General features: G+C 52.8%; 6 protein-coding genes across 12 annotated transcripts in view; 2 read left to right on the top strand and 4 right to left on the bottom strand.

Annotated features, from left to right (window-relative positions):
- Nucleotides 1–3,210, bottom strand: part of LOC146333430 (zinc finger protein 213-like) — a 9,858-nt gene extending 6,648 nt beyond the window's left edge. For 2 of the 4 annotated variants that reach the window (XM_084826340.1, XM_084826339.1), the window contains exons 1-5: nucleotides 2,850–2,987; nucleotides 1,740–2,204; nucleotides 1,341–1,467; nucleotides 255–343; nucleotides 1–83 (exon numbers count right to left, since the gene is read on the bottom strand). The exon at nucleotides 1–83 is cut by the window's left edge and continues 44 nt beyond it. In XM_084826340.1, the coding sequence (XP_084682466.1) occupies nucleotides 1–83; nucleotides 255–343; nucleotides 1,341–1,467; nucleotides 1,740–2,153 (713 nt within the window). In that variant the 5' untranslated portion in view covers nucleotides 2,154–2,204; nucleotides 2,850–2,987. Of the gene's footprint in view, nucleotides 84–254; nucleotides 344–1,340; nucleotides 1,468–1,739; nucleotides 2,205–2,849; nucleotides 2,988–3,189 lie in introns of those variants that run through there. The other 2 variants (XM_084826342.1, XM_084826341.1) reach the window with 2 other exon arrangements.
- Nucleotides 3,211–24,929: 21,719 nt separating this feature from the next.
- LOC146333431 (ADAMTS-like protein 5) lies at nucleotides 24,930–62,691 on the top strand. The gene is made up of 12 exons (XM_084825970.1): nucleotides 24,930–26,062; nucleotides 34,636–34,696; nucleotides 42,410–42,564; nucleotides 44,413–44,473; nucleotides 45,293–45,401; nucleotides 48,755–48,882; nucleotides 50,505–50,628; nucleotides 53,062–53,145; nucleotides 55,345–55,508; nucleotides 55,914–56,172; nucleotides 59,358–59,429; nucleotides 60,478–62,691. Exons 1-12 carry the CDS (start codon nucleotides 25,926–25,928, stop codon nucleotides 60,780–60,782), a joined length of 1,659 nt encoding a protein of 552 aa, XP_084682096.1. The 5' UTR covers nucleotides 24,930–25,925; the 3' UTR covers nucleotides 60,783–62,691.
- LOC146333432 (3-galactosyl-N-acetylglucosaminide 4-alpha-L-fucosyltransferase FUT3-like) lies at nucleotides 62,595–66,979 on the bottom strand. 2 transcript variants are annotated; one of them, XM_084825973.1, is made up of 2 exons: nucleotides 66,805–66,979; nucleotides 62,595–64,127 (listed from the first exon to the last, which is right to left on the bottom strand). In XM_084825973.1, exons 1-2 carry the CDS (start codon nucleotides 66,821–66,823, stop codon nucleotides 63,028–63,030), a joined length of 1,119 nt encoding a protein of 372 aa, XP_084682099.1. In that variant the 5' UTR covers nucleotides 66,824–66,979; the 3' UTR covers nucleotides 62,595–63,027. The 2 variants fall into 2 exon arrangements, with proteins under 2 accessions (XP_084682099.1, XP_084682097.1); XM_084825971.1 differs by lacking the exon at nucleotides 66,805–66,979 and adding an exon at nucleotides 64,592–64,745.
- A 3,559-nt stretch (nucleotides 66,980–70,538) lies between these two features.
- On the bottom strand, nucleotides 70,539–75,285 carry LOC146333433 (kelch-like protein 23). Its single transcript, XM_084825945.1, is given in 3 exon segments — nucleotides 70,539–70,902; nucleotides 71,779–72,199; nucleotides 73,594–75,285. Coding segments are annotated over 3 exon segments (1,644 nt in total). The 5' UTR covers nucleotides 74,504–75,285; the 3' UTR covers nucleotides 70,539–70,589.
- Nucleotides 75,286–77,135: 1,850 nt separating this feature from the next.
- LOC146333434 (U6 snRNA-associated Sm-like protein LSm7) lies at nucleotides 77,136–82,239 on the bottom strand. Of its 2 annotated transcripts, none has more exons than XM_084825946.1 (4): nucleotides 81,285–82,239; nucleotides 79,458–79,548; nucleotides 78,820–78,891; nucleotides 77,136–77,849 (listed from the first exon to the last, which is right to left on the bottom strand). In XM_084825946.1, the coding sequence occupies exons 1-4, from the start codon at nucleotides 81,348–81,350 to the stop codon at nucleotides 77,707–77,709; spliced, it is 372 nt and encodes a 123-aa protein (XP_084682072.1). In that variant the 5' UTR covers nucleotides 81,351–82,239; the 3' UTR covers nucleotides 77,136–77,706. The 2 variants fall into 2 exon arrangements, with proteins under 2 accessions (XP_084682072.1, XP_084682073.1); XM_084825947.1 differs by lacking the exon at nucleotides 81,285–82,239 and adding an exon at nucleotides 81,222–81,260.
- On the top strand, nucleotides 81,963–104,571 carry LOC146333435 (signal peptide peptidase-like 2B). 2 transcript variants are annotated; one of them, XM_084825942.1, is made up of 16 exons: nucleotides 81,963–82,148; nucleotides 88,089–88,208; nucleotides 88,360–88,542; nucleotides 89,602–89,691; nucleotides 89,839–89,978; nucleotides 90,901–91,043; nucleotides 91,980–92,076; nucleotides 93,383–93,499; nucleotides 94,731–94,812; nucleotides 95,602–95,676; nucleotides 96,421–96,483; nucleotides 97,524–97,623; nucleotides 98,661–98,705; nucleotides 99,096–99,173; nucleotides 100,431–100,591; nucleotides 101,943–104,571. In XM_084825942.1, the coding sequence occupies exons 1-16, from the start codon at nucleotides 82,062–82,064 to the stop codon at nucleotides 102,279–102,281; spliced, it is 1,920 nt and encodes a 639-aa protein (XP_084682068.1). In that variant the 5' UTR covers nucleotides 81,963–82,061; the 3' UTR covers nucleotides 102,282–104,571. The 2 variants fall into 2 exon arrangements, with proteins under 2 accessions (XP_084682068.1, XP_084682069.1); XM_084825943.1 differs by lacking the exon at nucleotides 98,661–98,705.
- Nucleotides 104,572–117,465: the final 12,894 nt, after the last annotated feature.

The raw sequence follows: 117,465 nt of genomic DNA on the forward strand, positions 1-117,465 counted from the left end.
TGCAGGGCTCTTTGGCCTGGATCCAGCAGGGCCCATTCCTCCTCCGTGAAATACACAGCCACCTCTTCAAAGCTCACCGGACACTGAACCAAGGAGAAGAAAACAGATAACGTCACTATGAGCAAAGATCCTACCTGTGGGGTAGCCTTGACAGATCTAAAGGAAAGGGACAGAGGCCCAGCGAAGTGTGCAGGGGGCAGACGCACCCAGGCTGGGCCAGGCCCTGGCCAGTTCTCCTCCTCTTCTTGTCCTACCTGGTCTGGCAACTGTGCAGAAACTATTTCTGCTCCATCACAGATCGGAGAAGTCCTGGGATGAATTCCCAGGGTTGTGCTGCTGCTTCCTAGGGAGAGAAGCAAAGGAGCTAATCGGAACTTTAGTCCTGTTCGCTGCCTGGCCCAGTTCAAGATGGCGGTTCTCCCTTTTGCAACCCAGAACTGTCTGGGACTTGTGCCCATCATGTTCTCGCACCTATGATGGTCCCCTGGGGAGGCCTTGCTTGCTTTCCATGCCTCCATTTAAGAAGCTTACATCTTAAGCCTCCCCCAGTCGGATGCTGCCCAAGTCTGGAGGTCCTCAGCAGAGGCCCCACTGTGTGCCAAAGATCCAGTAGGGGGGATAGAGCCATTTCTGGCAGCCCCAAGACCTGGAAGCCCTGCCAAAGAAGTTCCCCTAGCCATGTCACCGGTCACCTTTCAATGAGCAGTCATGCTAAAAACACCAATAATTCACCTAAAATCACTGTGCCTCTTTCAACAGGCTGTCTCAGGTGTTGCTTTTTAAAAATCCTTTTCCTGACTGCTGCAGCATCTATGAAGATTTGGATATGCCTCTCCCCTTCACAGCTTCCCAAGTGAAAATGTTTGGCTTTCCTAAGACATTTGGCAGAGAATATATATGCTGTTGGTTTTCTCATTGATTTTAGCCAGATATTATTGCTGGGCTTTTTTTACATGTCTCTTTGAGTACTGAATTTTATTTGCTTGCCATATTGTGACTTCCTTTTAGCTAACAGTCTGACAGGGCTTTACATAACGCAGAGAAGGAGAGGACACTCCTTGGAATGGAGAAATGGAATAAACAAATCATTGTTAGTACCCACATTCCATATCTCAGCTCTTTGTGCAAATCTGTCCACGCTTGGGGATAAGTCAAAGGCCTGGTTTGGACCTATAAAGTTTTTAATGTTAGAAGCCAAATTCATTTTTAAGCTGGTAGAAGAGCCTAGAAACACACACACACACTCACACTGGCAGAAGGGGGACATAAAAGAGTCCACAGATGCCAGGAACACGTCAGAGGTTGCAATCCGGCTGAAATATGCTGCCATGAATCCTTACCCAACGAGGGGGCACCCCCGTCGTCTTCCTGCACAACACCCCTGAACAGCAGCCTCTGCCTGGTGTCCGCTGGCGCCTCCTCTGCCTTGGGGAAATCCACGGCCACTTTGGCTAACATCCCCTGCACCTGGAAGAGACGTGGGGGTCCCAGGCAGAGGAGAAAGGAAAGGAAGGAACGGCAGGCACAGGCAAAGGTTGGTTTAAATGCATTTATACCAATTTGGTTATATTATAAGCTGCTTGGCGGAGGCTATTGCCTGAAAAAGCAGGAAATAAATATGCACGCGAATGAATGAATGAATGAATGAATGTGCATCTAGGAAGCTCAGTCAACTGGTGTGGACTTTAGGGCCCACATTAGTGGCCCCTCAGAGCAGTGAGGGTGAAATTCTCTCTCACCTGCCGTTCTTCCTGCTTCTCGTCCTCTGCCTGGCTGAGGAGGAAGCCTTCCGCCAGGGACACTGCCTGGGAACTGGTCTCCGCTCCACACTCCCGGACCCAGCTCTCCATCTCGGGGGGCAGGACGGTCAGGAACTGCTCCAGGATGACCAGGTCCAGCATCTGAGCCTTCGTGTGCCTCTCGGGCCTCAGCCACTGGCGGTACAGGTGGTGCAGGCGGCTGCACACCTCCCGGGGCCCCTCGGTCTCCAGGTAGCAGAACCGCCGGAAGCGCTGGCGCTGTGCGTCCGCGCTGGCAGCATCCCCGCCCAGGATCTTCTGGACGGTTCTGTCCCAGAACTCCCCGCTGCTCCCAGCCTGGATGGCTTGGAGGCCTTTTCCTGCCTGGGGGGCAGCGCAGTGTTGCTCTCCCATCTCCAACCTCTGCTCAGCCTCCAAGAGGACTCGAAGGATCACCTGGGGCTGCTGCCAAAAAGACCACGTTAATTTGGTGTGGGGAGACCACGTCTTGCAGAGATGGCCACAAGCCTTGGGCCTATTCCATCCTCCCACAGGAGAGATGCTGCACCAGAAGCCCTGGGGGGCTGTGAGGGGGGGCTCCTCCCTGCCAGGAAGGCGGATCAACACCCTCAGGCTCAGAGGGAACCCTCAGGGGGCGGGGGGGGGGCACGAAGCATCTCTAGACTGCTGCACCCACCCACACGTCCCCCCCCCCACCCCGGGCCAGAACAGCTGTGCCTGCTTCCCCCGTCCCCTCCTAGGCTCCAGCTCCAAACTGGTTTGAATCCGGCTCCAGCAGGCTCTGTCCTGGTCGCCTTTTGTTCCGTCGCGGGAAGGGGCTTCGGCGGCCTCCTGCCTTAACAAAGGAAGAAAGACCCTCCAAGATGCGGGGGGGGGGGTCGTGCCAGAGCTCCAGATGAGCCGGCTGCGCAGCCTTCCTCCCCTTGCGGCGAACGGGGCGGGGGTCTCCAGCTCTCCCGTCCGTCCCCCCACTCCCAGCAGCAGCTGCTCCCGTTTGTTGCTTCCGTGCGGTGTGGGGCTCCGCTCCCCCTGCCTGGGGGCTTCCCCCCGTGTTCCCGGCCTTGCCCCCCCATTGCACTTTGCACTCACTGGATCGCAGGGGTGGGGGCGGGTGGGGATGCTCCTGGGGAAATCCCGGCCCCCCGGAATCCACGCAGAGCCCCCTCCCCTCCTCCTCTCCAGCCCCGTCCCCCTTTTTCCCCGCCTCTCCAGGAAGCCTGGCCTCCCTCTCTCTCTCTCTCGCCTTAACTCCTCCCTCTCCCCCTCTCCCCAACGCCCCCCGCCCCTCGGCAAAAGCAGCGCAGATCTTTGCTCCGGTCCCGCGGACGCCCCGGAGACAACGTCTGTTGCAGGAGCGGGACTTGTCCGCCCCACGGCACAGCGCCAGCCGCCCCCGTAATTCTGGGAGGCTGAAAGCAGCAGCCCCCACCTGCGCAGGCCACGCCCTTCTTTCCCCCGCCCCGCCCCGCCCCGCCCCGCCCCGCTCGTTCTCTGCGGAACCCGGGCGGTCCCGGGCGGGCGGGCGAAGGCTTCGCGGGGCCGCCTCTCGCCAGACTGGGGGGCGGCAGCGCTCTCCGCTGCGGCCGTGAGACCCGCACGGTGCGGGCAGGGCGCCGCGCTGCTCGACCCCGTTGGCGCGCGGGCTGGGGCGGCGGGCGCGGCGCTGCTGCGGGGGGTCCTCCGCCCGGCGGCGCCCGAGAGCCCGGAGGGGCTCCTGGGCCGCGAAGAGGGCCGCCGCGCCGCCCTTCCCGGCTGGGTTCGCGCCCGGCGCCCCTCGGGGGGCTGCGCGCGTGGCCCGCGCAGAGGCTGAGATTCCGCATCTCCGGGCGGCGGCTGGCGGGTCGCGAGCTCCGAGGGCGCCCCGCGAAGCCGGCGGGATGCAGGCCAGGGGAGCGCAGGCCGTGCGGACAGGCCGCGGGCCTTGGGAGCCGCACCCCGCTCCCGGGGCCAAGCCGGCCCCCTCGTCAGGCTGCCCGTCCGCTGTGATGGCATCGCCGCCGCCAGCGCCCTCGCCCGGGGGGGCAGTGCGGAGCAGCCGGGGGGGCTGGCAGATCCGCACGCAGCCGTGACCCGCACGGGGTGACCAGGCCCGCCGCTCCCTTTTCTGCCGGGCCGCCCTTGCCGGGCCGCTGTGAGGCCATCCCGCACCAGCATTGCGACCACCGTGGAAGGAAGGATGTTTTCTCTTCTCAGTATTTTTAGTAACTTGGGAAGGGATCTTTTCTCCCCACCCACCCACCGATCCGTTTTTAATTGGCTTGGAAGGGGGTTTTTTCTCCTTCCATTTTTGTTTAAACTCAGTTCAACAAAATCCATGTCCTGAGCATGGATAGGAGCACATTTAAAAGTGGTGTTTCTGTCTTTCCCACGTGCATACCAGCAGCAGGAGAGACTCACTGTGTAATCCTGTGTGTGTCTACTCAGAAGTAGGCCTTCCTGCCTTCCGTGGGGCTTCATAGAATCATAGAATAGTAGGGTTGGAAGGGGCCTACAAGGCCATCGAGTCCAACCCCCTGCTCAGTGCAGGAATCCAAGTCAGAGCATCCCTGACAGGTGGCTGTCCAGCCTCGTCTTGAAGGCCTCCGGTGTGGGAGAGCCCACCACCTCCCTAGGTCATGGGTTCCATTGTTGCATTGCTCTAACAGTCAGGAAGTTTCTCCTGATATTCAGCCGGAATCTGGCTTCCAGCTTCTGGCACTTGAACCCATGATTCCGTGTCCTGCACTCTGGAACAATCGAGAAGAGATCCTGGCCTTCTTCTCTGTGACAACCTTTCAAGTACTTGAAGAGTGCTATCCTATCTCCCCTCAGTCTTCTCTTCTCAAGGCTAAACATGCCCAGTTCTTTCAGTCTCTCTTCAGAGGGCTTTGTTTCCAGTCCTCTGATCATCTTTGTCGCCCTCCTCTGAACCCTCCCCAGTTTGTCTGCATCCTTCTTAAAGTGTGGTGCCCAGAACTGGACACAGTACTCCAGAGGAGGCCTAACCAGTGCTGAGTAGATGGGAACTAGTACTTCCCGGGATTTGGAACCTATGCTTCTATGAATGCAGCCCAAAATAGCATTTGCCTTTTTTGCAGCCACATCACATTGTTGGCTCATATTCAGCTTGTGATCGACAACATGCAATGTGTTTTTAATGGCTTTTGATCTTTATGAACCACCCAGAGCTTCAGCTACGGGTGGTATAGAAATGAATAAATGAATGAATCAGTTGCACTGAGTTCTTTTCCACCTATCCTATGGGGTCTGTCTTGGCGTTGCCCAATGAGCTGTCTATATATAGTTGGGGGTTTGTTAGAAGTCTGCTTTTTACCGCTCTGCCTTGAAATTTGTGCAATTTCCACCTCTGTTTTACTGTCCTGCTGTTAGATTTGTGCTGTTTTACCATCCATTCTACTGCTGTGCCATGAATTTTGCATAATTTCCCTGTACTGTCAGTGTCCCGCTCTATATCATCCTCCACTTTCAACTCCGCCACCCCCCTTTATGGTGGTCATTTCCTCCACTACTAACTGTCAGTAGTAATGGGGGACTTCAGTTTCCCCAATATTTGTTGGGAGACAAATTCTGCCAAACATGGCCCCTCCAGGAAACTCCTGACTTGTGTGGCGGATAACTTCCTCCTACAGAAAGGAGAGGAAGGAACTAGAGGATCGGCTATCCTTGACTTGATCCTAACCCACAGAGATGACTTAGTGGATCAAGTAGCAGTTACAGGAACTCTGGGGGAAAGCGACCATGTTGCACTTGAGTTCTTGGTTCTAAGGGAAGCAAAAGCCGAGTGTCGTCAAACGCATACCCTGGTTTTTAGGAAAGCTGATTTTAATAAACTCAGAACAATTATCAGTAAGGTCCCATGGCAAGCAACGCTAACAAGAATCATAGAATAGTAGGGTTGGAAGGGGCCTACAAGGCCATCGAGTCCAACCCCCTGCTCACTGCAGGAATCCAAGTCAGAGCATCCCTGACAAATGGCTGTCCAGCCTCGTCTTGAAGGCCTCCAGTGTGGGAGAGCCCACCACCTCCCCAGGTAATTGGTTCCATTGTCATATTGCTCTTACAGTCAGGAAGTTTTTCCTGATGTTCAGCCGGAATCTGGCTTCCTGTCACTTGAGCCCATTATTCCGTGTCCTGCACTCTGGGATGATCAAGAAGAGATCCTGGCCTTCTTCTCTGTGACAACCTTTCAAGTACTTGAAGAGTGCTATCCTATCTCCCCTCAGTCTTCTCTTCTCAAGGCTAAACATGCCCAGTTCTTTCAGTCTCTCCTCATAGGGCTTTGTTTCCAGTCCCCTGATCATCTTTGTTGCCCTGCTCTGAACCCTCTCCAGTTTGTCTGCATCCTTCTTAAAGTGTGGTGCCCAGAACTGGACACAGTACTCCAGAGGAGGCCTAACCAGTGCTGAGTAGAGGGGAACTAGCACTTCCCGGGATTTGGAACCTATGCTTCTATGAATGCAGCCCAAAATAGCATTTGCCTTTTTTGCAGCCACATCACATTGTTGGCTCATATTCAGCTTGTGATCGACAACATGCAATGTGTTTTTAATGGCTTTTGATCTTTATGAACCACCCAGAGCTTCAGCTACGGGTGGTATAGAAATGAATAAATGAATGAATCAGTTGCACTGAGTTCTTTTCCACCTATCCTATGGGGTCTGTCTTGGCGTTGCCCAATGAGCTGTCTATATATAGTTGGGGGTTTGTTAGAAGTCTGCTTTTTACCGCTCTGCCTTGAAATTTGTGCAATTTCCACCTCTGTTTTACTGTCCTGCTGTTAGATTTGTGCTGTTTTACCATCCATTCTACTGCTGTGCCATGAATTTTGCATAATTTCCCTGTACTGTCAGTGTCCCGCTCTATATCATCCTCCACTTTCAACTCCGCCACCCCCCTTTATGGTGGTCATTTCCTCCACTACTAACTGTCAGTAGTAATGGGGGACTTCAGTTTCCCCAATATTTGTTGGGAGACAAATTCTGCCAAACATGGCCCCTCCAGGAAACTCCTGACTTGTGTGGCGGATAACTTCCTCCTACAGAAAGGAGAGGAAGGAACTAGAGGATCGGCTATCCTTGACTTGATCCTAACCCACAGAGATGACTTAGTGGATCAAGTAGCAGTTACAGGAACTCTGGGGGAAAGCGACCATGTTGCACTTGAGTTCTTGGTTCTAAGGGAAGCAAAAGCCGAGTGTCGTCAAACGCATACCCTGGTTTTTAGGAAAGCTGATTTTAATAAACTCAGAACAATTATCAGTAAGGTCCCATGGCAAGCAACGCTAACGAGAATCATAGAATAGTAGGGTTGGAAGGGGCCTACAAGGCCATCGAGTCCAACCCCCTGCTCACTGCAGGAATCCAAGTCAGAGCATCCCTGACAAATGGCTGTCCAGCCTCGTCTTGAAGGCCTCCAGTGTGGGAGAGCCCACCACCGCCCCAGGTAATTGGTTCCATTGTCATATTGCTCTTACAGTCAGGAAGTTTTTCCTGATGTTCAGCCGGAATCTGGCTTCCTGTCACTTGAGCCCATTATTCCGTGTCCTGCACTCTGGGATGATCAAGAAGAGATCCTGGCCTTCTTCTCTGTGACAACCTTTCAAGTACTTGAAGAGCGCTATCCTATCTCCCCTCAGTCTTCTCTTCTCAAGGCTAAACATGCCCAGTTCTTTCAGTCTCTCCTCATAGGGCTTTGTTTCCAGTCCCCTGATCATCTTTGTTGCCCTGCTCTGAACCCTCTCCAGTTTGTCTGCATCCTTCTTAAAGTGTGGTGCCCAGAACTGGACACAGTACTCCAGATGAGGCCTAACCAGTGCTGAGTAGAGGGGAACTAGCACTGCCTGGGATTTGGAAGTGATGCTTCTATGAATGTAGCCCAAAAGAGCATTGGCCTTTTTTGCAGCCACATCACATTGTTGGCTCATATTCAGCTTGTGATCGACAACAATTCCAGGATCCTTCTTGCTTGCAGTGTTGTTGAGCCACGTATCCCCCATCTTGTAACTGTGCATTTGGTTTCTTTTTCCTAGGTGCAGAACTGGGCATTTATCCCATTAAATGGAGAAAAGGAGTCTTGGAGAAAAGGAGTCCAAGATGCGTGGGAGCTTTTAAAAAAGGAAATTCTCAAGGCACAATCACAAACCATTCCAACAAGAAGAAAAGGTGGAAGACAACAGAAGAAGCCAATGTGGCTTCACAAAAAGCTTAGGGATGACTTGAAAACAAAAAAGGACACATACAGGAAGTGGAAAGAAGGCCAAGTAACAAAGGAAGAGTACAGGCAGGTAGCACAGAATTGCGGGGATGGCGTCAGGAAGGCTAAAGCGGAAAATGAGCTGAAGTTAGCGAGGGATGCTAAAAACAACAAAAAGGCTTTCTTCAGCTACGTGCATAGTAAAAGGCAGAGGAAAGAAATGGTGGTTCAGCTATTAAATAAGGATGGCAAAACGAGAACAGATGACAAAGAAAAGTAAGAGGTGCTCAATTCGTACTTTGGCTCAGTCTTCTCCCAAAAGAGGGTCTATGACCCCCCTGGCAAAGTACAGGCTGAAGGGGCAGGATTGGAACTTGAGATTGATAGGCATATGGTCAAGGAACACCTAATTACTTAGAATGGGTTCAAATCTCCAGGGCCAGATGAACTGCATCCTAGAGTAAGAAAGGAACTGGCAGAAGAACTCTCAGAACCACTGTCTATTCTCTTTTTGAGAAATCATGGAGGACGGGGGAAGTGCCAGATGACTGGAGGAGGGCTAATGGTGTCCCTACCTTCAAAAAGGGCAAAAAGGAAGAACCTGGGAACTACAGACCAGTCAGTCTGACATCCATCCCTGGGAAAATTCTGGAGCAGATGATAAAGCAATCCATCTGGAAGCACCTTGAAAACAATGCCGTGATGACTCAAAGCCAACATGGATTTGTCAAGAACAAGTCCTGCCAGACAAATCTGATCTCATTTTTTGATCAAGTCACCTCCCTTGTAGACCATGGGAATGCTGTAGACATCATATACCTCGACCTCAGCAAAGCTTTCGACAAAGTGCCCCATGATCTCCTGATGAGCTGACTAGCTCAAAGTGGGCTAGATGAAACAATGATCCGGTGGATCCACAGTTGGCTACAGAATCGGACTCAAAGAGTGCTTATCAATGGGACCTTCTCAAACTGGGGAGAGGTCACGAGTGGGGTACCGCAGGGCTCAGTTCTGGGCCCAGTGCTCTTCAACATTGTTATTAATGACTTGGAGGAGGAGGTGCAGGGAATGCTGATCAGATTTGCAGATGACACAAAATTGGGTGGGATAGCTAATACTTTGGAAGACAGAAACAAAATTCAGAGTGATCTGGATAGACTGGAGCACTGGGCAGAAAACAACAGAATGACACTGAATAGGGAGAAACGCCAAGTTCTGCACCTAGTATAAAGAAACCAAATGCACAGGTACAAGATGGGGGATACATGGCTCAACAACGCTACAAGCGAGAAGGATCTTGGAATTGTTGTCGATCACAAGCTGAAGATGAGCCAACCGTGTGACGTGGCTGCAAAAAAGGCCAATGCTCTTTTGGGCTGCATTCATAGAAGCATAGTTTCCAAATCCTGGGAAGTACTAGTTCCCCTCTACTCAGCACTGGTTAGGCCTCCTCTGGAGTACTGTGTCCAATTCTGGGCACCAGACTTTAAGAAGGATGCAGACAAACTGGAGAGGGTTCAGAGGAGGGCAACAAAGATGATCAGGGGACTGGAAACAAAGCCCTATGAAGAGAGGCTGGAAGAACTGGGCATGTTTAGCCTTGAGAAGAGAAGACTGAGGGGAGATAGGATAGCACTCTTCAAGTACTTGAAAGGTTGTCACAGAGAAGAAGGCCAGAATCTCTTCTTGATCATCCCAGAGTGCAGGACACGGAATAATGGGCTCAAGTGACAGGAAGCCAGATTCCGGCTGAACATCAGGAAAAACTTCCTGACTGTTCGAGCAATACGACAATGGGACCCATGACCTGGGGAGGCGGTGGGCTCTCCCACACTGGAGGCATTCATGACAAGGCTGGACAGCCATCTGTCAGGGATGCTCTGACTTAGATTCCTGCATTGAGCAGAGGGTTGGACTCGATGGCCTTGTAGGCCCCTTCCAACACTACTATTCTATGATTCTATCTTAAGCATTACCTTACTGGCATGTGAAATAAATGCCACTGTTCGATAGTTTGAACATTCTTTGGTGCTTCCCTTTTTTTGGTATGGGGATATAAGTTGATCTTTTCCAATCTGTTGGCCATTCTTGTGTTTTCCAAATTTGCTGGCATATGGTATGCATCACCTTGACAGCATCATCTTGCAGGATTTTAAACAGTTCAGCTGGGATACCCTCATCTCCTGCTGCCTTGTTATTAGCAATGCTTCTTAAGGCCCATTCCACCTCAGTCTTCAGGATGTCTGGCTCTAGCTCACTGACCACACTGTCAAATCTATCCCCGGTATTATTATCCTTCCTATACAGATCTTCCGTATATTCTTGCCACCTTTTCTTGATCTCTTCTGCTTCTGTTAGGTCCTTGCCATCTTTGTTTTTGATCATACCCATTTTTGCCTGGAATTTACCTCCAATGTTTCTAATTTTCTGGAAGAGGTCTCTTGTCCTTCCTATTCTATTATCTTCTTCCGCTTCCACACATTGCTTGTTTAAAAATAATTCCTTATCTCTTCTGGCTAACCTCTGGAATTTTGCATTTAATTGGGCATATCTCCCCCTATCACTGTTGCCTTTTGCTTTCCTTCTTTCTTGGGCTGCTTCCAGTGTCTCAGCAGACAGCCATCTTGCCTTCTTGGTTTTCTTTTTCTTTGGGATGTTTTTTGTTGCTGCCTCCTGAACAATGTTGCAAACTTCTGTCCATAGTTCTTCCGGGACCCTATCTACTAAATCTAGTCCCTTAAATCTATTCTTCACCTCCACTACATATTCATGAGGAATATTCGTGAGCTCATCTCTAACTGCTCTGTGGGTCTTCCCTATTCTCTTTAGTCTGATTCTAAATTGTGCAATAAGAAGTTCGTGATCTGAACTACAATCAGCTCCAGGTCTTGTTTTTACCAACTGCATAGATCTCCACCACCTTTGGCTACAAAGGATGTAGTCAATCTGATTTCGGTGTCGACCGTCTGGTGAAGTCCACGTATAAAGTCGTCTCTTAGGTTGTTGGAAGAGAGTGTTTGTTATGCACAGTGAGTTGTCTTGGCAAAATTCTATCAGCCCTATGTCCTGCTTCATTTTGTTCTCCCAGACCATGCTTGCCTGTAATTCCAGGTGTCATTTGACTACCCACCTTAGCATTCCAGTCTCCTGTAATGAAAATAACATATTTTTTTTGGTGTACTATCCAGTAGGTACTGCAGATCCTCATAGAACTGATCTACTTCTGCTTCTTCAGCATCTGTGGTTGGGGCGTATATTTGGATCACTGTGATGTTAAATGGCTTACCCTGAATTCGAATTGAGATTATTCTGTCATTTTTTGGATTGTATCCAAGCACTGCTTTAGCCACTTCATTATTAATTATGAAGGCTACTCCATTTCTTCTGTGGTCCTCTTGTCCACAGTAGTAGATCTGGTGGTCATTTGATGTGAGGTGGCCCGTTCCAGTCCATTTCAGTTCACTGACACCCAAAATGTCTATATTTAATCTTGACATCTCCCCAATAACCACATCCAATTTGCCCTGGCTCATAGATCTTACATTCCAGGTTCCTATGGTGTGTTGATCTTTAGAACATCGGATTTGTCGTTCACCATCAGCACCATCGGCTGCTAGCCGTCCTTTCGGCTTTGAGGTAGCCGCGTCATCACATCTGGGGCTAGTTGAACTTATACTCTGTTCCTCCCCAGTAGCATTTTGACCATCTTCCGACCTGGGAGTCACATCTTCCGATGGTATACTGACATATCTCTGGTTGTACTGATCCATTTAGTTTTCATGGCAAGAATACTGGGGTGGGTTGCTGTTTCCTTCCCCAGGGATCGTATTTAGTCTGACCTCTCTGCCATGACCTTCCCGTCTTGGGTGTCCCTTAACGGTTTAGCTCATGACATCATTGAGGTGCTCAAGCTCCAGCACCACGACAAGGTCCTTTGCTGGAGTCAAAGCAATTACACCCCTCATTTTTTTAAAAAAAGTAAAAATTGGTGCTTGTGAATTGCGCAAACGAGTTTGTACTTTCTTTTAGTAGTATTTTCCCTCTGGTCCTTCAGAAGTGTGCTCAGATTAGCCTTTCCCCTATGTGCAGTCTCACCTTGTCAATTGCCTTATATATTACATCTTTTGGAGTTCCCAGAAGTGGAAGAGGTAATATACTAGGAAATTGACAAGGCGAGGCTGCACAAAGCGGGCAGGCAAATCCGCACACTCGCAAAGGATTATGTACCCATTTGTGCAATTCAGAAGCACCAAAAGAAAGAAGTGGTGACTGAGTTATGGCCCTTCCAAAGTGCCATTTCAGCATCAGTGGGGCGGCAAGCATCACTGGTGAGGGAGGAGGGAGGCTGGAGGCAGCACTGGTGAGATCGCAAGGAGTGGCATGGGCTTTTTGCCACACTTGCCAGGCGGCTCTGTAGCCACCCGCCAGGCCATGGTGCTAGGTTCAGACATCATGACAAGCCACCCTGAGAACAAGCCTTCCTCAACAGCCCTGCCACAAACTATGGGTTCTCAGGTGGCTTGTGTGTGCGTAAGAAACCACGCTGAATTGTCCGTGCCAGGTTCACACATCACGGTAAGCCACGCTGACACAAGGCTTGCAACCGTGGCTTAGTGTGTCGCGCAAACCCTGTCTGTATGAACCCATATCAAAGCAGACACACAGCAGGGAATCAGCCAGCAGAGGGGGCTCTGGGCCTCCCAGAAGTTGTTCTTTGCACCACCAAACCCCAAAGTTTCCCAAAGAAAGTTCCTCCCCCCACTTTCTTATCAGCTCCCCCTCCCCAGAAAGATCATTACTTCCCCTGCTGCCAGACAGACCATAATAAGCACACGCCCGATTGCAGAGGTTGCCCCTGCGAACGCCTGGTTTGACATGTGTTGCACATCTGGAACATGGGTGGCCCCAATCCACATCCTGCAATGCCACCTGATGCAGGGCAGATGTGATGGATGGTCCTCTGCCATGGGATGCATGGCTGGGATAACCCCAGAGCTGGGCTTCTAGGTTCTTAGATTTAAGTCCAGAAAACTGGCTCAGCCTCTTTCTCCCTCTGGCCCCAAATCCCAGCTCCATACCAGCTGTGTGGGTCCATTCCTTGTAACCCCAGAAGCGTAAGGAGACTTCCATCTTCCAAAGCAACTGGCAAAATTAAGCAGAACATCACCTTGAACTACCTGTTGCCAGATATTTTAATTTGGGCAGTCACACCCTTTCCAACCTATGGAAAATATGTCCAATTAAGGAACAGATCTGGCATAGGGAAGGCTGAAAATCTTCACTTGTTTGCATGTAAATGGTTTTGATTGCCTGCATCCTCTGGGATCCAGAGCCAACTTGAACTCAGCAGTGCTCTGTCGCTTCTTGGACCACCTGTAGCAGAGTTAGACTTCCAGCAGATGTCAGGGTCCTCGAACTCCATGCTCTATGCTCACCTCCAGGGAAGTGTCATCTGCTTGAGGAAAGCATCATCTGTGTCTTCCCACTGGCTGGCTGACCTGTATCATCCAGCCATGGCAACAGCATCCCTGTTGTGCCTCCCTCTGTCCTCACCCAGAGGCTTCTGCTCTTAGATCCACAGATTTCCGCGTGGATTCATGCATTCTTTGCATATAACACCACTCCCTTTCCATTGGGCCTGTTCCTTTGGAGCAAGGTATGTCCTTCAAGTGCTATATTCCAATCATTAGTCTCTTCCCAGTAAGTCTTAATGATGCCTATCAAATCATATCAACCACTGCATATTAGGAATTCATTTTCATCCCATTTGTTTCCCAGGCTTTATACATTTGTGTATAGGCAGATGTTGCATCTTCCTGGTTCCCCTGCCGTGTTCACATCCAGTTTGCCAGGCCGGTAATCTGGATGTGTGAAGGTAAAGAGCAAACTCTCCACCACCCTTGCCCTGCAGGAGGTGTCAGTTCCTTCTCTGACTGGGGAAAGAGTGAGAAGCCCCCACACACACACACCGCCTCCCTCGTCAGCAACTTGGTACTGGAGTTGGAGCCCCCTTGAGCGGCTTCTGGGTGGCTTCCTTGTTGCTCATCCTTCCTTCTGCTGCGAGTCTTTCCGGGTAATCAATTCTCTTCACAGGTTCCCTTGAGTGCTTCTGTGCTCTAGGGCCCAAGCTGAGGATGCTGGGGCTGGAGCCAAGGATTCCATTAGGTCCAGATGATGGGGGGAGCAGAGTGAGGCGGAAGAGCAGCAATGCCGTTCAGATCACATCCACCAGACAATGCCGCACTGCAGACAGTGCAAAACATCCACCGGCTGAGGGGTGCAATGTTGCAGACGGTGAAAAATGCACAAAGTTCTGTGGCCCAAACAGCTCCCAGGGTGGCAGCTTGGGGGAGCTCCACTGTTGCTGGGAAAATCCATTTTCTTCCAGCTACTGTGAGGACTGCAGCAAAGTTTGGAGGGAAACAGGAAGTGGAAATCAAAGGAGCGCAGCAAATGATGTCACTGTCCCTCTTTAGTGGGCTCTCCCACACTGGAGGCCTTCAAGATGAGGCTGGACGGCCATCTGTCAGAGATGCTCTGACCTGGATTCCTACACTGAGCAGGGGGTTGGACTCAATGGCCTTGCAGGCCCCTTCCAGCCCTATTATTCTATGATTCTCAGTCCTCACCATAGGCAGCCACTGTGTGGTGTAGTGCATATTAGTAGTCTCATAGTTCTCACAGCTGGGAATATTTCTCCTAATGCAGGGCCAAAATCTGCTTCCTTGCCATTTCCTTGCCGTTTCCACCCACTGGTTCTAGTCCTGCCCTAGAGGACGACAACAGAGGACGAGTTCTGCATGATGGCCTTTCAGATGTTTGCAGGCTGCTGTCATGACTCTCCTTGATCTTCTCCATCCTAGACATACCCAGCTTTTCCAACCATTGGTTTCATATTGGACTGAGCCCTGGGTTCCAGTCCCCACTCAGCCATGAAACTCACTGGCCAGTCACTCTTGTTCAGCCTAATCTACCTTACAGGGTGGTTGTTCAGGAGGATACACTTTGTCTAATTAATAATGATGCAAAACAGCAGCCACCCAGAGGCCTGGAGCATTGGGGACAAAGTTTCTGCACGAGCAGTTCTGCTTAACAGATTGATCCTTTCCCACGCTATTCTCTTTCCTCTTTTTTACAATGCAGGTGCAAAACACCCCCCTCCCCAGCAAGAAAAAACCCTTGATGCCAGACATGTTACAGCCAGCTGGACATCTGTCTGTCTGGATGCAAGACGTGCCTGGCACAAGATCCTGTTTCCCTCAGTATCCATCCCAGATGTTCCCCAGTGGAGCAGTCGTAAAGAGGCGTTTTTTGTATTCCTGGTGGGACTTCTCTTCCTGGCCCTGCTCCCCCACAATGGCCCCAAAGCAAGACGCACAGGAGCCCCTGGGGGTTTTAGCTGGGGGCTAGTGTGTGTGTGCCTATTAAGCCTGGCAAAGAGGAGACCTTGGGGGAGGGAGGGTGTTATGATAGCACTCTTCAAAACTCTGAAGGATTGTCCTACATAGGAGGGCAAAGTATTCTCTGCTGCTACTACTGCTGCCCCAGAGGGCAAAAGACTAGACCTCATGAGTTTCAGTTACAGGAGGGCAGATTGTGGTTGGACATTAGGAGTAACTTCTTGGCAAGAGCAGTTCTACAGTGGAATCAATGATCTACAGGGTTGGGTGGGTGGGCTGTCCCTCATTGTGGGTCTTCTAGCAGAGGCTGGGCAGCGATCTGTTGGGGAATGCGCTTGTGCTGCATGTCCTGCCGTGAGCAGGGGCTTGACTAGAAGGCCTCCCAAGCCCCCTCCAGCTCTAGGATTCTCTGGTTTCACACACTCTCACCATCCCTGTTCACCAGGGGCAGCCCCTCTGATTTCTGGTAAGTTGCTGTCCTGGTTTTGTGCGAGGGGTGCCATTCGAAAACATTGTTAGTGTAAATTGCTAGGCTGCTGTGTATATGGTATATGGTTAATACCATTGTGTATATGGTGTTACCTGGTTTTAATTGTTGATTTTGATATAATTATTGTATCATCGTTTTGTGTTCTGCAGTTTCACATTTTGTGCACTGCTTTGGGAGGGTTTTCCCAAAAAGGCTGCTCATAAATCTTTTAAATAAATACAGCAATAGAGGACTTCATCCCCTCCCTCCAGCATCTCTAGAAATTAGAGCTCTGAAGCTGCAGTCATAGAGCCGATTATCTGGGAGAAAGACCCATTGAACTCAATGGGATGTGCCTCTGAGTAGCCATTTGTAGGACTGATCGTGCTGTGAATGTGGGGAATGGATGCACTGAGTCTCTTCTCTCTCTCACACACACACACACACACACACACACACGAATACTCGGAGCCAGCCATTTCACACCCTGCAGCTGGAGAGAGATGTTTTGACAACAGGATTTGGGGCAATGGTTTTTCGCCCTCCGCCCAGGACCTGCTTGGCTTTAGCAAATGAAGATGCATCAAATGGAGAAGTGACGTATTTTGGAAGTGCATCCGTTGTGGGGGGGAGGGGCTTCAGACGGCGATCTTTGGTACGAGGCAGTGATGTGTCCCGATTTTCCTCCGTGAGCGTCAGCTTTCTGTGCTCATAACCGTTACTGGCCCAAAGAAGGGTCTGTGCGCCCGGAGCGCCGGAAATGGTGTCCAGGGAGCCCCCGACGCCCGCATTTTCGCCGTTTCGCAGCAGACGCTCAAGCTTGCCTTCGGAGCCAGGAGCCCCAGGAAGAGCTTTTTCGCGCGTTTCTCCCGAAATCGGAGCCTCCCCTTTGCATGCCCGGGGCGCCCAGAGGCCCCAACGTCCTTTGCTGCTGCCGCTGCGTCCGCTTGTCGACGCACGGGCCGCCGGGCAGAGCTCGGGCTCCGTCCCCCAGCCCCTTTCTCGTGCCTGGGCTCTGCGTTCCGCTATTGCCTCGGCGTTCTGCCTCGCTTCTTCTCGCGGGGGCCCGAGTGCGGCAGGGGCGGGGGGAGGCGGCTCCCGCGGCCGGCCGGCCGGTCCCGGGTCCAGGGCTCCCGCCTCCCGCACCGCATATCCAGGGGCGGGCGCGCCGCCTCCTCCCTGCGAGCGCGACGAGGGTGGTGCGCGGGTCGAGCAGCGCCGCGGTGGGCCTTGGCGGGCGCCGCGCCGTACACGATGTGGGGGATTGGAAGCATTGAAACGTCTGTGTGTCCCCCGCCGCCCCCCAGATTGGGACCAGCTGGATGCGACGGCATCGCCGGATGCAGCTCGAGAGCGACAGGCCAGCGCGGAGCGGAGCGCGGCCGCGCCGCTGGGCTCGAGCTTTCGTGCCTTTTTCCAGGAGCGCGGCGGGCTCCCAGCGCCCCCCCCCGTTGCACGCGCGCGCTCCCCGGGTTCCCCAGGAAGCATCCCGAGGCTGACCGGTGGGCCCTGCCCGTTCCCCGGCGCGCCCCGGGAGCCGCCCGCTGCCTCGCGGCCCCTTTCATCGCGCCCATCCCGAGCAACAGGCCCGTTATCCTCTCTGGGAGCCATTCTGTCGAGTTCCTGCACGCTTCCGCCGGGGCCGGGAACCGAACCAGGAAGGCGGTGCTCTCCCCGCGAAGAGGGCAGCCTTCTTCAGCCGTGTGTTTTGCCTTGTTTTTCCTGGCCTCACCCCGCCGGGGGAAGAGAGGAAGGCGCACGGGCTCTTTGAGGAATCGCAGCCGGCTAGCAGGCTCCTCCCCTTTGCCCCGGAAGTCCCCGCCCCCTGACCTGAGCCGAAAATAAAACCCCGTAAATCTGAGCGCCCAAGAATTGATGCTTTCGAACTGTGCTGCTGGAGAAGACTCTTACGAGTGCCCTGGACTGCAAGGAGGTCAAATCAGTCCATCCTCAAGGAAATCCACCCTGAGTGCTCATTGGAGGGACAGAGACTGAAGCTGAAGCTCCAATATTTTGGCCACCTAATGCGAAGAGAAAACTCCCTGGAAAAGGCCCTGATGCTGGGAAAGACTGAAGGCAAAAGGAGAAGGGGACGGCAGAGGATGAGATGGCTAGATAGCATCACGGATGCAATGAATATGGACTTGAGCACGCTCCGGGAGAGAGCGCAGGACAGGAAGGCCTGGCGTGCTATGGTCCATGGGGTCACGAAGAGTCGGACACGACTGAACGACTGAACAACAACAAATCTGGCTTGAATATTTCCGATTCAGAGCTCAATTCTAAACTTGTTCAGGAAAAGAAAAGCCAAAAACACTTTCTTGCCATGTGCTAAAGCTTAAAATAGTAAGTTTTACCCACCCTCCTCTCGTTCTGTGCTGAACTTTCTACTATGCAGCTAAACTTGGAAAGCCAAGTTACTGTAGCTCCTCTTAAGAACTGAATCTTTACAGGTTGCTGGTTTGATCTAGACACTCAGCTTCTAAAAGTTTAGCGCGGTTATCTCAGGGCACAATCCTATGCATGTTTAGACAGCAAAAAAAGTCCTACAACTCCCAGCATTCCCCAGCTAGCCATGCTGGCTGGGGAATGCTGGGAGTTGTAGGACTTTTTTTGCTGTCTAAACAGGCATGGGATTGCGCCCTTAATTAACCTGAAGAAAACCCAAACTTCTGAATGGATGTGGGGCTGTAGCTCAGCTCTTGCAAAGCTTATGCCAGTTGCAACTAACTTTTCCAAGGAGCAGAGGGAAATGTAATTAGTGAGATACAGCCGCTCAGATCTTGCGAAGTTTATCTTAATGACAACATGACATCCGCCCACCCCAGAGCAGCTCTTGAAAGTAGACTTATAATGAAATTCTATACACATCTACTCAGAAGTAACCCCCCCCTTAAGTTCAACGGGACTTACTCCCAGGTAAGTGAATATAGGATTGCAGTCTAAGTTTTCCTTGCAATCTTAACCTGAAGAAGAGCCCAGATACTGCAAGGCATTTGAAACTCCTGCAGTTTGGCTGTTACAAAGCTTATGCTAATTGCAAGGTTAACTCTTCCTAACAGTGGTGGCAAATGGTACTAGTTTAATATAGCAGCTCAGACCTTGCAAATCTGTCTTCATGGTATAGCTACATATAGATATACACGAAAGAACTCCAGGAAGGTCAGTTAGACCTAGGTTGAGTTTATTAGACTTATTCCCAGGTAAGTGTATATAGGATTGCAACCAGAGTAGAGGAAACTTCGGTGAATATACATTTGCTTTGCCATAGTGTAGGAGAAAGTGTGTCCAGAATGATGATGTGGATGTCAGTCAGACGAGGCTGAAATGTAGGAGATGCGCTGTCCTATCCATGGTCTTGTCCAAAGAGAGGTAGAGTCAGATAAGCAGTTGGTTGCATCTCAAAACTACTCAGTGTTTGCTCTCATCCTGCACAGAGAGATCCGCCCAACTAAACATCATGCCATGCACAGAAGGACCACCTGAGCCATTGTCAGATACACAGTTCAGGGTATGTTTGCAACTGCCCTTTTTAACTTCAGGTGTAAAGTACTTTGCTTTTGTAGACACAGCCTCTTGGTGGCAGGTGAATTGCTGCTGTTCCTTTTTTGCCTGAAGAAAAAGGGCAGAGGAAGAGGAGGGAGGGAGGAAGCTGCCTTTGGAAGGCCGTGGGGCATGTCTCCCAAGGAACTAGACTTGACTCCAAAACCATCATTCCCATAATGTCCCTCAGTGGGACAGAAGGGAGCTGCTCCCTCTTGTTGATGTAATCTCAAACTATCCCATCAAGACAAAAAGGGCAGTGACAGTCCAGAGAGAGGAAGGTCCAGGACTCAGTTAAGGACTGTTCTCCCTGCCCGGTCAAGATGAACAAAGTTTGATGATAAATATGTGTATTAATGAGAGATTCCCAACCATCTTGTTGGGAATAATGTTGTCCCTATCTTCAAAAAGGGTAAAAAGGAGGAAACTGGGTCCTACACATCAGTCAGTCTGACCAATCCCTGGGAAAATTCTGGAGCAGATAATAAAGCAATCCATCTGCAAGGACCTTGAAAACAATGCCGTGATTACTCGAAGCCAACATGGATTTGTCAGAAACAAGTCCTGCCAGACAAATCTGATCTCATTTTTTGATCAAGTCACCTCCCTTGTGGACTGTGGGAATGCTGTAGACATCATATACCTCGACTTCAGCAAAGCTTTCGACAAAGTGCCCCATGATCTCCTGATGAGCAAACTAGCTCAAAGTGGGCAAGATGAAGCAACGATCCGGTGGATCCACAGTTGGCTACAGAATCGGACTCAAAGAGTGCTGATCAATGGGACCTTCTCCAACTGGGGAGAGGTAACGAGTGGGGTACTGCAGGGCTCAGTCCTGGGCCCAGTGCTCTTCCACATTGTTATTAATGACTTGGAGGAGGAGGTGCAGGGAATGCTGATCAAATTTGCAGATGACACAAAATTGGGCGGGATAGCTAATACTTTGGAAGACAGAAACAAAATTCAAAGTGATCTGGATAGACTGGAGCGCTGGGCAGAAAACAACAGAATGACATTTCATAGGGAGAAATGCCAAGTTCTGCACCTAGGACAAAGAAACCAAATGCACAGTTACAAGATGGGGGAGACGTGGCTCAACAACACCACAAGCGAGAAGGATTCCTGCATTGAGCAGGGGGTTGGGCTCGATGGCCTTGTAGGCCCCTTCCAACCCTACTATTCTATGATTCTATGATCTTGGAATTGTTGTCGATCACAAGCTGAAGATGAGCCAACCATGTGAGGTGGCTGCAAAAAAGGCCAATGCTCTTTTGGGCTGCATTCATAGAAGCATCGCTTCCAAATCCCGGGAAGTACTAGTTCCCCTCTACTCAGCACTGGTTAGGCCTCATCTGGAGTACTGTGTCCAGTTTTGGGCACCACACTTTAAGAAGGATGCAGACAAACTGGAGAGGGTTCAGAGGAGGGTGACAAAGATGATCAGGGGACTGGAAAAAAAGCCCTATGAAGAGAGACTGAAAGAACTGGGCATGTTTAGCCTTGAGAAGAGAAGACTGAGGGGAGATATGATAGCGCTCTTCAAGTACTTGAAAGGTTGTCCCAGAGAGGAAGGCCAGCATCTCTTCTTGATCATCCCAGAGTGCAGGACACGGAATAATGGGCTCAAGTGACAGGAAGCCAGATTCTGGCTGAACATCAGGAAAAACTTCCTGACTGCTAGAGCAATACGATAATGGAACCAATTACCTAGGGAGGCGGTGGGCTCTCCCACACTGGAGGCATTCAAGATGAGGCTGGACATCCATCTGTCAGGGATGCTCTGACTTGGATTCCTGCATTGAGCAGGGGGTTGGACTCGATGGCCTTGAAGGCCCCTTCCAACCCTACTATTCTATGATCCTATGATCTCCTAACCACTAGTTCCCATTGATAGGACATCATTCTGGGCTCCTGCAGGACAATCCTACACAATTGTTTTCCCCAGAAGTCCCACTAGTTTCAAGGTTTAGGGTTGCAGCTTTACCTGCCATCTGCCTAACTATTGAAATGCTCAGTCAATCTGAAGCCATATCTATCTAGCTATGAACATCAACAGAGCCAGGCTGGATTAGACCAAGGAAAGTGCACCAGCATTCTGTTCTCATGGTGGCCAGCCAGCTGCCCCTATGGAAGCCCACAAGTAGGACAATGGCACAATTATAGCCCCTTCCTGCTCATGTTCCCAAACAACTAGAGGCACACTGCCACTGATCCTCAAGGGAATGTATAGCTGTCTGTCTGTCTGTCTGTCTGTCTGAATCTCTATTTATTATTCTTTTAAAAAACAAACAGTATAAACAATAATTTCCAATCCCAAATAGGAACAACAACAAAAGAAAAAGCCAGCGTGGTGCAGTGGCAAGAGTGTTGGACTAGGATCCGGGAGATCCGGGTTCAAGTCCCCACTCGGCCATGGAAGCTCACTGGGTGACTTTGGGCCAGTCACAGACTCTCAGCCCAACCCACCTCACAGGGTTGTTGTTGTGAGGATAAAATGGAGAGGAGGAGGAGAATGTAAGCCGCCTTGGGTTCCTTGCGAGAGGGAAAAAAGGCGGGGTATAAATGCAATAAATAAATAAATAATAAACACGGCTTTACAAAACTGAAAAACAATCATAGGTGTAAAGAATCAGCGTTTATTTACATTTCCAAAACCCAGGCCCTGGTTTTCAGCTCTTCCCAGACATCTCCTTGTTCTGTCCTCCCTCTTTAAGCCTTCCCATATCAATATCTATGTCCTGCTCCTTTGTAGCTGCAATTTCGACAGATCTCCACTGTTTAGCCATTAGCATTTTGGCTGTGGTCAGTTATGAGTTATGGCATGTTTATCCCACCTTCCACCAAGATTATGCCCCCAATCCTTCTTCTACCTCCTGTCAGGTAAGTGAGGCTGACACATGGGGGACTGAGTTAAGGTTTCCTAGTAAGGGCTACTGTTAGGCTGGAACCTGAGTCCTCCTCCAACACTTTATTGCTCCCTGGCTCCCAAACAGGAGACCAAGGAATAATGTTCATCTCTTCCTCTTCCCTTCAGGTATTCTAATAATATAACCAGAGTTTCAATACATCATCTTATTGGGGGGCATAGGGATGTGGAAAGGCAACAGTGGAGTTGAATTCTGAGGGAGAGGGACCTGTGTGTGTGTGGGGGGGAAATTTAGGTCAGAGGACTTAAAATGTGGTGCAGAGAGAATGCTTCTATTTACAAGCTACACAAATGCCATAAGACACTTCGAATCCACCTTCCTGCACAGCCATTGATAGATCTGAACCCTGCCTCGAAAGATGCATTTCCCAGGTGGCTGCCAAGAGCAAGAGGCTCAGGAATGCTTGAAGCGCAACGTGCAGAATTCGCTTCTATGTCTGCCCTGAAAGATTATTTGTTGGTGTGAAAGACACACCAATGAGTCCCACTTCGGCCTAAAAACTCCCCTTCCTCCACAAACTGCAGGGAGTCCATCAGTTTCCCCACACCCTGGGCTGGTACGTGCTGAAGGGGAACATCCAGTTTTTCTCTGGAAAGCAGCCTCCCTCCAGGGCCTTGGGCACAAACGGGAACTTGGCTTCATGGGAGCCTTTTCCATAACAAAGTGGAATGGGCTGGTGGGGAGTGACGCACTCTGGGTTCCTGATGGGAACCAAATTTGGAGAATGAGCTATGCTCCCCCATGGCCCTTGGGAGATGACTAAAGCCACATGGGTTGCCTCTTTCCTCTCATCCTCATTAGGAGCATCTGTTGCTTTCACAGATCAGCCTCTCATTCCAGAATGCCCGTTCCATGGCTGCATATTTCTGCCCCTGCCCAAGGGACCCTCTGCACCCTCCACCCAGGCCTTTTTTCTTGCTAGGTGTACAGGCTGCAGCCTTGCTTGTGTCTGCATGCAATTTGGCCACTTCCAACTGAATTCAGGAATCCCAGAGGAACTTGCCACTCCTGGAGGATGAGGCTCTCCATGGCTACGCGTCCTGATGGCTCTATGCTACCTCCAGGATCAGAGGCAGTGTGCCTATGTGCACCAGTTGCTGGGGAATGTGGGCGGGAGGGTGCTGTTGCTTCCTGGTTGTGGGTTCCCAGTTGGCAGCTGGTTGTCCACTCTGTGAGCAGAATGCTGGAACAGAGGGACCCTGGGCTGGATCCAGCAGGGCTCTTCTTATGTTCTTATGTTCAGAGGGGCAGGACTGCGAGTTTGCTGCTGCAGCAAAAGCCACAAATAGCCCTGTCTGTAGCACCTGAGACACAAACAGGCGCAGGCCACCACGGAAGATCCTGCCACAATAAATGGGTCAGTTGCCAAAGTGCTGTGGGAGGGGCTCTTCTTGGCTTTTGCTATTTGGGAGTCCAAAGTGGTGGTGGTGGTGGTGATGTTATATGAAGCCCCACTGCCCTGCAACAAGATACAGCTTCAGAGGAGATTAAAAAAACAAACAAACAGCTCTTCTGGTTTGTTGGGAAAGACTGATTCCGAAGCCAGTTTTTCGCAAAATCCTTTGCAGGGTTTTGGCTGGGTCTCACCCCAGACACTTCCTCCAAATAATCCCAAAGCTTTTAGCTGGTGGGTTAAAAAATAGGGGCTGTTCAGCAGCACTCCTACCCCCCCCCCCACACACACACACACCAGTGTTCGCTTTGTGGCTTTTAGACTATATCAGCCTTTGCCCATCTATTGCCCTCTAGAAGTCTTGAACTACAACTCCCGTCATCCCAAGTTCTGCTGGCTGGGGTGGAGGGGGATTGTACTCCAACACATCCAGAGGGCACCACGTTGCAGGGAGCCTCGGCTGCAGACTGCACTGATCCAATAAGAGGCTGCTGGCGCACTTTAAACCTTCTCCTGCTCATTTTCTATATCAGCCTGCGATTATAGGCACAGGTGTAGGGGGCGGAGGGGGGGATGATTTTTGTGTCTGAGCCAATTCCACATTTGTAACCTTTTCAGCTTTTTCCCTGGCAGAGGCTCTTGACGTCGGTAGGAATTCAACTGGTGCAACTTCCCCATCATAGAGAAATGGCAGAGCGGAGGGTGGCGCTCCTGGGATTTCTTCCTGCCAGGCAGCTATTAAAGGCACAGCATCGCTGCGCAAGGGAGGAAGATGGCAACAGAATGCGGGGGGGGTCAAGGGTTACCGCGGTGCCTCTCGCCCCCCTCAGGTCTCCTGGCTTATCTGCCTCTCCAGCACTCCCCCCCCCCCGCGCGCAACTGGAAGTCTCACTCCACCTGCCCACTTACAAAGCATAAAGCGAATCCAGCGGGAACGGTTATCAGACACCAACACTTTATTTTGCCCTGGACGTTTTCGTTTTCCCTTGGGTCAGGCGTCATGGAGAGAAACACGAGTTTTGGAATCAACCCGAGTTTTCTGACCGAAAACAAACCCAAGAAATTTCTCCAGCAAAAGTGTCTGTCCCGGGACCCAAGGCGCCCTTGGTTGGCCCTGCCCTCCGGGACTCTACCGCATGCGTGTGAAGGCCTCCGCCGCAGTACGCCGCCGGCGCGCGCGCTCCGCCCTCACGCCTCGGCCCCCGTCTCCGAGCTTAGTGAAGTTCCTGATCCGTCCAGTTTCTTACAGAGTCATAGAGTTATAGAACAGCAGGGTTGGAAGGGGCCTGCAAGGCCATCGAGCCCAACCCCCTGCTCAACGCAGGAATCCAAGTCGGAGCAGCCCTGACAGATGGCTGTCCAGCCTCGTCTTGGACGCCGCCAGTGTGGGAGACTAAGCCAGAGCTGATTCCAGAGCTAAGCCGCGATTGACTCCCCGGTCTGGGGCAGACCCTGCCTTACACCTTCCTGGGCGCCCTCCCTCCCTTTCCCCTTCCCTTTCCCCTTCCACGTGCTTGCCGTGCCCTCTATGGTGTTGTGACAACGCCCGCCCGCGCGCGGCAGGGGCTTTATTTATAGCCCGTCCTTCCCCTGCATGCGTTTGGCGAACAGCCTGGAAAATGCTGGGGAGACCCAGGGTTAAGAACAATCCCCCCTTTCCTCTCCCCCAGAAATGTGGACTTCTCAAAGCAGGTCTGCTGGGTGCTTTGCCCCCGCTCCTTGCCGTCCTGTTCTTGCGCCCCCCGCTCCAAGGCGCTTGGAGGGGCCAGAAGAGGGAGGGGTGTGCTCCTAGGGGCGATTTTTGGCCCCCGAAGGGCTGCTCTGAAATGACGCGCCTCACCGTGTCGAGTGTGCGTGTGAACGGTGGGGAAGGGTTAACACTCGAGCCGTCCGCCCGCGCCTTTCTGTCTGAACATTAATAACACCAGTTGCTGCAGGGTGGAAGAGAGCATTTTCAGGAACAGACAACATCCCAGCAGCAGCAGGAGCAGAGACAGCGGGGGGATCCCACCCCCAAGAAGCGCTCTCGCGGTCCCCCCCCACCCCCACCCGTGGGACGCCGTCCAAGCCTGGCGGGACACGCGCCAGAGCAGCTGGGGAAGAAGCATGCGGGGCTTTTGGGGGAGAGAACCTGGCCGCACAAGCCTCGGTGCGGATGCTCCACTTTGACGAGAGGGCACAGGCTGCTTCCGGACACCTCCGAGGCTGGAACCACACTCGGGAGAAGAGCGGGCCCGCGCTATGGCGGAGGGGCAAGTGAGGGGAGACGTGGCCCCCAGGGCGCCCCCGGGCGCCGAGCCTGGGCAGCGGGGAGCCCCGTCAGGCGCGAGAGGAGCTCTGAGCCGGGAAGCGCCCACTTCGGACCCCCCTGGCATCTGGTGAGTACCTTTTCCTGTGGGCCTCGCCTTAAACGGAGGTGAAACTCCCCGTTACAGACGGAGAAACTGAGGCGCAGCGGCTGGAGACATTCAGCCAAGGGCAGGCGGAGAGGTGGCGGCAGAGAATGCGGAGCTGCGGGTCTCTGTGCCCATCTCTCCGAGTGCTGAACCCCGCTCCTGTCTACCGACTCCACCCCCTCCCATTAGCCTCTGCCTGCTCCCCGCGGTCTGTGGAAGGACTCGGACAATCCGCGCGTACAGGGGCTCGTCCTGTCTGACTATTGGGCCAAACTCCCTTTTCAGAAGCTATCCAGGACTCAAGGCTCCTCGTTTTGGCTCAGGCTTCCTCCAGGTTTGCTTTTGAGGCCATGTGGGCAAATTTACCAGAAGCCACAGAGCCTGGTGGTTCCTTGAGAAGTAAAAGAATGCCCTGTTTCCAACAGTGGTCAGCCAGATGAGAAGCACCCCCCCTTACAGTTGTTCCCCATCCGCCAACTGGCATGCAGAGGTAGATGGCTCCTGCACAAGGAGGCTCCATTGAGCTCACAAGGCGAACCTACTTGAGCAAGTCCCAGAACGGCGACAGAGGGCTGCTGTTTCCCTGACCTGTGTAATAAATATGACAGCAACCCACTGCCTTGTGTCCTGTTGGTGAAACAGCACCATGAACTCCCGGGGGACAGCTCTGGGGAGGAAATGCTCCCTGGCTCCAGAAGCATGCCTTTCTTCATGAAAAGGGTGAGCACTCTGGACTCCAAAACCCGTGGCTCACAGCCTCCTCAGGCCATGGTCTGTGCCTGCTGGCCCTGTCTCTCTTTGAAGAGCAGGTCCCCGCGGGTGGGGCAGGGTGTGGAAACGAGGCAGCAGCGGCAACAATCACTGCCACACCCAAGGAGGCTCTGTTCAGATTCAAAGGCACTGAGTTTTCCTTAAAGTGAAGAGGTGCTGGGACAGGATAAGGCCTGCCTGAACGCCCCACCCATGATGACTATGGGGGGAAGTCAATCTGCGTATGCTCAGAGGCCCAGGGCTGAGTCTCACTGGCCCCAACAGAGCCCTGGGGCTCAGATGGCAGAAGGAGGAGGGGCTCCTGTGTTTTTTCCTGCTCATTTACCTTTTATGCTCCCTAAACCTTGTTTATGTTTTCCAAGCAACTTTCCCTCCCCACCCCGTACTCCCTACGCCCTTGGCCTGTCTGAGACATGCACAGGGTTTGCACCCTTCTGCGCAGTCTGGTGTCTCCAGGTGTGCAGAAAGGCATCGCCCTGCCAGCAGTGACGTCTGGGGCCGGCACATCCTCTGGCCCTCCGGGCAGCCTTTGGAGAGGGAGAGATGCTTCCAGTTGGCGAAAGCCGGCCCAGGTCCCAAAGGGGGAGACCCTCCCCAGCCCACAACACATGCTCTGCAGCTGCACATAGGGGGTGGTGCGAGGAGGGCAGGGGGCTTTCTGAGGGATGGGGGCAGGAGGCACAGCTTTTGCCTCCAGCCTGCCCATGTTGTTAATCTCTGGATGCCGCTGTCAGGCTCAGCTGGCAGGGAGCTCTGGATGGCTATGATTTTTAGGAGCTTTTAATTCTGCGCAGTCCTCTGACCTCTGCTTGACATGCAGGCTAGCTAGGAAAGAGTCCCCTCTGGCCCTGTGGCTGGCCCTTTGTGCTTGACCCTGGGTGGAGGGTCCACCATCAGCCCCACCCCCATTCCCTGGAAGAGGAGTATGAGATATTTCACCACCAGGAGAGGGAGTTGGCACCATTTCTCTGTACCTGGTTCCAATTCTGTTCTGTGCTCAGCCACAGCGGCTCTGCCTTGGTCTGTTTCCCCCATCTGTGAAATGGCCATAACTGGCATGCTCTTGGACCAAGCCCTTCAACTGCAGTGGTTAATTAAGACCTCCCCTTGCAACTGTTTAAGCCAGCAGAGGAGAACCTCTCTCAGCCCAAGGTCAAATTCAATTTTGGAGAAGACCTGAGGGGCTGCATTCCCATGGTGGGTAGGGCTGAAGGTAAAGAAGTGGGGCAAAAGCAAGTTAATGCCTCTTGAGCCCCCCAGAGAGGCATTTCAGCCATTTAGAAGGAGAGGGGAACTGTGCAAGAGCTGGGAAGCCCCCAACCCATCAGAGGAAAGGCTGTGGAGCAATGGGGGGGGCGCTTCTGGGAACTGGAAGGCTGGATTGGGGCCCTAGGTGAGCTGGGTCTGCCCCCTGGGCCTGAGGTTTCCCACCCCTGATTTAAGCTCCCTTCAGAGTATCAGAGCGCAGTTATGGGGGTGCCTATACCAGTTTATGTGAATTAGTCACCCCATAATTGTACTGGGAGATGGAAGAGGTCAAGCAGCAGAGGGCTTCCCCTCTTCCTTCCAAGGTAGAGCTGTGGGTGTGCTGGGGGATTCTGAGCCATGACTGGCTGTGAGAACAGAGCCAGGGGTGAGCTACCCCCCCCCCTCCCAGTGGAATAAAGGCAAGTGCTCTCTTTGGGAGCTCGAAGCCTTCAGAAAGCGCTGCGGGCATCCACACTTGGATCTTCCTTCACACGTCTTGTCTCCTTTCCTGTGCCTTGCGTTCTTCTGAGCCCCAAATGGCCATCAGCCAGAGGTCCTCAATCCCTCTGGCCAGACCACAGAAAGGACTTCTTGGCACAGCGCAGAACTGACTTACGGGATGTGCTGCCATGAGCTGCTGCCGTGGCCAGTTGCTTGGGGCCAAATTCAGAGTGGTGTTTAGAAGTCCAAGGTTGGCTCTCCTATGATTTTTTTTTTAATGATAAATGAAGGGCCCAATCCAGATTAGAGCTGTGGCACTGGGGAAGGAAGGTTAGCCAGTTTGAATCCCACCCCCCCACTACAGCTGAGGTCTCTTACCCAATAGGATTAAAGAATTCTATGAAATATTGCTCAGCCATGACAGCTAAGAAGAAACTCAATGTTCCAAAGTGTCTGCCGCTGAATCCCAGATGCTGGGGACAAAGAAACATGAGGGGAGCCTCTTGTCTTCATGTCCTGCTTGTGGGTTTCCCATTGGGGCATCTGGTAAGAAACAGATACTGGATCTGCCTTGGCCTGATCCTGCAGGGCTCCTCTCATGTTCTTAACTGTCCATGAATCTGGAGTTCACAGTCTCATTCACCAACAGGGCTAGAAACTTGGTTTGCAGGGGACGTTCACGATTATTCTAAGCACGGTACACCCCTGCTCTACAAACAGCTGGGGAAAAGCTGTGTGTTGAACATGCTAAAACTGTGTGTGTGGGGGTACATTCCAGTAGGCCCAATGACCCACCTAATCATGATTACTTTCGGTGGGCTGTTCTAAACAGATGTGGTGGTAACTCGAGTGATGAAAGATGAGATTCCACCAGCTTTACACTCTGCAGCTCCAGATGACTCACGGCACACAGAAAAATCCCCGGGAGCTTTATGCTGCCGCGTCCTTGATTCTCCCTCTCCAGAAGGCCCGTCCAGCCCACCAGGCTCTCTCTTAATGGCACGTCTTGCAGCTGAAACAAGAGCAGAGTGACCTGCAAGCCCTTGAGGGGGTCATCTTATTTTTCCAGTACAGGAGCATGCGGGGTCTTATCTCTGCCCGCTTCTTTTGTCCTCTGCCACCCACAGATCAAAATGCCAGAATAAATTTGGCAGCATCAGCTGGAGCCAGGATGCTCCAGGGCACAATCCCAGCCAGAAGCATTCCTCCCTTGTCGTGCGGGAATTGATTCTGGGAGCTGAAAGCTAAGAGGAGGGTCCTTTCTCTGCACATGCTCAGAGTCCCCTGGCTTGGCTTGGCATTTACTCCGAATTCGGGCTCCAGTTAAAGCATCGTGCTTGCAGTGCACATGTGGGTGCTGGGGTCCTCAGAGCTGGGCTGCGTGTCGTGCGTGTCTCTGCGTGTGGGCGCACGACGCACAGAAGAGGCTGGAAGGCAGCCCTTCACTTAAAGCCCGTTGGCTTGAACTGGGGCATCACCGAGGCTCCGGGACTGGATCCGGGAGTTGCCTCTTCGCTTGGCCCTGCCTCACTGACTCATTCCTGCTCCCTGCAGTGCCGGAGGCGGCCCTGCCTTGTCTTGTCTGCATTTGTCTCAACTCTTTCCGTCTGCAGCCTGTCCCAGGGCAGGGAGAGCAGCATTCACGCCGCTGGTGTCTGCCTGCGCCTCCTGCCTCTCCCTTCGAAGAAGAACCTTCCTTTTTAAATCACACTTGGCCTTTGCTTCAGTGGCCCACCCAGGAGGGCATCTAGGGCAATACAGGGGAAGCTGCAGCAGCTGCTGGTGTGGTGCATGATCTGACTTTGCTCCCTGAGTACCAAGGCGCTCAGAAGGTCTGAAGCCAGAGGAGTCACTGCATCAGTCTGCTACAGATCAAACACACACCCATCCACGTATACATATGTCATCCAAATGGTTACAGTGGGGCCAGAAGGCCATGAGCTGCATGAAATCGAAGGTCTGTGATTTTTTCACGCAAACCTCAGAATAGCACAGAGGTCACCTGCAGCAGCAGCAGCACACATATAGCACCTCTGATGGAGGAGACAACCTTGGTTCTGGTTGGGTCCTATACAAATACACTTGCAAAAGGTGTTCCCGTGTGTCTTTTTATAGAAATAAATCTGTATAGCTTAAGCAGATACTTGGGTGGATGATAACTGGAAGAAAATCCAAATGTCCCACCCACTTCTTTATTTTGTAAACTGGAACACTGGAAGCTGTCAGATCTCCCCATGCCCCTGCGGTCCGTCTAGCCCAGCATGGACTGGCAGCAATGGTTCTCCAGCATTTCAGGCAGGATTCCTTCCTAGCTCTCCCAGGAGATGCTGCTGGAGATCAAACCAGGGACCTTCTGCATGCCAAGCAGGGGCTCTGCCACTGAGCTATAGCCTCTCCCTGTTGTGAAGGGCCACTCTGATTTTCTTGCATAGACTGTGGACCTTGCACAGAAATGTCATAGCCCCCCCTCCCAAATTTCATGGCCTGTTGTGGCCCCTGTACTAACAGGTTTTCCTCCCTATATCCACACGGGTCCGTGTCTCAAATTGAGTACTGCCAGCAGCGTGGAGTCTGGTGCCCGGCCTTCTGCACCACCAGCACTCTTTTTCTCCTGTGTGCCTGGCAGGCTCGAGCTCCATGGCTGGAGGGTGCTGTTCAAGCTGCAGGATTGAAATCCTTGTACATCCAGCCAGCCAATAAACCCAAAGGCTTCTGGACCCCCAGCCCCAAAGGGGCTTCCCTGAGGATGGGTGGAAGACAGCTGCCTTAAGTGCTGAGCTTCCAGTGCTCTCAGAGCAGCTGAGAAACTCTGGCTTGCCTTCCGTTCTTCATTTAAATGTCCACACGTTAGGGGAAAAAGCAAAATGACAAAGAAACTACTGCATGAAAAGGAGAACAACACCACATCTTGTCTCCTTTGGCTGGGTTTTAAATGAGCTGGCTGGTGTTGAAATGTACATCTCAGCAGAACAAGTGAATTCCAAGGAATCACCTCCCTTCTCTGCCTCCACAGCCCTCCAGGGGATAATAAGAAGGCTGTTCTAAATGGTAAAAGACAGAAGTTGGAGGAAGGAAGGAAGGAAGGAAGGAAGGAAGGAAGGAAGGGCAAGTGTTTGTAGCAACTTTGGGCTCTGGATCCTATCTCTGCCTTCTCACCTTTCTCCAGTTATTAAGAGCACACCTTCCTTGGGACTACACCATCCGTGCGCCAAATTCAAACAGCTAAGAGGCTACCTAGAGAGGCATTTCAGCAGCTTCCCTACTTCTGTGGGACTTCTTTCCCCAAGAGGCCCCTTTTAATTTCAAGCTGCAAACTTTGTTTCCTTACCTTGGCATTCAATGGCCCAGATTAAGCTGGCTCTGGATAGCTTTCTAATTTAATTTTATAAAAGTTTTTTTTTCTTTGTGTGCCTGTGTGTTGCTTTGTTTTTAACAAGACAGACATGGAATGAACTGTATGAACGTGTTTCTCGTTCTGGCACCTTCAGAATGGCACAATCACCCATGGCGGGAGCGTTTGTACACAGCAACTGCTAAGAGCTTCTGTCTAAGCTCCCTAGTGCAGCTGCCTCTGCCAAGCTATTCCGAATATGTGTCAGTTTCTTTGCAATTGATGGAGTTGGCTGTTGCCTTCAGAGCTCACCCTGCAAAGAGATCAGTTTGCTTCTAAGAGACCTTGGTAACAGATATCGATATTGATATATTCATATTTCTATTGCCTTAGAATATTTCATGTCTGGCACTTGGTGTCTACATGTGAAAGACAAAAATGCAGCTTTAGATGCGCATAGATTCATTTTTTATACTTGAGAGATGGTCAGAGACCTGGATTTCCAATTCAATTTCGGCTGTCCTGCATTGTCTGAGTCACCTGTGACCAGAAACTTTCTCTTGGAAAGGCATTTTTGTTTGTTCTCTCATTCTTCTGCACCCCCACTGCCAGGTTGGTTTTACTGGTGCAGATCTGCCTCTCTTCGCTGGTGAAATGGACATGGGCTGCTTCCAGATCAGGCTTTCACTGTACACTCTCCTGCCTCATGCATTGAATTTTACAGACAGTCCAGATAATGTTGTGATCTGTTTGGAATCAGCCCATGTTTTTTTCCCCACTGCTACATCTGTCTTTTGTCTCATCGCAAACAAACTGGTAGTAAGGGAAAGAACAATGCAATTTTTCAGCATGTGTGGGCAGAAAAGTGCACAACTGAAGCACAGAGGGCAGAGTTCTTGTTCCTGAGAAAGGCAGGTGATGTGTTGAGGGTGCTCCTCCTTTCTCGATCACTTGCATTTACAGCTGCAGAACTATTTTGTGTCCTGCAAAGCAAATCCTTTCCCCTTTCCCAAAGCTTCTCCAACCTTAAAAAGCAGGGAGGGATGCCACTGAACACAGCAGGGCTTCCTTCTGAGTAAACATATGTAGAATCTGACTGTAAGACTGATATCTCCTTACTGCTGCTCAATGGGTTTATTTATTTTTTAAATGACATTTCGCTATGTTGGAATAGGGGCACTCTGACATTGTGCAACTCTGTATTTTTATTTTTTAGAAAAGAGGACAGGGAGGCAAAACTGACATACAGTGTGTTAATTTTAACTGCTGCCTTCTTTCCTCCCCTTGAAGAAAACAGCATTTGGAAAGGATGAATCAAATGTTCCCCTTTAAATACTGGGGGCGGGAGTTGAGGATGTAACCAAATTCTATGGCTTTCTAGCCTGGTCTTGTAACTGACTAAATCCAGTTTGAAATTGACTAGAAAAACCAAGGCTGCAAGATTCCTAGCTGGGTTGTGAAAGTGACCAGAAAATAATGTGAACCACACACTCAAAAGACAGGATGCTAAAATGGTGCTGATAAGAACTCGCTTCAAAATGTATGTGGTGACCATGAGTGGTCAGGAAAGGGGAGAGGACAACATTGCCTGGGCATGTTTAGCCTTGAGAAGAGAAGACTGAGGGGAGATATGATAGCACTCTTCAAGGACTTGAAAGGTTGTCACAGAAAAAAAGGCCAGGATCTCTTCTCCACCATCCCAGAGTGCAGGACATGGAATAATGGGCTCAAGTTACAGGAAGCCAGATTCCGGCTGAACAGCAGGCAAAACATCCTGACTGTTAGAGCAATCCAACAATGGAACCCATGACCTAGGGGGGTGGGGGGCTCTCCCCCACTGGAGGCGTTCAAGATGAGGCTGGACAGCCATCTGTCAGGGATGCTCTGACTTGGATTCCTGCATTGAGCAGGGGGTTGGACTCGATGGCCTTGTAGGCCCCTTCCAAGCCTACTATTCTATGATTCTGTGTCATGCCCATTGTGTGCATGCACCCAAAAAGCTCCAGACCCCTGGAAGTGTGAGCCATCTGTGAGAATTCTGCTTTTAGCATACAGAAGTGCAATAATTGGCTAAAAAGGTTAGAGAGAAGCCTCATTAGTTTTACCAGTGAAAGTTTCATTTGCCATTCCCTGGTCTCTTGTGAAACTGTTAAGGGCTTCTCTTGCCCTTGTTGGTTTCACTGGACAGCCGAGAGAGGGACAGTGAAGGAAGTGTGTGGGGTGTGGGGGTGGGGTGTGTGTTAGGCTAGAAGGATACCAGTGGGGTTGGTTCTGAATCTAGCTGCAGATCCATGTGGGGCAACCTATGTGGCAGGTAGATAGGCACTGGTGTCTTTCCAGCACTTGTCTTCTCCTGCGCTAGCTAGAGAGAGGAACAGGGTGGGGTGGAGGTGAAAACATAAGTCGTGAATAGTAGGACATTAACTGAAGTGATGGGGTGGGGAGTTTCTTGGCAATCATTAAAGCACTTTAAAATGCATGTGTAACTTTGGCTTTGCCCATCTATATTTGGGAACTGTGCAATTTCTCCGCTTATTTGTTTTTTAAAAGTGAAATAGCTCCTTGATACAGTCATGGAGAGACTACTTAGATCATAGAATCATAGAATAGCAAGGTTGGAAGGGGCCTATAAGACCTTCGAGTCCAACCTGCTGCTCAAAGATTACAGCTGGCATCCCCCCCCCCTCCGTCGTCATCCCCTCCCCCACAGTGAACAGGGTTTGGAAACCTTCATTCCAATGGCACATTCCATTTCCCCCCACAGGCGTGCCTCTCCATGGAGGGTTCTGCTTCTTGCCTGGCTGACTGTTGCATGTGGTGCTCAGGTAAGTCCGAAGGCCACAGAGACACCTCTGCAGCAGGGATGGCCCAGGTCCTGCTGCTCAAATTTGGCTGGCAAGTCTTGTTTGGGGCAGGTCCATCCTGACTGGGGTGGGCCTGGACTCCTAAGCTAGACGCACCAGTGACCAGACTCTGGTCTGGGCTCACACAGTCTCCAGGCTTCCCTCATGAGTGGTGCCTTGCCTCTCCCACCCGCTTGCTGCCTAACAAGCACAGCAGGGTCACAGTTCTGCTGAGGACAGTAAACGAGAGGGTGGCAGTTGGGTGCTGAGGAGTAGCGTGGAAGTAAGTCCTAACCAGAGGAGCCAGAAATGTGTGGGTGGTGGGAGAACACTGGATCGTGTATCTGTGCAAAACAGTGTTTAGCTTGTAAATAATTTTAACGTGGTTGAATTGAAAATGTCAAGCACCAAATGGTTGTCCGTCAGCCTCTATGGGAAGGCAGGAAGCAGATTTGCACCATTCTCAGTATTGGAGATATTGCCTGGGAGTTTTTGCTTGGACCTTCTAAACCAAAGGACTAGATACTTATCTTTTTTAAAAAAATTAAATGGGAGCTGAAAATTCAGCCGAGGGCTCTGGATTTCCCTAAGCATGCACCCCCCTACACACACACACACATCCTCTTCGACTCTGAACCATGGTGGCACCTTGTGCGGTCTGTAAACACACTTATCTTTCACAGGAGATACCCAAGGCAAATGTCCTTTGCAAGCTCCAGAGCTCATCTCAGGCACTGGAAATATTCCAGGACATAGGAGATGGAGGGAGGTCTGGGCTCCTGCAGCGAAGATATGGGAGAACTGCCTCCCAGCCCCAGAGCATTCCCAGGAAGCGGCAGGGCCTTCACTCGGCATCAGAGCCGCTGTGTGGCTAGCCCTGACCTTCCTTGGCCATAGTCCTCCTTCCTGGGGGTTGTTTTCTCTGGTCCTTTTGGTAGCCTCTGACACTGGCTGGTCCCTCCATGGGGGAGACGGGCGGGCAGGGGAGGACTGAACCAGCAGCCCCAAGTACTGGGCTTCTGCTCCCTTGGCATGGTGCTGGAGGTCATGCAACAGTTGCTCAACTCCCAGCTCAGCAGCCACAGACCTCTTTCTCCCTCTGTGTTTATTCTCTGCTTCAGCCGAGTTAATCAAATCAGCAGGTTTTGGGTGGGGTTAGCAGCCAAGCCCTCTAGGACACACTGAATTTCCACTGAATTTATGGGAGGGTTTGGAAGCATGTGTGTTTTATCTGTTTCAGGCACATGAAGTAAATTAAGCATAGCTTAATTTCTAAATGGAGAGAGCCTGGAGTTTAGGAAATTGCACACCCTGCCCCATGAGCCCTTATCTGCTGACCGAGGGAACGGCACTTTGTACATGCCCAGGTTATCATTTCATGTGTCAGAGGCCATAGCTATGGCATTACAAACAGATTTGGGAGGTTCAGTAGTGGATTCCTATCTGTCCATATTTAAAAACCCAGCAGAGGCAAATACAAGCATACACATGCATCATGATATTGGAGGCCCTGACAGTAAAAGCCATTAAATTAACCCTTGTGGAGATCATGTTTAAGCCATAAGATCTTATATGCTGCCGAATGTATTAAAGCCAATGTGAGGTTCCCTCCCTTTCCCCTCCCAGCTCTGCTTATGGTCTCTTAATTTGGCTCCAGTGTTTCTTCTTTCCCGACAATCTGGAAAGTCTTGCAGAAATGATCTCATTTGTGGCTAATTGGCAGATTGAGCTATCTCAGTGAAGCTGAGCTCTTAGCTTTGAACCAGCATTTTGGCTCCAATAACTTGTTCAAAACAAGCCTGGCCATGCTTATTCAGAAGTAAATCCCACTAGGTTCAGTGGACTTACTCTCTAGCCACTGTGTGTAGGCTGGCAGCCTTAGGTTGGGTTACCTCTGATAAGGACATGCACATCTTCTTTACATGAATTGTGCAATGTTATTTCAGCTGCTGGTGGTGGCAGAACTCACAGCCATTCTGCCTATCAACAGGAGCATTCTCAATACCTATGAGTGACATCAAGCCATTCTCTAGGCTGGGTGTGTGTGTCTGTGTGTGTGACTTTTCAGCCCAAGGGCCAAATTCCTTTTCCCAGAAGCTGGGGGCCACATTCCAGGGGCGGGCAGGGCAAAAGGGACAGGGCCAGAATACAAAAAAATACCAGCATCTTTTAGCTTCAAGCTCTTCCAGCCTAACACAGCTTTTGGAGAGGCAATTCAACCTTTTAGAATGGGGAAAAATCTAGATGGCTGGATTTGGCCTCCAAGTCTGAGTTCTTCACTCCTGCTTTAGGCTAAGCGAAGAAAATTATTTTTGAATGTACCCCATTCATACCAGATTCAGGCTGCAATCCTGTACCCACATGCCTAGGGATAAGCTCCACAGAACTCAACAGGATTTACTTCTGAGTAGACATGTACAGAATGGCTCTGTCAGTCTTCATCTCCATGTCCTTTTGCTAAAGGAAAACAGGTCTTTGGGCCACACTGTGCTTTTTTGTGCAAAACTGCAACAAACCAGAAGGTGCCCCCCCCCCCCCCAGTCCTGCCAGTTGATGCCAGATTGCCTCCTGTGAGCAGGCATTCTGGAAGGTTGGCCTCCCCAATGTTTTTCCAAGCCCAGGGACCCACAGCCTGCTTTGAGAACGGCTCATTTAGCAGCTCTCCTCTGGCAAAGCTTATCTTGCCACTCTGGTTGCCAACCTGAAGTAACAACATGCTTCAGTGGAAAATAGCTGCTGCCAAAGCAGGACTTAATTTGAACCTGGGGCCTCTTTTCAAGGGGCATGAGGGACCCTCCTCTTGCCCCAATGCAGGCAGCAGGCAGATTGGTGCTTGGCTTCTTTCGGGTCTACGATTCTACACTTCCATGCATCCTCTCCAGTCTTCTTGAACCTCCTGCTTTCCCCTGGCGACTGCGCCCCTTCCTTGGAGAGAGGGGATGCTGAGCAAGGCCCACACCTCATCTCTGAAAGAATTTAACTTGCTGCATCTGCAGGATCCTTGGGAGACGACTTCCAGATGAGGAAGGACTGGCACTACGTGCATTTAGCTGCCTTTGAGCCCTTTCCCCTACCAGCACCAAGGCCAGGATTAATGTGGAATCCCCTCACCCCCACCCCCCATTTCTGGATTCTCAGGCTGCTTCCGGTACAACCCGCATGTTCCAAGGCCTAACATTTTGATATTATCTGACACCCCTGTTTCATTTGCAGATAGCTTTCCAAACTGATGTCTCCAACCTCACACTTGTCTGAAAGCAACATTTTCTGCCCTGGGAGCCTTACCACCCTAATTCCAGATGGGGTGGTGGTGGTGGTGGTGGTAGGGAGTTATTTCTGAACTAGGGTGTGGTCTGGATGGATCTAGCAGGGGTGCAGAAATCCAGCAATCCAGTCGCTTTTTGCACTTGTGACAATAGGGGCTGGGGAGCAGGCGGCACGGATGAGGCCCCTCAGTGTCCACGTGGTTTGCTCCTAGGGAGGCTGGGAAGGTGCAATGAAAGCTCCCTGGGCACATAATCTCTGAGGCTGCTCACCTTTTGCAGATGGCAAGGGAAACCAAAGCGGGGGGGAGGGCAGTCTTCAAGGGCAGGGCCAGCTCCAGGAAGAAAGGGCGAGTGCTGCTGTTATGGCCCAGAGGACTGGGATGGGACGGAAGGCAGAACAGGCAGAATGTCAGAAGAGCCCTGCTGGTGGATCTGTCTAGCCCAGCGTCCTGTCTCCAACAGCAGGCAGTCAGAGGCTCCAGTGGGAACCCCATGGGCCGGGCAGGAAGGCAGCAGCCAGTTCTCTCTGGAAAACTGGGAACTGTAAGCATTCATTCATTTCAAACATTTATATACCTCCCTTCATCCGGTTTGGATTTCAGGGCAGTGTGCAAACAAAATGTATATAATAATATAAAATGCAACAATAAAATAGGAAATACAACATTTAAAAGCCAAGTTTAAAATGACAATGAAAGTGCCTGTGTAAACAAAAATGCTTTTGCCTGGTGCCAAAACTATTTCAGCGTGGGCACTGAGCAAGCCTCTCTGGGGAGGGCATTCTGCATTTGGGGTGCCACCATGGAAAAAGCCCTCTGCTTTGGATGACGTCCCTCTGATGCAAGGGGGCACCTAAAAAGAAGGGCCTCCACAGAAGATCTCAAGACACAGACAGGTTTGTCTGCCCTGATGGAGAGGCAGATGCTGAAGTGCTGTTCCCCATCCCTACCCCCACCCCACCCCTAGAGAGAGTTCTAGCAGTTTTCCTCTCCACCAGGAGCAGGTCTTTTGTCAAGCGAATGGGTTTTAATGGCCCATTAGAGAATAGGCCTCCCAGAAGAGATTGCATTACGACAGGGAACAATCTACTGTTGCTGGGAAATCCAGGGGTCTTTACAACACATTTGGAAGGTGCCCACAGACCAGTCTGCTGTGAATGGCGTAACTGTCCATAAAAACACAAGAAGAATCCCTGGACCAATACCATGGGCCTCCTCCCCTGGCATCCAGGCTCCCACAGGGGCCATCCAGCTGCTTCTATAACACCCACGTGAAGAACGCCCTCCTTTTGTTTGCCCCACACCATCTTGTATGAGGTAGACTTCCTTTGTAGAGGGAGGCTCCACTGAGGAACCTCTTTGCCTCCACAAATGTGTCTAAGCCCCTTTCAAAATCCGTCCAGCTCGCGAGTAGCTGTCACCCCATCTTGTGAGAGCCACGAGTGAGTAGGAGACGGCTTAATTTAATTTGTTATATTTCTATACAGCCCAATAGCTGAAGCTCTCCGGGTGGTTCACAAAAATTGTGGCCCATGAGGAGACTGTTGGCTGACCAGCTTTTCCTGGGCCTCCTTGCACCTGGCAGTTGCTGGAACTATTGCAAAGAACGCTGGGCAGGTGGACCCAGGTCTGATCCAGCAAGACACACTTTATGCCAGTGGGCAAGAGTGCAGACTTGGGCACACATAGCAGCAATGGTTAACGATGCTGTAATTGTCCAGGGGTCCTGGGTCTCCTGCATTGTAAATGTCAGGGGCCCTGAGTGCTTCTGCCTGGCACATTTAAAAAGTAGATTCCTCATGATGAGGTCATGCCCCCCCCCTTACGTTGGCCCAGCAGCATTCCCGCCTGCTCTGTCTCTTCCACTAGTCTTCTCTCCATCACACACACACACACACACACACACACACGCACACGTGTCTCCCTCTGTTGCTGCTTTTCTTCCCAGCGTCCTCCCATGTTTTGGACTCTTCTGTCTTTTTGGGAGCTGTTGCTTAGTCCAGTGATAAATATTTAATTCTTTTGACCTTTCTGTGGTAAACAGAGATGGCTTCTTCCCAGGCACAACATCTGAGGACGATCCCACGCACGCACGCACGCACGCCCCCCAGTCTGCCTCTGGACAGTTTGGCCGGTATCAGTGGAGGATGGGGCCTTATCTGCCATCTCAAGCTTCCATTTTTCCTGTAGTTTGAGAATTTGGGAAGCTGCCTTGGTGTGTGCGCATGCGCATGCCTTGGTGTGTGTGCGCGCGCGCTGGTTTGGCTCTGTCCACATACAGGATCTCGGCAGGAAAACCCGTTTTAAAACTCCGTTCCAAATTTCTGGCAAGAGATAAAGCAGATGGTAGGAGAGGACTCCAGAATTTAATAAGTGGAAAGGACAAAAACAGAAAAAGAGATAATTACTAAGACAATGTTGGTGGGGAATGAAAGGGGGTGGGTGACAGATGCCCTGTCTCTCCCCGCCTCCATGTCCCCTGCATTTTCTGCCCTCTGGGGCAGGGCAGAATACTCCAGTCCAAGGGCACCATCACACAAGAGGCCAAAAGTGGTTCTGGTTCACGTTGGTTTGGCAGCATCATAGGGAGGCAAAACCAACACAAGCCATGGAGCTCATTGGCAGGAGAAATGCCTCTTCTCTGCCACGTTGACCACGATCACGTGCAGAGCATGAGAAGGGGTCAAACTTGATGGTCCAGAACCAGAATATCTCAAGAACAGCCCCCCAACCCTGAGATAGAATCCTACCTGAACATTCTGCTCCACGTTAGAAGTCTCCCTTCAACCCCCTCACCAGATTTATGACAGGCAAAAAGGGTGGGGCCTTATCCACTGTGGCTCCCAGGACGTGGAACTGCCTCCCAAGAGGGGCCCGACCACCTGGCCTCCTTTAGATGGGCCTGGAGACTATCTCCTTGCATTCCAAGGGGCTTCCTTAGATCTTTTCCACTGTTGTTCAGTCGTTCAGTCGTGTCCGACTCTTCGTGACCCCATGGACCATAGCACGCCAGGCCTTCCTGTCCTGCGCTCTCTCCCGGAGCGTGCTCAAGTTCATATTCATTGCATCGGTGATGCTATCTAGCCATCTCATCCTCTGCCGTCCCCTTCTCCTTTTGCCTTCAGTCTTTCCCAGCATCAGGGCCTTTTCCAAGGAGTTTTCTCTTCACATTAGGTGGCCAAAATGTTTGAGCTTCAGCTTCAGTCTCTGTCCTTCCAATGAGCAGTCAGGGTTGATTTCCTTTAGGATGGACTGATTTGACCTCCTTGCAGTCCAGGGGACTCGTAAGAGTCTTCTCCAGCAGCACAGTTCGAAGGCATCGATTCTTCGGCGCTCAGCCTTCCTTATAGTCCAGCTCTCACAGCCATACATTGCTACTGGGAAAACCATAGCTTTGATTATACAAATCAAATCAAATCTTTTCCACTGGCCAGCATTAAAAGATTGGCGTTGTCGGCAGAATTAATTCCCAAGATGTTTTACCCCAAGTTTAAAGGCTCCTCTTCTGCTGGATTTGTTTTTGAGACATGTGCTTGCGATTCAAGTCTGTCCACAGAGCTCACCTCTCCACCTGGCACAACCCCCGCTCCTCTGGGCAGAATGCGGCCCTCCTGCCCTTGAATAATGGCCTGTCCTTCCGCTCAGGGTCTGCCCGTAAGGCCTTCTGTTCCCTCCCTCCCTCCCTCCACAGTTGTTCCTGCTGCATCGGCTTCTAGCTTGCAAGAGATTGTCCTCCTGTCCTCTGTGCAAGCACCAAGTGTCCTGACAGCACAAAATATATAGACGGGGCATGTGGCTTCCCAGGGGTTGAGTGCTGCCCCATGTGCTGCCGTGATGCCTGGCTGCTGGTCCCACGCCTCCCTGTTGTGGCCCGGCTGGAGGCACCCTCTTCAGAGGAGGAGCTCCCAGAGAGAAGCAGCGCTGAGGAGAGCAGCCCGTGCCAGAAGGCTGGGCGGTGGACTGGAGGAGCCCAGGCCCTGGGGAGGGGGATGGCTACGGGCCAATCTGCACAAGAGGAGGGGGCCCATCTCTGGATGGAGGCTGAGCAACTCCTGAGCCCCTGGGCGTGGCGCTGTCTCAGGAGGCAGGCCAGAGCCATCACTGTGCTCGTTTGCAGAGGAGGGCTTCTGGTAAGTAAAGGACTCCTTGTGCGGAGGGCCCTCCACTTGAGTAGGACTTCTTCCAGACGCCTCCGATGTACTGCAGCCGAGGCCTGGTGGGGCTCAGGAAGCTCCAGCTTATCCACCTAGGCAGGATGTGTGTGTCTGTGCTGAGCAACGGCTCTGTTTCCATCTCTCCCTGGGCGTTAGGGTTGCCACATTGCTTGCCTGCCCCTCTTTGCGTTTGGAGGGTGGCCTGTGAGGCAGGGCGGGGGGGGGGCAAAGCTGCCACCCTCCAGTGTGCTGACTTTGACATCTTCCTTTAAGTAGGGGACAGACCACAGGATGCCGGGGCTCAGCCAGGCCCCCCAACCCCGCCACAGACGCCAGTCAGGACACGGGGCATGGACTCACTGGGGCAGCTGGAGTGCCTGTTCCAGTACCTGTGGGAATGGCGCCTCCTTCCGGACCAGGCGGTGCATCAGGTGAGTAGGCTGTCCGCCCTTCCCTGCCTGCCACATGGCTCGTGCAGTGGACTGGAGGCAGCAGCAGCCTTGATCTGTGGCACCTCAGCCATGGCTTTCTCAGGAAAATTGTCAGTTGGACCCCAGTGGTGTCATCCAGAACTGGAGTGATGCTGGAGGTATTTAGTAGGACTGTTCTGAGCAAAGAACTCTCCCAGTGCGATCATACACATGCATACTCAGAAATAAGTCCCACTGAGTTCAACGGGGCTTTCACCCAGGTATGTAGAATAGTAGTGTTGGAAGGGGCCTACAAGGCCATCTTCGCGGGTATAAGGTTGCACTGTTAGTTTATTAATATAGCAGGAGTTTGATCAATAAATGATTTAAATAATTGTGCTTCCATTTTGTTGTTGTTCAGTCGTTAAGTCGTGTCTGCTCTTCGTGACCCCATGGACAATAGCACGCCAGGCCTTCCTGTCCTCCGCTCTCTCCCGGAGCGTGCTTTTTGTGTGTATATTGTAGCATTCCGCACTGTAGAAGAGACAGCCCCTGGTGGGGGGGGGGGGGGAGAAAGTGGGGGTGCCTCTTCTAAGGTGCTGTTACAAGTGGCAGCCCCTACTGGGTGAGGGAATATTTTCACATCTGTACTTTAATGTTTTTGTAAACCACTTTGCAAACACTCTTCTAAGTAGGCACTTGCCACCCAGAGTTTACTCAAAAGTAAATCCCTCTGTACTCAACAGGGATTTGCTCCCAAGTAAGTGTGCATAGGATTGCAGTCTCCATCAGTCACTCAAATTGATTGGTGGACTTGCAAAGGAATCCTGTGCCTGTCTACTCAGAAGTAAGTTCCACTGAGTTCAATGGGGCTTACTCCTAGGTGAGTAGCTGTAGGATTACAACCCAAGGATTCAGTCCTGAGCACAACTACCTTGGAGTAAACCCATCTGAACACAATGCCCAGGATCGCACAGGGGGTTTATAGGTATTTGGGAGTCTCTCTGCTTTGCCATAGCTGAGGAAAGATAATGGGAACTTTCCCCCTGATAGATGCTGGTTTTTGTAAATGGAATTAATTACCGATCCTGACCCTAAGCGGTAGGGAGGGACAGAAATGTAAACAAATATTAAGACACGTGGGATGTTTTGTGCTGTTCCTGCCTTTATCATTTGGCAGCTTGTAATAATTTCCACTTGCCATGGCCAAAGAGGCTACTGACCTTTCCGTCCCTGATCCTGTGGGGAGGGGGCAGCTTTTCCTCACTCTGCTTCTACACTGTGCCAGCTTCATCTCACCCATCAAACCAGATGCATATTTCACTTATTTTGGGCATTTCATCAGTTCACTGTGGTTTTTCTGCTGCCTGCAAAGGCATTTCTGTTCAAGCGGGACCCCGGCATGTATGCTAGTCTGTTGGGTTGGCTGCTGTTTTAATTCTGTAATGTTTATGTCTTCTATCTGTGTTTTAAATGTATTATTATTATTATTATTATTATTGCTTTAAACCAAGTTTGTATCTTTTTGTTTTTCAAGTTCCTATGGTGGTTAGCCACCTTGAGTGCCATGTTCTTGGTGGAGAGGCGGGGTACAAATTGAATAAATCAATTTAATCAATAAATCAATAATCAATGAAGATCCTTTTCCATCAAACGTAGTGGCTCAGTCACATGATGGAGCAGCGGCTTCTAGAGTCGATAGTTTTGCTAGGGGATTATACCAGTACACAGGGATGGAGAAGCCGCTCTCAGTGGCTGTTCGTTGGGATGGTTTGCTGGGACCTCCATGTGAAGAGGAGGTCCCAGCAAAGAGCGATGGCCTTCCATAAGAAATGTTGCTGCTTAACCGGGTTTCCTCTTTGGAGGCAGGTTCCCTGAGGAGGAGCTTTGTCGAGGGAAGCCCAGGCAGTACCGTGTGTGTGAACGGGACGTAAGTATTTGCCTACAGCAGAGTATCTTGCAGCCTACTTATCATGGGGTGTGTTTTTGCCAGGGCTGGCACCGAGGGCCTGTGCCCTGGCACTGACAAGAGATGCCTGGACTTCCTCCTCCTCCTCTCCCACATGGCAGCCTGCGTGCTCCCTTGCCTCCTGCTCCGGCCAGACAACTGTGGTGGCCAGAAAGAGGCGGAGGAGGTGCCGCAGCCTCCTGGCTCTCTGGCTCTCCGCCTGCCAAGCATGCAAGGGGAGGCAGGAGGAGGAAGAGGAGGGGGAGCCAGAGCGGCTGGTGACCATGGTGGCGAGAGGGGAGGCTCACCGAGGGAGGGGCCCCTGGAGGAGGTCTTGCCCAAGGGCCCCCCAAACCTGGAACTGTTTTTTGTGGTTAACCTATCTGGGGAAGGTGGCTTTCCCCAGATATAGGGGACTGGCACTGCACCCAACAGAAAGGCATGGGGGTCCCCAGCTGGGGCCACTGTCCAGAGATGCTTTGGGGGCAGAGTGCCGCTGCCGCTGTTGCCTAGCCACACCGATGGGCAGGGAGGCACCTGTGCATCATTGCAGCTTTTGCGTAGGCCAGCAGTTGCTGCCAGCAGGCCGGGGGCAAACGTGGGGCCAAGAAGGATGGTGAGCAGGAGGTTTCTGATGTGTAATTTCCCCTCTTTGTCAGCTCACCCTTGTGGGCGATGCGAAGGCCATAATCCCGTTAATGCTCAGAGAGTCCAGGCTGGTCTTGAGCTCTGCATCTTCCTTGCAGCCTTTGTCACTCTGTGTGCCCTCCCTCCATCCCGTTCCCTCCCTCCTTGCTGCAGGAGTGCCCCGTGGGCTCTGTGCCCTTCCGTGCAATCCAGTGCTCCCTCTACAATGGCAAACCCATCTTGGGGGGCCAGACCCCATACAAGTGGGTCCCATTCCACGGAGGTAAGTTCAGCCCTGCTTGCATCATCATTGCTGGGAGGACCTTTCCTCGGGATCTTGGTTTCCCACTTTCCTCATTGTTTTATGTGTTCTGAGCCTCTTGGAGCCAACTGTGGAAATGCGACCTCTAAAAGTTCAAAAACCAGAGAACAACGACCCCAGGCAAGTGGCTGGGAGGGTGAAACAGGGTTGAAAGAACAGCAGCAGACCCTGGGCGCTTACAGGCCAGTCCCAACTCTGGCATGGGTTCATTGTAGCCATCGGTTTCTTTCTCTCAGCCCTGCTTCTCTCTTCACTGAAAAGGGCTCCATGATATTCAGTCGTGAGCAAACGTGTCTGTGTGTGCTGTATAATAGTTGCCGTTCGTCAAGTAAAAAAAATTCACGGGCAGACTCCAAAATGAAACTGCTGGGAGGGGGGGGGGTCAATAAGTTTGATTGTATTCACTTAGGACTCTATCAAGATCATAGAATCATAGAATAGTAGGGTTGGAAGGGGCCTACAAGGCCATCGAGTCCAACCCCCTGCTCAATGCAGGAATCCAAGTCAGAGCATCCCTGGCAGATGGCTGTCCAGCCTCGTCTTGAAGGCCTCCAGTGTGGGAGAGCCCCCCACCTCCCCAGGTCATGGGTTCCATTGTCGTATTGCTCTTACAGTCAGGAAGTTTTTCCTGATGTTCAGCCGGAATCTGGCTTCCTGTCACTTGAGCCCATTATTCCGTGTCCTGCACTCTGGGGTGATGGAGAAGAGATCCTGGCCTTCCTCTCTGGGACAGCCTTTCAAGTACTTGAAGAGCGCTATCCTGTCTCCCCTCAGACTTCTCTTCTCAAGGCTAAACATGCCCAGTTCTTTCAGTCTCTCCTCATAGGGCTTTGTTTCCAATCCCCTGATCATCTGTGTTGCCCTCCTCTGAACCCTCTCCAGTTTGTCTGCATCTTTCTTAAAGTGTGGTGCCCAGAACTGGACACAGTACTCCAGATGAGGCCTAATCAGTGCTGAGTAGAGGAGAACTAGTACTTCCCGGGATTTGGAAGCGATGCTTCTATGAATGCAGCCCAAAAGAGCATTTGCCTTTTTTGCAGCCACCTCACATTGTTAGCTCATATTCAGCTTGTGATCGACAACAATTCCAAGATCCTTCTTGCTTGTAGTGTTGTTGAACCACGTATCCCCCAACTTGTAACTGTGCATTTGGTTTCTTTTTCCTAGGTGCAGAACTTGGCATTTATCCCTATTAAATGTCATTCTCTTGTTTTCTGCCCAGCGCTCCAGTCTATCCAGATCACTTTGAATTTTGTTTCTGTCTTCCAAAGTATTAGCTATCCCGCCCAATTTTGTGTCATCTGCAAATTTGATCAGCATTCCCGGACCCTAGATCTGGGTTTTCTCTCCCACTGCAGGCATTAAATTAGCATGGAAAACCCAGGAAGATTGTGTTATCACTAGGGGTGCAATGTTTGATTGATGAATCACTTAGATCAGGGGTGCACAACCTGTTTCACCCCAAGGGCAGAAATCCATTTTGTGGAAGCTTGGGGGGGCGTGCACATTCTAGTGGTAGGTGGGGCCCAAGGCAAAAGGGGTGGGACTAAAAATACCAGCATATTGTAGCTTAAACCTCTTAATACCAATAGCTGAACTTTAGAAGAGGCATTTCAAGTTTTTAGAATGGAAAAAACTGGGAAACCACCAAATGATTGATGGTTGGGGAAAGAGGTGTGGGGAAGGGAAGGGGCCATTGGGGAAGGGGCAGGGTCATCAGCACACCTGGCTTCCATGAATTGTTAAACATTTTAAATCTACTAAACAGATAACCCAGACTGTCTAGGCAGCAGGGGAAGAAAAAAACAAACCCCCAAACATATTTAATTCATTTTGTTTTTATTGTAAACATTTCTCTACCACCCTTTAACCAACTGCTCCCAGAGCAGTTCACAGTAAAACCATGCAATAAAATCATTTTCTTTTTAAATAAAAACTGAAGATGGCAAGAGCCCCCGGCACCCTGTTTCTCTCTCACACAAGAGTGCCTCTTCTAAAATGGTGCCCATGCAGTGCCGGCCTCCAAAGGGAGTATGCCTGTAGCTTCAGCTTCAGTGTGTTTGCCTGTATGCCTATTTAACCAACAGATTAATCCATTCATCAACTAACATCCATATGACTGATTAATTAGCGTTTCTTTAATCAGGCTGTAGTCCTGTTTCTCGCCTGACCCCCTCGCAAATGGTCACTGAGCACCTTCTTCTATGCACCTGAATGTTGCAGAGAATTCTCACACGCTGGTCCTCTTGCCTTCCACAGGACTGTGAGGTTGGAAGGAACCTCAAGGTTCTTTTCTTCCTGCCCCATAGCATCTCTGATTGATGGCCTGTCCACTGCTGACCTCTTGTTTTTTGCTGTGTGTGGGTTTATTCGTTTCCAGCTCCAGTTCAAAGTGCCCCTGATGACTGCTAAAACCCTGGCCTGTACAGTTAGGACCAGGGTAGCTAACAGACTGCCTCCTCCCGTATAAGCTGGTCTGCCTATTATGACCCTTGTTGGAGGTTCCCTTTTCAGTTCCAGACCCAGGCTCGGCTGGGAGAACGGGGAGACAGGGCTTCCTCGGTTGCTGCACCCAGACTTTGGAACTCCCTGCCTGGAAGATTCATCTGGCCCCCTCCTTTTGGCTTTCCGCTACAGCACTAAAACTGTTCTGCTTAGGATGGCCTCTGGACTATATCCTTATTATCTCTAGTATTAGTATTTTGATACTGCCTTTCTGAAACCAACCAAGGCAGTTTACTAACATTTCAGAACATAAAAACCACAATCAAATAAAAACACAGTAAAACATTAAGAATAACCTTAAAAGACACAATACACACAATAACAATCTGACATGCCAAATTAAACAAATCTGTCTTGACCCTACCAAAGGCTTATTTTTTATTGCTGCCTCCCACAACTGTATTTGCAGTTGTGGGAGGCAGAAAAAAAAAAACCCTTCTTTTTTTTACTCTGTTTTTTTCACTCTGGCTTTTAGGATGTTCTAGGATACTTTTTACTACAGTTGCTTTTAAAATGTTTTATTGCTAGCTTTTATTGTTTGTTTCTTCTATTGATTGCTGTTTTGTTACGTTGCATTTTAATATTTTTATGTTTTTGTAAGCTGCCTTGATCTCTGAGGAAAGATGGGATCTAAATATTTTTAGACAGAGGATGATGGATGCCCACAGGGGATAACACTTTATCTCACCAAGTGGGTGGGAATCCAGGAAAACTTCTGCCACAACACATCAGTCAGTATTCACTGTATCCCTGGAATCCTTAAGTGATCACCTACCTGATCTTACCCCTCTTGCTTCCTCCTTTGCCAGCTCCCAACCTCTGTGATCTAAATTGCCTCGCAGTGGGGCACAATTTTTACTACACCTTTGGAAGGGTTTTGGACGGGACCCGGTGCAGCCCAGAGTCTCGAGACCTCTGCATCAGCGGTCAATGTTTGGTGAGTCACGTCAAACTTAGGGGCACAGAGATGGGCGGGCAAAATACACTTCTCCTTTTCAGTTATGGAAGAAGAGTGTATTTCGTGATGCTGTTGTGCTGTGGGATTGGTAGAGCGAAGTTAAATGCACTGCCATTCATCAGTATGGAGTGACAGATTTTAAAGACACCCTTCTGTAATCACAGGAATCGGTTGCTGATTGCTTTTGTGCACATGTCGAAATGCTGCCAGTGCAGGATAGGAAACTGAAGAGAACCACTTTAAAATGAGATGTATTATCTGGACAATATAAGGTTTATATCCATCCTCTCCACACTCATTATGCTTTTAGTGGGCTTGCTGTCTTAACTGATGTGGCACCTTCCAGAGCGTTTTGGAAATTATAATTTCTGAAGGTGTTGAGAATTGTGTTAGACACGCACCCACGCTAGTGATATTGCCAACATTTGATATGGCCTGACTGGAAGTACGAATCTGTGCATCCCATAACGCCCACTTCCATTATGAGCTCAGTTCCCCCTGTCACCACCACCACCACCACCACCAAATTCTTCCTTAGCATGCCCTTCCTTCCCTGGCACCTTGAACACAAAAGCCCACACCCTAAGTGCCAGGGGCCCTGGGAGGCACCTGAGTCCTCAGTGTGGAAGCCTGGAGATGACATGTTCCTGGGCTCCTTGTGACCAGGGTGCTGCTAGTCTTAGCTCCTGGAAGGCCGGTCTGGAGGGCTTGCAGTTCAGAACTTCAGAAGCTGCCTGTTACTGAACCAAGGCCTGGGTCCATCTAGCCCAGTATTGTTGACACTGACTGGCGGCGGCAGTGGCTTTCCAGGGTTTCAGGCAGGATTCCTTCCTAATCCTACCCGGAGTTCCCACCACAGATCGAACCTGGGACCTTCTGTATGCAAAGCAGAGGCTGTACCACTCAGTTCAGCCCCTCTGTGCCATAGTTTGGACTTGCGGGAGACAGTTGGACATGTTGTGCTCCCAGTGATGTAACAGGGGGCAGAATGGGGTCTGAGCTTCGGAACTGGAATTAAATAAGATCTGATCTGAGGTAGGGGAACACAGCTTAATTTGTCAAATTATTTTTATTGACTTATTTAACCAATTCTACCATTTAAAAAAAAATAGAATTAATATGTAAAGCATGTAAAGCACATGAACCACCACCATTCATTTAAATAGTTAGAACAAACAAAAGGCAAAGGAAACACCATTCAAAGCATGCATATTACAAAACTACAGCGGCACAGTTGAAAAGACTAGTTAAAATAAAAGGAGCAAACCATGAGACATGAAAAGCATGGTTAAATAAGTTGTTAATGCTTATCTACATGTGGGAAGGGGCTGCCAGATCTCCTCGGGGAGGGCACTTCATAGATTTGGTGCCACCACCAAAATGTCCCTGTCTCCAGTATCCCCCATTGGAGCTCTAGCATATTTCAAATAATTGCTTTGGAAATAGATAGCTCTGTCGTTAATACATAGCTGTAACAATTAAAATGTGGCCTAGCAAGTTAAAACCACACACGCACAGGCCGTGTACGCATAAGTTGTGACTTCCCCATCCCGAGCCCGACTGGATGTGTCTGACACCTCCTCCTTTGCCATCTTTGCCAGAGAGCAGGTTGCGATGGGATCTTGGGCTCAGAAGCACAAGCCGATGCCTGTGGCGTTTGCAACGGCAGGAATGAGTCGTGCGTCTTCGTGCAGCAGGTGTTCCGGGCGGCGTTCCCCACCTCTGGTGATTGAATGCCCTGACGTTCTCCGTGGGTGAATGCTTTGGCTTTTGGCTTTGTTGCCCCCCTCCCTGTGGCATGTTCTTTCTCTCCCCAACACCCCTTCCTCCGATCCTTGCCTCCCCACCCCAGACCCTTCCAACACCTCCACTGCTTACAGCTGGCCTAGCTTGGGATCCACACACACGTATGTGATCCGGTTGCAGGGGGAGCGTTTGACTCAAACTTTTTTTTTTTATCAGAGCCTCATTCCACAGCTTGAATCACTAATGTAGATGATTTCCAGAAGTGTGGCCATGTTTGTCTGTTGCAACAGAAACAGCAAGGAGTCTTCCAGCGCCATGAAGACTAACACTTATTGTGGCATTAGCTTTTGTGAGCGCTGCCCACTTCATCAGATGCATGAGACACCAGAATCAGTGTGTGAGTCTTTAAGGTACCACAAGATTCATTGTTAGTGTAGATGAGAATCCCTCTCCCCGCTTTAGGTGTGTGGAACACTTGCTCTTTAACCACCCAAGTGCTCTGAGAGGGCAATTAAAATGTGCACTGCCATCATGTGGAGTTGAGCCCCACACAGGGTGGAAGGCTGCAGTTGGTCGGGGGGCTTCCAGGCACCCCCTGCCTCCTATCTGAGAGGTTGGTCAGGCTTTCTAAAATGCATCATGATGGGCAAAAAGTGGACAGCCTTTTTTCCCCCTCTTACAATATTAGAACCCAAAGGGATCATCCCATGAAACTGAGCAGGGGGAGAAATTTGGTCCTTCTACTTACATCATGTGGTTAATCTGTGGAACTCCTCACCACAAGTTATGACGATGGCCGTGGGTTTAGATAGCTTTAAAAGGGGATTAGAATAATTCATGGAGGGGTAGGGGAGGTCATGGTGGTCCAGGGTCAGAGGTCTCCCACAATGTAGGGCTGCCGCCTTTAGGACCTGCCTGGGGGCATCCCAGGAACCTCTGGCTCACCACTGTCGGACACAGGATACTGGGTCTCTTCTAATGTTCCTTTTTGTCCCATTGGCTGTGATTTATTAACTAAGTAAAATATTCAGGGAAACCTCCTCAATATCAACAAAGGCCTCCTGTCCATGGTCATTTCTTTTCTCCCACAGCGTAATGACGCCTGAGGCATGTTGGCAACCTTGCTGGCTGAGCAAATCAATAGTTGTTCCTGTTTCAGTGAGGAGAATTTCAAGAACTAATTTTATAGTGAGAGCACAGGCAATGCCGTCTGCCCCAGTGTGCAGTGCCTTCTGTGTGCTGGCATCCCTCCTGCCTTGTGTTACCAATGCTCATGAGCGCATTGATAAAACAAATCTGGGTGTGGCTGTATGCATTATTGCATCAAGGTTCGTCTTGTGCTAAGTTTTCTTTACACTCCTGAGCACACAAAAAAGGATCATGGTGCAATTGCACACTGAGTCACATCCAGATGGCTTTTTTGCCATGTGTTCGTTACACAAATGTGTCGAGGAGAGGAAAAGACACACATAGACTGAAAAGCAACAGAGTCTTGTGGTACCTTAAAGACAAACAAATGTATTCTGGCATAAGGTTTTGTGGGCCCCATCCACTTCATCAGATGCACCAAGTGCTAACCTCATTATTATCTGTTCGGTGCCAGGTTAAGACCTCTCTCTTTTCCCAGGCATTTGGCAGCGCTGATGAGTTTTAATCAGCCCTGGATGTGTCTTTAGCTATGACTGACTGTTGAAAGTTGTCTTTAGTTATACATTGTTTGTGTATATTGTCTGTGTGCTTTTATGTAAAAGGCTTTTACACTTTTTCTATTGTATTTAATGTTTTAACTTCTGTAAACCTCCCAGAGAGCTTCGTCTATGGAGTGGTATAGAAATGTAATAAATAAATAAATACCTCAGGTCACTTCATGCATTTGGCAAAGCGGGGAGTGTCCGTGAAAGCTTCTGCCAGAATACATTTGCTAGTCTTTACAGTGCCACAAGACTCCTGGTTGTATTAGCTGCCACAGACAAACGTGGCTTCCCTTCTGGAAACGTGAACCAATGGGACCAGAAGCTGCGGAAAATTGGAAATAAAAAAGCGCAACACTGCAGAGTTTTTAATGCTTCAGTTCTGCTTTGGAAAGACCTGCAAATTTCAAACTCCCAAAATCCAGAGAGAAATTCAGTAGAGGGGAATTTTGGAAGCATCCCAAGGTGTCATTTCTGGGGATATTTCTGGATATTTAGTCTGACGTCTCGGGAAGTGTTTTGCCTGGACTCATGTGCCATGCTGTGAGTGCTCTCCAGGCCCCGGCCACCCCAGTGCTGTCCTCTCCCACCCCCACCCCTTTCACTCAAGCTGCCTCCCCCTGGGCTGCCAACAGAAGCAGCCACCCCACCCATCTCTCCGCCTCACATGTCCCTCCCTCTCCCCCTACGCGTGACCTGCCTGGCTCTGATCCCTCGGCAGGTTTCTTTGGGTACAAGAACGTGACCCGGATCCCGGCTGGAGCGAGGCACATCAAGGTGACGGACCGCAGCCGCAACTATCTCGGTAGGTAGGAAGAGGCTGCGTGGCCCGCCTTGCTCCCTCACCTGCGCCTCCACTGTGATACCGGGGGTGGGGGCTGTCCTGGTTCTCTTTTTTCCCCTGGAGATGGATCCCGGGAGGGTGTCCTTTCCGGTTACTTACTTCAAAACTGCATTTGAATAACAGACAGAATTTGTGAAGGGCTGTAACTCCATGGTAGAGCTCATGCCAGCCATGCAGAAGGTCCCAGGTTCAATTCCTCAAATCTCCACGGAGGGCTGTGAAAGAATCCTGCCTGAAACCCTGGAGAACCGCGGCTGCCAGCCAGTGTCAGCAATACTGGGCTGAATGGACCAAGGGTCTGACGCGGTACAAGGCAGCTTCCGATCTTCCTCTTTAATTTCAGCCCTTAATTCAGAACCATGTGGACTAGAATCCTACTTTATTATTTGATTTGGTTATAAGGCAGCTTCCCATGTTGTTCTTTAAAATCAGCCCTTGAATTCAGAACCATGAGGACTAGAATCTTACCTTATTATTAAGGGAAAGGCTGTGGCTCAGTGGTAATGCTCCTGCCTTTCCTGCAAAAGGTCCCAGGTTTGACGCCCAGCAGCACCTCCAGGTAGGGCTAGGAAATATCCCTGTCTGAAACCCTGGAGAGCCATGGCCGCCAGTCAGTGTCAACAGTACAGGGCTGGATGAACCAGGGGTCTGAGTGATACATACAGTGAAATGAACCTCCAGTGTAGCTGCATTTGCACTGTTGTGCATAGTTCCATCAAAACGAATACGGTCGTGTCGGGAAATGACTACGGGGCTGGAGAAACTCCGTTATGAGGAGTAGGGCTGCCAACTCTGACTGAAGTTATTCCTGGAGATTTCCTCCTCCCACCCCCTGCACTCATATTTTACACAATACCAAACTATTATGGTGTAGGGAAAGTAGGCAAGGAGAATCTTCCCTCCCTCTCTCGTACTATTAGAAAGTGAAGTTACCCATGATGGTGAATGGTGGGCGATTCAGGTCAGACGGAACGAAGTCTTCAGAGTTAATCTGTGGAACTCTGCCACAGGATGCAACGGGCGGCCACTGGCTGAGATGGTTTTGAAAGGAGATTGGACAATTTCAGGGGCGAGGAGAAGAGGTGTTGCTCTTGGCCACAGTAGCTAGATGGAGGGGCCCTTGGTGTGATCCAGCCCTTGTGACCATAAGATCTCCAAGGGACCTGACCAAGGCTTGGTGCAGAAGCAAGCATTTCCCTTGCTGGGCAGACGTTTTTATGCAATGGCCCCTGGTTTTTGAACACTTAAATCTGCTGTAGCCCATTTCTGTTTTGATGCTGTTTGTTTTATTTATTTTATGGGATTGTTTTGTTTTTCTCATTGTTGTACAAGCCGCCTTGAGTGATGCAAATGCATTGGAAGTGGGGGCAGGGGGTGGGGGGTAAGCTTTCTACATAAATACATAAATGCCCAACAGCGACAGGGACTACCAGCTGAATCAATCTGAGAAGGGATTGCAGAAGTCAGGGACCACAAACAAGAAGGCCCCATCTTGACATAATCTCTGAAAGTGGAGGCATTCAGAGCCTCCCATGATGATATGGGCAAGAGGCCTCCCCAAAGAGATGGTCCTCCAGCTACCACACTGATCCCACACCGCTGAGGGCTTATAGGTCAAGACCACCACTTTGACTTGCACCCAGAAACACACCATGAGGGGATGAAGACCACTGAGTACTGGAATCTCAGAATGCTAGAGTTGGAAGGGGTCTTGTAGATTATCCAGTCCACCCCCTGCTCAGTGCAAGAGTCTGGTTTAAAGCATCCCTGACCAGTGGCCTTCCATCCTCTGCTTAAATGCCTCTTGCAGAAGAACCCACCACCTCCCAAGGCAGCGTCTCTTGCCCTGTTAAACAGCTCTCCGTTAGCCCAGATCTGCTTCCTGTTGGAATTTCCACCCATTCATAGAACCCTTGGTTCCATTTGTGCGTCTCAACTTATGTATTTGGTCTTTACATGATTTGCTATATTTATATAGCCGCCTCACAATACAAGTTATCTGGGCAGCTCATTGAACACTGAAATGTGACATAGAACAATAAACACGACTAAGGTTTAAAACAGGGGCTTGGCACTTCGGCAACCTCGCTGCTGCTGGCTACTGTCAGTGCCGTTTCCTTGCTCCGGACTCCTCATGCCTCCCGCCTTCCTCCTGCCCAGCTCTGATGAACTCAAACCAGCGGTACGTCATCAACGGGGAGTGGTCCATCGACTGGCCAGGCGTGTATGATGTGGCTGGCACCAAAGTGCACTATTCTCGCACGGGCGATGTGCAAGAGAGCTTGGAGGCAGCCGGACCCACCCAGGAGGACTTGTTGGTCATGGTGAGACAGGCCAAGAGAGCCCAGCAGAAGTCAGGAGGGGGAGGTGGTGCCTGCATGGCTGTGAGCTGCCATAGCTGAGCGGAAGTTTGGGGAGACCCGTCTGAGCACTGGTGGCCCGGGGGAGGGCAAAGCCGCGGGGTCCCCACTTTGCCTGCCTGCATCCCACTGGGGCATCTGGCTGGAACTGAGGTGCTGGAGAGGGTGGGCCTTTGGCCTCATCCAGGAGGTTTCTTGTTATGCTCGTTCAACCAGCAGGCAAAGCAGAGCACAAGGTCTGGGGCGCAGGCAGGGGCTGCTACAGAGACAGGAAGCTGGGCTGGTGGCCACACATAGAGAGGATTATTCAGGGGGTGCACCCTGGGTGCACAGACACTACTGGACCTCACCCCCCACCTTCTGTGTCAGGCCCTCTTCCAGGAGCACAGCACGGGCATCGAGTACCAGTTCTGGCTCCCGACGGAGCAGTTCCATCACGTTCAGAGTGACGCCAGCCCCCTCCGCCAGCCACAGGCCAGGGAGGTCGAGGGAGGTCCGCCAGGAGAACCCCCACCGCTCCCACAAGCCACGGCAGCAACACCCCAGTTCCAGAACATCCGGGATGTTGCCAAGAAGATTCCACAGGGGGAGGTGCCACTGGCGCCAGCAAGGGCACCTGGCCAGCCAGGTAGCTCTGAGGCCCACTCGGGGGACAGTGGTCCTGGTCCTTGCAGGGTGGGGTGGGAATGGCTCATTTTCCCCAAATCTTCTCTTTATATCTCTTCCTGTTTCACCTCCTGTCTCCCAAGTACCTTGGAGGGGATCTTCTTGGGGTGTTTTGGGGAGGAAGGGAAGGAAGGGAGGGAGGGAGAGAGAGAGAGAGAGAGAAAGCTTTGTATTTGCAAGTAAAAAGTTGTGAATCTTCAGGCTAAGGAACATGGATTATGCACCATGCCAGCCCTGAACTCAATTCTGTCCACAGCTCCCAGGGGTTTCAATTCTGCCCTCTTTCTCTGGCATTGACACCATTCACTGTCCTGGTTCACACAATCGATCAGCCTGCTGTGGCTTAAATAACCCACAAGGGCTGAGGTGCGTACCGGCACGTGCGGGTGGCTACTTCGAATATTCAGCGTCCGGCTGTGACTTGTTGTGTCATGTGACCCTGGGGCAGTGGATCATTTGACCCTCACATAACGCAACAACAGACCCAACAGCCCTTGCATGACTCACAGTTTGCATGATGCAGCAAGCTGCGGTGGAATATTCAAGCTGGCCTCCTACACATGCTGGCATGCACCGCAGCCCGTTGTGGCTTAAACAACCCACGGTTGGCAGTTGTGATAATTCAAACCAGGTCAATATGCACCACACAAGAGTCCATGGGCGGTTTAAACAACCCACGGGCTGTCAGGGACGAGCGGGAGAGAGGGGACACACGGCCTCCAGCACGCCTGCTGGTCCAGTTCAACGCCGCACCCCACAAGTGGCTCCTTCACAGGTTGTGGAGCGTGTCATCCGGATCCAGACCACCGAGGCTTTTTAGGGGCTAAACAACACAGTGGTTCACCCACGGTTTGTTGATGGGCCCACCACTGGGTTACATAGCCCCTAAGTTTTAAGCCTCAAGGCTGCAAGATCAGCCCCCAGTCGTGGAATCAATCCATGGCACAGGATCCATACAGTAGCTGCTGGGGTCCCGCAGGGCACAGAAATGTCTGCCTCTGACTTCTCTTCAGTATGGCGCTTCAACACTGAGGCCAGGAATCAGTTTTAGTGTCTTGTTCCACCAAGCATCTGGAGACATTTTAATTTATTTTGCCTGTTCTTGCCAAGCAATGATTTGGACTCCTTGTACCCTCCAGGCTGCAGAGCTGTTTTGTTTTCATGTGTTTTTTAAATCCTGTAATTCAAGATGAGATTTCTGACCCAGACAAGTGCAGACAATTCACCCGCTTGCAACTTAATTAGTGCGACTGGGACGTGGCTTTGCCGCAGAACCCATAAAGAAAGCCGCACGATTATGTTCAGCAATTCGGAGACCTTTGATGTCCTGGAATCCTCCATCTTTCACTTGGAGCTTGCATCTTAGCGCTAAAGGTTTTTTAAGGATGGGCAGATGCGGTCTCCTCCTCTTCCCTTGAGGGCAGCCTGGGAAGGAATTGGATCCTTTGTCGTGTTGTTGTTGTTGTTAGCAGTGGTTTTGGTCATGGTCTGTACTGATGTTTTCATCATTTTATTATGTTTCAGTATGTTAATGGAGATTTGTTTTTACCTGTTTTCTATTTTGTAAGTTTTAATAATGTTGCTCTAAGTTGCCTTTAGTCTTTTGAAAGTCAAAAGCGACTAAGAATTCAATTTTCATAATAAGACAAGAATATTTTATATGAGTTGTGGGTCAAGGGAGGGTTTTTCAAGAATGTATTGTGTCTCTTGGAACCTGGTGAGAGAGGAGGCAGAGAGCAGAAATGACACAGTCGAGTGGGCTGTGGGGTGATAGAAACTGGAATTTGGGAGGAGTGAGATCAAGGTAGATGGAGGCTGATAGGTGCACAGTTCTGGCCGCCCCACCTCCAAAAGGATGTTGTTATACCCTCTGCACCAAAATCCTCCATCTGAGAACTGCAGGGGTGCAGGCATTTTACCCAGGGTTAGTATGAGGTCATCAGAGACTTTCGGGTGAACACAAGATGGGGGTTCACAATATGAACTCTCCAAAAGGTGTCCCAAAGTCTGCTGCTCCCCATCAGGTATCCACTGGTGCTGTTCCACAGGATTCTTCCAGGGAGCCACCAAGCACTTTGTGTCCCTTTCAGACTCACTTCCAGAACACAAGTCCCTTGGAAGACCTCATCGGGGGGGGGGGGATTCCCCTGATTCCCAAAGGGCCCTCTCCTTCCAGAAGAGCTCATCCACCTGGCGATGTCTCCTTAACAGAAGCAGAGTCCTCTGGAAAGTCTACTGGGTCCATGAACCCTTTTCCAACCAAACGTCATCTTATAACCAAGAATCTTAGAGGTATCAGGAACCCCTCAGGTGGCACCCAACTAACCACCCACCAAAACGTGCACCAGTATTGTAAAGTTTATAAAAGTACTGAAAAGGGCAACCAAAATTATTAGGAGGTTGGATTGCATTTCCCATAGGGATAGACTACAAGGTCTAGGTTTTTTTTTTAATTTAGAAAAAAGGTGAATAATGGAGGGATATGATAGAAGTATAAAAATTATGCTTGGGGTGGAGAAAGTGGGTTGGGAGATGTTCTTCTTGTTTCATAATCCTGGAGCCCAAAGGAGTCATCCAATGATGCTGAAAGGTAGAAGATTCGGGGACAGAGAAAAGGAAGGGCTTCTTCATGCAGCGCCTTCTTAAACTGTGGAATTCACTCCTGCAAGATGTAGGGATGGCCCCCAACTTGGATGGCTTTAAAAGGGGTAAACAAATTCGGGGGGAGAAGGCTGTATATATATTTCCTCCTGTATCTAAGGCAGTATGCCTCTGTGTGCCACTTGCTGGGGGACACGAGCTGGAGGGTGTAAAGCTGTTCATGCCCTGCTCCCATCCATTTGGCCACTGTGGGAACAGCTCCGGGAAGGCAGAACTTCTGAAAGCTTGCAAGCATATACATGTCATGCAAGGACAGAGGTCAGGAGGAGGAAGAATTGAGGGTCAGTACTGAAGGTTTTGGAGATAGCGAGTGAGCAGGTCTGGAGAGCAGGGGGAGGCCAGGCTGGAGGGAGCAGTATTCTGAGGCCGATGGCAGGGTCACTTGGGATTATTTCAGTGTCTGTAGCCAATATAGGGTTGCTCGTCTCTCTCCGTACTCCCTCGCCCCATATCCCCCTAAAAGGCTTTGTCCTCCTTGTCCTGCAGGAAGGTGTAGGAAGTGCGACATGCCAAAGGGGAAATCGCAGCGCATCCGCCATTACTGCAGCAGTGACTTTGGTACAGACCTCTCCTCCTCCAGGGTTGGGGTGGTGGGAGAAAGATCCTGCAAACCAAGGAATCCCAAGCCCTGTGTGGAATCCATGTTTCCCCCCACGCTTTTTGGCTTTAGAGTTGATAGCTGCATAGAAAGGAAGGTTTGGGAGGCAGCATTTTCTTGAACTGTAGTAGGGAGGGAGCTAGCCTAGTGGGCGGAGCACCTGCTTTACAGGCAAAAGGTCCCCGGTTCAGTCCACAGCAAGGGGAAGATCCTTCACCCCGAGTCTTGGAGAATCAGGGCTGCCAGCCAGCTTATACAGCCCCCAGCTGGATTGACCATCGGTCCAACTCTGTATAGAGCAGCTTCCTAGATTCCTATTTAAACTAGCCCTTTATTTAGATCTATAAGGACTAGAATGTTTGCTTGGCTCTGGGTTCAAATCCCACATAGGCATAGCTAATAAGTACCCCTCAGCTACAGTTCCACCCTGGAAAAATAGAATGGGGCCAGGGTGACATTGTGGGTACAGTGTTGGCGAAGGACCAGAGGGAAGCGGGTTCAGATTTCCACTTAGGCACCAGGTGAATTTGAGCCTGTTGCTGGTTTGTCTTCTCCAACCTGACCCCCTCCAGATGTGTTGGAACTACAGCTCCCACAATCCCCCAACCAACCTATCTGGCTGGGGATCATGGGAGTTGTAGTCTACCACATCTGGAGGGCGCCAGGTTGGCGAAGGCTTGTTGTGATCATAACATTGGGTTAATTGAAGGGAAAAGTAGGATAGAAAGGCAAAGCAGCAAACACTGGCCAACCTCACAGGGCCGTTGCAAGGGCAAATACAACAAAGATGCAGCACTCACTTCAAATGGCAAAGTGTTCTATAAATTAAAACTAGAAGATAGGTCTGAAACAGTGATGGGGAAAGCAGCAACTTCTGGAAGTCTCGATGGCGGGGGTTGGGCTCGATGGTCTTGTAGGCCCCTTCCAACCCTATTATTCTGTGGTTCCCACCCACGGCCGGGCTGCCTTTCCTTATTCTAGTGCTGTCTCTCCCCCCGCCCTCTGCAGTTTTCCGAGCCCGGATCCTCTCGAAGTGCTACATCGGCGAGGAAACACGCTACGATGTGCAGGTGAAGCACACGTACCACAACCGCTTCCCCATCGTCCACCGCGAGTACGTCTGGGTCTCCAACACCTGCGACTGCCCCATGCTGGCGGAGCGGCGTGAGTACGTCCTGATGGCCCGGCGCCATGTCAATTTTGAGCACACCCTCAACCGCATCCTGCTGCAGCACGGGAGCTACGCTCGGCCCTGGACGCCCCGGGAGGACCTGCAGCTGCGGGACGTGCCCAAGCACTGTGGGATGCCATGAGCCAAGCAGCCGCCCAGCTCCCCCTGGCCAAGCGGGGACGCCGGCTGGGCTGAAGACGGCAAAGACAGCAAGTCGGCACCGCTGGGAGGCAGAACTTCTGGCTGTCCCCCATGCCCCAAACTCTGCTGCGGAAATGGCCATGCAGCGGGGATTTTGGCCCTCATCAGCCTCTGTCCGTAGCTTGGGGAAAGCTGAGGGTGCGTAGACCACGCTTTGCTGCTCCTGTGGACTGTGCGGCTTGTATACCAGTATGGGTGAGACTTCATGGGAAGGGAAAGCCACTCTCTCATGCACTCACTCTCACAGGCACGCGCACGCGCATCTAAATACTCCAGGAGCTGCGTTGGGAAGGGGAGGGAGCATTAATACATTTACACAAATGAACAGGTGTCTTTTCCAACATTGCTCATGGATGTTGACATGGGCTTCATGTGGACGTAGGTTCAGAGGGGTCAGTTCCAGGGCAGTCCAAGTCCCACATGATTCCAGTTCAAGCTGGAAGCCTTCTGCTGGACCACCTTCACTCTTTCTGCTGAAAGTAGAGCCCACCAGATGTGCACAGCCAGAAGATGACATCTCCATTTTGGCCTCTTTCAAGCGTTTCCTATCACAAGGTTCGAATCTAAGTCATTCTTTTAGTCACCAGAGTTCCAGCCAAGATGGCGGAGTGAGCACATCAAGGTGGACTCCTACAACACTGCCCGCCCCCCCGCATGAGATCTGCAATTTGGCGGGGGGGGGATTGGTGCTCAGAGAGTTAAACACAAAACAATTCTAAGGGTGGGATAATCTGTGCCAAACCTGTTTCTTTGTGCCCAAACCAACCAGATTCCCTGGAGCTCACACAACTCCCCCCCCCCCGCCCCAATTTATAACAGTGGGAGAACATTATGCCCATGCTAAAATTAGCGGCCCAGGATCTCCTGGATGTTAACACTTCAGTGTCTACCGTACAGCCATCTGTGCACCTCTGGGAATCCCCAGACTGTTGCCAGGCATGTACTGCAATAAAGTGTTTTTTGTTTTATCAGCACAACTCAGGCTTTGCATGCAAAACATCCCAAACTCAGTTTCTGGCATCTCCACTTACGGCTCTTGGGGGCCTGCGGGGCAGCAATCTCCCTTTAAGGGATCCACATTTAAATCCCACCTTCCCTCCATGAAGCTCAAGGCAGTCCACTGGATTCCCCCTCTGTTGTATCTGCACAACAACCCTGTAAGGTAAGCCAGGCTGAGAGGGAGAGTGATAGCTGAGCATGGGTTTGAAGCTGGGTCTCCCCAGTCATAGCCCAATCCTTTAACCTATACATGCTTCTCCAAAGGCAGGACTAGATGCAGCAGATGGAAATGGCAGGGAAGCAGATTTCGGCTAAACATTAGGAGAAACATCCTAACAGAGCTGTCGGGCAGTGGAACAGACTGCCTTGGGAGTGGCGTGTCCTCCTCCGCTGGAGGGATTTAAGCAGAGGGTGGACGGCCATCAGTCAGGGAGGCTGTAGCTGCACCCTGCAGAGCAGAGCCTGCACTGAACGGGGTTGAACTAGACGATCTCAAAGGTCCCCTCCAACTCTATAATTTACACCATCTCGTATAAGACCTCAGAGCACCACTGCCACTCATTCTGGGACCTAAAACAGTTCCACTTAAGAGGAAGACAGCTCACACTGAGAACAAACATTCTCAGTGCACATTCTCTGAGGACATTCTGGAAAAAAACACCCTTGGGGACTGTCTGAAAGGGAGGGTGCCGTGGACAGTGGAAACCCCGCCTCCCCCGCTTCCGCTTTCCCTCATACCTCTGTTCATCCCCTCCACGTGCGGCGTTTATTTCTATATTTATTGATACTTAGCCTGCTTCTCTACATCAAAATGTGAGCTTACACTCATGTGCAATAAAAATAGCAATGGCACATGAGCAATTATGAAATAATCAACAAGCCAATGAAGAACTGACAACAGTTAAAACATCAAGGACGCCAAATTAATTAAAGACGCAATCCTACGCAGGTTTAGACGGGAAAAAGTCCTACAAGTCCTGGCGTGCTCGGAGTTGTAGGACTTTTGTCTCTCAACACATGCATGGGGTTGTGCCCTTCGTGAATGCCCAAAACTGGACAGCCCGTCTTTCCACACGGCCTGCCAAGGGCTGCTGGTTAGGAGCTCGTCTTGACCTCGGCAGCACTGTTCCAGGAGAGGTCTGCTGGCTGAAGGTTGCAGGTGCTGCCTCATGCCTCGGGCCACCGCCTCACTTGAACCACTGGCTCAGCGCCAGCACAGTCTGGTATTGCGTTGGCCTTGTTTGTAAGGCCCAGCATGCTCTGCAGTAATGAACATCCCAGGATGAGAGTCCAAAGGGTCTCAGCCATGTGCGCCACTGGAAGTAGCCCTGGTACAGTGCTGGGTTCTTGTCCAGCTCATGTAGGAAACTGGCCAGTGCTCGTGCTGTGGGGAAGTCATCGACATGGATGAACGCCTCTGGGGGCAAGTAGCGCTCGTAGTTGCTCCGTGGCGGTCCCAGGACAACCGGCACGGCCCCAGAGACCAAGGCATTTTTCCAGAGCTTCTCAGTGATGTAGTCCTCGTGAATGGAGTTCTCAAAGGCCAGGTAGAACTTGTACTGAGACAACGTGGCGCGGTGCTCCTCCTGAGGAAGAGGCATGTGATGCCTCCCGTACACGTCCACATGGATGTACTGCCTCAGGGCCTTATAATATTTCACTCGGCGGAGGTTTGGGTGCCAGCTGCTGACTGCCCAGGCCACCAGCTTGGACTTGGGCGGGATGGTGAACTCCTGAGGCTGGTCGAGGACTTCCAGCCACCCGTATGGGGTGAAGATATCGGAGTCCCTCCGGTAGGACATGGTGAGGTTGAAGAGGTTGTCCATGAAGTGGAGGTTGTGGGAGTTGTGGGGAGACTCCAGGCTGAACCAGATCCAGCGCTGGGACGGTGGTCTTGGCTCCTGGGGGAGCATCTTGGGGCTCCTGTACACATCTCTGTGGTGGATGATCACCACATCGGCCTCTTTGTACCACCTGCGGTCGGCCGTGAAGTGGCAGTCTGGGATGCCCAGGACCTTGGAACATCTTTCAATGGAGGAAGGCCTGTTAAACGGCCAGGTCCAAAGGAGGATTGTGAGGTTTGAGGGTCCCTCATCAGCGAAGGATATGTTTTTAGGCTCTTTTGCTGGCAGTAGCGTGGAGGAAACGGAGACCAAAGAATTTGGTTTCGTAGGATTTCGGCTGTAGATGAAGAACACTGTGCTTATCATTACCTGGAAGAGAACTAAGGTGAGAAATTTCCAAGATACGGTGGGTTTTGTCTGTCTTTTGGACTCTCTGGAGAGGTCTGAGAAGAGAAGAAAACAGCATAGAGTGTACACAGAGCCCTGCTGGATCAGAACACAGTCCATCTATTCTAGCATCTTTTTCTCTAACAGTGGCCAGCCAAAGGCCTCCAAGCATGACCACGGCACAAAGGCAATAAAAGGTAGATAAAAACCTCTTAAAAAATTAAAACTCAGATTTTACAATTTGAAATAGTATGTATGTATTTGGAACATCCATAACATTCTAACTTTCTTGTTTAAAAAAGCAGCATGGTTATTATAATTACATCTCATCACAGACATGCTAAACTGTACACTTAGTCTTAGGAAAACAAATGAATGGCTCTGTCTCACCCATACACATTGGTAGGTAACTCAATCAAGCACTGGCCTTCATTTCAGATTTTCATCCTCTAAAAATGGCTCAGTTGTGCAGCTCAGTGGCAGAACCCCTGCTTTGTAGTGATGTACGAAAGTCACTTACCTGGTCCCGCAGCTTGCTTCGCGGTGGGGGGGAGGCGCTTCAGTTCTCCCCCCGAAGTTCAGGCCGGGGGAGGAGGTGCCTCGCCTCGCCCGGCCGAAATTCAGGCCGTGGGGGGAGGCGCCCCGCCTCGCCCGGCCGTAATTCAGGCCGGGGAGAAGCACCCCGTCTCCCCGGCCGCGAAATACAAAAGTGAATTTAAAAAACACCCGTGATAGGCTACGTAACGATTTACATAGCCTATCACGGCTAGATTTCCAAAGTCAGCCGTGATAGGCTACGTTAATCGTTACGTAGCCTATCATGGGTGACTTTGGGGGGGGGGAAAAAAAGCGCATATGCAAATGGCGGCGCCCATGGGCACCGCCATTTGCGTTCCTTATTTGGGCCTGGGTAGTCTACGTAAAGATTTACGTAGACTTCGGCAAAAATAATACGCGCTATTTGCGTTGCCCTTATTTTTGCCGTAGTCTACGTAAATCTTTATGTAGACTACCCAGGCCCAAATAAGGAACGCAAATGGCGGCGCCCATGGGCGCCGCCATTTGCGTGTGCACTTTTTTTTTTTTTCCAAAGTCACCCGTGATAGGCTACGTAACGATTAACGTAGCCTATCACGGCTGACTTTGGAAATCTAGCCGTGATAGGCTACGTTAATTGTTATGTAGCCTATCACGGGTGTGTGTTGTTGTTTTTTCATTCACCTTGTAATGGTGGTGGTGGCAGCCAGTTGGAAGACCGGCCGCCGCCCCCGCCGAAATGCCACCGGGACCCGCTGCCGAGAGGGACATTCGAGGGAGGTAAGTCCCATCCCGGGGGGGGCGGGGGGGTGGAGAATTTCACCAACAATTTTGGGGGACCGAATGCGTTGGCATTCGGCCTCCCTGAGATTCGTGGAGAAATTCACGGCCATCCGTACGAAAAGTTCCAGGCTCAGTTCCGGGCATCATCTCCAGGTAGGGCTAGGAAAGGATCCTGCCTGAAACTCTGGAGAGCCATTGCTGCCGGTCAGCGTTGACGGTACTGGACCCAGGGTCTGACTCTATATCAGGCAGCTTCTGATTTAAATGAGCCCTTTATTCAGAACAATGAGGTCCGGAATCTTAGCCTTTTTAAAAAAGCGGAGTGCTAGCGCCCGTTAGGTGGACCAGAGGTCTGACTTGGTGTCAGTCATCTTCGTGGTTTTCTGTACAAAGACCACCAGCTGGAGAGGACTGTTGTTGTCTGTGCCCATGTGGTGGTGGAGCTGGGCCAAGCAAGGCAGGGGAGTTGGGACAAAGAGACCACGTAGGAGAGGACAGCTGGAGGCAGAGTAGAAAGGCACAGTGGAGTGGAGTGGAGACAAAAAAGGGAAGAAATTATGGTACAGACATGGCTTCTCGTTCATATAAGAAGAGCCCTGCTGGGTCAGACCGTGGGTCCACCTAGTCCAGCAGTTCACACAGCAGTGGCCAACCGCCAACCTACGGGAAACCCACAAGCAGGACAGGGGTGCAACAGCAGCCTCCTGTACAGGTTCCCCAGCATACTCCCCCTGATCCTGGAGGGAGCACATAGCTATGAGGACTAGTAGCCCTGGATAGCCTTTTTCTCCATGACTTTGTCCAATCCCTGTTTAAAGCCATCGAGGTGGGTGGCCATCAGATGTGCCAAGGCGTGAGAAGGGGTGACATTAAGATCAAGCGGCGATGCCAATGCTGGCACGGGAGGGCGCACCAATGGTGCTGGGGCAGGAGCTGCGCATGCGCGTGCCCTTAAGAAGGCATCCATGGATTGCGTAGGGGCCCTTTCACGGAATCATGCGATTGCTTAAGGAGGCTCTTCCACTGAAGGAGCCGCCCCGAAAGCCAGCGAGCTCCGCTTGCATGCGCATAGACAAGCACTCCTGGCGCCCCCCTCTTTAATTTTTTTTTTTTTTACAAAATACAACATGGGGAGACATTTGGCAGAGATTTGTTTGTCTGGAGCAGCCATTCAGGCCCACATTGGGATGTAGAAGGACCCAGCATTGGAGGTGGGAGTCCTTTTGCCAATTTGGGGAGAGGGGAATTGAGCCTCCAGTCTACCTGTGAAAACCAAACGCAAGCGGGCCGTGCTTCCACCTTTGTGCTCATGGGGTCTTCTTGGGTGGCCATCATTGGGAGCAAGACAATGGGGCCACTGGCCCAGCTTGGCCTGACCCAGAAGGGCAGCCTTGACGCGCACCGCTGACTCACCTTGCTGGCCGGCGTCCATGGTGGCCCAGTTCTGCAACAGCGCTCGCAACAGAGCCAAGCCTTCACCGCATCCCCCAAGGAGCCCCGGGCTCAGTCCCCCCTGCAAACTCCAGGGCTCAGAGCAGGGCCTGCTGGGAGTCGTGGTAGGGCAAGAGAGGAGGCACAGAGGCCTGTGGGTGGGAAGGAGGAACTGCCGACATCACGGGCTATGAGGCTAAAGGGTGGCTTGGGGGGAGGATGTGCTTTGCACACAGAAGAACTTGGGTGCAATGCCTCAGTCGAGGGCACTCAGGCAAGCCAGGCTGGGGAAAAACTGGTCTGAGGCCCAGGGGTGGCCCCCTGTCTGCTTTTGCAGAGGACCCACCTCTAGCTGAAGCGCTGCCCAAGCCATGTCCAGCTTAAAGCCCAGGAACCCGAAGAACTCTTGCCCACCCACCATCACCACCTGGACAACGGACTGACCGGGCAGGCACACAGGCCCCATGATCCCGCTAGAGTGGGGTGGACTGCATTTCTGTTTAAATACAGTAATTTATTTCTAAAGACACATCTATGCATATCAGTTTGCAGATGCACGTCTGCATCTTGCTTTTGGGGTGACATATTTCCTCTTTTGGGGGCGAGGCACCACCAGTGCACAACATCAGGCCACTCTTTTGGTGCTAAACAGGAGGCTGGTGGTTTGTTTCCTTCTCCAAATAACTTTGCATTATGGATCCTTCCTGCACCACAGCGGTCTAGGCTCTGCTGGTGTCCTGAGGGATCCAAAAGGAGCGGGAGGGGGCAGGATGGGCAGACAAAATGGGTTCTGCCATGGAGGACCCTGGAATACCAGCTGGGGACAGCGGGTTGTTCTGAAAATAACCTGCGTTGCTTAGCTTATTTGCAGGGTGGGTTGCTGTGTGGTGTGAGCCCAGCCTCTGGGTCCCCTGAGGAAGGAGATGGTGCTGAGGGGAGGCCAAAGTGGCCACTTCCCTCTATTTCGACACCAGTTAGTCTGGTGTCAAAAGGAGGACAACATTATCTGCTATATAGGTACAAGGGAAGCTGCTTGGGGTTCTGAAAGAAAGGCAGGATATTAAGAAAGCACCTGGCTCTACCCTCCTTGTACAGTGACAGGCAGACTCTTCTAGACACCCCAGAACATTTCATCTTGTTCCAATGTTCCAATATAACTTGGAAGCCCCCTGAACTATTTTTACATTGTAGGATGGGGCACAAATACATTTCTGCCCCACGAGAGGGAAGTGCTTAGATGTGGCCATATGAAGCATGCTCTGAGCCCCTTCCTGCCAATGGTGCCAGCTCAAACAATCCCCTTTCCTCCCATCTTTCTCCTCGATGAGGTCAGGAGGATGCATGCTGAACAGCAACGCTGCCCATGAGAGAATGCTAGCCCAGCTGCTGGTTCAATTTGCCCATTTCTAAATGAACCTTTGGTGAGGTTAGAGAGATTAGTGGCTTACAGAGATGAATTGTTTGGAGATATTTATCAATTTCTTTGTATTCATGTTAGTCAGCTAGGTGAATACTGTGGTTAGTTGGGCATTACACCAATCTACAGGACTTCCTTTGCTATTTATATATCCTAGTATAATGTAGTTGTTTGTTATTGGTAGTGGTGGTAGCAGTAATTTAGACGGTAGCCTTTAACGCTACTCATCCATTATGTGCGCAGACCCATTTTCCAGGTAAGAGGCAGACGGAATTCTGTTCCATGGTACACTTGCAGAAGATGCCTAACATTTGGACATCTTCACCAGCTTGACCAGAGACAGCTGTCCCATCGCCTTCCTCTTTTTCCCATTCGCGCGCCAGGCTCAAAGGACACCCTGGGAGCCCCCTAGATATTTGGCACCTTCTTAGTTGGGCACCCAGAGCCCGGGAAGAAAAGCCCTCTGCGGCACAGCATCGGCCACTGGGTGCGGGAGCAGCATGTGCGGCGCGAAGCTGCGCCAAGGTCCTGGATCAGGCCAGGACGTGACGCTGGCCTGAGGCGCTGCCCGTGATGCCAGGCCACACACGCAACAGACTCAGCAGCTCCTTGGGTGCCTCTGCCTGCCTGCAGGGCCGAGAGGCTGTGCCGTCCAGAGCCTTGGAGCTCCTGGCCAGCCCGCATCCCCTCCTGTCGCGGTCAGCCTGTGAGCACCAGCCCACCAGCGGTGGAGCCCACAGCCTCTACCCCACTTGAGGACCTGGGTGCTTCGGAGAGCCACCAGCAGCGGCCGAGGAGGGGCCACACAGAGAGCAAGTCCGGGACCTAGGCAGCAGATGCTTCCGCCTCCCTCTCAGGGGACCGTCCCCCCCCCCCTCCCCGGACTGGCATCTTTAGCAGAGCGCCTGGCAGCATGGATGTCCAGGGGCTGAGGGACAGCTGAAGGCCCTCCAGGCGTGTACTGGTTAGTATGGGGACCCGGCTGTTGCTGCTGTAAAAAGCCAGCAGACGCAGACACATGTGGAGACCTGACAAGTGGGGGGTGGAGAGCAATCCCCGCGCCCCTTGCCCCACTGTTTCAGGGCCCCAGCAGCCTCTCACAGCAGGCAGAGCCTCTTGGTGCAGCCCTCAGCGCTGGAGTGGGGCTGGCGCTGCTGCTCCCTTGGCGTGAGCGGTGGTGCCCCTGGGCTGGCCTTTTCTCAGCCGGAGGGCGCTCCACAGGGTAGGACCCCGGACGTCTTTTGGCCAGGAGGACCCTCCCTGCATGAAGGAGCTCAGGAACGCCCCACTACCTCTGCTCGGCTGTGCTAAGGGGCTGGTGGTACCTCCAACTCCTTCCCAAGGGAGAAAAGGCCGCTGAAGGCTACTGCAGTTCTCTCCCCGCCACCGCCCCATATCTTGCTCCAGCTGGGCATGACTAGCCAGAGCCAGTGTGGTGTAGTGGCAAGAGCGTTGGACTGGGAGCTGGGAGATCCGGGTTCTAGTCCCCACTCGGCCATGGAAGCTCATTGGGTGACTTTGGGCCAGTCACACACTCTCAGCCCAACCTACCTCACAGGGTTGTTGTTGTGAGGATAAAATGGAGAGGAGGAGGATAATGTAAGCCGCCTTGGGTTCCTTGCAAGAGGAATAAAGGCGGGATAAATGCAATAATAATAATAATAATAATAATAATAGCTGGTCTTCCAAAGAAACAGGAGTTTTATTTCCTTGGAAATTATTCCTTGTTCGCCTTAAGTGTGGAACCGATGGGGGTGGCCGTAGAACAAGCCCTGCTCACTATTGCTACGTTTGCTCCTGATCTGTCATGCATACCTGGCTCCAGGTGGAATTCAGCCCCCACCCCACCCGCCCGGCCTTGGCTCAGACAGGCAGGCTGCCCTGCTCCTGCTTCCCCAAGCGCCTGCACGAGTATCCAATCAAAAGACTATTTAGTACATTCTATACCTACTTTATTTAGCCTTCCCCCCACCATTTAAAAAACAGTTTGAAAACTGCTTGGAGACGGAGGCAGGAAGGTGGCTTTGTGACTGGCACAAGTTCGTGATTTCTCATTGAAAAGGGCAGGGAAGGTCACCCCCTGCTGGGAGCCCGTCCTTCAGGAGACGCCCCATACCTGGGGTGAGGGTGTTCACGGCGGGCTAGCTGCTAACTGACACCACCTGGATGCAGCCGGATCCCCCCTTCTCCCTTTCGAGATCCCAGAGAGAGGGCTGCTCCCACTTTGAGAGCTGAAGGGTTGCTTGTCTGCAAGCGTTTCACACAACTGGACTCTTGCAAAGTTGGCAGCCATAGAAACTGCATCAGCACCTTTCTCCCAGAAGGGCTTGGGCGCACCCCGACGTGTCCATCACGCCCACGTGTCGAATCTCCGTATGGAGGCGGTCGCATGGATGGGGAGGGGGCAGGGGAGTCTGTTGTCCACCTCCTGGCACAGGTCAAGATAGGGGTCCAAGATCACCATGTTTGGGATGGCCCCGTTCCCTTGCCTCTGCGCCAGGAGGTAAATCCGTCCGTTTGCTGTGCCGCAGCCCTTAAAGAACTTCCCAGTCAAGCACTCCTCATCCACTGGTGTCCATTCACCTGTGTCCATGTCAAAGCGAAAGGCACCCCCTCCGATGGTGTAGATGGCACCGTTCAGTGCTGTGACACAGAGGTCATACCTGAGGGCAGGAGGAAAGAGAAGAACATAACTCGGGCCAGAAGGGAAAACCCTCCAAAGCACTCTGGAGGTATTCCATGGAAAGCCAGTGGGATGGAACAATGCCCCTGTAACCCTAAGCCAGCCTGAGTGTTGGTGCTGCCCCACAACGGAACTTAAGAGTGCCATCCAAGGCATGTTTGGACAGAAAAAAGTCCTACAACTCCCAGCATTCCCCAGCCAGCACAGCTAACCCTAAGAGAAGTCAGCTGCAGAGGGCTAATAACGATACGTTTGATCATGTTGTGCAAAAGGTTTTACAAATTAAGCCATACGGTGTGTTTGCTGAAATGCTCTATATTTGGTGTTATCAACTTGGTCCTTGGTGTTATTTTAAGAGAAACAGGATTTGGTTTTATTATAGCCATGTTACAACAATGTCCATGTTCCATTACAAAGGCCGTGTTATTTTGCACAGCTGTTTTTCATGTTCAATCTTTATGATATATCTCAGTCTTTGAGGGCACAATCCCATGCATGTTTAGACAGAAAAAAAAAATCCTACAACTCCCAGCATGCCCCAGCCAGTTACGCTAGCCAGGAAATGCTGGGAGCTGTAGGACTAAGCATGCATAGGATTGCACCCTATTATTTTGTAAGACTATCTTGTCTATAAATTGATAGTGTGGAATTTACCTTTATAATGCACCTGAGAAAAGTCAAAACATGTGGGCTAAATAAGACATTTCTGGTGCACCTTTCGCTTCTTTTCTGCGCTGATCTCCCCTTCCCTCCTTTGCCCACAAGGAATCCCAAGAGTTTTCGCTCTGAAAGGAGCCTACAGGTCAGGCATAGGTCTCCCAGCAAAACCACCAGAATGGCACAAGGAAGCTGTGACAAGCCTCAGCTAGGAAGTGGGGAGAAAGAAACGACATCCCAAACGTCGGTCTCTACATTCAGCCGCTGCACCGCCCGGCACACGTCTCCGTTCTCATCCAGGCCACAGATCACATAGATTCGCGTCCCCACGCTGACTGCCCCAGCGCGTTCCACGGGGTGCACCAGGGGCTTTGTGCTCTCCCATGCAGGATCTGTTGGCGCCAGGCGCTCCACATCTGGTGTGATGCCCTCTTCGGTGCTGCCGCCCATCACGTACAGGTGGAAGCCGACTCCCACGGCGCAGTGGCTATTGCGAGCCTTCTTCATGGCGGGACCTTCCAGCCAGCTGTCATCCCAGCTGTTGTAGATCAACACCCAGTCCACGCTGGACCAGAAAAACTCTTCCCGGAAGTATCCACCCGTCACGAAGAGGAAGTTGCCTGCGGACAGAGCACAAAGCCATCTGCATGCAGGAGGAGGACACACCATCCTGGTTTCCTAAATCTGAACGCCTCTTCTACAGGGAAAAATGGCCACTTATTGTTGCTACCCATGTGCAAATTCATTATGAGATCAATTAATCCACTACAGCTCATCTGATAAATCAACTATTAACGCTATAACAGCAGGGCATACCCAGTGCAAGTGTATTATTTCTATCAGTCTCTTTTTAAAAAACAATTTATAATCAACAGAATAGCTAACAAAATATTAAAAAATACAGTACAAACCATTCAACAGTACAAACCATTCCAAGCAGAAAGAAGAACAATCTTGCATTATTGTTATAAGCCACCCTGTGAATTGAAACGGTGGAGCGGCCTGCTAGAAACATGGTAAGTCAATGAAACCGGTGTCACTGCAGGGAATGAGCAGTGGAGGCGGCAGCGAACAAAAGAGCAGCCCTGCTTGATCAGGCCCATGTAACCCGACATCCTGCTTCCAACAGTGGCCAGCCAGATATGCCCAGTGAGAAGCCCATGGGCCAGTCCTGATGGCAGCTGCCATGCCCTGCTGTTTGCCCCAGCACCTAGAACCTCTTCTCTTCCTTTGCCTAATCTTCTTTTAATAAGGACACAAAAGGAACCCCTTGACAAATCAGACCAAAAGTCTGCCTTGGTCAGCATCTCACTTCCTGTGCTGGCCAACTGGATTCCTCCAGGAAGCCCCTGAGCTCGGTGTGGAGGGAGCCCCCTCCCCTGCTGGGGCTTCACTCAGCCACTTGTATTCAGAAGTCGGCTCATGACCTTTAGCCATCACAGCTAGTAGCTGTCAGGAGACCTCTCCTCCCCCTCCTCCAGTTTGTCTAATCCTCTTCTGAACGTACCTGTGCTTTAAGCCAGGCCCACTGCTGCTTAGAATCCCAGCCTCTGGTTATAGACTGGTGAAGAGAATCCACTCTGCTCATGTTCAGAGGACCTCTCTTCTTCCCATTAAGCCCTAAGATTGCTTCGCTCTGGCAATGGAAAGGGCCCCACAGGGCTAAGCTGGGGCAAGTCTTAGCTCAGGGAGATCCCAACGCAATTCCCAGCAATGCTGTGTGCTTGGGGGGAAAGGACTGGGAGTTTGGCATCCAAGTACTTTCCTTAGTATGGCCAAGGGCTTAGCTCGAAGACAAAAGATAAAGAAAAGAGTGCTTTTGAGCATGTACAGAGTGCAATTTAATCCCCTTGGAGTGAGTTACCACAGTTTGACTCCTGCATCACAGGCCAGGGTCACAGCAGGCATTTGCTCCTGGCTCTTTTCTCCTGGATACGAAGCATGTGCCCCTCCTGGCCAACTGGACTGCAGGGTGGGCGCCCCGGCTGCCCTCCTCCCGGGCCAGGAGAGTTACCTACTGCGGCCACAGCATACTGGGTGAGGTTCTTGCGCTTGAGCGGAGAACAGGCCTGCCACGCGCCAGTCTTGGGGAGAAACTGGAAGAGCTCTTGCTGCTCTTTGTCGTGCTTCCCAGCCAGCACGTAGAGGGTATCATAGCTCCGGCCAGTGCAGGGGGAGTGTGCCACGTCCCTCCAGCTGGGGGGTGGGCAGCTGTCCAGCTGCTTCACCAGCTGAGCTGAGACGTCCTGCCCAGGGCGCTTGCTGCGCTTCACCAGGAGGTCCAGGAAGGAGAGGCTCAGGAAGGGGACTCGCACCAGTCCCACCAGCTCCAAGAAGTCCTGCTCCCGGCCCGCTGGGTTCGTGGCCACCCACCGCATCACTGCATCAAAGACAACATCCTCTCGTGCCACAAAGAGCTCATCACTCCGCAGCAGGCCCAGCAACGTGTCCTTGGGGAGCTCCTTGAACTCCTCAAGGGCCGCCACATCGGCCCAGTGAGTCAGGGCCACACAGAGGGCTGCAGAACGGAGCTCCGTGCAGGCGAACTGCTGGGCGTAGGCCATCAGGCTGAAGCAGTTGGAGACGTGGAGCTCCCTTTCCAGAAATGCCTCACAGCGCCTCTTGGCCCTGTCACACTGGAGGAAGTCAGCTGCCTCGAGCAGGCTGGCGATGTTGTGGCGTGTGACATGGAGGGTGCCCGTCCGGGTGAAGCCCAGAAGGGCCTGGAACGGTGCGGCCTCAACCCCCCTGATCCGGATATGCCGCTGGGTGCGCTCCCGGGTGCCCCCGAAGAACATGGCCTCGAAGTAGCGGCTGTGGCAGGCTAGCGCCCACCTGCTGACAGGGAAAAGCTTTTCTCCGACTTCCAGGACTGCGTCGCCGTCTGGGTCTGCCTGAACTGCTGCTTCCTCCAGGTGGTCCATGCGAGCGGAATAGGAACCGGCTGTGCTCAGCTAAAACCTCCCACTGCTCAGTGTTCTTGGCTTCCACAGAGCCCTTGGCAACACGACTGGCAGCAGCATGGGACCGATATAGCAGTGAGTCTGCCCCTAAAAATAGAGCCCGCCTTGTGCCCATGCCTAGCCGCTCTCACCCCGCTCCCTTGTTCACAGCTTGCTTTCCAGTGGATTGTAGCAGCAGAGATGTCGAAGGCGAATGCTCATCTGTGAGACACCCTATCACTGCCAAAGATGGACTTGTCTGCATGCAAAAGGATAAACCGACACAGACCTGGCATCAGGAATGGTGCCATGCAGAAAGCAGTGGGAGAACATGCAGTCTCCAGAACACTCCAAGAGGGAGGCTTCAGTAGGAAACCACCAAATCAGAACTTCTCAGAAAGCTTGACTGTTTCTGTTTGGCATGAATAGGGACTTTGTTTTCCTGTCCCATTACAGGTGTTGGTTTGCTTAGCCATGCTAGGATAGTTGTGGTAGCCCCAGTTACTGCTTGCCATGGCACCTTCCTCCAGCCCCCTGAACATGCTAGAGGTCAGGGGGACTCCGCTGAATGGGGTGAGCTGTCATGTGACACCAAGAACTGGGTAGAGGCACCTTCTGTGAGCAGCACCCTTCTGTCCACCTGGATTCAATCCACGGTTTGAAATTCCTCTCTCCAGCCACACACCTGCCCACTGAAGGCAACACGGCATGATTTGGGTGGGTGTGTTGTAGAACCCAGAGTCAGAGACCACGGAGTGAAGGAAAAAGAGATTCTTTATTTAACGCGCGGGCTTAAGGCTGGAATCATTTCCAAAGAGCGAGAAGCCCCGAAATACATCAGCACATTGGTTTTATAGACATTGTGACACATATGAAACGGCTCCTCCTCTCTCTCCCGTGTGGGGTTGCAGTCCTCAACATTTCTTCTCCTAGCACCATTGTTTATAATACAAGAACTGGGTTATAGGGTAGCCATGATAAGGAGAGAACAGCGGAGAACAAGATATACAATTGTATGACCTTTGACAAGACAAGGAATTCCTGTGTCTCGTCAGCTTACAACAATATATTCAAGGAAGAGCTCAGCAAGAACATGAAGCATGAGACTGCATGAGGCTACTTAGTCTGACCCCCGATATGGCTGCTACAGGTGGAACACATTCACCTTGAACTGGATGCATGGGGGGGCAGGGGGCAGCTGCTCTCTTCCTGGCTCTGTCATCTCAACCTGATTTGGGAACAGCTGTTTCTTGGTGAGGAGGGGCAGAGGTCTTTGCAGGGAGGTGCTGCGCAGCCACTTCAACTCCCAGGATGGTTTGCCAGTATCTCAGCATGCTTTGCTGTGGAACAGATGATGCCGAGGGGGCGCGGGGAGAGACCACAGAATAAAGGTTAGAAGCACACAGGGTAAACGCCAGACCTCTGAGAAATGCTGGCTTAGGTGGTGGTGCTCTGTCTGTTCTGCACTGCTTCAGTTGTAGAGGGCGAGGGACGGCCACATGCTAGAACGCTCCACTTTTCAAGGCAAAAATTCCCACACAAATCAAACTAGTGCATCAGATCGACAAATCATGGCGTGAGATTTTGTCAGATGCAGCTACAGTCCAGAAAAGCTTGCTCTAATAAATCTGCTAGCCTTTTGGGTGGCACAAGATTCTTGGTTGTTTTGCAGCAACAGGCTAACAGTGCAGCCCCTCTGGTTCCTGTGCCAGGAGGTGAGTTTTGAACCCTTTCCCTGCTATGCTTATTTTCTATGCACAGGGAATTATGAATTCTCCTCCATACCAAAAAAAACTCTTTGCTTGCAGAGATGGGTTTAGTTTAGCCTTCTCCCAGAAATGCAGGGCTGTTTTTTAAAATCTACTGAGAGGCACGGCTGTCACCAGAGCCCCCCAACTGGAATCTGAATTGGCACAAGGGAACAGCAGCTTTTTCCAGCCTAGATTCCCCAGATGTTGCTGGACTACAATTCCCGTTATCCCCAGCCAGCATGGCCAATGGTCAGGGATGGCTGCCTTGTAGCTCAGCAACATCTGGGGACCCTGGGTTGGGGAAGGCTGGCTGATGACCCCCCATTTCTTCCTAGAAGGAACTCTCTCCCTGCTAAACTCCGGCTCAGCAGCTAGAGGGTTCTCAGCTCCTTTTCCCTCTTGGTATTGGTTCTGAGCCAGCTTTTTATTTGGCCTTCTTCTGCTCCACATCCAGGAAGAAGCAGAGGCCCGACAGCCCCTGCCCCCAAACAGGACATCACAAGGAAATGTTAATTCCACAGCATTTTAGGTCTGGGGCACAAACCAGGTAAAGGCATCCGACTAAGTTCAAATTCAGACAGTGACAAGCACTGTGAGTGCTGGTCATTATGGGACACGTAATCACATCACCGCACCAGCTCTAGAGGTCCGTCTTTCAATAAAAAAGCTGGTGTATCTAAATTCCAGCTGTGCCACAGGAATCCAAAGGATTCACACAAACAAGTCCAAAGAGATTTGGTGGTTTGTACAAATGGGGACTTAAAAGTTACATCCTGTGTCGTCAAAAATTAAGACTGTGTGTAGCTCTCCTCTGTCTGATAGCTTTCACATTCCAGAGCATTACAACCACAGGCACATAAAGGAACAGTTTTTGGATAGGTTTTATTATTTATGAACTCAGAAATTCTCTACCAGAGAGGAATTCTTTTAAAAAAGAAATAAATTTTCCACCTGGGAAGTGGAGAGGTTTTGCACAAACTTCATCAACATTCCTGACACTTTGTGGAGAAACATGCTCCCAGCCCATACCCCGTCCCAAGAAAGGAATGCAGATACTGTCAACAGAAAAAAATGAAGCCCTGGGCAGACACAGCAAGCTGAGCTGCGAGGAGGAGAAAGAACAAGAATTTTGAAGAATCTTCTGTGTAATTCTTTATTGAAACTTCTCGCACTGTTTCACTGGCTCAAGTCAGAGTTTACAGCAAGAGGTAATTTTCTGAAAAGGGCTTGGGACATCTCCCAGCTGCAAGGTGATGCATAGCACACCTCCTCTTTGCAATGCATGTCAAACCACAAAGTAAAAACACACAAGGTCCTTCTCCTGTATAAAACAAACGTAAAAAAATAATTCCCCCTTGCAAAAAGGGTCTTCTTCTCAGGCGATGTTGGTCTTTCCAGTCCTCTTAAGCTTTCAGCAGCAGCCCCCAGAAAAGGCTACCCATCTTGCTGCTGAATGAAGGGGTTTGGAATAGCTTCCATCCCATCCTGGGGGCAAATGAGGACAACAGAGGTCCCTCTGCAGACCACCAGTCCCAGCTGACGGGTGTCCTCTGTGAGCTTGTACTGATCATCTGGATCTGAAAGGAAAACCCCCAGAAAGAGTTACGGAACTGGGCCCCACTGACATGCTCCGTTACCCTCCGAATGCAAAGCTGGAAGAAGCCAAGAGGGCAGGAGGCAAAGGCACCCCCTGCAAGGCAGAGGTTCAGCCATTCCAATTTCTTTATGCATTCAAAGGTCAACATGAGCTGCAGCTCACCATCCCTCAGCAAGGCAAGAGGCTTCTGTGATCAGCAAGGCCAACAGGGTTACCACTGGCAAGTGGAGATCATCATGACGTCTCTCTCAGGGGCTATTAGCTATAATAGTTAAATGGGACCTCCATGTTCAGAGGCAGTAGATTTGTGTGAAGGTAGGCCTGACTTGTAAGTAGTTTGGTTCAGGCAAAGTGCCTGATGGGATTGAGAGAATGTGTGAGAAGGTAATTGTAACTTCCTCAATATAAGCAAGAAATCCCTATCCACCAAAGCAGCTCATCCCTAAAGGTAAGGCAGCTGTGCTGATAAGGCTGTTGCTGAGCTAAATTAGCTCTTGAGCATGCGCAGTGTATTTTCTTTGTTCTCCAGCTTTCAGTCTGTATAAATGCATCCTGTTTCTTGGGGTGGGGGTGAGATGCAGTCTCGACTGTCTCTCCCACAGCTGTGATGTGCTTTAATAAATTTCTGACTGTTCAACCTAACCTGCCTTGGATATTTCCTTAACATCAGTGAATGGCTTGCAGCAAACAGAGGGGGAGGAGCACTTCTCTCCTGCACAGCTTCTGGGCTTCTTAGCTGGGCATCTGTCTGGCCACTGTTGAAACCAGGACCTTGGCCTGACCCAGCAGGGCTCTTGTGCTGTTCTCATTCACAGGGTAAGAGACAAATTCAGGGAGGGGAAGGTTTATCGGCTAGCATCAGCCAGAGTCCAGGGTCAGAGGCAGCCCACTCAGACACCACGGCTCCTACTTCCACACATTCGCTCCATGTCACGGAGTCCTATACGCACCTCTCATATACTCAATGGTACCATCCAGCACGAGGTTTAGTAGCGGGTCAAACCCTTTCAAGACACCACTGGCTATTAGAAAAAGAAAAGAGAAAAATCAGGAGCCCTCAGTAACTCCCTGAAGGCTGAATGGAGCAATCTGTGGTGATTAAATTAAGCTCTAGATGTCAGACTGGCAATTCCCAAACTATTCGAAAAAGCTGGGCAAGTAGGATGATGCCAGAGGGTGACTGAGGAATTCCACCAAGGACATGCTTAAGTTCCACCCCACCCCACCCCGCTCCCAATTTTGCTGGACAAAGAATCCCCCAATTCTAATTCCATTTCACTGGAACTGAATTAGAATGAGATGGCTTTTAGGAGCTAGGTAAAATCATTCATCTCCTTGGCTATTTAATAGCACTTATTGCAACGGATCAACTGAATTTTGCCACTGACATTGCAATGTTTTAGTTGCTATGTGGTGATCTACTGTAACAGCTACACATCTTGCTGAAAACCCATCATCAAGAGACTCTGGAGTTTCAGCTCTGCAAGATCTGGATGGTGACAGGCTGTCACGTGCACAGTATCATGGCACCAACTCCATGGGACAGAGATGAGGCGCAAAGGAGACAGCAGCTCAGGACGTGGCTTACCTTCCCGGCCGCCCTGGAACTTCACACGGATGGTTTTGTCAATGTATTTGGAAAGGTCCAAGATGCTCTCCTTCTTCTTCTTTTCCTTGTCCTAAATCAGAGCAGGAAAAGGAAGGGGCTGGCATGAGCTTATCACCCAGCTTGCTATACTGTAAGTTGGGAGAAGGAAAAGGTTGGGAAGGGCTGTAGCTCAGTGACAGAGCCCCATGGCATACAGAAGGTCACAAGTTCAATCCCTGACAGCATCTCCAGGGAGAGCTAGGAAAGAATTCTGCCTCAAACCACAGAGAGCCATTGCTGCCAGTTTGTCGACAATACTGGGCTAGATGGACTGAGCGTCTGACTCTGTACAAGGCAGATTTCTATGTTATCTAACCCTCCCCAGAGCAAGGAAATCCCTCCTATGGAAGCATCTCCAACAAGGATTAACAGTTGACTCCACCCTGGTGTGGGACAGAGGGGCTGGCAGTGCTATTCCCAGCAGAGTAGGAGGACCAGAAGTAAGGGTCCAGCCAACTCTTAAAGCCACAACAGACAGTGTAAACAATGCAGGAAAACTTTTAATGCATGTCTTGTTAGATTGGCAAATAATGGATTGGGGACAACAGCTTATTTGTTGTGGTGGTTTTATTTTCTCTCTCTAGTTATTGCTATTAATTGCTATACAACAACTGCTTGGTTTATGAGGTGTTCCCAGCATCTCTCTTTGTGCTAGAGACTGCACCTGGGATCTCGTTTGTTTCTTTATATGACGCCTTTCCTCCAAAGAGCCCAAGGCCATGTACATGATCCTTCACGGCCAACCCAGGTCTCCCTAGCCCCGGACTGGAACCGCCACACCACAGTGGATCTTCTGCTTATGGGGCTGGCAGCTAAGCGCAGGCATGGGGAGCGCAGGCCATTTGCTCATGAATGGATGAACCTGCCTTACCCCCACTGGACCACCAAACCAGTCCAGGCCATTCCCAATAGCAGTTGCCCTCCTGGAGGTGTCAGGCAGAGGGGGTGTGTGGATTTCCTCCCCAGCCCTCCTGTGGCTGCTGCCAGAGGTCTTTTCCACTGGAGGCGCTGCCAGAGGAAGCAGCTTGACACCAAGCCAGCCCCCCACCCTGGTCTGCCTAGCCCAGGGCTGCTGACACTGACAAGCAGCAGTGGCTCTCCCTCCAAGATCTCAGAGAGGGGTCCCTCCCAGCTGCTCTACCTGGAGTTGCTACCGGGGATCAAACCTTCTGCGTGTAAAGCCGGGGTTGTCACTGGGCCACAGCCCCTCCCTTAAAGATAAAGATTCTAGCTCTCACGGCTCCCAAAAAAGGTCTGATTTAACGAGGATCATCAGACGTCGCCGAAACCAAGCCAGACCCCCCACGCCGGGAACAAAGGAATGTGGGAAGCCGCCCGGTGCCGAGTCAGGGCCTCAGTCCGGCTAGCCCAGTATTGCCGACGCTGACTGGCGGCAGCGGCTCTGCAGGGCCCCCAGCAGGAGTCTCCCGCAGCCCTCCCCGCAAATGCCGCGGGATCGGCCGGGAGCTTCTGCCCTTCCCCTACCGATAAAGCCGGCCCGCGGGCCTCATGGTCCTGGCCCCCGGGCTACCGGGCGAGGAGGGGGCGGGGCCGAGCCTGGGCCCTTCCGCGGCCAGGCCGGCCTCCGCCCCCGCGGGGTTCTGCTGCGAGCCCCTTGGGGCAGGGGTCTGCCAGGCCCCTTCTTCGCCGCCGCAGGAGCGGGGGGGGGAGCGGAGCGGGGGGGGCCGCCGCCGCCACACTCACCGCCATCTTCCTCTCCGCAGGCGGCCCGCCCCTGACCTCGCCGCTCGCTCATTTCCGCCCCACCTTTTCTCCAATCGCCGCCTGCGACTGGGTTGCCGGCCCCGCCCTTCCGGCAGCCGCGGGCGCCATAGAACGAGACAGTAGCAAAGCGCAGAGTGACGCGCAGACCCTCAGGGCTTCGGGGTCCGGGCGCTGCCGCCGCTAGGCTCGGGGGCCCCACGGGGCTCTCCGCGGCCATCTCCGCCTCAGGCCGCCTCCGTAGGCTGTTGAATTACGGCCTTGTTCCCCCCGAGACCCAGAGCGAGCGGGCCGCGCCGGGCGCCGGGCGCGAGGGCCTCCACAGCCCGCTCAGGGAGCGCCTGGCCCGCCAGTCCCGCGGAGCGTCCCCAGGGACGCCGCCGCGCCGCGGGCTCCGCGCCGGGACGAAGGCTCCCAGCCCGGCCCGGCGCGCCTGCGGGCGGAGCGAGGCCCGCGGCGCCCAGCGCGCCCCAGCCAGAGCCGCGGGCCTGCCGCCCAGCACGCCGGCCGGGCCCCCTCGGGAGGGCGGGGCCGCTCCGCCGCCCGCGGGCCCGCCGCAACGCCGGCTCCGCCTCCAAGGCGCGGGCCGGGCGGCGGCGCCCACAGAGCCCCGCGCCTGCCCAGGGGCGCTGCAGCCCCTCCGCGCGGCGGGCGGCGCTCTGGCCCGCCGTCTCCATGCGCCGGCGAGGCCGCGAAGCGCGCGGGGGCGGGCGAGGGCGCAGCTTCCGGCCGGTTGCCGAGTAGCGGCCGCTCGTTCCGGCCTGGGCCGGAAGTAGCCCGCGCCTCGCTCCTCCCCGGCGGCAGGGAGGACAATAGGCGGCGATGGCGGCGGCGCCGGCTTCGGGGCGGCGAGCCTTGCCTGGGTCGCGGCCGCGCCTCCTCCTCCTCCTCCCGCTGCTGGTCGCCCAGGTGAGCGGCCTCGCGCGGCTCGCCGCCCGCGGGGGGGAGGGGCTCCCCGCGTCCTCTTCCGGGTCCGGCCCTCCCGCCCGCCGCGCCGGCACGCGGAGGCGGCCGCCCCCCCCGCCCTCGCCCTCTGCGCCGTGGCGGCGCGTCGCTCTGCCGCCCCTCAGCCGGCCGCGCGCCTCTGGAGGGCGGGGCCGCGCTTGGCCTCCGCTCGGGCCGAAGCGGCGTCTCCGGCGCGCGTGCCCGCCCGCCCGCTCGCGGCGCCGTCCTGAGCCCGTTGGGACAGACCGCAGCCCCGGGCGCCCAGCCTGGGCGTGGCCAGGGCTGCGGCCTTGCGGGGCGCGGGACTCGCTCGATCCCCCCTGGCCCGCCCTGGGGCCCGCGTAGACCCAGAGCTCTTGTTTTAGTAGCCGTGGTGTCCTGGCCGCCGACGGAATTGACCTCAGCGTTTGGGGCTTAATATCTGAAGGATGCGATCTTCTGCTTCTTTAGGCAGAAAAAGCCCTGTAACTCCAGCTGGGGAATGCTAGGAGTTGTGGGACTTTTCTCTGTCCAAACAGGCATGGGATTGTGCCCTGAAAGTATTTTTATCAAGCTCCTCAGCCAAAAAAGGCTCCCGGAGCAGCTGACGTGCAGCAAGCAAAACCAGATGGTCCATCCCCTCTCAGGCTTGCAGTCTGAAAAACCTCCTGGGCCCGGCCCCACAGTGTGGCTTTCTCACTGAAGAAAATAAGAAATGCTGGGTCAGACCAGGGGTACATGTAGTCCAGCATTCTGTTCACACAGTGGCCAACCAGCTGCCCATGGGACACGCACAAGGAGGACAGGAGTGCAACAGCACCATCCTGCCCGTGTTCCCCAGCAACTGATGTACATGGACTCACTGCCTCTGATACTGGAGCTATTGTAGAGGCATCAGGATTAGCAGCCATTCTAATCCTAGCCTTCTCCAGGAGCTTGGGTACCCCCCTTTAAAGCCATCCAAATTGATGGCCATCACTATGTCTTGTGGGAGCAAACTCCATAGTTGACTGTGCTATGAGAGCATGTTTAGCCTAGAGAAGAGAAGACTGAGGGGAGATAGAATAGCGCTCTTCAAGTCCTTGAAAAGTTGCCACAGAGAGGAGGGCCAGGATCTCTTCTCGACCATCCCAGAGTGCAGGACTCGGAATGATGGGCTCAAGTTACAGGAAGCCAGATTCCGGCTGAGCATCAGGAAAAACTTCCTGACTGTTAGAGCAGTATGACAATGGAACCCATGACCTGGGGAGGTGGGGGGCTCTCCCACATTGGAGGTGTTCAAGACGAGGCTGGACAGCCATCTGCCAGGGATGCTCTGACTTGGATTCCTGCATGGAGCAGGGGGTTGGACTTGATGGCCTTGTAGACCCCTTCCAACCCTACTGTTCTATGATACTATTCTGTGAGAGGGAGTCCTTCCTCTTACTTGTCCTGAATCTTCACCAGTCAGCTTCATGGGATGACCCCACTGGGTTCTAAAATTGTGTGAGAGAGAGAGAAATGCTAGAACCCGCTCCCTTGAAGCTGATTGGTGAGTGATTCAGGACAGATTCTTAGACCTGTTTTCCCCCTCTGTGAAATGGGCTCACTGCAGCCTCTGCTCCCAGAGCCGCCCCACAAAGCTGCTATGAATTGCATCACCTGCCTTAGGAAGAGAGGACAGACCTGCCCCTCTTTTATCCTTACATTTTCCCCTCAGGAATCACCACATTTAAGGCACTGTTGATGTGATTTGCTGGCCTGGTTGCCCTCCTTGAGGTTTTGGCTTTCTCCCTGGGGAGGGTCTGGGTGATGCCCCCCGTGAAACACGGCACAGCTTCTTTCCTCCGGGGGCGGGGGCAGCATGTCTCTTAGCAGGGAGTGGATGCCTGTTGTGCCTACAAATGTCGATGCACTGTGCCATGCACTGCGCACGAGGCCTGTTTTGAACTGCTGATAAGCAGGCTGCAGGGAAAGGAACCAAGGAGCCAACGGTGTCTTGGCTTTCAAGTCGGAAAGAAGGAGAGGCTGTTGCAGAGCAAAGGAGAGCAGCGCACGGCAAGCAGAGGAATAGGAGTGCAGCTCTGGCTGTGCCCTTTGGAGTGAGATGTGTGCTTTTCATACAGCAGGGGGCAACCTGGCACTCTCCAGATGTTGTGGACTACAACTCCTGCTAAGGCAGAGCGTTTGCGCTGAGTGTTTGGTCCTTTGTGGCCGTTACCTAGGCAGTCCTGGAAGGTGATTCTGGATCTGTGTGTTGCCGAGGTGGAGCTTGGGTGAGGCTAGGGTTCGGAGAGGGCAGCTTGCAGGGGGTTCCTGCCTGAGGCCAGACGAGGGAGTTTTAAGTGCTTGGCTACTGCCTGCTTCTGGCTGCCTTTGCCCTGAGATCTGCCAACTTGGCTCCCTGCCCTCACCCAACCTGGAAAAGAAGGTGCTACAGTCACAGCCAGTGTCACAGTGTCACCCTACTCCTGGGTGCAGAGAGCAGGGGAAGGTGACTGGAAGGTCCTTGGGGTGCTGGCTGAGGCAAGGCACCCTCCCAGCTGTCAGAGGTGCTCACCCCCGTAGGTGGGACACCACAAAAACATGGCACTAGGGGGTGTGTGTGGATGTCAGTTGCCACCTCCTCCAGGTTGGTCATGGCTGCCCTAAAGCAGTCTCAACCTGCCCCAAGCCCCGGGGCAGAGGGAGGCTGGATCCTGAAAGCGGCAAAAGTGTGTCCTGTGCATGGCCGTTTCAGACGCTCCCCTCCCCCTCCGTAAGGCATGAAGCCCTTGTGGGCATCAGGCAGTTTTTGTGCAAGTGCGGTGTTAGCTTCTGTCTTTCTCTGGACTTACGTGTTTCCCCCACTTAAGACCTGTGAAGGTTTGGCTGGCTGGGGCCTGTGTGTGTGTTTGTGTGTGTCAGGGAGAGCAGGATGGGTCAGAAGCTGCCCCCTTGCAGAGCCTGTTCTCTTGCCTATCTCCGCAGCAAGAAGCACCAAAAACCTTTCACGGAGATGGCCGTTGTTTATTTTTTTGGCAGTCCAAACGTATTCACTGTAAACCTTTCTAACCTGCTGTTCCACCATGATCTGCACTAGAAACCATGCAAAAAGCCCCTGGAAAGCCTTGGAAAATGAAGCCTGCTCTCCCCCAGGGCCAGCAAACCTTCCTTCTTCGTGCTAGGTAAAAATGGTTCACGGACCGGCAGCTGTATATTGGGTGGAGGGGAGCAGTTTCACAGGTGAGGCCACAGTCTCTCGGGACGGAGGGGGAGTCGCATCTCCTCAAGGCCCCTGGGTGAGCTTTGGGAGCAAGAGGGGATTTTTACTTCCTGGTTTCTCCAAAATCTTCATTAATTTGCACTGGATCAAGTTTAGAAATGGCCAAATAGGTGCTGGTGTGGCTGTGGTGGTTCCTATGCCCAGTTTATTGTAGATTCATTTGTTACATTCATATCCTGCCTTTTTTCCTCCTCCAAGGAGCCCAAGGCGACTTACATTCCTACTTTGGCTCAGTCTTCTCCCAAAAGAGGGTCTATGACCCCCCTGGCAAAGGCAAAGTGCAGGCTGAAGGGGCAGGATTGCAGCTTGAGATCGATAGGCATATGGTCAAGGAACACCTAATTACTTTGAATGAGTTCAAATCTCCAGGGCCAGATGAACTGCATCCTAGAGTAAGAAAGGAACTGGCAGAAGAACTCTCAGAACCGCTGTCTATTCTCTTTTTGAGAAATCATGGAGGACGGGGGAAGTGCCAGATGACTGGAGGAGGGCTAATGTCCCTAACTTCAAAAGGGGTAAGAAGGAGGAACCTGGGAACTACAGACCAGTCAGTCTGACATCCACCCCTGGGACAATTCTGGAGCAGATGATAAAGCAATCCATCTGGCAGCACCTGGAAAACAATGCAGTGATGACTCAAAGCCAACATGGATTTGTCAAGAACAAGTTCTGCCAGACAAATCTGATCTCATTTTTTTTATCAAGTCACCTCCCTTGTGGACCGTGGGAATGCTGTAGACATCATATACCTCGACTTCAGCAAAGCTTTGAACGAAGTGCCCCATGATCTCCTGATGAGCAAACTAGCTCAAAGTGGGCTAGGTGAAACAACGATCTGGTGGATCCACAGTCGGCTACAGAATCGGACTCAAAGAGTGCTTATCAATGGGACCTTCTCCAACTGGGGAGAGGTAACGAGTGGGGTACCGCAGGGCTCAGTCCTGGGCCCAGTGCTCTTCAACATTGTTATTAATGACTTGGAGGAGGAGGTGTAGGGAATGCTGATCAGATTTGCAGATGACAGCAAATTGGGCGGGATAGCTAATACTTTGGAAGACGGAAACAAAATTCAAAGTGATCTGGATAGACTGGAGCGCTGGGCAGAAAACAACAGAATGACATTTAACAGGGACAAATGCCAAGTTCTGCACCTAGGACAAAGAAACCAAATGCACAGTTACAAGATGGGGGATACATGGCTCAACAACACTACAAGCAAGAAGGATCTTAGAATTGTTGTTGATCAGAAGCTGAATATGAGCCAACCATGTGATGTGTCTGCAAAAAAGGCAAATGCTCTTTTGGGCTGCTTTCATAGAAGCATAGCTTCCAAATCCCAGGAAGTACTAGTTCCCCTCTACTCAGCACTGTTCCCCTCTACTCAGCACTGGTTAGGCCTCATCTGGAGTACTGTGTCCAGTTCTGGGCACCGCACTTTAAGAAGGATGCAGACAAACTGGAGAGGGTTCAGAGGAGGGCAACAAAGATGATCAGGGGACTGGAAACAAACCCTTATGAAGAGAGACTGAAAGAACTGGGCATATTTAGCCTTGAGAAGAGAAGACTGAGGGGAGATATGATAGCGCTCTTCAAGTCCTTGAAAGGTTGTCACAGAGAGGAAAGCCAGGATCTCTTCTTGATCAGTCGAGAGTGCAGGACACGGAATAATGGGCTCAAGTGCCAGGAAGCCAGATTCCGGCTGAACATCAGGAAAAACGTCCTGACTGTTAGAGCAATACGACAATGGAACCAATTCCCGAGGGAGGTGGTGGGCTCTCCCCCACTGGAGGCCTTCAAGATGAGGCTGGACAGCCATCTGTCGGGGATGCTCTGACTTGGATTCCTGCATTGAGCAGTGGGTTGGACTCGATGGCCTTGTAGGCCCCTACCAACTCTACTATTCTATGATTCTATGACAGGGTCTTCCTCCTCACTATTTTGTGCTCACAACAGCCCTGCAAGGTAGGCGAGGCTGAGAGCCAGTGACCAGCCCAAAGTCCCTCAGGAGCATTGTGTCCAAGTGGGAACCAGAACCTGAGGCTCTGCAGCAGCAGTCAGGAGCACAGCGGAGCTGGGCAGGGTGCAGGGAGAGCGGATCCTCTACCCTCCTGGAGCCCCCGACAGCCGTGTCTTGATCTGCCATCTGAATGCTGCCAGGGACGGGTGGAGATGGGTTTCTTGCAATTGGGAAGGGTCCATCTCAGGAGCCGCCCGCCCCGTCTCCGTCAAGGGTGGGGGTTACGGAGCAGGGGCCCAGAGGCCATCAGCTGGTTCTGCTGTCTGAGGCTCCAGGGGAGGGGACATTTGGGGTGCAGGCACCTGGCTGCAGGACATGACACCTGGCTTGATCTTATTTCAGCCTCAGACAGACCCTTTTATTTCCCCCGCTTTCCTCATCCTCTTTATGTTGCTCCTCTGCTGTTGGGTGTTTATTTCTCATTCCACGGCTTGCTTTTATTTTGTGGCATGCTCTTGCTTTTTGCTATAACCGTAACATCTTGTGAACTGTGATGGGAAACTGACGGGGAACGGGCCTTACCCCTCTTCCTGCTGTGTGTGGAGCTGGGGGTGGTGTTTCAGCAGCAGAGCCCCATGTGGTGCACATCACCAGATGCTAGTCCTTCTCGATGCTGCTGCGGAAGAGTGACGGTGGTGATGTCTTCCGTGTGTGTTTGTGGCAGGTCTCCTGTGAGTTTGGCATGGTCCGTGTCTTCTCGGAGAGGGGGAGCGGCAGAGGCAAGGACTACTGCATCCTCTTCAACTCCCAGTGGGCCCACCTGCCGCATGACCTGGGCAAGGCGGTGAGTGCTTCTGACTGACCAGTATGGAGGTCTCTTTGGCCCTCTCCCAAGGCCTTGGGGCAGACCTCTCCAGCCACTCAACATTTGGCTGGGAGCTGCTCCTCTGCTTGCCTTCCTTCCTTCTAATTTCCTTGCTCTTCCTCTTCTCCAGTCCCTCCTGCCGCTGCAGGACCAGACAGTGTCTGTCTTGTGTGCTCCATCCGACGTGCCTGACGGGGGCTTCGGCAACACCGTCCCCATGGTCATGCGGGGCAACTGCACCTTCTATGAAAAAGTGCGGCTGGCTCAGCTCAGTGGGGCGCGGGGCCTGCTGGTCGTCAGCCGGGAGAGACTGGTGAGCTTCCTTCCTTGGTCCTGCACCAAGGTTCTCGGGCTATAGATCTGGGGATTTCAGGGAGCGCCCCTGCCACCTCTTCCTTCCCGTTCCTCCTCCCGCCATCCTTCCCCCTTCGCCAGATTAAGAAGGGAGCCTAGCTGGACCTCAGCAGGGGAATCTCCAGTCCTACACCCTGGACTAGAGGGTCTGGGCAGGGCACGAAGGCACCCCCCACCCCTGCTCTTCACACCAAGCAGCGGGTATGGAAGGTTACACTGCTTCCCCACTGGAGGCTCCGTGCCGCTGCTGTCACAGACTTGCAGACAGTGATGATCACGCCCAGCCCCGTTGTTCCTTTCATTCCAATGCAGATGGGAAGTCCTCCAGAGGGGGAGGCCTTCTGCGCCTCTTCTGTATGTCATGTAGCTTGTGGAGGGCCCCCTTGTGGAACAGGCTCCTCTAATTTCCGTGCTCCTGCTCTGTCCCAGGCATTCAGTGTTTCCCCCACGCAGTTCTGCTCCGATGGCTTTCCTTTTGATCCTCTTTGTTTTAATTTGTTTCGCGTTCTGCATGGCTTCCCCTCCCTCAATATTAGTATTCCTTTCAAAGCCTCTTCTAAACAATTAGAATTCTTTGGAAGTTCTGAACCTTCTGCTGTTCTGCACAGCTTCTCGAGTCCCATGCAGAGTCTCGGCTTTCCTTCTGGAAGGGTGCCAGGTGCCTGCCAAAGGCCCTTCTGTTCTGAGGCTGGGGCTCGGGGGCTCTTGTATCACTGCTGGCCCCTGGCCAGCTCCCTTATCTCCCCCCCGCCGCCACCCCTTACTTCTCTGTCCCGTTCGCCTCTTGCCGTTGCATTGTGCTCAAGCTCTGCAGCAATTTAAGTCCTGAGCTCACAACAAAGCATGTAAACTGAGCCAGCCGATGCACAAGAGCCCTCCTCAAATGGCATGTTTCATGCTTTCAGCGCAGACTTGAGATTTTGTGCCACGGGGCTTGGGTTGCTGCTGCCACGTTATGCATGGGAAGTCCTTCCCCTCCTTCTGCCAGAACTGCTCTCTCCTCTAATGTGCCCCCCAGGTCCCCCCTGCCGGTAACCGGAGTCAGTATGAGGAGATAGACATCCCCGTGGCCCTGCTGAGCTACACGGACATGTTGGATATTGGCAGGGTAAGCGCATCTCCTGCCCACCTCGAGTTTGTGCTGGCACATCGCTGGGATCGTCACGCGGGTGTCAAGTTTGTGGCTGAACCCTGCTCTCTCTCTCTCCCCCCTCCCCACGGCACCCTCCCTCGGTCTGTGCTGCTTCCCCTCCAGAGCTTTGGCCACTCAGTCAAGGTGGCCATGTACGCCCCCAACGAGCCCGTCCTGGACTACAACATGGTGATAATCTTTGTGATGGCTGTGGGCACGGTGGCCGTCGGCGGGTACTGGGCCGGAAGCAGAGATGTGAAAAAGTGAGTGGGCTGCTGCAGGAGCTTGGAAAGGCCATCGCAGTGGGAGCTCTGGCCCCTGGCAGCCTTCGGGGAGGGCCCTGGGACGCCTGGATTGGCAGCAGCGGGCGGCTTCTGCACTGCCTCTCTGATCCCTGTCAGGTCTCTGACACTTCCTCCGGGCCCTTCCCATCACGGTGGCTGTCCAGCTCCTCTGACAGCGCCACACTTCCACCACAAGCAGTGCAGCCATGACTTGGAGGCGTGCCTCATCAGAGGAGCTCGGATCCTGATGCCCCTGCTACTCCCTCCCTGTCCAGGCCATCTCCTTGGGCTCGATGGTGCTCGATCAGCACCATCAATCACCATCCTCAGGCGTACAGTCCAAATTTGAAACACGTCACACAAGGAATAAGGGATAGGGCAGGAAGGGGGTGCATATAATTGACACTGTTGAAAAGAAAAAGGCTGTTTGACATGACAGCGAGAGTTGACTTCCTCTCCTGCTCACAGAGCAGTTGGTTCTACCAGCCTCTGCGGGTACGTGCAGGGGTCCAGGAGCTGCTTGGGGAGTACTCTGCACTCAGAGGACACCTTCTGTTCTCCTCCTCTGTGCATTTAGCTCATCCCCTTTGCAAGCCAGCGGCCACCACTGCGGCCCCATGTGGCTGCAAGCACTGTGTCACATGAAGGCCTTGCCACTACTGGTGGGTCAGCTCTGTGGCTGCCCTGGTTGGCTGCTTTATTGGGCCGCAGGGGAGAGATCAAAGGTTGTATAGGTTGCTTTGTGGCAACCAGCTGCTTGGCTGTCTCCACCACAGTGCAAGCCCCTGGACTCTGCCTCCACCTGCCTCTGGATCATGGGGGGCCCTGAATTCCTTGCTGGGCCCCCCAGGGTAGCAGGATCAGCAGCTGGCTTCTGCCAATGGGCACATCTCTCTCCCAGGCGGTACATGAAGCACAAGCGGGATGATGGGGCTGAGAAGCATGAGGACGAGACGGTGGACGTCACCCCCATCATGATCTGCGTCTTCGTGGTCATGTGTTGCTCAATGCTCGTCCTCCTCTACTACTTCTATGACCAGCTCGGTAGGGAGCGCTTGCTTGGCGGGCACGGGCAGGGGGCTTGCGGGAGACTCTGGGATCACTGTTGACAGTTAAAGCCTGTGCTTCTGGAACAACAAGAGCCAAGTCCTGCAGCTTCTCCACAGGCAGAAAAACGCGAGGCTTGTATCACCCGGGCGTTGCACCTCTTGCCTGATGCCACAGTTATTGGTGAATTATTAGTGCCGTCGCCCAGTTAAAAGAGTCCAGGTTGATTAATCGCGTGGGTTTTACTCCAGGTTACCCTACTGATTAGGAACAGATGGAGCAGCATTCTCCTGAGCCACACCATTGGTCCTTGGAGCCAGGTGTCGTCCTTACCAGCCTTCCTCAGCCCAGGGCCCTCCAGATGTGTTGGACTACAACTCCCATAATCCTGCAAACAAAGCTGTGCTGATTGCGGGATTATGGGAGTTGTGGTCCAACATATCCGGAGGGCCCCAGGCTGAGGAAGGCTGGCCGACACGTTAGCCAGTGTGCCAAAAGTGCGCCCACCTTTCGAGGCCAGTTTGGACCAAGGCTGGTTTGTCTGTGTGCTTCCCGGAGAAACCTCGACAAGTCGGTTTACCGGACCTGGCTTCCGTGGCTTAGATCAGAGGTGGGCAGCGTCCTCCGGCCTAAGGGCCGAATTCAGTCCAGGGAAGCTCTTGGGGTGGGCGGGGCCAGATACCAGCTTGTCTTAGTCTGCAGCGCTTCCTGCCAGTGCCCCACTGTTGGAGAGGCATTTCGACTGTGTGGGATGTGGGGGGAAGCTGCACAACGCCCGGGAAGCCACGGAGCAGTTGGGGGAAAGGGCTGGATTTGGGGAACGCTAGGGGTCCGGAACTTGGGCCTGGTCCCAGGTGTAGGGGGGTGAAGGGGCAGCCTTCGCTTCTCCTCCCTTGACTCTGGGGGCTGATTTGCTGTCTTTTCCCCTTTCAGTGTACGCCATCATAGGAATCTTCTGCCTGGCAGCCTCGATTGGCCTCTACAGTTGCCTCTGTCCGTTTGTCCGAAGATGCCCTGTAGGGAAATGCAGGTTTGAAGCAGTTTTCTGAATGGGCCTCATTGTCTGTTCTGTGTGCCTACTCCGCAAAAGCAGCAGAGACAGAGAGGTGCAGGGCCAGAGGGCTTCGATGAGGAAGCCGCGTTCCCACTCCCTGGGCCATGGGGATGGTGGTGGGTTTGCTGCCTTCCCACCCCCTTCCTCTGAAGATCAGTGTGTGAGGGAGAAGAGAGCACTTTGGGCCAGCATAAGACCCCATGGACAAAGAGGCACTTCTTCAAATCCAGTTTTGAGTCTCTCTGTTTGCAAGCAGCTGTGTTCGCTAGAATGGCATCCTGCCCCCTTCAGCATATTTCTATATATCACTGATTTTAAAATGTGTGTTGGTTTTATATTTTGCCTTCTGACCCACTTTGGGTACTGAAAATCAGTCTGTATATTCTTAAGGGCGCAATTCTATGCAGGTTTAGGATTTAGGAGTTTTTCCTGTCTAAACGTGCATAGGATTGCGCCCTAAGTAAATCAGACAGGGGCAGGATATGAGAAGTAGAGTCGTCCTTCTAGTGCGTAGGTGGGCAACTCCTTGGGGTCTGCAAGGAAATCCCCTGCACGGACGCACCACACTGAATTTGCTGCTGACATTTGGTGGTGCAGCAGCGAAGAAGCTGCATTCTGTCTTTACAGCAAGGCGTGTGGGGCGTGTGGGCCATGCTTTGCATCGGAGCTGCACTCCACGGAGGCCACGAACAGGCCGGGGCTGGGGCACACACAGGTTGTGTGCTGCCCTGTTCTGGCGACTTGACTGGCAGAACAGAGCAAGCTGAGAGGGACGTTTTTTGAATGTGTGTTAAGGTGTCCCAACCTGATAGTCGGGGGGGCGGGTGCTTGAATCCATAAAAAGAAAGGGAAGATGGGGTCTTGAGGGTGGGGTGGGCGTGGGGGCACAGGAACTCCCTCCTGGCAGAGAGTGTCTCTGGCTGGCTGGGCGTGCCCCACTCACCCAGCCTCTGCTGACTGCGCGGTCAGGTCCAGAGGGACCTCGGAGGCTGTCTTGTGCCACTTTGCCGCCCCCCCCCCGCCCCCCCCCGGCAGCAGCTCTCCAGGGAGGAGAGAGAGGCCTGTCTCCCTGAGGCTTTTGACAGGAGAGGCGCATGGGGTTTGCGCTTGGGGGCTTCTGCGTGCCAAGCAGGTGCTTGCTCCCCCCAAGCTCTGGGCCCTCTCCTCGCATCAAGGAGGGAGAGCGAGGCGCTTTGGACACCCCCACGCCCCCCCTCCCGACGACTCTCCTTCCATCACTGGCTGAGGGCGGGCCTCTTCATGCCGCCCCTCTTGCCTTCAGGGTTCCAGATAACAGCTTGCCCTATTTCCACAAGCGCCCCCAAATCCGGATGCTGCTGCTGGCCGCCTTCTGTGTCACCGTGAGCCTGGTGTGGGGCGTCTTCCGGAATGAAGACCAGTAAGTCTGCCTCGTGGCTGCTCTGCTCCTTCCTTTCCAGTGGTGGTGATGCTTGATCCTTGGAGAAATCCTCACAGGGAACCTTCTTTAAACCCTTCAGTCCAGGCTGAGGTCAGGGCGGAACCCGGCGGATGCTCTGGATTCTCCCTCGGCACCCTGTTCCCACAGGCAAGGCCACCATCTCAGTTTGCCTGCACCTGCCTGCAGTCTTTGTGTCCTGCCTCCCCCGCCCCCCGCTGACTCAGGATTTGATGCTGAGAAAGAAGCAGAAGGAGCTATTGGTGGTGGTGTGTGCGTGTCACGCCACTCCTGCTGAGTGTTGTGGCAGGAGCCATTGGTGGAAGGCAGGCATGGAGAGGCTCCTGCCCACAGGCCTATGGTGGACTGGATTAGGCTGAGGCCAAGTATCCCAGCAGTGAGCAGCCAGATTCTCCCAGGAAGCCCAAGAGCAGGAGAGGGCGGCAGCAGCCTCTCCCCCTGTTGCATGTGGACTGTGGCTGCACCTCTTTGCTGTTGAGAAACCTCCCTCCTCCTCCTTGAATTTGTCTCCTATCCTTTTGAAGCCCATGGCTACTGGTCCAGCCTGCCTCTCCCACCCATCAGCCTCCTTGGCTGACCCCAAGTCCTAATATAACAAATGAGGGAGGAAAACTCTCTCTTCCCCCACATTGCCGTACATCTTTTTTTTTTTCTCACCCTCTATCACGGGTCCCCCTTTTTCCTGAACTGAAAAGTATTTTGTTTTGAAATACTTTGAATGAATGAAAATGCCCCAGACAGTTTAGTCGGCCCTCACGGGGGAGTTTCCCCAGCCCCCTGATAATTTTGGCTGCCCTTTTCTGGCTCTGTAATCTGCTTTCTTGAGCTGGAGGTGAAAAGGGGTGTCACAGAGCTGTGCAGGGGCAAGAGAGCCCACTCTATACGGCTGGAGCATCTTTCCTCAGAGGAGAGGCCAAAGGAGGGGTCGCGATGGATGGGAGGGGGCAGCTGAAGGCGGCCCAAGGAAGCCACTGGGCCCCGCCTGGGAGTGGGGAAGGAGACATGGAGTGGCCCAGGCATGAAGGGAGTTTGTAGAAACAGGGCTAAATGCAAAAGGGACCCAGAGCCCAAAGGGGCCCCTCTGGGGTCACTTTGTCCTCACAAGGAGCACAGGGCAGGCGTGCCCTGGCCCAGCCCCCGCGGGTAGGGATCCATGGAGCTCTGTGCTTAGCTGAGGCCCTTCTCCCTGCAGGTGGGCCTGGATCCTCCAAGACGCCCTGGGAATTGCTTTCTGCCTTTACATGCTGAAAACCATCCGCCTGCCCACGTTCAAGGTGAGGCGGGAGGGGCAGGATAGAGGGGGTGCAGCCTGGAGGAGAGCCCAGTGTTCCTGGCTGTGGGGCCTGCCCTGAGGCCAGGAGGGGCCCTCCTGTACCGTGAAATGTCCAGGGGCACCGCTGGGGGCTGGGGGATGCTCTGGGCAGACTCCTTCCTTCTTAATTCCTGCCCTTCCAGGCAGCCTAGCGGACATCTTCCCTCCCTGTTTTCTCCTCACAACAACCCTGATGGAAAGCAGGTCAAGCAGAAGTTCAGCAACTGGCCCAAGCCCCCTTGTGGGGGATGTGTGGGGGAGGGGGGGGAGTGACCAGAGAGGATCCCAGCTTTCATTTCGATCGCTGGAGGAGGAGGAGGAGACAGAGCAGGCAGCCAAGTTCTGAGTGGAGGGGTGCGGGGAGATGGGGGGACAAGTTGCACTTAGTTGGGCATCCAAGGGAGAGAAGGGGGGCTGGGAGGTGGTGTAGATCTGCCAAGGGGATGGAAGAGCAGCAGCAGCAGCAGTCAAGAATGAATTGAACGTGGACCTTCTGAGGGGGGGTCCTCTGTGGGCCCTTGCGTTGCTGTGTGCCGTCCCAGGTTGCCCCACCCCTGGCATCTCCAGTTCAAAGGATCGGGGAGCAAGCAGTGGGAAAGAGCACTCCCTTTCTCTTTCCCACTGAACCTGGGGCCTCCTGCATGCAAAGCGGGGGCTCTGCCGCTGATCTCAGGGCCCCTTTTAAATAAGCCGCATGTTGCAACCCTCTGTACTCACTTTCATGTCTTCTCCTCTCCCCCCCTCCCCCCAGGGCTGTACTCTGCTTCTCATGGTCCTTTTTGTCTACGATGTCTTCTTTGTTTTCATCACGCCATATTTAACCAAGGTGTGTAGCCCCTTAACATGCGCTCCCGATGGTTGCGAGGGGCTGTGGGGGGACTGAGCCTCTTTCTGCCCACGGTGGTGGAGGTGGGTGGTTTGTGTGGCTGGAGACGAAGGGGAGAGCGGGGTGGGTGGAAAGTGTTTTCTCACACAGCTCCTGCGGAGGTGGGGAGCCTGGAGTGGGAGTCTGTGAGGAAGGGAGAGGGGACTGGGAAGTCTGAATAGATTCCTCAGGGTTGGTGGGGAAGGCAGGCTGGATAGCAGCCCTGGGCCAAGAGGCTACCGGTGCAGATTCAGAGCAAGGGGCGGCCTTGTGCTGAGGCTCCTGCCCTCGGCGATGCTGTGAAGCGGCAGAACAGCCACTTGTAAATACCCTGATACTTTTAAGGAGAGCACCAGTTCCCCCGTGCTGCATGGAACGCCCGTTATTCATACAAAGGTGATGCTAGCCAGGATTGCTCGTGTGCTCATCCGTGTTCTCCTGGCTCGTCCACTGTCCCTCGCCTGCATGCGCAAAATTGCCTCCTCCAGATGTAGAAGGGAGGGAGAACATGGATCTCGTCTGCCTTACTCCAGGGAAGGAGGGGAGATCAATGGCTGACCAGTGAGGATAGTGTTTTGTGGTGGATGAGGGAGATGGTCAGAGCTGTAGACTTCAGAATGTTGCTGTCCATTCTGAGTCCCATCAGTTGGGGAGGCTAGAGAATAACAGATAAGTGAAGTTCTGTTTTTGCCCTGTTTCTTTCAGATGGGGGAGAGCATCATGGTGGAGGTGGCTGCCGGGCCAACAGACTCCGCCACTCATGAAAAGGTGTGCCTGAGAGTTCTCAGGGAGCTTTCAAAGGCTGCTCACGGGACCAGGGGTGGGCGGGGGCTGTTTTGTTCATTCATAATAGTAACAGGATGTCTGTCTGTCTGCGTCTTAGCTCCAAGGCCGTGAAACCGGGCACGCATACTAAGAGGACCCTAGAATTGTGCAGCTCTGGGGTACTTGGTTCTTAGAATGCATTAAGTTAGTTAAATATGTTCTTGTGGTTGAAGCTTGCAGCCGCATCTTCCCTAAGCGACACATAACTTTGCGGCCCATACAGTGTGAAGCCCAAGAAGATTCATAGGCTGAGGGACAGTTATGTACCTGCCCTCTTCCCTGGCTGTGGGGCAGCCCCCCCCCCCCGGAAATGGAGAAGGCTCACCTCTCCATCGGGGGGCTGTAGGGGTGCAGCAGGCCAGGGCACATGCCTTAGGCCTGGCTTCAGATGGGGTGAGCGCAGTCCGTCCAACTGTGACATCCGATTAAACTTGGTTTGAAGGCGTCGCTGTATCAAACCAAGGGCCGTTCCAACCTGTGCAAAGCCAGGTTCATGTGCCAGTTTAAAATCTCTGTAGCCCGCCTTTAAGGTTACAACCCCTTTCAAGGTGACATCTTTCTCCAAAGGAAGTGGGCGGGGGCGGTATTTGCCCCCTTCGTCTTGGCAGGAGTGTTTGCCAAATGGGAGAACAGCATGTTCATCCACAGATCTCCCAGTGTTGGGGGTGGGGGGGCTTGGATTTGGGCAGCGGTGCAGGTGAGAGAGGGGTTAACCCTTTCCCTGTATACAGGAAATTGCACAGCCAACGTTGCTGCTGACTTCCAGCAGAGGGTCCCTGTCTGTCATCTATGCTGGACCTGAAAGGAGCTTTGGGGAGAGAAATTAGGCTGGGGAAACAAAGGGAAGAGATGGCTAGGGGCGGGGGGCTTTCAATTATTGGCCTTCCTTCGGTGCTACACCACAGCAGTCCAACCAGGATGAAGGTGGGAGGGCCCAGGCCTGTCTCCCTAGGCCAGCCTCTTTCCATTTCTCATTCCCACAGCTGCCCATGGTGCTGAAGGTGCCGCGGCTCAACTTCTCCCCACTGGCACTGTGTGACAGGCCCTTCTCTCTCCTGGGGTTTGGGGACATCTTGGTTCCAGGTAGGATTTCTCCAGCACTGAGGGTCCCTGTTGGCCGGGCCACTCCTAAGGAGGCTCCAGAGCTCAAGGGCAGAGCCCAGCCCAAGCCCCGGTCCCATCTCCGGTTAATGGCTCCTGGGTGGCGGCCGGGCCAGGGAGGAGAAACACCTGCTGTGTCTGCGGAGAGCCTCTTGCTGTCAGCCAGAGCAGGCAGAGCAGGGTGGGACGACCAATGGCCTGTCTGTCTCTGTGTGGAAGACCGCTTCCTGCGTGGAAGTTGGGCTCCTGTCCCCTCCGCAGCTCCTCTGGGTTTCTGTCTTCTTGCTGGCTCTCGGGATTTCGCCCTTCCTGCCCAGGTAGCACTTCCACGGGGCAAAGGGCCTGCACAGGCATGCTGCTGCCTTGGCCACACAGGCGACACAAGTGTGGTTTCCACGTGGGAATTAATTGTGTTATGCTGGAAACATTTGAAATGGAGGGGAACCTTCCTGTGGGCCCACCCCCTTTCCCCTGGCTGGCAATCGTCTGGTGACTTTCCAGCTTCTGTACAGCGCCCCCCACCCCCCGCAGAACCTTGAACTGCCTCTTCTTAAAGTGCTTTAAGCTACAATAGGCTGGTATTTTTGCCTTTGCCCCCAGCCCCCTCCCTGCCATCACTGGGATGGGGCCCCCAAAAGCTTCTCCCCCAGGCTGAGCTTCCTCACCCCCACTTTAAAGATGTGGGCAGCATGGAGAGGACAGACTTGTCTTCCGGCCCTGCTGCTGGTGGACTTCCTGCAGGCCTCTTGCTTGCCTCTGGGGCATAGGGGAGCTGGGCTAGGTGGCCCCAGCTGGGTTTGATCCAGCAGGGACATTCTGAAGGGCTGAGGCAAATGCATGGAGGGGAGCTCTCCAGGAAGGCCCCTCCTCCCTCAGCTGTCACCCCTGCCCCAGCCACCCTAGCAGGCTGTGCAGAGGGAGGGGAGAGGGGCCCTTCCACCAGCCCACATGAAAGTCCACTGAATTTTTCCCCTCTTCCCTCCCCATCCCTTTTTCCTTGTGTGTCGTGACTTTTTTAGATTGCCAGCCTGCGGGGGCAGGGACTCTTGTTTTACTGACTGCATGTAAGCCGCTCTGGGGACCTTTTGGGGCTGAGGCATGGGAGATAAATATTTTAAATAAAGAAGTGGCTCTTTCAGATGCGATGGCTGTGATGGGGAGATGCGGCCTCTGTGTTCAGGGGCACCGGGGGGGGGGGGGGGCTGGCCCTTTGGGTCCCTGTGCGTGACCCTCCCCTTGGGGCATCTGGCGGGGCTGGATGGGCCCACTGGGGCCTGATCCATCCGGGCTGCCGCTCTTCTTCTTTGTGGGCATCTGAGAAGCCGAGGCTGCCCTGGGCAGGATCTGGCGGCTGTCGAGGGAGGGAGCCGAGGCCAGCAGGGGCTTTGACTGGCCTGGGACACGGCATGGGGAGGCCCCTCCTGGGCCTCACCCCCCACCCCTTCTCTCCTCAGGTCTCCTGGTCGCCTATTGCCACAGGTTTGACATCCAAGTCCAGTCCTCCCGAGTGTATTTTGTTGCTTGCACTGTAGGTACGTCCGGCTTCTTCTTGCTGTCCTCCTCCTCCTTCCACCTGGGCCAGCAGCCGCCCCCTCCGAAAGCGACGTTGCTGCTCTTCTCACACCTGTTGCCTCCAGCTCTTGCCTCCCCCCAACAACTGAGCCCATGAAAGGCCGCTCCCCCCTGTCCTCTTTGTCTCCCACTTTGCCCAGCAGGCTCCTTAGGTCAATAACCCCAAAGGAGAGCCCTTGGGAGACAGGCTCCCTGACAGCCGCTTTGCGCTGGGGTGGAGGGTGGGTGCCTGGGTCCCCTTTGCACATTTCTTAAAAAGAAGGGTGTATAATGGCCTGGAATAAGGCAGGTCCCATGAGGAAGAGCTAGAAGGAACGGGGACATTGCTGCAGACAAGCAAACTGTTGGGATAACTGCACCGGGGTAACTGAACCTGGACGCAGGGTTAGTTTTGGTCTGTGTTGGTCTGCTGGCCGTAGCTGGCTGAGCCCACAAGCCTTCACTGGGCTGGGCTTGGCGCATACTGAAGGGCTACAGGTCCATGTCTGATCAGCAGGGACTGTCTTGGTGATGCCATCTCGGCACCCTTTGCGGAACGCTGAGAGCCTGCTGAGAGAGGGGGCTTTTTGGCTGGTGCTAGCAGGATCCTGAAAGCAAGGAGAAGGGAGCGGCCAGACCAGCGTGGCCTTAGCAGTTCAGCTGGGTACTCTGGTTGTGTGGCATTCCTTCAACCAACCCAGAATAAGTAAATGGCACCGCTTTCCCAGTGGACAAGATCTGGCTGGGCCGGGCGCCTCTCCTTCCAGCCGGGGTGAGGCCGAGGCACACAGATTCCATCTCTCCCTACCGTGTCTCGTATCCTCTCTTGCAGGAGATCGGGGGGAGGGGGCTGGTTTTGGACCCTCCTGTGCGCTCTCCCTTCAGTTGCTTTGACATTGGATAGAGGAAGGCACCCGCCCACCCGGTTCCCAGGCCACTCTGCTTGTGGGCCTGCTTCACAGGCGCCGCTGCTGCTGCTGCTCCTCCAGTGGAGTGACTGGGGGCTCAGGTGTCCCTTGCCACCCTGGCTTCCCACTCACTGTTTTTTGCTGGTGACTAATATGACCCCCCTGCCTTCCAAAGTGCTGGAATCCTCTCGCCTGCAAAGGCAGCCCCCATCTCGGCAGGCAGAAAGAGGCCTGCCATGAGTCCTGGGTGGTGGGCACAACTGGGCTTCAGCGAGACACCCTGCCCAGCGGCCCCCGGCTTCCTTGCTCTCCCCTTTCCCTCTGCTGCAGCCTATGGCATCGGGCTCCTGGTGACCTTTGTGGCCCTGGCACTGATGCAGAAGGGGCAGCCGGCTCTGCTCTACCTGGTCCCCTGCACGCTGCTGACGAGCTTTGTGGTGGCCCTGTGGCGGAAGGAGCTGGCCATGTTCTGGACGGGTAGCGGCTTTGCGGTGAATACCAGTTTGATATGAGTCTCCTCGAGAAAATGCTAATGTTAGAAAAGCCCCTAACTAGAATTAAAGTTGAGTAAAACTCTTGTCGGTGTTCTCCAAAAAAGCCAGCAGAGCTCTCTTGCATGTTGCTTTTCTCGCTCTCTTTTTACGCTCCTTTTCTGGCCTTCAGAAAAGGCTTGCTTTCTCTCTTTGTCTGTACGTGAAGCTTTTGTATTTGTGGCACATGAATCGCAGAGAGGGCCGTTGGTCCAAAACGATGCCGATGGAGGTGAAATAATGCCCTGCCCTGCAAAGATCACTATGGAAGGGAGGACTTCTTCCCAAGGCACATTGCTAGCCTGTGGTATTGCCTTCCTTAAGATGCAGCCCCGATGTAGACAGGTTTCAGGGGGATGAGGCCGGTCCATGGAGAGTCTGGCAAAGTCATGATGCCTCTAAATGGCCTCCAGGATCCAGAGAGGACTAGAGGGCCCCTCTCGGGTACGATCCAGCATCAGGGCTCTTCCTGTGCTCTTAAAGAGCTGACAAGGGGGTTGGCCATGGGGCACGGTGGCTTGGACCTGCCTTGTAGCCCCACCTTCCTCTGGGTTGAAGCAGGGTAGCCTGTTGTCCTGCAGCCCCCCTAGTGCTATATCGGCAAACACAGAGCAGCGCTGCTGTGGCTGCACTTCCCCATGGTGTCTCTTCAGGGGTGCTGGGGAGCTGGAAAGGCAGGGGGAGTGCAGAGTGGCAGTTGCTATGTTGCCCCGATGCTGGGCTAGGGTGTCTGCAGTAGAAAGCCGTTCTGGCCTTGTCCAGAGGGGGGGAGTGGGAGAATGTGAGCCTCGGGACCCACTGCTGCAAGAGACCCTCTCCAGTTTCGCCCAGGGGGACAGGAGGAGCACCCAGGAGCAGAAGTGGGGAAGCTCTTAGCTGAGCGGCCCTTGAATACCGGGCTGAATGTGAGGCCTTCAGGACAGAAGTGAGAGGATTGAGGGTGGGGGGAAACACCCCCCTCGGAGGACCCTGGGAATTGTCATTCTTGGAGACAGTGGCAGATCTGTAGCCGAGGACTTTCAGTGTCCTTGCAGAATTACATTTCCCAGAATTCCTTGTGGGGCAGGGGAGGAATCATACCTGGGCTAGTTTGACCTTTCAAGATGAAATGGGCTGACATTTCCAGCTTGCTAGCCTGGTCACCCTAGCCAGCGACTCCCATTTGGGGTGGCGTTTGCCCCAGTGAGCTGCTCCAGAAGCTGGTCTGTGAAATCAGTTGTAGTTGCCCGCTCTCTCTCTCTCTCTCTCTCTCTCTCCCTCTCCCCCCACCCCACCCCCATCATCCTAATGTGGTTTGTTCTTCTGTATGCAGAAAGACCTCCCTCATCCTCCCTTGGTGATCTCCCCTGTCAGTTGCCCTACGCCCGCAAAAGAGGTGGGTTCCCCAACACCTACACCGGAAGCAGCTGATAGAGCAGCCACCCCGATTTTCCCCACCGAAGGGCCAACCAGCACCCCCTTGAGCAGTGGGGAGCCACCTCAGGGGCCCTTCCTGGAGACAGCAGAGGAGGAGGAACAGACAGAGCCCAGTGAGATGCCATCTGAAAAGCCAGCCCCCCAGTCGCCCCATATAGAAGAGCCCAGCCGCCCTCAGGACCATGGCCCAGGAAATGAGAGCCCCCCAGCGGCAAAGCAGAGCCAGTCTGACTAGGAACACCCCCTTCTCCTTGCACCCCCCTTGCTTCCGTCCCCGCCCCCCATCACAGACTAACTGGAGTCAAAGCAAGGACAGGTCCCGTCGTCACCTTCACCACAAGAGTGCATCACATCTCTGATCATCGCGCGCAAGGAAACTCCATGGCTGAACTCCGGACACACAAGATAACAGCATTTCACACCAAATTCCCCCTTTCCCCCCTGAATATGGTGCTTTAATGAGTGTTCCGGTAGAAGTTTGATGACCAGTTTTAAAAAGAAACTAGCGGATGCCTTTTCCTTCGGTTTCATGACGCTGGGGTAGTATTAAGATACTTTTTTAAAAAATGTAGACAGTATTTTGCGCTTGCGTGGCTGTGAAATTGCTTTAGCATAGCCTCAGGCGACGCAGGACAGACTGTTGTGCTTCTCTGACTGTAGGCGTTTCCTACAAAAAGACACCCCCCCACCCGGAGGGTTCCATTTCGTTTTCTGTTTTGTTTCTCCTTCCATCAAATGATTTACATACAAACATATCGAGGAATGAGCAGGACTCTAGAAAGCATTTGATCTCTGCGGAAGGCGTTGATTCGGTCTTCGTGTCCAGGGGGTGGCGGCGGGGGGCATGCTGATCCTCTTGGGAGGCACGTTGGAGCCTGTATACGTCCTGGGAAGAACTTTGGTTGTCTCCTTTTGCTGAGCAGCTGTCCTGGGAAGCCCTGTGCCCCTCCACCAGGTTGTGAGCAGGAAACCTTTTAAGGTGGCCCAGCTCTCGGGGGGCGGGGGGTGTCTCAGGGCGGGGGGCTGCAGCTGTGGGCATTTCCCGTGTGGAGAGCAGTCTGGTGTTCCACAAGCTCTGCAGGCGGCGGGAGTAGCGTGGGTCTCCAGCCCCAGTGCTGCTCGTCTTGCCTCCCTGCCTTGAGGGCTGATCCAGGGAGGGCTGGGCTGGGCTGGGCTGGAGGAAAGAGGGGAGGCTGCCCTGGGCTTCCTCCAGCCCCATCCCCCCACTTCGCCATCCCAGGAGGGGCTGGTCCCCGGGCTGTCCCTTGTGTCCAGCCCCTGCTGGTCATGAGCTGAGAGCTGCAGCAGGATGGAAGCGCCTCTGTGGCTCGCTGGGGAAAGAGGCCTGTGGAAAGTTGCTCGGCAGCGCCCCCCCCGGAAACGTTCTCAGCTCGGGGGCGGGGGCAGGAGAGGTCCCCTCTTGTGGCTCTGACCACGAACAACAGGAGCATGATCCATCGGGCTGAATTCCTAGAGCATGTGTTTCTGTCTCTGAGTGTGTGTGTGGGCGGGGTGATTTGAAGCATGGGGCAGTAGCTGACTGCCCCCCCCCAGCCGCCCTTTCCTCCTGAAAATGGAGGGGGCTAGTTCTGAAAGAGGATGTGGAGCTTTGAATGTTCTCTCTTCTGCCAGTTTTCTGCTTTAAATTTCCTCTCCCTCGCTGTATAGGAATCACCTGAGACATAAATTCGCTGCCGGCCTGGCTAGTGAACCCCCACATTCTCGGAAGCGTTGGTGTCCCAAGCAGAGCCTTTCCTCTTCCTTGTAGGGGCTCGTGAAGAGCGCACGTCCTGGGCCACTGGGAAAGCTGGGCGGCAGCCGCAGAGGTGGCCGTTCACACGCAGGCTGAAGACAGGCAGAACAAGCCAGCTGCTGTGTCACCTCTGCTGGTCTCTTGGGAATGGGCAGTGCCCCTAGAACGGGGGGCACAGGTCCCTTCCCCAGTCATGGCTGACCATGAAATAGTGACATGCAGAGTTTAAGCCTCCCAGTGACAACAGTCTTAATGTTGGGGAAATGGGGGTCTCCCTTCTTGGGTGGGGTAGGTGTATGTGGTGGGGTGTAAGTCTCTTCAAGATCTCATTTGGCACCCCGGGCCTGTGAGCTCTGTGGGTTTCTTTGTCATGCTTCCACTATCATGTTCTGTGTCTGCATTCTTTTGTGTTGTAAGACATAGCTCTGCAACCCTATGTGGAAATGTTGACCAGATTCTGTGGAGCTGCTGGCCACCCGACCAGATCGCGTCTGCCAAGTGGCCTCCTCCCAGATCACAAGAGCCTGTCTTAGAGAGAAAGCTTCCCACGTCCCGGCCCCCCCATGCCCTGTTTGGCACAGCTGTGGCTCCTTGTGGGGTACATGGACAGGAAGCAGACCCAGCGTTTGCGCTCTTGTGCAGAATGACAGATGCTTGTCTTAGACGCTACAGGATTATGCCTTAATTTAAGCCATTTTATAAATAATGTATATGGAACGTTTATTTTACAAAAGCAGGCTGAACAATAAAACTGATGAAACTTCAGGTCGTTCATAGTTGAGGTCCAAGTATCATGTTTGAACTTTCTTTTGTTCCATCTTGGAGTCCTTCGGATCCTGATGTGCATCTCTCTGCCTTTGGGCTGTGAAGGACACCGATTCCTTGGGTGGGGCACCACAGGAAGCTGCTGAGCGATCCTTGTGAGATGTCCATCCTTTTCTGGGTCCATGGGGAAGGAAGCCTCTCTTTCCATGTGCAGCACCATCAGCCTCTCAGCCTGTTTTTCAATAGTGGTGCAAATGCTGACTAAACTGCTGAAGAACATTTGCAAGCAAGAAAGCCCAGTCCTTTTTATGGGCTTTTGTCTGGCTTCTTGGCTGATGTGGGACTTGAATCTGGGTTTGGGGTCTTCAAATCCACTGCTCTATGTGGAACTTGGAGTCAAACAATTTCTTGGGGTGCTTCCAGATGAGGCTTTTATCATGCAGTCACCCTGCCTCATTCACGAAGTATTATGGGGTGCTAGGAGCCCCTCTCTCTGGGTGTCCCCGTTCAGACAAGCTTGGTTTGGTCATCTTGCAAAACCAGTTGTGTGTGTGTGGGGGGGGGTCTCCCGGACACGATTGGCCCCAGACACTAATGTCTGCTGTGTCCACCCCATTCCCTGGGCCCCGTAGTTGTAGGGAGCACCCACAAGTGGTGTGACATAGAGGATTAAGCTGACACTGGGAGCAAATATTGAGCAAGCAAAATAATGGGAAAGAACTCCACACCCTGACGTACTCTGCAGGGCCCATGTGGTCCCACATAGCCATGAGTGCCTTGGTCATCTGTTGCAGCATCTGCCCCAGGCAGGGCAGTGTGTGTCCAAAGGGGCTATTCGTGGGCAGTTGGTCACACTCGGTTGATCTCTGCTCCCTGCTGTTGCTACTCACCTGCTAACACAGCACTTCCCAACCTGATACCCTCCAGATGTGTTTGGCTGCAACTCCCACTTTACCCATGCTGGCTGGGAATGATTGAAGTTGCAGTCCACTACTTCAGAAGGGCACCAGTTTGGGGAAGGCTGTGCTAAGGTGTCTTGTAGAAGGCAGGTCCTCAGCATCTATGATTTGGGGGCACACAAAAAACGGGATTGTTCACATCTCTTCCTTATTCAGGCTGCTGATGCAGCTCTAGTTGGATAAGTAATCGGGTCCACGAAGCAGCTTTACCCTCGTTTGAAGTGTGTGTGGGGACACTGATAGATGCTCTGAGTCAGCTTGAGTGGCTTCCCTGCAGCCTTCAGATCGCGAGGGGTATCCTACCCGCCCCACTCTGCTCTGGCCTCTGGGACAAGGTGTGTCACTGCGATTTGGGCATGTCCTTGGGTCACCTCTTGCTTTTGAAAACCATGTCAAGAGCGGCTTTCCTGACCTTGTCACTGGTGCACATGTGTGTGTTCGGGGGGGGGGGGTACAAAAGGTGCTGAAGTCCAGAGGAGCCCAGGAACCAGAAAGATCAGTTTTGGTGGCAGGAGCAAAACCTTTTCAAAGGTAAAAGACTTCTTATGCTCAGTGAGATGGTGAATTGATTAATTTTCCTCAGGTGCTTATAAGTGGTCTTGGTGTCATTTTAAGGGTCAAGGAGGGATGGTGAGAACCAGAATTACTTGGTCCTGTTGGCTCTGCCCCCCCGCCCGCCAGCTTGCCACCCAGAGTGTGGGCAGCACTTTCGCTTGCCACAGCTTAAAGGACCACCCTTCGGAACGAGTATTGGTGGCTTTTTTCTCATAGCACAACTGAAAATTTGTGGTGGAGGCTTTGGTTTTGTGGGGTGCAAAGTGAGGGGTCTCTCTGAAGAAGGATCTAAAGCAGGGGTGCAAAACCTCAGCCTTGGGGTCCCAATCCAACCCTCTGAGTTCTCCAGAAGGCCACAACCCCTTTCTCCTGACAACCAATCATTCTGTGGTTTCCTGGGTTTTCTGCAGTGTTTCCCCCGTTATAAAAAGTTGAAATGCCTCGAAGAAGGCTTTGTTAGTGTCAGGAAGAGCTCCAAGATAAAATATGCTGGTGTTTTGGCCTTGCCCCTTTGCCTTTGGCCCCACCCACCACTGGAATGCAGCCCCCAAGAGCGTCTCTGAAAGGGCCTCCATGTCCCGTCCCAAAGCCCAACGAAAGGAGCCAGGTAGCGCACTTGGAGAAGACTTCCCATGCAGTTCTGGAGATCCTCTCTTGCTCAGGCTGCCCCAGAGGGTCCTGCGTGAGCATCTGCCCCCCCTGCTCTCTAGCCAGGGGTGCTCCCAGCCTCCGGGCAGCAGCAGTGCACGTGCATTTGAAGCGGAAGGTCCCACGTTCAGTACTTGGTGCTTCCTTTCTCTCCAGGCTTGGGAAAGAAGCTGCCTGCTCTGCCAGGGACTTTCCAGAGCTGGTGCTGAGCGAGGGGGCCGAGGGCTCGGGATGTTCAGGGGTTGACCCTGGCTTCGTAGAAGCTGGAGCTCTGAAGAGCTGCCACAGCTGACGGGGCCTTCTCTCACCGGGGCTCCGTGGGTGCCTGGCGTGCAGCCAATGTGGCATCTCATTGGGAGCGGCCCTCCTCCTCGACTGCGGGGGCCTCCTGGGCGTCCTAGCTGGTCTCCTTGCTGCTTGTGAAAGCGAGACGGACAGAGGGAGAACAGCCGGCTGGCCCAGCGCCTGTTGCTGGCAGAGAACAGAAGGACTCCTCTCCTTTCCCAGCCAGTTCAAAGGCTCCACTGGGGTAACCTGACTATGACTCATCACAGAAGCAAATCAAAGGAGGCCTGCATCATTACAATGATCTCTTGTGCTCATCCATCATGATAAGGGGCGCTGAGCAACAGAGGGCTGCTCTGTCTCGAGCTTGGCAGCATCTGGATCTCAGGCCACCCTCAGCACCACCTGTTGCTTGCACTGCTCCCCTCCTCCTCCAGTTTATTTGTATGCCGCTTTTCTGGGTAAAACTGCTCAAAGCAGTTTCCAGCAACATCAGAAGAAAAAGGGTTACATAAAACACAACGACGTTTCCAGATAATAAACAATTACAAGTGATAATTAAAGAGCCATCCAAATAGGCTGCATATCTCTCGCAATAACAATACAGCAAGATAAAATGACCCACTAATGAGTCATACTAAAATCTAACAAAAGAGAAACAGAACAAAAAACTAAACAGGAAGAAAAATAATATCTAAAGCTTGAGCACAGATCCATCTTCTCTAAAGCTAAATGCTCGCCACACAACTTGAATAAGATCCCATCCTGATGGTCTGCAAGCACCTCCAACAGCAGCAGGAGGCTCTGTAGCTGAGCCTGTCAGGGCCACTCCCAGGCCAGGTGGAAGTGAGGGGGAGCGTGGGACCAGGTCTTGCAGGACTCACAGCTGGATAGTCTCTACACACCATCAACGTGAACATAATATCAGAAGAGCCCTGCTGGATCAGATCCAGGGTCCATCTAGTCCAGCATTCTGTTCACACAGTGGCCAACCAGCTGTCTACCATGAACCCACAAGCAGGACATGGGTACAACAGCATCCTCCCATCCATATTCCCCAGCAACTGGTGTACAGAGGCTCACTGCCTCGGGTACTGGAGGTAGCACAGAGCCATCAAGGCTAGTAGCCACTTGATAGCCTTTTCCTCCAGGAATTTGTCCAACCCCCATTTAAAGCCCTCCAAACTGGCGGCCGTCGCTACTTCCTGTGGTAGCGAATTCCATAGTTTTACTCTGCACTGTGTGAAGAGGTCCTTCCTTTTATCTGTCCTGAATCTCCCACAATCCGCTTCATGGGATGAACCCAGATTCTAGTATTTTGAGAGTGGGAGAAAAATGTCTCCCTCTCCACATTCTCCACACTAGGCATAGCATTGTACACCCCTCTCATGTCTCCCCTCACCCTCCTTTTTTCCAAGCTCAACAATCCCATTTCAGTTGCCCTTTTCCAGCTCTACAATATATTTTTTGAGGTGTGGTGACCAGAACTGTACACAGTATTCCAAGTGTGGTCGCACCATAGATTTGAATAGGGGCAGTAGGATGTTGGCAGTTTTATTCTCAATTCCTTTTCTAATTATGCCTAACACGGAGTTTGCCTTTTTTACAGCGGCCACACACTGGGCTGACATCTTCCTCGAGCTGTCCACCACAGCCCCAAGATCTTTCTTCATCGGTCACTGCTACCTCAGATCCCGACAGGCTATACTTGAAGTTAGGATTTTTTTGCCCCAATGTGCTTCACTTTACACTTGTTTACATTGAACCGCATTTGTCACTTGGATGCCCATTCTCCCGGTTTGGAGAGATCCTTCTGGAGCTGTTCACAACCCCTTTTTGTTTTAACCACCCTCAATAATTTGGTGTCATCCGCAAACTTGGCCACTTCACTGCTCACTCCTAATGTGGCTCGTCTTTCCACTGTGCCATTTGTAGATCGTAATTCACCTGATGCCCTAGCAAGAGGGTGGTCTGGAAACGGAGCAAAGGGCTAGATGCGCCTGATCTCGTCTGATCTTGGAAGCTAAGCAGGGTCAGCCCTAGTTAGTACTTGGATGGGAGGCTGCCTGGGAATCAGGCTTCCTGCACTGAGCAGGGGGCTGGACTCAATGGCCTTGTAGGCCCCTTCCAGCCCTATGATTCTAAGTGCATATAGAACAAAGTAAATGGTGCAGACTTGAAGCAGCCCCAAGGCACAGCGCTGGCTGCCCTATCCAGAAAGGCTGGTGTAGGGCGTCTGGCCATCCAAGGGTTCCGTGGCAAATATGGTGGTGCCAGCACTCATCCTGATGGTCCCCACAGCCCCCAAGAAGATTCCCCCAAACCAGGCAGCTGTGCTGGTCCACATCAGCAAACCAGGTCCAGCAGCAGGTCTTTTTGCACAGCCAGTGGGCCTTGGTCGAGGAGCTAAGTGCAAGCCACCCCAGGCCGCCTTACAGTGCAACAAGGAACAATATCTCCCCAGATGCTGCATGGCTGCAGCTAAGCTCAGAAGGAACAAGGACTTCTGGAGGGTGGAAGGTGATGCCAGAATCCCTGCTGATAAAAAAAAAAAGTCCCAGCGCATGTCCCTGTGAGCCCAGGGGCCACTGTGCCACTGCTGCCAGCGGAAGATCCTATGCCCTTTTAAAGGTGCTACAAGACTCCAGGCTGCTTTTGCTGCAATGGGCCAGCTCTCTGGAAGCGGGGAGATGAGGGGTCTCCGGCCAAGCAGTTGGTGGGTTTGTTCAAGTCAAAATGGGGCTGCCAGCCTTTCTCCCCGCTGCAGGTCCTGGCCACATGGTTCTTGCTTTCTGTTTTCTGCTGTTTTCTCACCTATTGCCTCTTCCCTGGTAGCCATTACCTGGCGGCCCTGCAGACCCAACCACCACAGGCAGCTGAGCCAGACCCTGGGTCCATCTAGCCCAGTTTTGCTGGCACTGACCAGCGGCAGTGGCTCTCCAGGGCTTCAGACTAGGGTCATTCCCAGCCTTACCTGGAGACGCTGCCGGGGATTGAAGTGGGGCCTCCTGTGTGCCAAGCAAGGGATTTGCGGCTGGAATGACCTCGCAGGCAGAAGGAAGGGGGCAGACTGGGAATTAGGTTCCCAGGCTGATGAAGCACAGGGCAAGATCAGCGCCTGACCTCTGCCCTGGCCAAGGCCTGAGCTGTGCATGGGGAGCCAGTGTGCGCCCCCTGTGATTCCACGTGTGTGCCTAGGGCTGCCTGGGTCTGTCCTGGATCTCCTGCCAAGCCAGTTTCTATTAAATGACCTCCTGGTGTTGTGTGAGAGGGTGAAAAACCTCTCCCCTCACCAAGCAAAGTTGAAAAGCCTCTAGAGTCTAATCTGTATGGCCCCCTCCTTGTCTATTTTTTAAATTTTATTTTATAATCCAAGACGACCCAAGCGCTTCCCCGGATGCAGCGCTCCACCTGAAGGCCCAGCAGAGAAGGACGATCGGGCTGGACGTTCTGCCAGGAGTGCAGCTGAGCCCCGCAGCTGCAGCCACCACACCCCGGGGGCGGGGGTCCAGGCTGAGGAGGAGAGCCCCAGGCCCACCGGGCCCGGCCGGCCTCTGGACACTCTGTCCAGCCTCGGCAGGTGAGCAGAGAGGAGCGGGCGCGGCTGGGGTGGCGGTCAGCGGCCATGTGGCGAAGGCAGGAGCAGCGGGAAGAGGAGTGGAGGGCCGGCAAAGGGGCCTCGTAGCTCTGCGCCTACCGTGCGCCTTCCCCAGGCTTCAGGCCTGTGCCCTTTGCCCACGAGTCACCAAGGCCGGCCCGTGCTGTGGCCGTGGACGAGCGGAGGCACTTCTGCCCCTCCCGTTGCCCGGCGCCTTTAAGCCTGTCCCCTGTTCCTCCTCCTCTCCTCCGCTTTCCGCCCGGCTTGCCCGACAAAACGCGCCCTCCGCTCGCATCTCTGAGCAGAGTCGCCCGGGGACGCAGCGGGGCGGCCGTCCTGGGCTGTGCCAAGGCAGCCCGCGCCTCCCTGGGCAGGCAGGTGAGTCTGGCGGCAGCTCGGCCCGGCCCGGCCCGGCCCGGCCCGGGCCGCCCCTGCTCCTCCGAGGGTTCTCCCCAGGGAAGAGGCCTGAGGAGGGCTCGGCGGTCAAAGCGTGGCGAGGGGGACTCTTGCGCCGCCTGGCCGCTCCGGCTGCGCCCAGCTGCTCCGCGGCGCAAAGGAAGCGAGCGGACTGGGGCGCTTGCAGGAGCAGCTCCGAGAAGAGAGAGCCCCCAGAGCCCTTGGCGGAGGCGGGAGCTTCAGACATTTCGGCAGGAGCCCACACTCTCTCTCTTGGCGTGGAAGGCTCTCATGGGCTCGGAGCTTGCTGTTTACACCGGCTGCCCCTCAAAACCCCAAATTTGAGCCCTGACATTGAAAAGGAGGGTCCCAAGGTCTTCTTTCAGAGGTCTAGGTTCAACGGGGTGATGGGGTTGGGAAAAGGGAAGGGGGGCGGTGTGAGAGAGCTCAATTTAGGGCTTGCATAGCTTGTATTTGCATTCCAGTACCCAGAAAGCAGGGGTCGAATCCTGGCTGTTAGACTTTGCTGTTCTTTGCCATAAATTACCCCTAGGAGATCGAGATGCTATGCTTCTCCATAGCATCTCGAGAAGGAGAAAGATGCCACGGTGTCTTATAGTTTACTCTAGTAACCTAAGTGGAGTAGGGAAAAATGTCTGGGGGAATACTCGGGGCATTCTCTATCTAGCTATCTAGCTATTTATTCATTGTCATTTTGAAAACTTGGTGTGGACTAAAGGTGAACGCTGATGTTTTCTTTCGGCTCTATCAAAAGCTTGCACGGCTGGGGGCATGGGGTTTTCTGGCACTGGTTTCAATCTTTCTAGGGCAGCTGCTACACTTGTTTTCAGCTGGAGAGGGCTTGTGCTGGGTGTCAGTGGGCACCCAAGTTTGCCCATCTGTGGAGAGAAATACGCCTTGTCCTTTCACAAAAGGAGCCGGGCAGCAGCCTCATGGAGCCTGCTTTCTCTGTGTCCTTCATCTGTCCAGAGAACTTCCTTGGCATTTTGCATCTTCCAGGTTCCAGCTCACCCCCACCTCCCACATGCTGGAAACAGGATTTGGGTTCCAGATCTGCTAGAACCAGTTTAAATTGCATCCTGCTCTGGTCGCAGACCAGACTGGAGATTTTAAGCAGCAGGGAGGCCAGAGTCTGTCCAGGTACCCCCAAGGTCTGGAAGAAGCCCCAATAAATGGCAAGTTAAAGCTGGCTGTAACGAGACTAATTTGGCTGAAGGGAAGGAGATCCAGAAGAATCTTGCGATGGAGAACAAGAGGCCAAGCAAGAGGGGCAGGGTGCATTGTGGGTGGTGGCAGGGCTGCCACCTGATAGAGGTGCATGGAATACATGGCACACTAAGTGTGTGCGTGCACACAACTGGGTTCACACGTCTGCATCTGATTTTTCAAAAATAACAGTTGGATGTGACATTCCTTGTTGGACGTGAGGTTAGGGATGACGTTCTCCGAGACTCGGCCCCCTCCTCCAGTGTCTCTAGAAGTTAAATCTCTTCAGTGAGATTTGTCTGCGGTACACATGTGCCCAAGTGCACAGAGGCAGGAGTGCTAACGGTTTCGGAGGCCGTGGGCAAGACAGGCCGCCATGGCCCCTCCCTCAGGGAGCCCCCTCCTCACCGCCACTGTCATCAGCTCCCTCTGCTCCTCTCCCTCACCATGGCTGCCCCTCGCCGGCTTGCCCGGCGGAGCGCCAGGGAGCAAGCAGGCTGTGGCGTCTCCGCTCCTCCTCACCACCACCACTGTTGTCTGGGCCGGAGCGGGAGGCAGGCGAACAGGCAGGTTGTAACGGGGAAGAGGAGGAGCTGCTCTAGGGGGTTCTTGCCAGTGGGCCCCTGCTAGGGCGGGGGCCCTCTGCAGGTGCCTGACCATGCCAACCCTTGGCGCCAGCCTGCCATTTGCTTGCTGCAGCTGCTGGGGCTGGTTTTGAACAGTTGTCAGCAGACAGCTTGGACAGCCGCTCTTTGCTAGACTGTCCAAGTGCACCCCCCCACACACACTTTTAAATCCAGGGGGTGCTCAGGATGTTCCTTGGGCTGTTCCTGGGACTGTTACAAGCATGTCCTGAGGGCTATCTGTGAAATGCTGTGGGTCCCTTCCATCCCCATCTCCCATAGGTCAGTTGGTGTCGTCTTTAAGACTTGGGATGTATGGATTAGACCCTTCCTTGTAACTTTTGCCCATAGAAGCCTGTTCCTGCATTGATCTGCCAGGTCTTTTTAAAACCCACGCAAAAAATCACAGTTGAGTGTGTATTTAAGTATACATTTCTAAAAGTATCTTACATTGGGGGTTGGACTCGATGGCCTTGTAGCCCCTTCCAACCCTATTATTCTATGATTAAAATTCACATTTTAACTTTTCTTGGCTGAGACCATTCAGAGAGTGCAAAATCCAGCTGATAGCTGCATCCTTCCAATCTTCAGCCTTTTGGCCAGGGAGGCACTGATGAGGTCCACTGGCAACGGGCTTTGCAAAGATCAAATCCCCCAAGATATCCCCCCCCCCATTAGGACATTGTGAGCGAGCCTACTTCGCAGGTATGGGGAGCAGCAGTTGAAAGAGGGGGGTGTCCTCACATCCTGGGTCCCCCTGCTTGGGTTTCCCAGTCCTGCCCTTTGTGGCCGCCCAGCTCTCCAAATGCAGGGAAGGCCCCCTTCCCGTGGCAGCTGAGCCTGGCCTGAAACCGAGCCCTTCTCTCCCAGGCAGAGAAAGCGGAGACACAAAGCCGCCCCCTTGGGGGAGATGCCTGCCAAGCAAAGAGAGCAGCTCTCTCTTTGCCTCGATGCTGATAAGGTCTGTCCAAGGCGGGTGTGAGCTGTGGGGAAGGCGATGTAGGAGGTACAGCTATTTCTCTCTGGCAGATCTTGATTATGGCTCCTCACTAGAAAAAATTGTTCCTAGAGATGTTAAGAGTGTAAGACCACTGAGGCAGGGACCTTTTTTGTTGTTATTCTGCAAAGTGCTGTGCAGACTGATGGCTTCCTGCCTTCAGGTAACCCTCTGTCCTCCTCTTCTGCTGTTTCTCTCACTGTATATACTAAAAACGGGTTCTCAAAAGGAATTTCTCTGCATACATGAACAATTCCCCAGTTGGGGGTAAGGGGAGGGAAGGTTCTCCTTCAAACAGGAGATGTTTGGTCAGGGCCTGGTTTGGTACACAGAAGTGTTGGGCAAAGTTGGTCGATGGAGAAAGGGTTTGTGGATCATAGACCATGTTGGGCTTTAGAGATCCAAACCAGCACCTTGAATTGGGCCTGGAAGCACATCCTGACTATCTGAGGAAGAAAGGGCTGAGCACACTCCCATCTGCCAGCAATGAACCAGAGGCAGGGGTTGCAGTTGTCTCCAAGGGCAGCCGCACGCAGAGCACCTTGAAGAAGTCAATCCAGGCAGCGGCAACCTCCAAGTCTGGACTGGTATAAACCACTGCGAGCATTTTCATGTCTCGAGTCTCCGGCCCTTTTCCTCCTCTGTAAAATTGGGGAAATGTTTTCTAGCCCATCATTGGCAGATGATTAGTTGATTGTACAATGCGCGTTGTGCGTGTGGCTTGGCTCAATTACTTGAGGCACCTGCTCTGCAGGTGGGTCATCTGCTGCTTTCTGGCTCGTAGGCTGGACTGTGTTGATCTGCAGTGGCTCGATAATGTGTGTGGCTGATACCGCTCAAGTGTGTTGGTGGGTGGGCTGGGCTTGTGGACAGGAGCAATTGCTGAACAAAGCAGAGGCAGGAAATTTCTTCTCCATCTTCTCCATGCTGTGCATCATCTGAGAAACCTCTCTCATGTCACCCACATGTGCAGTTCTCCCCAGAAGAAATATGTAAATATGTAGGGAGAGGAGGAGGAGGCAGCTGAAGGCAGGTGGGTCGGCTGCTGCTTGGCAGCGGCATGGGGTGGTGGTGTGGGGAGATGGCCAGCTGGCCTCCAGGTCTTCCTCCACTGCTTGGCCCTCAATGCACCTGCCTTTTGTGGCTGCTGGTCCTTGAAGGTGCCAGAGAACAGCCCCGAAGTCCAGCAGGGGCGCAAAAGCAGCTCGCTGAAATGCAACCAGGTCAGTGCTGGTGCAATTGAGAGGCTTCTTCTGTCCTACCGTGACATTGTTTGCAAGACTGCTGTGCCCCTGCTATCTCCTCCTGGGCTGGCAGGGAAAGGACACCCCTCCCAGGCTGACAGAGGAGCCTCCTTTCTCACTCTCTTATTGGTCTGGGGGAGGGTGCCTTCCCTGCCCCTCCGGATTCCTTTGCCCCCCTCCCTCTGTGGCTCTGTTTTCAGTGGCATTCAAGGGCACTTTACTTGGCATGTGGAGAGGACGCAGGCTGAGGCACGGATTTCCTCCTCTTGTGCTGGGATGCCACCCAGAGGTGGGGGGGGCAGGGGACAGACAGGCTTGCGAGATCCACTTTGGTTTTTACTAAACCTCCCTGAGATCCACCCAGCAGAGCCTGGTGCAAAATAGGCATGAAGAATGAGAACGCCTTCTCCGTTACCAACCTGCCCAGTGACTGAGGTCATCGGAGGACATGTTCCTGGAGGTTCCACATGGACCTATAGCCCGACTGGAGTCCACCCAGAGAAGAGCCTTCAGTGTGGTGGCCCCCTTTCTTTGGAACTCCCTGCCCCTGGAGATCAGGCAGGCACCAGAACTGTGCTGTTTCCAGTGCCTCCTGAAAATGTCTTTATTTCAGGAAGTCTTCCTTGACTGACCAGGTTTTTTTTGGTCCTGTTTTTAAAAATAATAATGTTTAATATGGTGTTTTATTTCTTTTATCTTTTTTATCATTTTATATTTTATTGTTCACCACCCCAGAATCTGTTTAAATGTGGAGCAGTATATAAATGCTGCAAATAAATAATAAATAAGGATGAAAGGAGAGGGTACCCCCAAGCACATGCTCAGCCCTGAGCCAGTGTGGCATAGTGGTTGAGGTGTTAGACTGGGACTCAGGAGATTCAGGTTCTAGTCCCTACTTGGTCATGAAGCTCACTAGGTGACATTGGGCCAGTCACCACTCTTAGCCCTAACCTACCTCACAGGATTGTTGTGAGGATAAAGGAGAGGAGAACTATCTAAGCTGCCTTGGATTCCATGCAAGAGGAAAAGAGGCAGGATATAAGTATAGTAATAAATAAATTTGTGTTCCAGACCAGAGCCGGGAGCACGCATCCTGTCACTCAAAAGGCCCCTTCTGTTTTCCAGAAACCTAATTTGGGGGGAAGCTTTTTAGTTAGGTTGTTGGTAGTCGGAGACCCCTTCCTATCTACTGCACATCGCCCAGAGATTTACCAGGACAACCTGATGTATCTATGGGGCACAAGTCAGCAGCCTGTGGGACAAAAGCCTTCCCTGATATGGGGTGGGTGGGTCTTCTCTCTCTGTTTGGGGGCCAGGCTCTCTCTCGCCCCACTCCTTCCCAGCTGGGCTTCTGGTGGGAATTCCCAGTCTGTGAATCAGCAGCCGGGTTGGCACCCCAGGAGCGGATAGCAAGCCAAAGGACCTTGTGTCTTCTGTGGAGAAGGCGGCCTTTAAAAGACCAGAAGCCAGCTTTGGATGTAGGTGGAATTCCCCTTCGGAACGGGGTGCTCCAAGCAAAGTGCAACCCGGTTCTGCCTGTGTGCTGATGGCGCGCAGGTTGGTGTCAAAATAGAGCTGTGGGCTGTTCTTTGTTTTCCAGACTTCCCTGGAGGGCTCTTATCCTGCTCCTCAGCCAAAAAAAGGCTCCTGGGGCACCTTACAATCAATCATTTAAACTAGACAGTCCCTGCCCCCACAAGCTTGCATTCTAAAAACAGTCACAACACACAAGGAAACGGGTGGGGAGGGAAGAGGAAAAATGAAGCAGACTTTCAGCAGGGCTGGTGGAAGGGGCTTGCTTCCCCTCTCATCTTGGGGGGGAGCAGTCCAGCTGGAGCAGGCCCCCTACCCCCTGCTCCTGTCTCTGTCACTGCACCTTCTTAACCACAGGGCAGTTGATGTCAGCTGGTTGCTGGTTGCAAACTGCCTGTCTGTTATGGCGGGAGTTGGGGGTTGCTTTGCTAGCAGCTGAACAGGGCCAGGCCTTCTAGCTCCCTTTGAGGCTCTACTTTGGCCAGGCCAGCAATTGTGGTGATGCTTTGCCAGACTCCTCAGAGGAGCAGGTTGCCTGCCGGTGCCTGTGGGCCCCTGAAAATGGGTGCCCCCAGTTTCTCCCCAAAGCAGCCATCTGTCTGGGGAATGACCCATTTGGCCTGGTCCTTGGGACCCTTCCCAAGGCCATGACATGGCCCTTTGGACCTCTTTGCTGATCCTGTTGGCAGACAGGACAGCAGGGAACCCCAGGTGATCCAAAGCGGCCCTGGGCCTCTTTCTCCTCCTGCCCAGTAGAGGGAGATTCAGTTTCTGAGATCGTTGGATAGTTTCTTTTCCACTTGTCAGCAGCAACAGAGTTATGAACATGGATTTCA

The sequence above is a fragment of the Heloderma suspectum genome, chromosome Z (genome assembly GCF_057233095.1).
Source record: "Heloderma suspectum isolate Gila_16-S chromosome Z, 16-S_ref, whole genome shotgun sequence".
In the NCBI taxonomy this organism is placed as follows: domain Eukaryota; kingdom Metazoa; phylum Chordata; class Lepidosauria; order Squamata; family Helodermatidae; genus Heloderma; species Heloderma suspectum.

Bases quoted from the DNA above. Each gene is read 5' to 3' on its own strand.
- LOC146333431 (XM_084825970.1), top strand. From the start codon at position 25,926: ATGGCGGAGGGGCAAGTGAGGGGAGACGTGGCCCCCAGGGCGCCCCCG. The intron at 26,063-34,635 runs GTGAGTACCTTT...TTCCCCCCACAG, and splicing joins TCGGACCCCCCTGGCATCTG to GCGTGCCTCTCCATGGAGGG. The intron at 59,430-60,477 runs GTACAGACCTCT...CGCCCTCTGCAG, and splicing joins TTACTGCAGCAGTGACTTTG to TTTTCCGAGCCCGGATCCTC.
- LOC146333434 (XM_084825946.1), bottom strand. From the start codon at position 81,350: ATGGCGCCCGCGGCTGCCGGAAGGGCGGGGCCGGCAACCCAGTCGCAG. The intron at 79,549-81,284 runs GTGGGGCGGAAA...GCTCTGATTTAG, and splicing joins AGGCGGCGATTGGAGAAAAG to GACAAGGAAAAGAAGAAGAA. The intron at 77,850-78,819 runs GTGCGTATAGGA...TTTTCCTTTCAG, and splicing joins TACCATTGAGTATATGAGAG to ATCCAGATGATCAGTACAAG.
- LOC146333435 (XM_084825942.1), top strand. From the start codon at position 82,062: ATGGCGGCGGCGCCGGCTTCGGGGCGGCGAGCCTTGCCTGGGTCGCGG. The intron at 89,692-89,838 runs GTAAGCGCATCT...CTTCCCCTCCAG, and splicing joins ACATGTTGGATATTGGCAGG to AGCTTTGGCCACTCAGTCAA. The intron at 89,979-90,900 runs GTGAGTGGGCTG...TCTCTCTCCCAG, and splicing joins GGAAGCAGAGATGTGAAAAA to GCGGTACATGAAGCACAAGC.